This window comes from Rhododendron vialii, chromosome 4a (genome assembly GCF_030253575.1).
Source record: "Rhododendron vialii isolate Sample 1 chromosome 4a, ASM3025357v1".
Classification (NCBI taxonomy): Eukaryota; Viridiplantae; Streptophyta; class Magnoliopsida; order Ericales; family Ericaceae; genus Rhododendron; species Rhododendron vialii.
The window spans coordinates 40255108-40393943 of NC_080560.1; the positions used below are offsets into that span (position 1 = coordinate 40255108).

General features: G+C 39.2%; 20 protein-coding genes and 3 long non-coding RNA genes across 40 annotated transcripts in view; 20 read left to right on the top strand and 3 right to left on the bottom strand.

Annotated features, from left to right (window-relative positions):
• The first annotated feature begins 477 nt into the window (after positions 1–477).
• On the top strand, positions 478–2200 carry LOC131324026 (uncharacterized). The gene is made up of 4 exons (XM_058355855.1): positions 478–1021; positions 1154–1240; positions 1362–1434; positions 2042–2200. The coding sequence occupies exons 1-4, from the start codon at positions 912–914 to the stop codon at positions 2198–2200; spliced, it is 429 nt and encodes a 142-aa protein (XP_058211838.1). The 5' UTR covers positions 478–911.
• An 11967-nt stretch (positions 2201–14167) lies between these two features.
• Positions 14168–15229, top strand: LOC131324027 (F-box protein CPR1-like). Its single transcript, XM_058355857.1, has one exon. The coding sequence runs from the start codon at positions 14168–14170 to the stop codon at positions 15227–15229; it is 1062 nt and encodes a 353-aa protein (XP_058211840.1).
• Positions 15230–18350: 3121 nt separating this feature from the next.
• LOC131324028 (F-box protein CPR1-like) lies at positions 18351–19427 on the top strand. Its single transcript, XM_058355858.1, has one exon. It carries the CDS (start codon positions 18351–18353, stop codon positions 19425–19427), a length of 1077 nt encoding a protein of 358 aa, XP_058211841.1.
• A 2823-nt stretch (positions 19428–22250) lies between these two features.
• Positions 22251–23912, bottom strand: LOC131324029 (uncharacterized). Its single transcript, XM_058355859.1, has 4 exons — positions 23862–23912; positions 23338–23541; positions 22834–23214; positions 22251–22772 (listed from the first exon to the last, which is right to left on the bottom strand). Exons 1-4 carry the CDS (start codon positions 23910–23912, stop codon positions 22251–22253), a joined length of 1158 nt encoding a protein of 385 aa, XP_058211842.1.
• A 7776-nt stretch (positions 23913–31688) lies between these two features.
• Positions 31689–38552, top strand: LOC131323124 (putative F-box/LRR-repeat/kelch-repeat protein At1g11620). Of its 3 annotated transcripts, none has more exons than XR_009199088.1 (3): positions 31689–32083; positions 34980–35649; positions 35860–36178. XR_009199088.1 is itself a non-coding variant. In XM_058354760.1 (3 exons), the coding sequence occupies exons 1-3, from the start codon at positions 31822–31824 to the stop codon at positions 38469–38471; spliced, it is 462 nt and encodes a 153-aa protein (XP_058210743.1). In that variant the 5' UTR covers positions 31689–31821; the 3' UTR covers positions 38472–38552. The 3 variants fall into 3 exon arrangements, 2 of the variants coding, with proteins under 2 accessions (XP_058210743.1, XP_058210744.1); XM_058354760.1 differs by lacking the exons at positions 34980–35649; positions 35860–36178 and adding exons at positions 37880–37943; positions 38336–38552; XM_058354761.1 differs by having other exon boundaries at positions 34980–36178.
• A 1295-nt stretch (positions 38553–39847) lies between these two features.
• Positions 39848–40276, top strand: LOC131324030 (F-box protein CPR1-like). Its single transcript, XM_058355861.1, has one exon. It carries the CDS (start codon positions 39848–39850, stop codon positions 40274–40276), a length of 429 nt encoding a protein of 142 aa, XP_058211844.1.
• A 3293-nt stretch (positions 40277–43569) lies between these two features.
• On the top strand, positions 43570–44271 carry LOC131324031 (F-box protein CPR1-like). The gene has a single exon (XM_058355862.1). It carries the CDS (start codon positions 43570–43572, stop codon positions 44269–44271), a length of 702 nt encoding a protein of 233 aa, XP_058211845.1.
• Positions 44272–49486: 5215 nt separating this feature from the next.
• On the top strand, positions 49487–50572 carry LOC131324032 (F-box protein CPR1-like). Its single transcript, XM_058355863.1, has one exon. It carries the CDS (start codon positions 49487–49489, stop codon positions 50570–50572), a length of 1086 nt encoding a protein of 361 aa, XP_058211846.1.
• Positions 50573–52912: 2340 nt separating this feature from the next.
• LOC131324034 (F-box protein CPR1-like) lies at positions 52913–54489 on the top strand. Its single transcript, XM_058355864.1, has 2 exons — positions 52913–53286; positions 54318–54489. The coding sequence occupies exons 1-2, from the start codon at positions 52913–52915 to the stop codon at positions 54487–54489; spliced, it is 546 nt and encodes a 181-aa protein (XP_058211847.1).
• Positions 54490–55882: 1393 nt separating this feature from the next.
• Positions 55883–60737, top strand: LOC131323125 (F-box protein CPR1-like). 2 transcript variants are annotated; one of them, XR_009199089.1, is made up of 3 exons: positions 55883–57055; positions 59148–59845; positions 60056–60723. XR_009199089.1 is itself a non-coding variant. In XM_058354763.1 (2 exons), the coding sequence occupies exon 1, from the start codon at positions 55924–55926 to the stop codon at positions 57028–57030; it is 1107 nt and encodes a 368-aa protein (XP_058210746.1). In that variant the 5' UTR covers positions 55883–55923; the 3' UTR covers positions 57031–57055; positions 59148–60737. The 2 variants fall into 2 exon arrangements, 1 of the variants encoding a protein (XP_058210746.1); XM_058354763.1 differs by having other exon boundaries at positions 59148–60737.
• Positions 60738–63840: 3103 nt separating this feature from the next.
• LOC131322706 (F-box/kelch-repeat protein At3g06240-like) lies at positions 63841–65283 on the top strand. The gene has a single exon (XM_058354128.1). The coding sequence runs from the start codon at positions 64079–64081 to the stop codon at positions 65159–65161; it is 1083 nt and encodes a 360-aa protein (XP_058210111.1). The 5' UTR covers positions 63841–64078; the 3' UTR covers positions 65162–65283.
• A 3769-nt stretch (positions 65284–69052) lies between these two features.
• LOC131324035 (F-box protein CPR1-like) lies at positions 69053–70126 on the top strand. The gene has a single exon (XM_058355865.1). It carries the CDS (start codon positions 69053–69055, stop codon positions 70124–70126), a length of 1074 nt encoding a protein of 357 aa, XP_058211848.1.
• On the top strand, positions 70013–77198 carry LOC131321680 (UBP1-associated protein 2A-like). Of its 3 annotated transcripts, XM_058352565.1 has the most exons (4): positions 70013–70147; positions 71986–73859; positions 74624–75543; positions 76844–77198. In XM_058352565.1, the coding sequence occupies exons 2-3, from the start codon at positions 73400–73402 to the stop codon at positions 75541–75543; spliced, it is 1380 nt and encodes a 459-aa protein (XP_058208548.1). In that variant the 5' UTR covers positions 70013–70147; positions 71986–73399; the 3' UTR covers positions 76844–77198. The 3 variants fall into 3 exon arrangements, with proteins under 3 accessions (XP_058208548.1, XP_058208547.1, XP_058208546.1); XM_058352564.1 differs by lacking the exon at positions 70013–70147 and having other exon boundaries at positions 70309–73859; positions 74624–75554; XM_058352563.1 differs by lacking the exon at positions 70013–70147 and having other exon boundaries at positions 70309–73859.
• Positions 77199–80415: 3217 nt separating this feature from the next.
• LOC131321681 (F-box/kelch-repeat protein At3g06240-like) lies at positions 80416–90420 on the top strand. 10 transcript variants are annotated; one of them, XR_009198607.1, is made up of 3 exons: positions 80461–81584; positions 84746–84793; positions 89725–90420. XR_009198607.1 is itself a non-coding variant. In XM_058352569.1 (2 exons), exon 1 carries the CDS (start codon positions 80489–80491, stop codon positions 81560–81562), a length of 1074 nt encoding a protein of 357 aa, XP_058208552.1. In that variant the 5' UTR covers positions 80416–80488; the 3' UTR covers positions 81563–81584; positions 84746–85267. The 10 variants fall into 10 exon arrangements, 4 of the variants coding, with proteins under 4 accessions (XP_058208552.1, XP_058208550.1, XP_058208551.1 ...); XR_009198606.1 differs by having other exon boundaries at positions 80461–81577; positions 89725–90419; XR_009198608.1 differs by lacking the exon at positions 89725–90420 and adding an exon at positions 83925–84656 and having other exon boundaries at positions 84746–85267.
• A 2197-nt stretch (positions 90421–92617) lies between these two features.
• LOC131322855 (F-box protein CPR1-like) lies at positions 92618–97120 on the top strand. Its single transcript, XM_058354389.1, has 3 exons — positions 92618–93692; positions 94108–94292; positions 96751–97120. Exons 1-2 carry the CDS (start codon positions 92726–92728, stop codon positions 94263–94265), a joined length of 1125 nt encoding a protein of 374 aa, XP_058210372.1. The 5' UTR covers positions 92618–92725; the 3' UTR covers positions 94266–94292; positions 96751–97120.
• LOC131322857 (uncharacterized) lies at positions 94112–102409 on the bottom strand. The gene is made up of 5 exons (XR_009198977.1): positions 101545–102409; positions 96145–96334; positions 95510–96006; positions 94286–94672; positions 94112–94253 (listed from the first exon to the last, which is right to left on the bottom strand). It is a non-coding gene; the product is annotated as an uncharacterized LOC131322857 (long non-coding RNA).
• LOC131322856 (F-box protein CPR1-like) lies at positions 99202–100460 on the top strand. Its single transcript, XM_058354390.1, has one exon. The coding sequence runs from the start codon at positions 99281–99283 to the stop codon at positions 99803–99805; it is 525 nt and encodes a 174-aa protein (XP_058210373.1). The 5' UTR covers positions 99202–99280; the 3' UTR covers positions 99806–100460.
• Positions 102410–104263: 1854 nt separating the features above from the next.
• LOC131322654 (pentatricopeptide repeat-containing protein At5g18950) lies at positions 104264–109853 on the top strand. Of its 3 annotated transcripts, none has more exons than XM_058354052.1 (4): positions 104264–106387; positions 107246–109054; positions 109165–109423; positions 109513–109647. In XM_058354052.1, the coding sequence occupies exons 1-2, from the start codon at positions 104558–104560 to the stop codon at positions 107279–107281; spliced, it is 1866 nt and encodes a 621-aa protein (XP_058210035.1). In that variant the 5' UTR covers positions 104264–104557; the 3' UTR covers positions 107282–109054; positions 109165–109423; positions 109513–109647. The 3 variants fall into 3 exon arrangements, with proteins under 3 accessions (XP_058210035.1, XP_058210036.1, XP_058210034.1); XM_058354053.1 differs by having other exon boundaries at positions 109165–109376; positions 109513–109629; XM_058354051.1 differs by lacking the exons at positions 107246–109054; positions 109165–109423 and having other exon boundaries at positions 109513–109853.
• Positions 109854–112742: 2889 nt separating this feature from the next.
• On the top strand, positions 112743–115202 carry LOC131322480 (uncharacterized). Its single transcript, XR_009198851.1, has 3 exons — positions 112743–113070; positions 113224–113321; positions 114650–115202. It is a non-coding gene; the product is annotated as an uncharacterized LOC131322480 (long non-coding RNA).
• Positions 115203–115345: 143 nt separating this feature from the next.
• On the bottom strand, positions 115346–117695 carry LOC131322481 (uncharacterized). The gene is made up of 3 exons (XR_009198852.1): positions 117358–117695; positions 116092–116333; positions 115346–115985 (listed from the first exon to the last, which is right to left on the bottom strand). It is a non-coding gene; the product is annotated as an uncharacterized LOC131322481 (long non-coding RNA).
• Positions 117696–117859: 164 nt separating this feature from the next.
• Positions 117860–121512, top strand: LOC131323546 (BI1-like protein). The gene is made up of 4 exons (XM_058355394.1): positions 117860–118216; positions 120116–120229; positions 120368–120525; positions 121082–121512. Exons 1-4 carry the CDS (start codon positions 117964–117966, stop codon positions 121286–121288), a joined length of 732 nt encoding a protein of 243 aa, XP_058211377.1. The 5' UTR covers positions 117860–117963; the 3' UTR covers positions 121289–121512.
• A 2309-nt stretch (positions 121513–123821) lies between these two features.
• On the top strand, positions 123822–133819 carry LOC131323547 (F-box/LRR-repeat protein 4). 2 transcript variants are annotated; one of them, XM_058355396.1, is made up of 8 exons: positions 123822–124382; positions 126722–126967; positions 128224–128618; positions 129192–129377; positions 129834–130026; positions 130553–130629; positions 131946–132096; positions 133287–133819. In XM_058355396.1, exons 1-8 carry the CDS (start codon positions 124116–124118, stop codon positions 133581–133583), a joined length of 1812 nt encoding a protein of 603 aa, XP_058211379.1. In that variant the 5' UTR covers positions 123822–124115; the 3' UTR covers positions 133584–133819. The 2 variants fall into 2 exon arrangements, with proteins under 2 accessions (XP_058211379.1, XP_058211378.1); XM_058355395.1 differs by having other exon boundaries at positions 123823–124382; positions 128224–128630.
• Positions 133820–135666: 1847 nt separating this feature from the next.
• The window catches only part of LOC131323548 (AP-5 complex subunit mu), a 7606-nt gene continuing 4436 nt past the window's right edge, over positions 135667–138836 (top strand). Inside the window, exons 1-4 of the mRNA XM_058355397.1 lie at positions 135667–135842; positions 136137–136283; positions 137766–138077; positions 138477–138754. Coding sequence (XP_058211380.1) covers positions 135775–135842; positions 136137–136283; positions 137766–138077; positions 138477–138754 — 805 coding nt within the window. The 5' untranslated portion in view covers positions 135667–135774. The remainder of the gene's footprint in view (positions 135843–136136; positions 136284–137765; positions 138078–138476; positions 138755–138836) is intronic.

Here is a 138836-nt window from a genome sequence, read left to right on the forward strand (position 1 = left end):
AAGTCAAACATAATTTTGCTAATACAACTTCAATGCCAGAATGAATGACGTGGAGGTACCGATACGTACATGCATGACGTGGAAGCAAATATATACATATGTGTGGAAGGAGCTCTGTTTTTTGATTTTTTCTGTTTTTTTTTTTTAGCTCTGTTTTTTGGTTTTTTCTGTTTTTTTTTTTTTTTAGAACCGATACGTACCGGCCGTATCGGCCGTACCGGTCCAAAAATCGGTTACAGACCGATACGTATCGGGAACCGGCCGATACGCCTGTGAATTTCAATCTCACCGATATATCGGCCTATATCCGAACCGGGAGTCGAAAATTCCGGTACGAACCGGCCGATACGTACCGTATCGGCCAATATTTAAAACTATGCTATGGACTTACCATTTTCTTAATTAGCCTTCTATCGATTATCTTGTCGCTGTTACATATGGACTCTTTGAAAGATATGGAGACACTTGGCACATGGAGGCTTTAAAGAATCCAGTTGAGATATTGTCTGTAACTAGGAAACTTCTTGACTTGACGGGAGGATTTTTATTTCCTTACTGTTGCTCGCTGTTAAAGAGAAGAATGGGCATCTGTAGTGTAATTTTCCCATAGGATTTCAATGTCTCGCTTGTAGATATAATAGAAGCCTTACATTAGATCATCTTCTGAACTGATGGAAACAACAAGATGTGAGGTTGCTTTTGCTTTTTGACATGATATCTCCTGAAAACCTTGCAATAGTCATCTCTTCATCACTATTTTTCTTTAATATGCATTACTTTTCACACAAAAAAAAAACTATTTACTCTTTAGTATGTATGCCCATCTCTTCAACTTGCTTAAGCTTTCAGCAATTGGTTGTCCAGAATGGAAGGCATAAGTTCTTTGCCTCTGGATTTGCACACTGCTGCCGATGGTGAGGATCCTTTTGGAGAGTCAAGGTGGATCGCCTGTAGAAAGTCTGGAAATTTTCATGTCTGGATTCAGACGAGAAAATCAAAATCTACAGCAAGATGGTGCCAGGTTTTAACTTTAATTCTCACTATGTTTATCATTATGAAGTGGTAAAAAGATAAAAATCTCAGAAAGACTGCTGCAGCATTCTCTGATTCATGACTATAGACTGGATACCTAAATTTCAGTCCACTTCTGTAGGATTGCAGAGATTTTCATCAAGCTAAAGATGGAGATGGATGGGTTGAACAATCTTCCCAACCGTTCTTTTTTGGAATTTTGCAGAAGGTAGAAAGCAATCCATAAAAGAGAGACAAACCGTGTTAAGCATTTCATTTATAGAAGTTTGTCATTCTTTGTTCATCGTGTTAATGTACTAATACTCTTTGATGAATCGAAAATTTTGCAGGTTGATGCACCTCGTGCATGTGTTTGCGCTGATTAGCAAGTTATATGATGCAACTGAATGGTATATTTGTCAGGTAATCAATTTTCCTCCTGATAAACTGAATGGGAGTCTTTCGGGACTTCTTATTGTTCAAATTGAACCAATAGAGGAAATTAGAAACACCTACTGCATTACCAGTTGTAAACAATTACAGTAAGTGTATGTTTTGCTGACTGTCACAAGAAAATGGCGTGTTACAAGGAAACGCTAGTATTCCAGCGACTGCAAGTTCCGATGTATGTGCACATCTGGGTTGCAAATCGGTTAACATAGCTATCCAAAGTGATGCCCTAAATTTTCCTGATTTATTTTCTTAAAATTTCCCTCAGAGGGAAAAAAGAAACAAATTAATTTATGTGAGGGTGGAGCTTTGGTAGGACAAAATGTCAAAAGATGCTCCCTCCTAATGCTCTTTTATATTTTATTCGAGTAATTTGTGGAATATTTCTCTGTTGAATGGATAAACAGTTCCGCCAAGCTAGCTCAAAACTGTGGTAAGATGATATCTTGGAAGTATATTTACAAGAATACAGATGTTTTCAGTGACTTCACACCAAGTGAAGGAAGTTGTGTCTATGTTGCACTTGCACATACATTTCCATACTAGTTTATCATGTTGAAATTCTGGACACTTGTTACAGGGGATGAGATCTCCAGTCAATACTCACAAACCAAGCTTCCATGTGAACACGAGTTTCAAGGCAAAACATAACAATGGGAAGGGAACTAGCCCAGGGCGATCGAAGAGGAGCTTCAATGCCATCATCAATCATCATCATCTAATCTTGAAGAGAACATGACCGAGGAGAATTCTTTGAATGGTTACAGAATGCAAGTGCAAGCAGGCGTGTTTGACAATTTTGCTGGTAACACTCCAAGTGAGAGTCCATCTGCTACTGCCGAGGCTGGGAAATTCTGTAAGAGTTGGCAGCAGCAGGCGGAAGAAGGAAGGAAAGAAGCAATGGTGAGCTAAAGCTCCACTCTTTTAAGCCGCAAAAGTAGCCTCATAGACTTGGATGAAGGCCTGTTGTGCTTTTCATAGTAGAGCGAGGGAAATATAATTTGCCAATTATTCGGCAGTATTGAGGTTTCCTTGAGCCTACATTACACAGGGTTTGTAATTGTATAGACTTTTTTTCCTTTCCCTGAAAGTATACACAAGACGTTTGTATCGGTTTGAAGGAGAATGTACCGGTTTGAAGGAGAATGCCGACAAGTTATGGCTCGATTGCTCCTCCGATGACCTTAACGTGATCTCCTTTTTTCCCTTCAACAGACAGTTTTGAAACAAATATGAGAACAACCCATCCATTTCGATTCTATCTGCTAGCTATTTTAGGTATATTTAAACGAAACATCAATTGGAGTAGTCTTTTATCTTCTCCCGACAACAAATCTCGATCCCCAGATCTGCTACGTTCACAAGTTCGTTTGTTTTCTATGTCTGAACTTGAATCTGTGCGTAGTAGGTGGTGAGTGTATATCAATTGCTGACTTCAACTCGAAAAAAGAAGAAGAGGGTTTAGAAGGTTTATTTCGAACGATATTCACCAAATAGCGATGAGTTGTTGTGATATTTTCTTAATAGGTATTGTTTACTTGAAGTGATATTTTGTTTGCCTTTTCCTGAATTTTTTTGGGATTAAGATCAATGAGAAGGACTAAAAAAAGTATAGATGTATGGTCGTAGTTGGAAAGTTCAGATAATACGACATTAAAGACAAATACTTTAAAATGTATTTTCTTCTTTAGTTAACTTTTTTTTATACTTGTAGTCTTAATTTTTACTCTCTAGATTCATATCCCAAAAACTTGACGCAAATCCAAAGTAAATTTAGAAAAGAGAAACAAAATACCGAAAACTTGATTTAGGCCAAAGGACCCCTAACACTCAGTCTATTAGTACTTTTTCTGTGTTTTCGTGCTTATACCCCATATATATTCCCATCAATAAGGTCAGGGTAGACTGTTAGAGACCGAATCTTTGGCATTGATTTTTTAAGTAATCTCGTTCTCCCCATGTATATTTAGTGTTTGCGACAAAATTTAGTGTTCGGACCCATTAAAAATCTTGGTAATTTTGTTTTTACCGTAATAATCCCTCAGAACTCTAAGAGAGTTTTGTACGTACTCCCTCTTTATGGGATTCCTTTGTCTGCCACTGTCGTCAGTTCAGTTTAAATCGCTTTATAGGCTGAGTTTTAACCATTGGACCACTAGCTAGAACCTGTTTGACGTTTTTATGAGAATTCAATAGGGGTAGTATTGGATAAGTCATCTTATAATCTTGTTATCTATCCAGGAATTGCATGTACGTAGAAGCTAGGCAGAAGCTATGGCTGGCTGGGCGTGATGATTCAGGTTCATCTGAGAAGTCCACGAATGATTTCCCTACCTTCAATGCTGAGAATATATATGCAGATTGAACAATATGAAAGCTATCTATATATTCCAGGTTTTTTTGTACACCACCTCCCTGCAATTTTTTCGTTGGGCTTTTCAAAATGGACCCCATCAACCTTTGTAGTTTCAATTAATACATGTTATACTTATCAAAAAAAAAGAGAGAGTTCCCAATACATGAGTTATGACAGTAAATAGGATAGGACCTTCAGCAAATTTTTATGGGATTAGATTAGATTTGTTGTATCTGCAACTCTCTTAGTCGTCCGTAATATGATTTCTATGAACTGGTGATTGTTTAATTTCATCCACATCCACAACCACAACCAACCGGAAATAGAATAGCAGTAAAGCAATAATATGTAAGATATCTTCCGCGGAGTTTGATAGAGGGAATCAGGGAAAAGGATTGTATTGTAGTAGCTAGCTGGCTTGAGACAACAATGTTGAATTTCGATTGGTAACCACTGAATCGTATCGTATGTACTTGCTTTTTATGTATTTTCACTACTTTAATCATAACATAATTTTCTTAATTGTTTGCTCAGTTGTCTAGCGAAACCATTTGTAGATTGATGCTAAAACCTGAGGTCTTTTTGTTTTTGCAGTCGAACATTTATGTCTATCATTGGTGGCCGGGGGTTATTGCCGGAATTTTGGGATTTACTGGCTTGACTGGATTTGTCTTCTATTATTTCCTTGTCATGGCATGGCAATTACTACTTCAATAGGACTCATGGCAAAGGCTGGGTTTACAATCCATTCATACATACTTTGATTCGTGGAGCTAGCCAGATTTTATTTGACGGCATTCTTTCTGGGTGGGCTTATGGTACACATCTCGATCATTTTTTAGTTACTTATTGATTGATTGTTTCATGTGATGTTCTCCTGATCATTCTTGCTTGGCAGACGTACTGATTTGCCTCATGCGCAGACTTCCTCGAGTTTTCTTTTGCTCAAGAGTACTTAAGTTGTATTTGGTCACCTTGATATTATGGATTAAATAATAATAATAATATCGTTCTAATTAATTTGCTCTTAGTCTTCCCACTATTCTTGCCCTCAATCTCTACTGTCCTCCATGTACGTGCTGGTAGTTAATGCTTTCCAATGGACATGGCCAAACTATCTCATCTCTCAAAACTCATTCTCAGCTCAAGTTGAAAATTAAGCATTGAGCTTAAAGTGTAGCTGAAGTGGTTGCGAATTCACCTTTTACCTTTGAGGTTCTTACTACCATAGTCATTTATCTACATGTTCTGCATTGGAAGATGCAGTCTAAAATTGTCTTGGTCCTCTTGGACCCAACCCCTAACTTTTCGGAGAGTTATTAGTTGTGATGATGCAAGTGGAATAATACATCATTTTTTTTTCTTTCTGTGTATTAACTGGCTGACACTGTTCTTTTTTTTTTTTGCAGTCAGTTGTGCTGTTTTGGACGTATCCTCTTTTGTTTTTGTAAGAGTATTCATTTTAATTGTAAACCACAATAAGAATGTGTAGGTGCAAGCCCCATTTATCTTGACAATGTGAAAATTTTAGCATTTTCTGACATCTCTAAAACAAACGTCAATTTACCATCGAAAGGTTGTAGAAATCAGGTCATCTAGTCATTGGATTAGTTATATCTTTATGGTTTTGTAAATGAGGTTGGACTTTTCCTATTTGTATTGGTTTTTGATTATCAAATGTCGTGTGTGTACTACACACATGCTCCAAGGGTAGGGCATCAATACATGTTGCTTCTGGTTGAGCAAGTTGTACTGCTCTGGAACTTAACGAAACATGCTCATAACATAGCATCAGAATTATCCACTAACTGGTTGCATCAGAGCTGCTGATTTTTTCCTGATACTGCATTTCTTAGCAAATTTTGAAGTCTCTGGAAAAAATCTGGCCTGCCATTTTATGTGAAGTCTTGAAGCCTGAGAAAATTTATTTTTCACTTTAACGCTAATTGTTATGCTACACTGCCACTTTCCTTGACATGTCTAAAGATTTGCTTATGACATTGTGCATATATTCTGAGGAGAGAACTGCCACATCTTGCCCGGAATAGAGGAGACGATGCTGTCTCTACTGGCTGCAGATTAATGTGTTCAACTTCAAAAATTTGCCACGCTTCTTGTAGCTTGAAGATGGGGCAGCCTTCTCGGATTTGGTCAACTTGTGTTTGTATTGACTTTTAGTCATTGAAGCATTCATATTCTGTTTCTACAATGATTGTCTGGCTGGAGACAAAATATTGTAAGTTTTGATTTACGAACTTGGGGAAAGCCAAGCATAATCAACGTTAGTTGTGTCAGTCTTTTAGTTTCATAGGTGATGAAGTATGGCGTAAGCAAAGTGGACAAATGTTCTTATAGCTCAAAGTACTGATTGTACCATTTCCCTTTACTCTTCTGTGGTAGTCTAATGTTTGTTCTAGTTCCTTCCCATGCTTCCTCAGCTCCAACTTTCTTTCTTTTTTCAAAATAAAACTATACACCATGGAACAACTGAGTTTGAACTTTTGTCGAATGACCGAGCGATCATCCTAACTGGAAACTGGGATGATTTCACTAAATCGCATTTTTGTCAAAAAATGAAACCATTATTGCAATGGGTATAATACAAGTAGTCAAATAACGTCATGTTTTGTAAACATGACTTTATCTTGATGTCATGAATTCAATATAGTGCTGGGACATGCTTTTGACACGGGCAATGAAATTGCACTTGTAATAAATACCTATATATAGAAACTTCATGAGATAAATTTTTTTTTTTTTTTTTATCACAATATCGGTTTGAAGCTAATGAGAATACATGTAAGTATAACCCCTTAACTAGGGATTGAATTCACCTTTCTCTATTCTATACAATAGTAGTCATAAGAATTACTAATTAATTAAATACCACGTACACTCTGACTATCTGCAAATTACATCATGAACAAGGTGAACTTCTGCTAGCTAGCTGGAGCAATATGCTTCATGGGTTCAAAGAAGAATATTATATCGTGGAAGTTTGTCCTTTCTATGGCATATGCCTTTTGAAATGTCACGCCAGTGGACTTTAAATGAAAGTAGTACTACAAAAGAACTGACATATATAGAAGTGCCGGGAATTGGTTCAACATTCTTCCCAAGCCTTCCATGCATGCATGGTCAGTGATCACCCCATGCAGCTGGACCAATTTTGATCATGATAATTAAGTTGCTCTCAAATCCTTGTGCATGCAGTACTCCGGCCAAGATCAGTTGATAGGCATTGGATGGGTTTTAATTAATTAATTTATAGGAAAACACATGGAATGGAATATTGTAAAGAGATGGATTTCCATGCATTAATATATATATGCCTTAAATTATCAGGTCAATCATGGAAATATATTGCCGCGAGAAGGAAAGGATAGAATCAATGCAAGAAAGAAAGCCTTGCGATTTGAAAAAAGAAAGACGACAGACAAATTAATCTCAGTTCCGAAACAAGAACCAATCAAATATATATCCCAAAAAAACAATACTTGATACTATTGAACAAAACCAAATTAATTAATCTACGAATGAACAAAACCAATCAAATTAATATCCCAAAAAACTCTCCGACTACTTATTTCATCAATACTTGTTACTACTTATCAACAATACTACTTACTACTATTGGCTATACCAATAGCATACTACTCCAGTAAACATTTGCATACTATACTCCACTACATACTACAGTACTACTGTAAACATTAACGTCGACGACTAGTATACCACATCTGTGCATGCCCTTGTTAGTACGTATATTGTTGCGCACGATATTCCCAATAGTCAACGATGTTGCGGGTAACAATTTCTTTCCATTGGATTTATACTTTGGGCGTTGTAAGCCTGGTAGACCTTAGAGCTAGGAACCAAGTCGTCATTGATTGGAATCCATCCCTCTTACTAAGGAAACCCCATTGAAAGATGATTCCCACTGGCAATACGTTAGGGGCGCAATGACAAATTCTGCACGATTCTTGATCGATTCCGCACGATTTTCGATCGAGACTGATTCCCTGATATTATAGAGACGAATCACCAATTCCGCACGATTCTTGATCGAGACCGATTACTACACACTACATACGTACTACGCTACTACTGTAAACATTAACGACGACTAGTTTAGAACAATGGTAGTGTGTCAGCTAATCCTCCTCCAGGCGCCCGTAACATTACTACTATATTGTTGCGATCCCAATGAACGACGTAGCGGGTCACAGGGCGCCATGTCAATTTCCACACGATTCTTGACACCATTTGCCGGCGGGGATCCTGAACATTATGGAGATGATTTACAATTTGCCACATTGGTACTCCAACGTGCGCAACCGCGTACAAAGCCCAAAGTAGTCGTGCTGTCGAATGGGGATGCTGTTAGAATAAGTAATTTGTAATCTTCTAGAATAATGTAGAATGAGTATTTAAATATCTAAGTTTAAAATAATTAGAAGTGTGTAGAAGTAATAATTACACTAGAAGATATTTGTATGGGTAGGACTAGATAATTTTAGAAGAAGCTTTGTAATTAAGCACATGGGTTAAACTAGAAAAATCTAGAAGTTAGAGCATCCGCAATGTAATAATTAAAAGTAAATAATCAAAACTTGCCACGTCACCTTTTGATTATTCATTTAGAAGGTTGCTAAAGTTAGCAATGTAAAGTCTCACATTGTTACTTTTAATTATTCGAATGCCCAAATTTGATTATTGGTTAGGAGGTTGGTAACTTTGATTATTACAATGTGAGCACTTTTTAAAGCACACATTGCTAACTTTAGCAATCTTTTAATTGATTCTTACATTGTGGATGCTCTTAGGAGATCCTTGTATGGCCATCCACAGTGATATAATCAAAATAGGATAATCAAAAGTTGACACATCAGCTTTTGATTATTCATTTAAGAAGTTGTTAAGCTTAATAATGTTGAGGTTCACAATGGTCACTTCTAGTCCATAACCAAAATAAGAAGTCCACTACAATTTCACACAATCTATCTCTCCCCCTCTGTTTTCCATCATTCACTTTCCTCCATTATGTTTTTTTTTTGGGCAAAAATATATCGAACATATGGTGTTCTTCGTAGTGTTATTTATCAAAACAACACAAACTTTTTTTTCCTTCCTATTCTTGTAGCCTATATCACAAATCCACCACTCTCTTAATCTTTCAAAAAAAATCAGATGTGTTTTTGAAATTGGAAAATAATGCAAGGTTCTTCCTCTTCTTTTTTTTTGCAAGGTTCTTCATTTACTAAACTATAAGGGGAGGAACAAAAAAGAATAACCACTTTTTAGTCGAAAAATTTATTTATTTTGCTAAAAAGTAATTATTTCTCAAAATACTTGGGTAAAAGTAAAAAAAAATATTTTTCCGATTTCTCTCGTCGAGATGAATCAATAACCCATAAAAGTTTGGCACAAAATTAACAAATGCGAAAAAAATCAAATAAAGACAATTTTTCAGATTTAAGTTAAGTTCATAAGAATGCAGTCTAAAATAGAAACGGAAAAGAATAGTAAAATACCGTAATCTGGCAACGATGGGTTAAATTATAGATGATCGAGAAATATGAGCTTCACTTTTGGAAGAAAAGAAAGAGAAACAGTTTGTGGTTGAAGTGAAAAAGATATAGAGCAGGTGAAGAAGAGAAGAAGAAAATACTAGTTGAAATACGCGTGTATATAAATTTTGGAACCAATTAACTTATGTGGTGTGGGATTCACAAATTTTGATTATTGAAAAAGGTTGCTAGTTTTGGTTATCCAAAGCCTAAAATTTGGTTATTTCTAAGAATGTTGTTAAGTTTGATTATACCATTGTGAGCCATTTTTTACACTAATATTGTTAACTTTAACAACAATTGACTTTTGATTATACCACTGTGGATGGCCTAATGCACATGTGCTTATCTCTAGCTAGACAATTCTAGAGAATTCTATGTTGGTGGAAGCTCTATAAATAGAGCCTTGTTGTACTCACTTTGATACAATGAAAATCTAATTAAAGCCTTTCATAATTTGTCTTTATAACACCTCTCACCCATACTTTCTTTATAAATCCCACTCTCTTGTCCAATTTACTTCAAAATCTAACTAAGCACCCCAACAGATAGGGGTGTGCACGGGTCAGGCGGGTCGGGTTTGACCCGTACCCACCACCCGACCCGACCATGTCGGGTTGGAAATTTCTTGAACCGAAGCCGGACCAAGTACCTAGGAGAACCGCCCGAAAACCGATTCTTTTCGTCGGTTCGGGGTCGGTCGGGTTGGGCCAATGGAGCCAGAAAATACATATCGGAGAGAGGAGGACATGAAAATGCAGAAAATCCAGTCTGGAGTAGTCACATAACCAGTCACCATAATCCCTCAAAACTAAAAAAAAAAACACCCCAAAAAAAATTACGAGAGAGAGGGAGCAAGACAGACAGATCCATTCCGATTCGAAGTATAAGTGTGAGATTTACCAATTTCGGGATCTGGAGATGGTGGAGTAGTGGATGCCGGCGTCGCGAGAGAGAGAGAGAGCAGGACAGAGAGAGAGAGAGAGAGAGAGAGAGAGAGAGGCGGTGGTGCGGCGCCGGAGGCTCACGGTGGAACTGGAGGTGGGAATCCCACCGTGGGATGGTGCGGCGGCAACACCATTTTTAGATCAGGAGTGTTTTTATTTTTTCAGAAAGTGTGTTGTTCCCCTTTTGTACTAGGGCAGATATACGTATATTAAAATGGTCGGGTCGGGTCAGACCCGACAGGTAAACCCCATATAAACCCGAAATCCGAACCGAAAACAGTTTTTTCAATGGAAATCAAACCGTACCCTCCCGAGGTAGTGATTCGAGCCCGTCCATGACCCTTCGGGTCGGGGTCGGGTTTACGGACCCGTGGGTTTTTTGCATAGGCCTACCAACAGGTGCCTCTCCTGGGTTCCTGGCCCTTGCATCAACGAAATGGCCATGTCCCATCTTGTATTAACGGCTTGTGCCCGAATCTGTAATCGATGGGGCAATGACTGAAAGATTCTCCGGACGATTTCATCCGACAGGTCAAGCATATCACGGGGATCAGCCATAGACCAAGAAGCTCAAGAAAGGATAATTTTATTTCTGAAGATAACCAAGAAATTTATATGAGGGATTTTAGTGACAGAGAGAGAGAGGGGGGGAGGGAGGGAGAGGGGAGGGAGAGAAAGAATGTATAGGGTGTATGTGTAGAGAGAGAGCGAGGAATTTTATGGAGGGTGGGCTCTGTAGTTGATTTTTAGAGAGGGAAGAAAGGGGTTGATTTTTAGAGAGGGAAGAAAGGAATCGTTGGAAGGCGTTTTAAAAAAGGGTTAATTTTACAAAATAGTCTCTCTAGTTTGCGTATATTTTATTTTTAATTTTACAAAGACAAACTCATATCTAATTTCTTTTTCACCTTAATTATTTTTCTTTGATTTCCTAATAAAAGTAAATTAGAGAAATTAAAAATATTATTTTAGAATACAATACAGATAATGTTGTGAAATTTGAAAAGCATTCCGACAAGTTAAATAACTTTGTATTGGGTTTTTTCTTTCAATTGATTCATCTTGATTTTTACAATCCCATTATGTTCTTTTTTACGCGATTAGAAAAAAGAAAGATGTTTCATAACAGGATTAGAAAAATATGTCATCAGAACTTTTTCCTTGTTCATCAAAAAAAACTTTCTGAAAAAATATTCACGTCCACTCCTATGAAAGATGCGTTTGAGGGCACGCAAATGTTTTAGAAAATGTCTGAGTAAAGATCGGTCTCCGAATTGGGCGAGAGGGGTGCCATAAAACCCTTCTCTTCTCGTAACCTAGCTCCCGAACCTCAGATATCGAAGGTGACAACGGTCCAGTCTACAAGACTTTTTCAAATCAAACAACATAACAAACGTTTCAAATTCGGCTCCTTGGTTATTTTACCGCTAAAATCCGAGTAGCGACTTTGAATTGTAGCATTAAAAAAGGGCGCACCGAATTTTATACATAGATAAATTTTCAGGGTCTTCTGCCCACAGTGGCGACTCTGCTGGGGACTCATTGCATTGATTGGTTGTTGGAAATTAATACATAAATGAACAATCTTTTAAAAGTCTGTCAAAACAATACGCTCCGCGCTGTTGAAGAACGGAATGGTAACGTAACAGGATCTCATGTCCGAGCAATTCGAACTGGGGCTTTTACCATTGTTCATTTGTGTAGTTTCCTCCAAGTATCGATTAATAAAAGTAGGCCAAGCTTAAAAAGGCATTTTTCAAAACACTACGTTTCTCTCTCACTAGATCATTCTTCGGCATTTCACATTTGCATCGATGTTAGCTAGCCCCGTTGAGGTGTTTTGGATAACCGACACAATTTATTGGAGCCTGGGGTCTTCGAATGCCCAACAACCTTGGACGATGATGAGTCTTACTACCGTTCGACCATTGCCTTGTTGTACGCATTGGACCTCTTCGAACGCCCAACAACCTTGGACGATGATGAGTCTTACTACCGTTCGACCATTGCCTTGTTGTACACATTGGACCGGGAGGTGTATCGCGGCTCTAATCAGATGAACCCCTTTAAACCAAAACTGGCCTCTACATGTGTACAAAGCAATAGAATCTTCCAACCTAGGATAAGAGCCCGCAGGGTAAGAAGGATTTCTTGCATCTAACCCCATGTACTGTCTATGTGTTACTGCTTTTCCTATCTCATGTCTGTAAATACATTCATACCGTTTTGCATAGGAACATGCTAGGGTGGCTTTTAGGTTGTCTTTTGTCGAGTCTATCTTATGCCTATTAGGCGTTGCCTTGGCCCGATGACGAGTCATGCATCTCGATGTTGCACGTTATCAATTTTCAAAGTCATTAGATCAACGAGACTTTGAGAAATCAAAACTTTCTAAGTCCTTGACTAAAGCCCGATCGAGGTTTCAAACAGAAAACTAGGAACAACAGAGAGAATGTCGTGATGCTTACACCACCATCCGCTTGTGCTTGAAGTGGGTAACACCGCGCAATGACAAATTTCGAACAATTTTTGAGACCGATACCCTGCGTGGATCTTGAATTTCATAGAGACGAATCACCGTTCGCCAGATTGGTTCTCGAAAATGCGCAATGGTCGACAATGCCCAGAGGAGTCATCCGATGGAATGGTAGTGACTCACCTTTGTGCCTAGCACGTGCATCGTTGAAATAGCCTGGCACCATCTTTTGCTTACCACTTGCGCTCGAAGTTGTGAAGGATAGGGCAGAGACCCGAAGATCCTCCGGAGGATGTCGTCCGGCAAGCCAAGCAAATGTCGGCGATGATCCATAGCATTGACTATCTTTAAATAAAACCAAGAACCTCAAGAAATGTGATTTTTTTTTCTGTGGGTAAATCAAGAAACTTATTTCTATCAAATTGGGAATGAGAGATTGAAGAATTTTAGTGAGAGAGAGGGAGAGAAAAGAATGTATATGAGTGAGGGTGTATATGTAGAGAGAGAGAGAGAGGAATTTTATGGAGGGAGCTCGGTGGGTTCTGTGGTTGATTTTTATAGAGAGGGAGAAAGGGTCGTACGAAGGCGTTTAAAAAATATCAAAAACACTATGTACACCGATGCAAAAATTGGTGGCCGGCCACCACCCAGCATGTGGGGCTCATTCTGGGCCCTTCATGGATGATCCGAGCCATTCAAAAATTTAAAAAAAAAAATTTGAGTGCGCCCTTGCGAGGATCGGCTCAATTCGATACGTGTACGTAGATATTTGATCTAAGCTTTCCACTCTTGAAAAATTGGAAAATAAGGAAAGATTAGATTTTCCGATTTTCAAGAATGGAAAGCTTGGATCAAGCACGTATCGCATTGGGGTTCGGGTGGTGACAATAGCAATTTCATTAAGGCGATTGTTTGTTTTGAAGCTGCAGAGGAGGAATTCAAGGAGGTGCCCAAAGACGACCCATGCATAGCAACTGTAATGCTTTACAGTGTTGTGGGAAAATTCTCTAGTTGAATATTGAAGGTCTCATGGTCAAGGTTCGATAAAGCTAATGAAATTAGGAGTAATTTAATGAATCCAGTTCAGCTCAGCTCAACTCCTGGACTGGATCACTCCTCTTAGCCCACCAATGACAGCCTGCCCCTTGTGGCCCAAAGACGACCCATGCATAGCAGCCTGCCAATCAAAAACAAGTTTATATTCATTCTAGAGAAACCGACTGGCCAAGGCACAAACCTACGCCTTCTCTGCTTTCTTCCAGCTTTCCCCTCTCTCTCTCTCTCTCTCTCTCTCTCTCTCTCTCTCTCTCTCTCTCTCTCTCTCTCTCTCTCTCAGAAACCGTCTTACTAGGATATTGTGATGGGTTTGCCTGATGTTCCTGGTCAGATCGTCTACGACATATTCTCAAGACTACCCGTCAAGTCTCTGTGCCGTTTCAAATCGGTTTCCAAGTCATGGCTCGCTCTGATCACCGCCCCCGAATTCATCAAGTCACACCTCCATCATCAATCCACAAACGACAACAACATCAACCATAAGATAATCTTCTGCTCTGGCACTTCTCCCTCCATGTATTCCGTAGATTACCAAGCACCCGATCACACCATAATTGAGCTTAAAAGTCCCCCCTGTGAGTATTATGTTGAAATTGTTGGTTCATTCAATGGCATCGTACTCTTACGAATGGATGGTGAACTATGTTTATGGAACCCATCAACCAAAATGTACCAGAAATTCTCACCACCAGAGGGTGAAAATAGGTTTGTAAAGTATGGGCTTTGTCATGACTCCGTTAGTGACGATTTCAAGGTTGTTGGGGTTAATTCGCGTTTAATTGATGGCCGTTCTGCTGTCCATATGTTTACTTCTAAACTGAGTTCGTGGAAGAGGATTGGAGACTTCGATTTCTTTCTCATTAAAGCTTTGCCGACGGCGGTTCTGAATGGGGCACCACATTGGTCGGCTGGTGACAATAGCAATTTCATTAAGGCGATTTTTTGTTTTGATGCTGTGGAGGAGAAATTCAAGGAGGTTCCCATTCCTAAAAATTTTGAAGGTGGTTTTTTGTTTTTTTTTGAGTTGGGGGTTTTGGGTGGATGGCTTTGTGGAGTTAACAACAGTAGTTGGGAGAGTCATTCCGATGTTTGGGTGATGAAGGAATATGGCATGAAAGAATCTTGGATCAAGCTTTTTGTTGTACCAAATGTGCCAGGGGAATTCTGTTTTCGCTACATTAGGGTGTTGGGTTACAGAAAGGACGGAGAGGTCGTAATGGTGTTCAATTCGACTGATTTAGTGATCTACAATCCGAAACAGAACAGATACAAGAGGATTGAGATCCCTCCGGATTGCAAGTGGTTTGATGCGGCTTATTCTATGGAGAGTCTTGTTTCACCTCGTGTCTGCAATGGCACTAGCTAGAAGGCACCGCTAATCAGATGAAAATGGAAGGAAAAGAGAATTCAATGATTCTATGCGTTATTTTCCTCATTCTTGTTCTTTGCATGAGTAGTTCGTAACAATATATACGAGCATACTTCCAGTACTTTATATTCACTTTGATATGTTAGCCGTACATCTTTTAGAATGATAGCTATACTTTCTTTAGAAGGATACCTGACATTATTCTTATTCAATGATTTTGCATTGCAATGGCAAAGCTGGCTTTTAGAACGATAGCTATATGTCTCATGGTTAAAGACTATGATTACTCAAGGAACTTTAGTTTGATTGTTGTTAATAAAATTTGCGCAAGATCGAAGTTAGATATATATCGGCCCATCGGGGGATACTTGAGGAGATAAGAAGTGTTTTTATTCGTTGCTCATGGGTTGCATATGGTTTTGTCTCTCATAGAGACTACTTGGATAAAGACTAATTGGATTTGGGGATGTGCATCGGATATTGGAACCAGGTTCTCTTACGTACCCATGTTAGGTTGCTGCTATTGTTGTCTTTGGTGTTTCGCATGTCCTGCAACAAGAATTATATAGTTACAATACAACTATACAAGTACAAGCTTCCCTTTTGCGTCATTATTAATCTGGAACTCGTAAAATTTTGATGAACAACAAAAATTACAAAGAGACTTGGAAGACATGCCTGCCAATTACCAGAAGTTTCGCCAATCATAAAAAAAAAAAAAAAAGAGAAAGAAGTTTCCAACTGCAATACATTACTAAAGACATTATGGCCGGCTGCATAATGCGAGACTCTGAAAGGTTTTGTTTTTGTTTATTTGTTTTTAATGGAAGACTGAAAGGTTGTGTTCACAACTTCACATTCTAAAATGTTGGATCTACTCTCCATCGCCTCTGACTTGTGCTGAACTTGTATCTACTTCATCAAGTGAAAAGTTAGTCCTGCGCATGTAAGCATTTGGAAACCTTATCATTCGCAAGCCTCTTACAGAAGGTCGGGTGATCTATCCAAGTGTTCTCATCAATTCTATTGTATTTAGTTACAGCATCGAGTATAATCGGATTGGGAGCGACATTGCGGTTGAAAGGCCATGGAGGAGATGTCCTATGTGGTTGTCGAAATCAAATTGCTGTTATGTATTGGTGTGATAGCATTGTGGGGTTATATATGTTCAATACTGACTCGTAGGTGAATAAAGTCCCCTCAAGGTATCACAACTGTAATGCTTTAGAGTGTTGAGGGAAAATAGATTGTTAACTTTTGTCTATAAATCCTCTACTAATGCTTTATCCCGCCCCTGTGTTTTTTGGCCGGTACCGGCCGATACAGTACGAATAACTTTGATCGTGAGACTTCATTTTGTTAATCTTAGCAACTTCTTAATTTGATAACCAAAAAATGAGTTGCCAAATTTTGATTAGCCAATTTTGGGTTAGAGCGAAGCAAAATACTAATTATCCACCCTTCCTTTTCTATCTTTTGAAGGTTTCAAACACAACATAAGACGGTGGGGGTTTTGTGAGAAAACGGTAGTGGGAGTGGAAAATGGTTTTTCCACTTTCTTCCCACTACCCTCTCTCTCCTCTCAACGCCGAAGAAAGACCCCAGAAAAAACCCCTTAAAACTCTATCGCTAGAAATGAAACGGGGACTACCCCAATCTTCTTGATGAAATCATCTTTAACATACTCTCAAGACTACCCGTCAAGCCACTGTGCCGTTTCAAATTGGTTTCCAAGCCATGGCTCGCTCTAATCACTGATCCCTGTTCATCAAATCACACCTCCATCAATCCACAAACGTCAACATGAACCCGAAGTTAGTCCTCTACTCTTAACACTTCTCACTCCGTCTATTCGTTTGACTACCAAGCACCTGACCACGCCATAGTGAAGCTCGAAGTGCCTGTAAGTCTATTTCGGGATCTGGGTTTCATTCAATGGCATCGTACTCTTACGTACTGGTGTTGAATTGTGTTTGTGGAATCCATCAATCAGAATGTACAGAAAATTTACCCAACCCGAGTACTCGCGTGTGGGGGGCTAAGAGGTATGGGCTTCGTTACGACTCTGTTAGTGATGATTTTAAGGTGGTTAGGGATGTTATTGCTGATTTTAGGTAATGGCCCTCGTTGTGTCCATGTCTTCAGTTGTAAACTTAGTTCATGGAAGTGGATTGAAGACTTGAGATTACATGATTCTTCAAGGTAAGGCATGGGACTGTACTGAATGGGATGGCCCCATTGGCACTGTGGGAAACGCAGTACTGTTGAATGTTCATTGGATTCGAGTGTATTTACGGTGATTCTTTGTTTTGAAGCTACATGAGGAGAAATTGACGCAGCGGAATTAACAACGAGATCAGTTACGTACTAATTCAAATGAATGATAAATTCAAGTCAACGAGAAAAAGAGACAAAGTCTAAATATTATTGATCAAAAGCTGCTTACATAATGAGGTTACAGCCTTTTATAGAGAAAAGGCGTAACCTTAATAAGACCCTTAACTTAAAAACGAAATTTCCTAAAATTTGGACAAAATAATAAAATGGAAAAAGGAAAAAAAACAAGATTTTTCCAAAAAGAATCAACCGAAACGGAATTATAGTCCTTAGTTATTAACGAATTAAAACTTTCCTAAAACAGCAAAAAAAGTAAGGGAAAATGATGGCCCATGATGTGTTTTGATAATTAATATTTTCAACATTAACAAATGTTTTCAGCAATGTCTTACTCGGGTATTAATTATCAAAACACATTCCGGACCGTCATTTACCCAAAAAGTAAATTAAAGGCCTTAACGAATGAATTAGGCAGAAATCCACATTGTTCACGACTTAGGGCCATTTCTATGTAAGCCGAAGGCCTCTTTGCAACGCGAAAATAAATCAGCCCATCAAATTTGGGCCCGATCCGAGCTCGTCCAATTGCAAGCGCATTCTGGAGTGCTCCTGCTAAAACCGACTCATCAGCCAAGACTCAAACCCACGCCATCTCCTCCACAACACCAAAAAGAAAAACGAAACCTAGAGATTCTCTCTCTCTCTCTCTCTCTCACCAAAAAGAAAAACGAAACCTAGAGATTCTCTCTTTCTCTCTCTCTCTCTCTCTCTAGAAATCGTGATGGGTTTGCCTGATCTTCCTGGTGAGATTGTCTACGACATACTCTCAAGACTACCCGTCAAGTCTCTGCACCGTTTCAAATCGGTTTCCAAGCCATGGCTCGCTCTCATCACCGACCCCGAATTCGTCAAGTCACACCTCCATCATCAATCCACAAACAACGACAACATGAACCAGAAGTTGATCATCTGCTCTGCCGCTTCTCCCTCCATCTATTCCGTAGATTACCAAGCACCCGATCACACCGTGACTGAGCTTAAAATTCCCTGCAAGTCTAAGTCTTGGGTTTCAGTTATGGGCTCATTCAATGGGGTCGTACTCTTATCTATTGATGACGTTGAATTATGTTTATGGAACCCATCAACTAGAATGTATCAGAAACTTTCACCATCTCCAGATTGCCAATACAAGAATATGACGTATGGGCTTGGTTATGACTCTGTTAGTGATGGCTTCAAGGTTGTTCGGGCTGTCGTCAGCCCTTTGACAAAAGACCCTACTCCTGTTTATGTGTTCACTTCTAAACTAAGTTCGTGGAAGAGGATTGAAGACCTTGGCAACTCTAGTTTTGGTGATGCGCCCGGGACTGTTATGGATGGGGCACCGCATTGGGTTGTGACTTTCAACCACGATATGTATTCTACTTGTGGGATTGTTTGTTTTGATGCTACGGAGGAGAAATTCAATGAGGTGCCCATGCCTATTTGTGTAGACGCGAACAGTTGTATTGATTTGGGAGTTTTGGGTGGATGGCTTTGTGTGGTTGACAACAGTTGGGGGAGTCATTCGGATGTTTTGGTGATGAAGGAATATGGCGTGAAAGAATCTTGGACCAAGTTGTTTGTTTTACCAAGTGAGCCAGGAGAGTTCTACTTTCCCTTCTGTAGAATCTGTACAATGTTACTTTACACAAAGGATGGAGAGGTTGTAATGGATTCGAAGAAGCCAATGATCTTCACCCCGAAACAAAACAGATACAAGCGGATTGAGATCCCTCCGGATTGCGAGTGGTTTACTGCGGCTTTTTATTTGGAGAGTCTTGTTTCACCTCGTGGCTGCAATGGCCTAATCAGATGAAAATGGAAGAGAAATAGATAATTATGCGCTATTTTCCTCGTTAATTCTGTTTCTTTGCACGAGTAGTTCAAAACAATATAAATGAAGCATAGTTCCAATACTTCATATTCACTTGAATACGTTGGCTATTGATCTTTTAGAATGATAGCTATGCGTGTTTCAGAACGATAGCTTATATTATTCCTGTTCAATGATTTTATATTGAAATGGAAAAGCTGGCTTTTAGAATGATAGCTATACGTCTCGTGGTTAAAGACTTTGATTACTCGAGAAACTTTAGTTTGATTATTCTTCCTGATATTTACCTAAGATCCTGATTTTGGCACTCCACTTTTAACGTGAAGTTATTAGTAACTTCATGTACAAAGTTGAGAGCCTGCGTACAAAGTGGAGGGCGAAAATCAATTTTCATTTACCTAAGGTCAGAGTCGCAATATATTGGAGATTCTTACCCAAGATATTGGAACCAGGTTCTCTTACCCATGTTAGGTTGCTGCAATTGATGTCTATGGTGCTTAACTTGTCCTGCAAGTGAGGACAATAAGGATAGAGTTGAGATTGTGTGTATAAATGACCATAATGCAACACAAATTTTACGTTTACACTTACGAGTTACCCTTTTTGCGTCGTTCTTCGCCAGGAGGAGTGAACTCCTCGTAAAATTTTGCTGAAGAACAAAAATTACAAAGAGACGTGGAAGGCATACCAGCTTATTACAAGAAGTTTCTGACCACAAATAATTGGGGACACGAACTTTTCTAACCGCTTTGGTAGCCGCTACATGAGCCAGTTCATTCTTCCTGCTAATCCAAGTAAATTGAACCCCTGGCCAACGCTTCCTTAATAAGCTGCCTAATAGCCCACACAACAGCAGAAATCTCCCATGGGGGCACCAATTCAGATACACCGAGTTTGATTGCAAGCTAATTGTCTGATTCGATCACAGCACGAACCAATACCATGTCTTTCACCATTCCACATGCTCTACGAATTGCTAACAGCTCACCCTGGAGAGAAGATGAAATATTTGCACAGTACGCTGATCCATCAACGAACTGTCCTTTCCAATCTCAGATGAAAACACCTAATTTAGCATCCTTCCCATTACTATGCAGTATGCGTCGCTACATCACAATTTAGCTTAAAACTCCCTTGGTCCGGACATGAGCTGCATGGCTACAAAACGTTATGGCTGCATGATGCCGGACTCTGAAACTGAAATATGATAGCATTGTGTGGTAATGCTCAATACTGACTCATAGGTGAATGAAGTCCCCTCAAGGTATCGAACTTTTTTATTTCAAAAGTTTCGGTGCAGTCACAACTGTAATGCTTTAGAGTGTCGTGGCAAAATAGATCTGTCAACTTTTGTCCATAAATCCTCTACTAATGCTTTATGCCACATTGCCACCCCCGTTTTTTGGCCGGTATGGTACATCTCGGCCGGTACTAACCGGTATGGTATGAGATCAAAGTTATTGATTGTGAGACTTCACCATGTCAATCTTAGCAACTCCTTAAATTAATAACCAAAAGATGAGGTGCCAAATTTTGATTTGCAAATTTTGGTTATGCTTTTGGAGCTACCCCGACAGCAAAGGAAAATATTAATTATCTGCCCTTCCTTTTCCATCTGTTGAAGGTTTCAAACACAGCATAAGAGGGTGGGGGTTTTGTGAGAAAACAGAGCTGGGGGAGTAGAATATCCTGTATCAGACGAAGGCACAACCAATCCACGCTTTTTCCACTTTGTTCCCGCTACCCTCTCTCCTCTCAGCGCCGAAGAAAGACCCAAAAAAACCCCTTAAAACTCTCTCGCTAGAAATGAAACGGGTACTACCCCAATCTTCCTGATGAGATCGTCTTTAACATACTCTCAAGACTACCCGTCAAGCCTCTGTGCCGTTTCACATCGGTTTCCAAGCCATGGCTTGCTCTAATAACTGATCCCCTGTTCATCAAATCACACCTCCATCAATCCACAAACGACAACATGAACCAGAAGTTAGTCCTCTACTCTTACACTTCTCACTCTGTCTATTCGTTTGACTACCAAGCACCTGACCACGCCATAGCGAAGCTTGAAGTGCCCTGTAAGTCTAATGTCGAGATTCTGGGTTCATTCAATGGCATCGTACTCTTACGTATTGGTGTTGAATTATGTTTGTGGAACCCATCAATCAGAATGTGCCGAAAATTTTCCCAACCCGAGTACTCACGTGGGGCTAAGACGTATGGGCTTGGTTACGACTCTGTTAGTGATGATTTTAAGGTGGTATGGGCTGTTATTGATGATTTAAGTAATGCCCCTCGTGGTGTCCATGTCTTCACTTGTAAACTTAGTTCATGGAAGTGGATTGAAGACTTGTGATTACATGATTTATCAAGGTACGGCATGGGACTGTACTAAATGGGATGCATTGGCACTGTTGGAAACACAGCACTGTTGGATGTTTTTTGGATTCGAGTATGTTAGAGATTGTGGCTCATATTATGAGACGTACCGAGAAGTTTTATAATAAGGGCCAATTGCGAGCATAGTGGAGTGGAGCGAGGCACAGCGAAGGGGAACGGAACGGAGCGATAATACGGGTATTATGGGTATTCAGGCCATAATACAGATTAGGGCAGCAATAGAGGAGGTATAAAAGTTATCTATCGTAAAACTCTACGTTCTGTGATCGTCAATAAAAAAAAAGGACTGCTCTCTCCCGTGAACGCACCCAATTTTGGAGAACCACGTATATTGTTGTGTCAATTACTTTACTGTCTTATGCTCGTGAATCGTGTGCGTGTCTTTTTTTTTGAAAGGCTGAACTTCAATTAAAGATCCGAACGAATCAAGGAGCAAAGCTCAACAGGGAGATTACAAGGGGCAAGGGGAATACCAACACCTAGTCTACTGTTATAGGCAATCCAGTTAGCACATCTATTGGCCTGACGATTACACCAACTAAAAACAAAGTTTGAATTAGCTGAAAAGGAAAAAATATCATCCAGAATAGCTTGAATGGTCCAATTCTTCAAGACAGACTTTGGTTGGAGCATATTGACCAGGGGTTGGCAATTCGACTCAATCACAGCATCCTTCTTCCCCCAAGCCAGGGCCATTGACACTGCAATCCAAATAGCCCAAGCTTCAGCAGCTAGCGCCGAAGACACCTTAATTCTCCCGTGGTTAATTTCTACCACTGATCCATTTTCATCTCTAACTAAGACAGCAAAAGCAGTGGACTTGTCCGAGGGGTTGAAGGCCCCGTCGCAGTTAAATTTCCAGCTACCGTTGAGGGGACGTTGCCACTTCGGGACATTACTGTCACCATGATTATGGGCTGGTACATTTATCTGAGAACAAGTCGCTGCTAAGAATTCCCCCATGAAGACCCATAGCCCTCTTAAGATTCACCTTCGCATTAGGCATTTGCTGCAAGAAAACCCATTCATTCCTTTGCTTCCAGACTGCCCAGCAAATTTGGCCTATGAGACCCATCCTCTCCGAAAATTGGCCACCCCATTCGACAAGGAGACTTACAAACCACTTCTTCACAGATACCTCTCTGTTCACCGGTGTTGGAAACTCAATACCACTATTTGCCCATACTTCTTTTGTCCACTCACACCTTAGGAGAACATGTTCAATTGTTTCTATCTTAGCTCCACAGAGACCACATATAGGACTTCTTGCACATTTCCTTGCAAACAAGTTTTCCTTGGTGGAAACTGCATTTCTGATGATACGCCAGAGGACGTGTTTCAACCTAGGAGGGGATTTAAGGTTCCAGATTTTCTTCCACAAGATTGAATTGAGCTTAGAGGATGAACTATCTTGCCCCCTATCCTTTCCTTGGGTTGATTAGAAAGCTAGGTGGTACCCGGACTTGACAGAGTAGTTTCCGGAACGAGAGTGTACCCAGGTTAGCATATCTTCACCTCCTGACCAAGAGATAGGCGTCAACTTAATGGCATTCCCCACCTCCCATGGAAATAGAGAGTCAATTTTTTCCTCATTCCATGACCGACCACCATCCAGAAACAAATCACCTACTTTTAATATAGGCTTATCATTGTTGGGGGCCAAAGCAACAGGGGACACAAATTCATTATGGATATTTAGCTATTTATTCTCCCAGACATTGATGGACAGTCCATTGTGTAACACCCCGTCTTTTCTTATTCCTAATAATTATATTTCTGTTAAAAAGAAAAATAGAGGATTTTATGGTTTGGATCCTAATTGATATTATTCTCTCTCCGGCTAGTATAACTGTTGTCGGCACAATTAGAGTGTTGGGGTATAAGTCTAAATAGTTTTAGTCTTTGGTGTTGTACCGTAATTAATACTTTTATTAAGTGGTTACCTATTATTAAGGGGAGAACGCGAGTAATTAGTGGGTAGTTTGATAAACTTTATATATCTTGGGCATATTATTTCACCAGTTCATTAGGGTTGAAGCGTTTGTCGTAGTGGAGTATGGACAATGTCATGTCATGTTTTGTTTATGGTGGTGTAGTTTGTTCGGATCTTTGAGTGTTACATTTGGTTAAGTGATTTGGTGCGGTTTGATAAGTGGTTAATTATGTATTTAATTTCATAGAAGAATGAGCAAACCGATTCAAGTTATGGAGATTCGAATTTTGTTAGAGGGCTTGATATTATTAGATATGGTGTGAGTAAGTTTATTGATGCCAGGTTGTGATCTACTAGCTAGAAGCTACATTAGATACATTTAGATGCAATACTACAGAATACAATGAGGAAGTAAGTGGTTCAAGTTATAATTATTGAATGGGCCGGTATAGTTTGGGAGTTTACTGAAAGTTGTCAAGTTCAATCTTATGGAGTGTTTGGAGATTCAGAAATTCTTATGGTGATTTCAAATTTTGGTTAGGATTACTCGTGACAAGAATTGTATTTGGGCTTGATGACTAACTACTAAAAAAGAAGATTATTAGCATTCACATTGAAATATGTATAGTTGTATACTTTAACTTTCTAAATATTTGTTCTATGCAATATGAACTTTAATGTTGTTATTTGACTTAAACATTGATGCAAGCAATGAAATTTCACTTGGACATTTTAAATTCCAAGTACGGTTGTGCTAAGTCACGTGTTTGAAACATTTGAGGATGATACTAAAAAAAAAAATGAGTGGAAAATGTGATGTATTGATTTTTCATTATGTTAAAGATCTACTATAATGGTGTAAACCAATTCTGAGGTCAAAATTTTTAACTGAGATAAGGAATTGATGCTCCGACTATTTTATTGAAATAGTAATTTTGACTTTTTCTTTTTTTTTTTCACGATGCTACACTGTTAGCAGTAATTAAATTTTTACAAAAAAGAAGAAGAGAATAAGCTTTTGTTTGATATAGAATTTTATTTGGAGTAACTGCGTGGACCTATGAATATTTTTTTTGAAAGATGGTAAACTAGTGACTATTAGTTTGATGTTCTTTTACAATTCTGGTGATTTTAATTTGATTGACGAGGTTGGTTTGATTAACTTCCTCGATAGTTTTGGGTGAGTTCAATTATTGGAAAAATTGCTATGTACAGTATAAGAGATTCTTTTTCGAATAGTTATTGGAGGGATTTGGAGTTTACAATACGAGATATGGTGTTTCTTAAGGTATTCACATTGAGAGGTGTTCTTCGGTTTAGCAAAAAGAGGAAGTTGAGTCCTTGCTAATTGGGCCTTTTGAGGTTTGGGAATGATTGGTGAGGTGGTTTATCATTTTGTGTTGCCATCTAGTTTGGATAAAGTTCATAATGTTTTTAATATAACGATGCTGAGGAAGCATGTGCATTGTCCGTCCAGTGTAATTGATTAAGAGTCACTCATATTCAAGATGGTTTGACCTATGATGAACAACCCATTGAGATACTTGATGTGAAGAGAAAAAAATACTTCGAGGAAAAAAAGAAGAAGAAGGCTTTTGGTTATAGTGTTGCAGTATGCACTCGGTTTATGAAGTAATTTGCATCGTCAAGAGGGAAATGCATAGAAAATACCCATGTTTGGATGCTTGAGATTAGTATTCAATTTCGAGGACGAAATTTATTTTAAGGGGGGAAGGATGTAACACCCCGTCTTTTCTTATTCCTAATAATTATATTTCTGTTAAAAAGAAAAATAGAGGATTTTATGGTTTGGATCCTAATTGATATTATTCTCTCTCCGGCTGGTATAACTGTTGTCGGCACAATTAGAGTGTTGGGGTATAAGTCTAAATAGTTTTAGTCTTTGGTGTTGTACCGTAATTAATACTTTTATTAAGTGGTTACCTATTATTAAGGGGAGAACGCGAGTAATTAGTGGGTAGTTTGATAAACTTTATCTTGGGCATATTATTTCACCAGTTCATTAGGGTTGGTTTTAAGAAACGTCGACTTTTGAGTAGAGCAGCAGCCGTGGTAGAGAGCATATTATCTTTGGATTCTTTCGAGGTAATATTTCACTTAATCTCTCTCGTTCTTTTGATCTACCATTTCACAAAGTAATAGGTCCATGGATTGGGCACTACCATACAAGTGTCGAGCAAAATTATTGGGATATTTGTAATGTTTGTGGAGGGATTACTTGATGTGGTTAATCGGAGTGAGAGAGGGGGTTCGGATTTTGTGGCGGTGTGCGGTGTGGAGAATATTGGCCAAATATGGGATGATATGGTGTTGTGTCGTGTGGGTGGTGGTTCGGGTGATTGGAATTGCTCGTGCTAACATTGTTTTCTTTCTTAGTTACTACTTTATCTTAGTTTATTGTAATTTTGTTGGGTGGTGGCTTGAAGTTGAGGGGCTGTTGGAAATTTGGGAGAATGGGTATTGGCATACAGTGGCATTATGATTTTGGATTTGGGTTTTATCAGTTGTCGAAGCCTTGGGTTTCAGAGGGTCTGGTAGTCACTTAGGTGTAGGCTTTTTCTGTTAGATTATGTAATTTCGGGAATCGTTAGTCATTTTGTATTGTTCTTCTGTTCAGGTTAGCCTCCTTTTTGCATGTTCGATTGCATTACGTTTGGACCCAGGTGAGTAGTTAAGTATGTTACGTATTTTCGAAAGTTCCCTGTGTCCCTTAAAAGTATTTCCTTCAGAAATTTATATGAATGTTATTTGGAGACTCGAAACTGTTTATAAGATGTTTTATAAATTGGCATGCGATTAGTTTTCTAAGATCAATTGTTAATATTCTTTTTGGTGAGAACTTGGTGGATATTAATGGGAACATTTATTTCGGAAGTCCAGGGAACTTATTCCTTCTCGTGTTGGTGACCCTGGCCATTGGGGAAAAGACCGTGTTAGGCCGGTGACCCTAATGCTCAACGGCTTTCTTACGCCGGATCGTCTTAGGGAAAAGTACCATGGGCTGCCAACCCTGGTGACTCTAAGTTCGATATTGGATCCAATTTTGATGAGATTTATTTTGGCCATGGTACTATTTGATTGTGGTTCCCCATTGTTGATGGAGTTAATGTTGTGATCACCACCAAGAATATTTATTGGTTAAATACTTCATTGATTAATTTGTTATTCTGCCGGACACCTCGTATGCCAAATTATGATTTAATGATAAATTATTTTAATCCTCGCTTTCAACTTTATTTATTATACATACTTGCTATTCACTGAGCTTGTCAGCTGACGGATTTACTCCAACTTCTCTTTCAGGCAAGTTGGGGAGTTAGAGAAGGACTCTGGTGGCATCTCAGGGATTTCTTTTGTTGACCTCCTTAGGGTGTCTCATTCTAGTTTTATTTTAAAAAATCGCTTCCGCATTTGAAACAATTGTCAGATAACAAATTCTTTTAATTATTGTTGGATTATTGGATATTGTATGGTTCATGGGATGGTTGTGCCCCATGTTTATGATGAGACATATTTGGCTTTTGATTTGATTAATAATGAAAAAGTGATCATTTGATTTTCGGTTACTTTGATTTTATTTAGGCTGCGTGTTCCATGGATTAGCCTCATGGTTCACGGCCGGTCACTTTTCATTTCCTACCCTCCAATGGGATCCCTTCCTTAATAAATCCCCACCTTCCAATAAGCTGGACCAAATCCATGACGAAGAGGCTCCCCTCCTGGCTGTCCAAGGGGAGGAATTTGGGAAGTAGGATGCCTTAAGAACTCTAGCCCAGAGCGCATCGGGTTCCTTTACCATTCTCCAAAATTGCTTAGCTAAGAGAGCAATATTAAAGGCTTGTAAATCCCTAAAGCCCAGACCTCCTTCCTCTTTTGGACCGTTCAGCTCCTTCCAACGAACCCAGTGGATCTTGTTGCCTTTTTCCTTGTTCCCCCACCAGAACCGACAAATATCAGAGCTTATTTTTTGGCAAAGCATTTTTGGAAACTTGAAACATGACATAGGGAAAGTAGGAATAGCTTGGGCCACATCTTTTATAAGGACTTCCTTGCCAGCAAGGTTCATGATCGTTTGTTTCCAACCTTGGAGTTTGGTCATAATTCTGTCCCTCACATAGCCAAGGGTTTCTTGCTTTGAATTCCCCCAACTTGTGGGTACCCCTAAGTACTTGGAGCCGTCTTTCATAATCCCCATTCCCATGAAATTAACTATCTCCTGTTGGAGATCCTTTAGGGTATTAGGAGAGAATAAAATTTCTGACTTCTGGAAATTAATTTCTTCTCCAGATGCTTCACCAAACATATTCAGAATCTCCTTTACCTTCTCGCAATTCTTTAGATTTGCTTCCAAGAGCACCAACGAATCATCTGCAAAGAGAAGATGAGATAGAACAGGCCCTCTATTCCTGACACGAATTCCCCCCAATTCTCTATTTGAAATAGCTGAAGACAATAAGGAAGATAGAGAATCTGCCACCAGGAGGAATAGGTAAGGAGAAAGAGGGTCCCCTTGCCTCAATCCTCTAGATGGTGTGACCTCTGCCGCTTTTCTGCCATTTGCCATAATCGAGAAATTCACCGTAGTAACACAGTGCATTACCCAATTAATCCATCTATCGGTGAAGCCCAGAGTACACATTGTGTCTTCCAGAAAACTCCATCTCACTCTATCATATGCCTTACTTAGATCCAGCTTCAGAGCCATGAGAGCTTTGGGGCCTTTCTTCTTGTGTTTAATGTAGTGAAACACTTCGTGAGCAATGATGATGTTAGATCTGACGGCCTTCAATAAAGGCAGATTGCTCTTGGGAAATGATAGAAGGGAGTAAGGGCTTTAGTCAATTTGCAAGAATTTTGGAAATGATCTTGTAGATAAAGTTGCATAGACTGATAGGGCGGAATTGGCCAATGGTTTCAGGGTGGGGAACCTTTGGGATGAGGACTATGTTGGTTTGATTAAGAGGACCCAGATTCGAGGAGCCATCAAAGAAATCCCTGACCATATTGCTGACATCCACTTTAACTAGCTCCCAATATTTTTGGAAAAACAACCCTAGAAAACCATCCGGACCTGGGGCTTTGAGGGCCCCCATTTGAGACACAACAGAGGTAATCTCTAGGTCACTCACTGGTCTACAAAGGTTAACATTTGATTCTGCACTTATCTTGTTAGAAACCCCACTCAAAGCTTTGTCAGAATTTATAATGGGATTAACATCAATAAATAAGTTATTGAAATGCTGACAGATGATATCAGATATACCTCTTGGGGAGTTGATCCATTCCCCCTTTTCATTTTTAAGTCTCAGAATCAAGTTCCTTTGCCTCCTCTGAGTAGCAGTAATATGAAAGAATTTGGAATGTCTATCCCCAAATTTCAAGTAGTTTAAACGGGATCGTTGGTGCCAGTACATCTCTTCTTGTTCCCAGAGTTTATTCAGCTTTGCCGCCAGATCCTCTTCCTCCATTTTAGAGGCAAGAGAATAAGGTCCTCCTTGGATTGCCTCAATCTTGCACTTGAGCGTTGCTATTTGTTCCTTCATCTTGCTGAATTTCCCCTTATGCCATGCCTGGAGATCCATCTTTCATCTTACCAAATTTTGAACCACCTTAGAGACATTGTTGTTTCCCCTTTCCGACCCCCAAATGGCTTTAACTATTCCCTCACAATCTTCCTCCACTGTCCACATAGATTCAAAGCTCACGTGGACGCTTCCAAGAGCACCAACAAATTTTTTTTTTTACTTTGTTCTCAAACTATCAAAATCGTTTACTTTCGTCTTCCAATTATTGCATTATTGCAACCTATTAAGTCTAATTGCTAACTTCTGTTAACAAATCAAACGGAAAAAACTCACGTGGACAGCACATGCCCTATTTTCTTCCCTATTTGGTGCCGAATAAATAGGCATAATTTTGTGGAACCCTATTTTGGATCCCACAAAAATAATTCAAACCACAAGTTATTCTTAAAATTATTTTTTATGGGTTTCTGAAAAAAATTAAACTCAATCCAATATCAATAAGGGCTGTTTAAGAATTCGTAGGGTGTTTTAGAATTTGTAGAGTGCCCTACGAATTTAGAAACATCCATTATCGATATTGAATTGAGCTAATTTTTTTTTAACATAACTTCCAGTTTGAATCATATCCTTGTAGAATCCGTAATAGTCCTTGAAAAAAAAAATTCATTTTGTATTCAAAGGGTACCAAATAGGCTTCAATTGTACTAGTATTATTTTGGGTTTGGGGATGGTGCAGTGTAGTGGAGTGCACGAAAATGAGTCGGAGGTGCACAGCACGGTACTACTGCACAGCACTAATCCGAAATCCAATGTACCTAGTGTAAGGATCACGGAATCATTACATTTGTTGGTGCAAGTACAACATAATCTAATCTTCACCCGATTTTAGGGAAGGTTTGAACAAAATCATTCTCTACGCCATTTCAACAAAATGAAAGGAGAGTAACCGTCCCAGCTCGCTCTGTCGCTCAGAAGAAAAACGACCGTGAAGTGAAGGGCTCTCTCTCTCTCTCTCTCTCTCTCTCTCTCTCTCTCTCTCTCTCTCTCTCTCTCTCTCTCTCTCTCTCTCTCTCATCTTTGGTAAAGTCGAAGATCAAACGGATCTAAACCTCGTAAATTGCTTTTCCCACCCCCCGACACCACACCCCTCCCGGTCTCACACCCTTTTTTCACTTTTACCCTCCCTCGGCCCTTTTAATTACCAAAAAAGCTAAGGGCAGGGACAATCCACAGGGACCATCCGCAGGGACAAACGCGTTTGGCCCCATTTGGATCCCAAAAAAATCTAAAAAAATATCCATAAATTTTTTAATATTATTTTATGGGACCCTGTAAAAAATCAGCTCCAGTGGATATCGGTAAGTATTACTTTTGGATAAGTAAGGGCGAATTGACAGTTTCACTCCGTTTGAATCGGTGCAAAGATCTTGTTATTCTGATTATATTGACAAGATCTTTGCACCGATTCAAACGGAGTGAAAATTTAAGCACTTAATTTTTTTAGACCGTTTATATATATTAAAAAATATGGTTAAAAAATTAAGTGCTTCAATTTTTAATGCGTTTGAACGGATGTGAAGATTTTTTTATTCTGATCATATTATTTTAATTTATTTCTTTATTTAATTATTCATATCTTTTTAAAGCCTTTCAACAAAACACCCTAAGACTTATTATTTAGTTCCAAAACTCTTTTAGAATGTCCATTGAAAGGCCTTGGAGTCAAAAATTTATTACGACCATTTAAGATGAAATGATCAGAAAAATAACAACTTTGCACCGGTTCAAACAGATTGAAAATTGGAACACTTATTTTTGTAACTATATTTTTTAATCTATAAAGGACAAAAAAAAATAGTCGGATAAACATGATCAATTGAAACGCTTTTTTTTTCTCTCTCAATTACTTTACAAAATCTAGAATTAGACTTGAACCTATTGTGTAAGAAAGAAAGAACAAATTTTTTAAATGTAAGAAATAATAGTTTGATTAGTAACATGGATTGAAAATTGAAACACTTATTTTTTACACCGTTTATATATTAAAAAATAGTTTAAAAAATAAGTGTATTAAAAAATTTAGTACGACCATTTAGGATGAAATGTTTGGAAAAATAACATTTTTGTATTGATTCAAACGGATTGAAAATTGAAACATTTATTTTTTAAACTATATTTTTTAATATATATATATATATATATATATAAGAAAAAAAAGGAGAAAAAAACAGTCGGAAAGAAACAACGGGAGGGGGTAATAGAGAAAAAAAAAAGGAAAAAAAAAAAACAGAAGAATAAAAATTGGAAAGAAGAAGTTGGGGGTGGGTGGGTTGGGTGGGGTGGGTGCTGTGTCAGAGGGGGGGGGGGGGGGGGGGGGAAAGCAGCTCTCCTAAACCTCTCCTCTGAAGAAAAGTTTCAAAGTCAGGAACCCTTCCTAACATCATCTCAAACACCTCTCTCTGCATATCAAACCCTATAAAACTCTCTACTTTAGAAAAAAATGGAACGGCGTTTACCGGATCTTCCTCATGTGATCATCTATGACATACTCTCAAGACTGCCCGTCAAGCCTCTGTGCCGTTTCAAATCGGTTTCCAAGCCATGGCTTGCTCTAGTTACCGATCCCCAATTCATCAAATCACACCTCAATCATCAATCCACTAACCACAAGAAGCTATTAATCCACTCTCTCTCTCCTCCCTGTACCTGTTCCGTAGACTGCCAGGCACCTGACCACACTGTAGCCGAGCTCGAAATGCCCGGTAAGCGTGGTTTCCAATTTCTGGGTTCATTCAATGGAATCTTACTCTTACATACTGGTAATATATTATGTTTATGGAACCCATCAATTAGAGTGTATCAGCAAATTTCACGACCTGATTTGACTAAGTTCCCACATGCCCGCATATTGTATGGGCTCAGTTATGACTCCATAAGTGACGATTTCAAGGTGGTTAGGGCTATTACTATTAGGCCTCTAAGTTCTGACCCTCTTATCGTTCATGTGTTCTCTTCTAAACTAAATTCGTGGAAGAGGTGGACAGCAGACTTCAATTACAATATTTGGGAAAACAGGTTGGGAACTGTTCTGAATGGGGCACCGCATTGGGTTTGGCATCGCAGCGATCTAGATACCTTTTTCCCTTCTAACCAAGAAAGTGTGATTGTTTGTTTTGATGCTACTGAGGAGAAATTCAAGGAGGTGCCCAACCCTAATTATGAAGGTGAGGATACTCATATTCACTTGGGGGTTTGGGGAGGATGTCTTTGTGTGGTTGAGGAGCATCGAAAGAGACTCGATAGTCATGCCAATTTTTGGGTAATGAAGGAATACGGCGCAAAGGATTCTTGGACCAAATTGTTTGTCGTACAAAGTGTTCCAGGAGAGTTCTTTTTCCAAAACTTAAAGCTGTTGTGTGACACAAAGGATGGAGAGGTTGTAATGGTGTTGAATTTTTGTTGCTTGGTAGTCTATAACCCAAAACAAAGTAGATATAAGAGGATTCCAATCCCTCAGTCTTGCGATCAGTACTGGTTTCGTGTAGGTTTTTATACGGAGAGTCTTGTTTCACCCGGTGGCTGCAATGGGACTAGAAGGCTCCCTTAATCAGATGGAAATGGAGGAGAAACTGGCAATTTAAATGATCAATCCCGTTATTTACCAATTCTCTTTGCCTATGTAGTTTGAAGCTTGTGTAAAAGTTTTCTTATCCTGTACTTTTTATATGCACTTAACTGTTGGAATGCTACTTCAGTTCTATGGTGTAAAAGTTTTCTTATCCTGTACTCTCTGGTGTGGTGTACCATAGACTTCTACATCCCTATATTTCTTTTTTTGGTAAATTCTCCGTCCCAATATTATATGTACATCATCCAGGATTTCCTATTCTACACGTAGTTCTTGAATTCTCCGCCACCCTTATCACTTTGTATATGTTACGTCATTCTATTAGTATTTGTTTACATAACACTTCAGAAAATTCATAGACTAAAAACGTGAAATTGAAATGGCAAAGCTGGCTTTTAGAACGATAGCTATACGTCTCATGTGTAAAGACTTCGATTACTCAAGGAACTTTAGTTTGGTTATTCTTCATAATATTTACGCAAGATCAAAGTCACAAATATATTGGGGGATACGTAAAAGGAGATAATATTGTTTTTATTCAGTGCATATGGGTTTGTCTCTCATAGAGACTACTTGGATAAAGACTAATTGGATTTGGGGATGTTGGATATTGGAACCAGGTTCTCTTACCCATGTTAGGTTGCTGCATTTTTTTGTCTATGGTGTTTCGCATGTCCTGCAAATGAGGACAATATGGATAGAGTTGAGATTGTGTATTGAATGGAGAGATGGACCACTATGCAACAAGAATTTTATAGTTACAATACAAGTACAAGCTTCCCTTTTGCGTCGTTATTAACCTGGAACTCGAAAACTTTTGATGAAGAACAAAAATACAAAGGCACATGGAAGGCATACCTGCCAATTACAAGAAGTTTCCAGCTACAAACAAATTAGGGACACAGACTACATTACTAAAAATTGCTATGGCTGCATGATGCAAGATTCTGAGATTGAAAGGTTAGTTTTTTTTTTAATGGAAGACTGAAAGGTTATGTTCACAACTTCACATTCTAAAAATTTGGATCTACTCTTGCCTCTCACTTGTGCTAAAATTGTATCCTATGTAGCACAGACACGGACACGGGATATGGCATTCTAAAAAAATAGGGATACGGACACAACGGGGGACACGCCACGTGTATAAATAAATAAAAATAAATATATGTACATATATATAAAAAAATTATGAACCATTGTATATGAATAATTTCACAAATTGTTTAAATTTTTTTCAAAGGGAAAATTACAGTTTAACCCAAATATTTTGAATAATTTCATATTAACCCCCTAAAATTTAAAAAATATTCCATTTTAACCCCTAGCCGTGTCCCCGGCGTGTCCAATATGTGTCCCCGCCGTGTCCCTGTGTCCAATATGTGGACACGGCGCCCTTTTGGAGTGTCGGTGCTACATAGCTTGTATCTACTTCATCACGTGAATGGTTAGTCCTGTGCATGTAAGCATTTGGAAACCTTCTCATTCTCAAGCCTGTTCCCAAAGGTGGGTTCTATCCAAGTGTTCAAATCAATTATATTGTAGTTAGTTACAGCATCAAGTATTGAATTGGATTGGGAGCAGCATTGCAGTTGAAAGGCCACAGAGGGGATGTCCTATGTGGTTGACCAAATCAACTTGCTGTTATGTATTGGTGTGATAGCATTGTGGGGTTATGTTCAATACTGACTCATAGGTGAATAAAGTCCCCTCAAGGTATCACAGCTGAAATGCTTTAGAGTGTTGTGGGAAAATAGATTGTTAACTTTGTCCATAACTCCTCTACTAATGCTTTATCCCACCCCCGTTTTTTGGTCGGTACGGTTCATCTTGGCCGGTACCAACTGATACGGTACGAGATCAATAACTTTGATTGTGAGACTTCACATTGTTAATCTTAGCAACTCCTTAATTTGATAACCAAAAAATGAGTTGCCAAATTTTGATTAGTCAATTTTGGTTATGCTATTGGAGCTACCCCAAGAGCAAAGCAAAATACTAATTATCTACCCTTCCTTTTCCATCTTTTGAAGGTTTCAAACGCAGCATAAGGGGGTGGGGGTTTTGTGAGAAAACAGTGGTGGGAGTAGAATATCCTGTATCATACGAAGGCACAACAAATCCACGCTTTTTCCACTTTCTTCCCGCTACCCTCTCTCACCTCTCAGCGCCGAAGAAAGACCCAAAAAAATACCCTTAAAACTCTCTCGCTAGAAATGCAACGGGGACTGCGCAATCTTCCTGATGAGATCATCTTCAACATACTTGCAATACTACCCGTCAAGCCTCCGTGCCTTTTGTTTTAATGCTAATGAGGAGAAATTCAAGGAGGTGCCGCTACCTAATTATGAATGTGAGTATAAACTTATTGGCTTGGGATTTTGGATGAATGGCTGTGTGTGGTTCAGAATGTGGGGATGGTACTATTGATGTTTGGGTCATGAAGGAATACAGCATCAAGGAATCTTGGACCAAGTTGTTTGCTGTGCCAAATGGCCTTTGCGGCTTATTTATGCCTTTGTGTTATGCAAATGATGGAGAGGTTGTAGTGGTGTTGGATTGGGAGGAGTTAGGCATCCACAACCCGAAAAGAAATAGATACAACTGTTTGACGTGGCTTTCTATGTGGAGACTCTTGTTTCACCTCATGGTGGCACTTGCACTAAAAGGTCCTGCTAATTAGATGGACTTGGAGAGAAAGAGGTAATTCAAAGGATTCCGTTCTTTATTTTCCTCATTCTTTCTCTCTCCATATGTAGTTTGAAACAATATATACGTAATACGTGCTTACCATTATTTTAAGCTGGATATGTTTGGCAAAACTGTAGAATAATAGCTATACATCTATGATTACCATTTACCAGTATAACTCATACAAGTTTAGTTTAATTCTTTCTTTCAATATTCATGCAGGAATGAAGTCGTAAGTACAATGGGGGATATGTAATGAGATGAGTGTTTGTCTCTCTCTCTGTCAGAGTGACATGACAAAGGCTACTCGGATTTGTAGATTTTAGATATTAGAACCGTGTTCTCTTACCCATTTTGGGTTGCTGCAATTGATGCCTATGGTAACTCAAACAATTAGGGTCAAGAACTACATTACTACATGGACTTTGAGACACATTGGAATTTTGTATCTTCTCTGGGCTCTAGCTTGTACTGAACATGGAGCTACTACATTAAGTGAAAGCTTAGTTGTCGTGTATATAAGCATTTTGGAAACCTTCTCATGTGCAAGCCTCTTATCAAAGTCATGTTTTATCCAAGTGTTTACGTCGAGTGTATTGTGTTAGTTGCAGCATTGAGTATGGAACTGGATTGGGAGCGGGCATTGCGGTTGCAAGGCCACAGAGGGGATGTCCTTTGTGGTGTGATAGCACTGTGTGGTTGTGTTCAATACTCACTATTAGGTGAATAAAATCCCCTCAAGGTATCCGATACTTCCTGTTTTGTGATTCAATGCTCTCGCAAATGTAATGCATCAGAGTTGATGGAAAATGGCGACATCCATTAAGAGTGTATAAATGCCTTGGACAGGATGGTTCAATTTGGCACAAGTAACAAATGTTCTCTCATCATGTTAAGTTCAAGTTAAGCTCCAGGAGACGTTTTCTTTCCTCACATTTGGTGAGTTCATGTCGTACAAAAGAATATGCCTTTTTTCCCCTCTTGAATTGGTTCTCTCATTTGTCATTACGAGGGTTGACTGCAAATTTATTTAAGGGCGTGCAATGACTGGAATTATGTTGTCCCAACATTGTTTTAGTTGGTTCCAGTGATCGAAATGGCCCTTCTTGAAAGAATTTAATGGTCGAAATTGGCCGCCTTGATTAATCTGACGAACGGCTGCCTTAAGTCGTACTAGGTTTTGTTCAATGGTGTAATACCCGTCCCGGATATTTAGTGTTTGAATTTATATTTTAATTAAACTGTGTTTTGGGGGTTTAAATCGTAAACAATAAAATTTGCGAGAGTCTTGTGTGTGATTTGTGATTGGAACATAAGTTAGCAATTGGTCTCGCTTGCATATGATAACTTTTCTATAGGTTTACAAATATCCTGGGGGAGATATTTCTCTCCATTCTTATCCCTTGTACGTTGAGAGAGAAAGAGAGAGACGGTTGAGAAGAGAAGAAGAGGAGAAGTGGGTTTTGTGCTTACGTACTCTTAGATTGAAGTTCTAGCAAGGTAATTTCCTTATTTCCTGGGTTGTATTTGGATTCTTGTGGTTTGAAATCCATGGATGGGGGTATGGTTTGAGTGTTCTTGAACTCAAGGAACCCCATAGCTTGATTACTCTCACTTGTGTAGATATACGTGTTTTGATGCATATGATTGTGTTGTTGTGAGGAGGTTGGTGTTTATGTGTGTTTTGGTGAAGTTTGGGTATGAGTTTGGTGGGGTGTGGAGGTGTGGAGTTAGATGTGTTCGTGCTTGATTTTTGGCTGAAAATCCAGGTCCTATCGGTAGGAGTTTTGTCCCTACCGGTAGAAATGCTGTCCAGTGGCGTCATTTTTGTGTTTTTGAGGTTTCCTACCGGTAGGAAATTTGTCCTACCGGTAGAGATTGAAAATCAGCATTTTTGGAAAAATTTCGGACGGGCATAATTTTGTCATCCGAACTCTATTTTGGGCATATTATATATTGGAATTCATGTGCTGAAAGTCTACTTTCCATTGGTGGTGGTCTCAAGATCTAATTCTAAACCAATAAGAATTTATAGCCAAAATAAGACAAGCTGGTCGTAAGTTTGCAAACTGATTTTAGGCGTTATGTCATATTGGTACTTTATGCTTGTTTTGGGACACTTCTAGGTATTGATATGCACATATTAGTATTCGTTGGACATTGTTTAACTTCTTATTAGCTTTATAACTTTGTGCCAAGTATTCATGGAATTCATAACTAATACGAGTTAGCTTGTGGTTAGGTAAAGAACCAATCATTCGGGAGGTGCCGAAACCATTGTTCGGCATACTTTGGTCGATACAAGAGTCAGTGTGTTTGATATGGTTATGTTCAATGAGATATTGCATGGTGGTGTTTGTGTATCATGCTATTTGAGATTTAACTAGTGATATGCATGTCTATTGGATGTTGATTATACCGCTGAAGGTTTGCGTGTGAGGCACATCATGTCGTAAGCCATGCCGCCTAATTAACGGTAATTGGGAGCATGGTGTGTGGGACACCACTCTTGGGATATATGGGATCGTGGCAGACGTGCCACTGCATGTGTTGTGATTATATGTGTGTTGTTCATTTGAATATTTATGCTAAGTTTGTGTGAGTTACATTCAAGTGAGGTGTTCCTTTGGGTATCGTGGAATTTTATTGAATGTATTCTATATCTCACACACTCTAATTTTCCTTTTTGGATTGTCAGGTCACAAGTGGTCGTAGAGTTGGTCCACTACCGGTCGGCGTTTTGGGAACACTTGGTTTTGCATCAAGTGTTAATGTTTGTAATCGAGTTGGTTATGTTGGGTCAAACCCTTACTTTTGCTAAACTCATTTTGTGACTAATGTGATCAAGTACTTTATAACTTCAAGTTTGTAATTATGTTGGGAGCTCCGTTTATGTCTAATTACTTGTGTTGGGTTATGAGGCATCTTATGTACTATATATGTTAGCAAAGTTCGTTGACACATTGTTTATATTAATGTTAAGTCTTCCGCTGGAGTTTTTTATTCTGTTTCCTGTTTGGTTGCCGTTTAGTTGTTGTTCTTTTGTATGGAATGTCACGTGGCCGTGTCGGTTCGCGCCCACTCAGGTGTCGTTCCGGGGCGGGGCGTGACAAATGGTATCGCACAGGTTCCACGATTTGGAGTAACGAAAATTACTTATGAATTCCAAAATCAAGAAATGAGGATTAAATAAGGAAATCATACGTTTCGCACTTATGAGTTATCACTTCTCTGGCTCTGTCGTTGTTCTTTCTTTTTGATTCTCTCAAGCTGTCGAAATAACAAGTCTTGGCTTGGAGACTTTGGAGGCTGAATGAGAGAGGAAAAAATCCAAATATTTCCTAATGTCTCATGACAAGAATGATGTTGTGTTTAAAGTAATGGTAAATTGAGAATATTCATAATGGTTCTAAATGTAAAAGAAGTGATAATATTTCCTCGAATTACTAGATAATTTCATTTATATGTGAGAAACCTCATTTGATATTACCATTATAATATGTCCTCAAACATACAAAATCCAAAAAAAAGTAGCATTTTGCTTGGAACCTTTGGAATATGTTCAAAAAAATACAACCCTTGGGAAAAAGAAAAAGGTAAAATAATTAGGAGTGAAGGTGTTGAGAAAAATAACCTTTGCTCAACAAAAATAATAATAATAATAATTGGTTGGTTCCTTCTCTTTTTTGAGGTTTCAAACGGGGAGGAAGAAGGAAAATAATTGTTTACCATTTCTTTTCCATCTTAATGTCGATAGGCTGGCCTTCAGTGTGGTAATTCCACACCGGAGGTTTGGGTTATGTGTGTGTGTTTATAAAGTCCATTCATACTTTACCTAGTCAGCAATTGCCTAGGTGTTTGGGTGAATGGAATTAATCTTATGTCCCTCACTTAAAAAAACACAGCATAAGAAGATGCCATACACCCTCTTGTACCCCAATTTTGGCGTCCTCAGGTACCAAGAGATTTTTTCAACTACAGGATCGGAATGTCAAAATACAATCATGCGGCTGAAAATCACCTGGTACATGGGTACACCAAAATATTGGTACGGTCCGTACAGAGCATCTGGAGTCAAAAGAAGAAGGTGGGGGTAGTGAGAGAAAAAGGAGGTGCAAGTAGAGTATCCTGTTCTTAAGGCACAAACCCACACCTTGTCTCTCCTGTTACAACGCTGGGAAAAAAACCACCAGAAACGCTCTTGCTAGAAATGGAAGAGGAGTTGGCCAATCTTCCCGATGGGATCATCTTCGACACACTCTCAAGACTACCCGTCAAGCCTCTGTGTCGTTTCAAGTCGGTTTCTAAGCCATGGCTTGCTCTAATCACCGAACCCCACTTCATCAAATCTCACCTCACTCAATCAATGAAAAACAACACAAACCAGAAGCTAATCATCGCCTCACCCACTTCTCACTCAGTCTATTCCGTAGACTACCAATCACCCGACCACACCATTGCCAACCTCGAAGTGCCCTGTACGTCTAAGGTTGAGATTATGAGTTCATGCAATGGAGTCATGGTACTCTTAGGAACTGGAGATGAATTATGTTTGTGGAACCCATCAATCAGAATGTACCGAAAATTTTCACAACCCGAGTACCCAAGAGGGGAGTTTAGGGTGTACGGGCTTGGATAGGACTCTGTTAGTGATGATTTTAAGGTGGTTAGGATTCTTATGCCTGAAAGAAATGACCCAGAAGTTAGTCCTCTACTCTTAACACTTCTCACTCCGTCTATTCGTTTGACTACCAAGCACCTGACCACGCCATAGCGAAGCTCGAAGTGCCCTGTAAGTCTAATGTCGAGATTCTGGGTTTCATTCAATGGCATCGTACTCTTACGTACTGGTGTTGAATTGTGTTTGTGGAACCCATCAATCAGAATGTACAGAAAATTTACCCCAACCTGAGTACTCGGGTGTGGGGAGCTAAGAGGTATGGGCTTCGATATGACTCTGTTAGTGATGATTTTCAGGTGGTTAGGGATGTTATTGCCGATTCAAGTAATGGCCCTCGTTGTGTCCATGTCTTCACTTGTAAACTTAGTTCATGGAAGTGGATTGAAGACTTGTGATTACATGATTCTTCAAGGTAAGGCATGGGACTGTACTGAATGGGATGGCCCCATTGGCACTGTTGGAAACGCAGTACGGTTGGATGTTTCTTGAATTCGAGTCTATTTACGGTGATTCTTTGTTTTGAAGCTACATGAGGGGAAATTGACGCAGCGGAATTAACAAAGAGATTAGTTACGTACTAATTCAAATGAATTATAAATTCAAGTTAACGAGCGAAGAGACAAAATCCAAATATTATTGATCAAAAACTGCATACATAATGAGGTTTCAGCCCTTTTATAGAGAAAAAGGCGTAACCTAATAAGACCCTAACTTAAAAATGAAATTTCGCAAATTTTGTACAAAATAATAAAATGGAAAAAGGAAAGAAAAACAAGATTTTTCCAAAAAGAATCACTGAAACGGAATTATAGTCTAAGAGTTATTAACGAATTAAAACTTTCCTAAAACAGCCAAAAAAATAAGGGAAAATATTGAAGGCCTAAACGAAGGAATTAAGCCGAAATCCACATGGCTCACAACTTAGGGAGATGAGTCTTGACTCTTTACCGCTGCGCGAAAATAGGGGAAATTCCAGGCCGCCCCCACTTTTGGTTTTGTTCGGTCACCTTTTAGTTTTTGTTTTTGTTTTGTTTTCAATTATTTTTCTATTTTTTTCTCCAATTATTATCCTATTTTTTCAATTATTACTTTCTCATATCTCTCTATCTCTCTCCAATCATTACCCATATCTTCAATCATTACTCTATTTTTCTCTTCACCTACTACCAAAACTAAACTAAACTAAAGTCCCAAACAAACACAACGTTTGTTGTTTTGTCTCATGTAAGCCCTTTATTGTATTTCATTCCTATATAAGTCCTAGCGCGCGTTGCTAGACAATGAAACATGTACTTGATGTTGACTGATGATGATGTGGATATATTGTGTAATTTTTTTATTACAAAATTAAAAATGCTATAACTTTTATTATATATATTAATTTTTTACAAAATTTATACTTATAGAACCTATTCGACAAGATCTATCAAACAAGATCTATATTAAATACGAAATTATGTATAAAAAAATTTAGTAGGGTGAGAATTCTTTAAGGGGTATGGATTTTGTATTTTTTTTGGGTGTGAATTGTGTAGAAGGGTGTGAAAATCCTTCATATAGAGATCTGAATTGTGTACTTTGGATAGTGACTTTTGTAGAAGATTGTGAATTCAGTATTTAGAGATTGAGTGTAAATTCTTTCATGTAAGTGGTGTGAACTCGATTTTTTTAGAGGGTGTGAATTCTACATTTTAGGGTGTGAATTGTGTGTTTTGGATAGTGAATTGCACAGAGGGGTGTAAATTTTTTCTTTTTTGGGGGTGTGAATTGGGTCTTTTTTAGAGGGTGTGAATTCTGCATTTTTTGGGGTGTGAATTGTTTACTATGAGATGTGTGAATTCTGCATTTTTTTTGTGTGAATTGTTTACTATGAGATGTATGAAGTGTGTTTTTTCAGGTGTGAATTATGTATTTTGAGGGTGTGAATTTTACATATGAGAGTGTGAATTATGTATTGGGAGGGGGGTTGTGTTTGTGAATTCTTCCTTTTTGGTAGATGTGAATTGTGTAGTGGGGTGTGAATTCTGTAGTCAGTGGATTTGAATTATGTCTTTTCAAGTGTGAATTTTACATTTATGCGTGTAAATTACTTGTTTTATGTGTACATAATTTCACATTTACTCTGGATCTTGTTTAAAAAGATATCATTGACTAGATTTCAGATTTTTTTTTTTTCCCAAAATCGGATAGGTACAAAAAAAAGTTATAATGGTTTAAAGTTTTAACTAAGTAATAATATATACACATTACGTAGGTATATATATGTGCGTTTAGAGCATCCATATTGTAATAAGCAAATTGGTATGGATAAGCAAACTTAACAATAATGCTAAAAAAACATCTCGCATTGTAATAAGCAAAGTTACAAGTCTTTTAGCAAATAACCAAATTTCACTCATTCCATAACCATACTTAACAACTTTTACCAATAACCAAAACTCAATAATCAAACCCAATAACCAAATTCAAAACTAAAAAACTAAAAAATACCCAACATTAGAATCGTCTCATCGAGAATAATAATTTGGTGTGGTCCGGTGCGTGATTAGAACTCGTTTGTAATTGAACATAGGTGCATTGCATATTGTGAGGAGTTTTTTTATAGGGATGCAAAAATAACCAATGTAGAAGTAAAGTTTGTTAAGTTTAATTATGAACTAAATAGATAATCAAATGCTGATGTGGCACATTTTGATTATTGATTTTGATTATTCACATTGCGGATGCTCTAAACACCTGGTAGTTTTATAAATGCGAAGAGAGAGAAAAGATGATTAGAAGATACTATTATTTGGTGATTTTACAATACTTTCCAATCACTTATTAAATGCCACATGTCAATAGTCCATAAAATAACTCACAGAAAGTCACGAGTCCCACAACATTAACCAATTATATGTGTGTTGTACACCACAATTTTATGTTTCCTTTGCATTGAATAATTTTCTTAATGTCAAACTAAGGAGAGCGCGTGAGCTTTAGGATAGAAAGGACGCACATGTCTGGGGGTGGGCCTAAATGGGTACAAGCACACAAAAAGGGGCCCGCCTATAAAAACCCCGCGAAAATAATTAAGTCCATCAAATTTGGGTCCGATTTGAGCTCTCTCGTCCAATTACAAGCGCAATCAGGAGTGCTCCTGCTAAAACCGACTCATCAGCCAAAACACAAACCCACGCCATCTCCTCCACAATACCAAAAAGAAAAACAAAACCTAGAGTCTCTCTCTCTCTCTCTCGCTAGAAATCGTGATGGGTTTGCCTGATCTTCCTGGTGAGATTGTCTACGACATACTCTCAAGACTACCCGTCAAGTCTCTGTGCCGTTTCAAATCGGTTTCCAAGCCATGGCTCGCTCTCATCACCGACCCCAAATTCGTCAAGTCACACCTCCATCATCAATCCACAAACGACGATGACGTGAACCAGAAGTTGATCATCTGCTCTGCCGCTTCTCCCTCCATCTATTCCGTAGATTACCGAGCACCCGATCACACCGTGACTGAGCTTAAAAGTCCCTGCAAGTCGAAGTCTCGGGTTTCAGTTATGGGCTCATTCGACGGGGTCGTACTCTTATATATTGATGATGATGAATTATGTTTATGGAACCCATCAACTAGAATGTATCAGAAACTTTCACCATCTCCCGAGTGCCCAGATTGTCAATACAAGAATATGACGTATGGGCTTGGTTATGACTCTGTTAGTGATGACTTCAAGGTTGTTCGGGCTGTCGTCAGCCCTTCGACAAAAGACCCTACTCCTGTTTATGTGTTCACTTCTAAACTAAGTTCTTGGAAGAGGATTGAAGACCTTGGCAGCTCTAGTCTTTGTTATGCGCCCACCGGGACTGTTATGGATGGGGCACCGCATTGGGTTGTGTCTTTCTACTGCGATATGTATTCTACTTGTGGGATTGCTTGTTTTGATGCTACGGAGGAGAAATTCAAGTAGGTGCCCATGCCTAATTGTGAAGACGTGAACAGTTTTATTGATTTGGGAGTTTTGGGTGGATGGCTTTGTGTGGTTGACCACGGTTGGGGGAGTCATTTGACTCATTCCAATGTTTTGGTGATGAAGGAATATGGCGTGAAAGAATCTTGGACCAAGTTGTTTGTTTTACCAAATGAGCCAGGAGAGTTCGATCTTCCCTTCTGTAGAATCTATACAATGTTACTTTACACAAAGGATGGAGAGGTTGTAATGGTGTTGAATTCGGAGAAGCTAATGATCTTCAACCCGAAACAAAACAGATACAAGCGGATTGAGATCCCTCTGGATTACGAGTGGTTTAATGCGGCTTTTTATTTGGAGAGTCTTGTTTCACCTCGTGGCTGCAATGGCCTAATCACATGAAAATGGAAGAGAGATAATTATGCGCTATTTTCCTCGTTAATTCTGTTTCTTTGCATGAGTAGTTCTAAACAATATAAATGAAGCATAGTTCCAATACTTCATATTCAGTAGAATACGTTGGCTATTGATCTTTTAGAATGATAGCTTATATTATTCCTGCTCAATGATTTTATATTGAAATGGAAAAGCTGGCTTTTAGAACGATAGCCATACGTCTCGTGGTTAAAGACTTTGATTACTTGAGAAACTTTAGTTCGATTATTCTTCCTGATATTTACCTAAGATCCTGATTTTGGCGTTCCACTTTTGTACGCATGCGCTCCTTTTTTTAACGTGAAGTTACTAGAAACTTCATGTACAAAGTGGAGAGCCTGTGTACAAAAGTGGAGGGCGAAAATCAATTTCCATTTACCTAAGGTCGAAGTCGCAATATATTGGAGATTCTTACCCAAGATATTGGAACCAGGTTCTCTTACCCATGTTTTAGGTTGCTGCAATTGATGTCTATGGTGCTTAACTTGTCCTGCAAATGAGGACAATAAGGATAGAGTTGAGATTGTTTGGATAAAAGACCATAATGCAACACGAATTTTACGGTTACACTTACGAGTTACCCTTTTTGCGTCGTTCTTAGCCAGGAGGAGCGAACTCCTCAGTAAAATTTTGCTGAAGAACAAATATTATAGAGAGATGTGGAGGGCATACCGGCTTGTTACAAGAAGTTTCCGACTACAAATAATTGGGGACGCAAACTTTTCTTTTTTATCACCGAAACTGTGCCCAAAAGGGATTACAAAACAGGAAGCTCTGTAGCTAAAACAGAGGGGAGAAGCCACCCATGAAGCAGGTACCAGTCCTCTAACCGCCTTGGTAGCCGCTACACGACCCAGTTCATTCTTCCAGCTAATCCAAGTGAATTGAACCCCCAGCCAACGCTTCCCCAGTAAGATGCCTAATATCCCACACAACAGCAGAAATCTCCCATGGGCTCACCAATTCGGATACACTGTGTTTGATTGCAAGCTAATTGTCCAGTTCAATCGCAGCATGAACCAATACCATGTCTTTCACCATTCCACATGCTCTACGAATTGCTAACAGCTCACCCTGGAGAGGATATGAAATATTTGCAGAGTACGCCGATCCATCAACACTGTCCTTTCCAATCTCTGATGACAACACCTAATTTAGCATCCTTCCATTACTATGCCCTGCTACATCACAATTTAGCTTAAAACTCCCCTGGTCCGGACATGAACTACATGGCGCTACAAAACGTTATGGCTGCATGATGCCAGACTCTAAAACTGAAAGTTCTGTTTTGGGTTTTTTGAATGGAAGACTGAAAAGGTTATGTTCACAACTTCACATCATTAAATTTTGGATCTACTCTTGCCTCTGATGAGTGATATAATGAGATGAGCAGTTGGGAGAGTCATTCCGATGTTTGGGTGATGAAGGAATATGGCGTGAAAGAATCTTGGATCAAGCTTTTTGTTGTACCAAATGTGCCAGGGGAGTTCTGTTTTCGCTACATTAGGGTGTTGGGTTACAGAAAGGACGGAGAGGTCGTAATGGTGTTCAATTCGACTGATTTAGTGATCTACAACCCGAAACATATCAGATACAAGAGGATTGAGATCCCTCTAGATTGCAAGTAGTTTGATGCAGCTTATTATATGGAGAGTCTTGTTTCACCTCGCGTCTGCAATGGCACTAGCTAGAAGGCACCGCTAATCAGATGAAAATGGAAGAGAAAGAGAATTCAATGATTCTATGCGTTATTTTCCTCATTCTTGTTCTTTGCATGAGTAGTTCAAAACAATATATATGAGCATACTTCCAGTACTTCATATTCACTTTGATATGTTAGCCGTACATCTTTTAGAATGATAGCTATACTTTCTTTAGAAGGATACCTGACATTATTCTTATTCAATGATTTTGCATTGCAATGGCAAAGCTGGCTTTTAGAACGATAGCTATATGTCTCATGGTTAAAGACTATGATTACTCAAGGAACTTTAGTTTGATTTTTGTTAATAACATTTGCGCGAGATCGAAGTTAGATATATATCGGCCCATCAGGGGATACTTGAGGGGATAAGAAGTGTTTTTATTCGTTGCTCATGGGTTGCATATGGTTTTGTCTCTCATAGAGACTACTTGGATAAAGACTAATTGGATTTGGGGATGTGCATCGGATATTGGAACCAGGTTCTCTTACGTACCCATGTTAGGTTGCTGCTATTGTTGTCTTTGGTGTTTCGCATGTCCTGCAACAAGAATTATTTAGTTACAATACAACTGTACAAGTACAAGCTTCCCTTTTGCGTCATTATTAACCTGGAACTCGTAAAATTTTGATGAACAACAAAAATTACAAAGAGACATGGAAGACATGCCTGCCAATTACCAGAAGTTTCGCCAATCATAAAAAAAAAAAGAGAGAAGTTTCCAACTGCAATACATTACTAAAGACATTATGGCCGGCTGCATAATGCGAGACTCTGAAAGGTTTTGTTTTTGTTTATTTGTTTTTAATGGAAGACTGAAAGGTTGTGTTCACAACTTCACATTCTAAAATGTTGGATCTACTCTCCATCGCCTCTGACTTGTGCTGAACTTGTATCTACTTCATCAAGTGAAAGGTTAGTCCTGCGCATGTAAGCATTTGGAAACCTTATCATTAGCAAGCCTCTTACCGAAGGTGGGTGATCTATCCAAGTGTTCACATCAATTCTATTGTATTTAGTTACAGCATCGAGTATAATCGGATTGGGAGCGGCATTGCGGTTGAAAGGCCACGGAGGGGATGTCCTATGCGGTTGTCCAAATCAAATTGCTGTTATGTATTGGTTTGAAAGCATTGTGGGGTTATATATGTTCAATACTGACTCATAGGTGAATAAAGTCCCCTCAAGGTATCACAACTGTAATGCTTTAGAGTGTTGAGGGAAAATATATTGTTAACTTTTGTCCATAAATCCTCTACTAATGCTTTATCCCACCCCTGTGTTATTTTGGCCAATACCGGCTGATACGGTACGAAAAACTTTGATCGTGAGATTTCACTTTGTTAATCTTAGCAACTCCTTAATTTGATAATCAAAAGATGAGTTGTCAAATTTTGATTAGCCAATTTTGGTTATGCTATTAGAGCTACCCCAAGAGCGAAGCAAAATACTAATTATCCACCCTTCCTTTTCCATCTTTTGAAGGTTTCAATCACAGCATAAGAGGGTGGGGGTAAGTGAGAAAACGGAGGTGGGAGTAGAAAATGGATTTTCCACTTTCTTCCCGCTACCCTCTCTCTCCTCTCAACGCCAAAGAAAGACCCCCAAAAAAACCCCTTAATACTCTCTCGCTAGAAATGAAACGAGGACTACTCCAATCTTCCTGATGAGATCATCTTTAACATACTCTCAAGACTACCCGTCAAGCCTTTGTGCCGTTTCAAATCGGTTTCCAAGCCATGGCTCGCTCTAATCACTGATCCCTGTTCATCAAATCACACCTCCATCAATCCACAAACGTCAACATGAACCCGAAGTTAGTCCTCTACTCTTAACACTTCTCACTCCGTCTATTCGTTTGACTACCAAGCACCTGACCACGCCATAGCGAAGCTCGAAGTGCCCTGTAAGTCTATTTCGAGATTCTGGGTTTCATTCAATGGCATCGTACTCTTACGTACTGGTGTTGAATTGTGTTTGTGGAATCCATCAATCAGAATGTACAGAAAATTTACCCAACCCGAGTACTCGCGTGTGGGGGGCTAAGAGGTATGGGCTTCGTTACGACTCTGTTAGTGATGATTTTAAGGTGGTTAGGGATGTTATTGCTGATTTAAGTAATGGCCCTCGTTGTGTCCATGTCTTCACTTGTAAACTTAGTTCATGGAAGTGGATTGAAGACTTGTGATTACATGATTCTTCAAGGTAAGGCATGGGACTGTACTGAATGGGATGCCCCATTGGCACTGTTGGAAACGCAGTACTGTTGGATGTTTCTTGGATTCGAGTGTATTTTCGGTGATTCTTTGTTTTGAAGCTTCATGAGGAGAAATTGACGCAACGGAATTAACAACGAGATCAATTACGTACTAATTCAAATGAATGATAAATTCAAGTCAACGAGAAAAAGAGACAAAGTCTGAATATTATTGATTAAAAGCTGCTTACATAACGAGGTTACAGCCTTTTATAGAGAAAAGGCGTAACCTTAATAAGACCCCAACTTAAAAACGAAATTTCCTAAAATTTGGACAAAATAATAAAATGGAAAAAGGAAAGAAAAACAAGATTTTTCCAAAAAGAATAAACCGAAACAGAATTATAGTCTAAGAGTTATTAACGAATTAAAACTTTCCTAAAACAGCAAAAAAAAGTAAGGGAAAATGACGGCCCATGATGTGTTTTGATAATTAATATTTTCAGCATTAACAAATGTTTTCAGCATATCCTTAGTGGGTATTAATTATCAAAACACATTCCGGGCCGTCATTTTCACAAAAAGTAAATTAAAGGCCTTAACGAAGGAATTAGGCCGAAATCCACATTGCTCACGACTTAGGGCCTTTTCTATGTAAGCCGAAGGCCTCTTCGCAACGCGAAAATAAATCAGCCCATCAAATTTGGGCCCGATCCAAGCTCGTCCAATTGCAAGCGCATTCTGGAGTGCTCCTGCTAAAACCGACTCATCAGCCAAGACACAAACCCACACCATCTCCTCCACAACACCAAAAAGAAAAACGAAACCTATAGATTCTCTCTCTCTCTCTCTCTCTCTCTCTCTCTCTCTAGAAATCGTGATGGGTTTGCCTGATCTTCCTGGTGAGATTGTCTACGACATACTCTCAAGACTACCCGTCAAGTCTCTGCACCGTTTCAAATCCGTTTCCAAGCCATGGCTCGCTCTCATCACCGACCCCAAATTCGTCAAGTCACACCTCCATCATCAATCCACAAACGACGACAACACGAACCAGAAGTTGATCATCTGCTCTGCCGCTTCTCCCTCCATCTATTCCGTAGATTACCGAGCACGTGATCACACCGTGACTGAGCTTAAAAGTCCCTGCAACTCTAAGTCTTGTGTTTCAGTTATGGGCTCATTCAATGGGGTCGTACTCTTATATATTGATGATGATGAATTATGTTTATGGAACCCATCAACTAGAATCTATCAGAAACTTTCACCATCTCCCGAGTGCCCAGAGTACCAAGACAAGAATATGACGTATGGGCTTGGTTATGACTCTGTTAGTGATGGCTTCAAGGTTGTTCGGGCTGTCGTCAGCCCTTTGACAAAAGACCCTACTCCTGTTTATGTGTTCACTTCTAAACTAAGTTCGTGGAAGAGGATTGAAGACCTTGGCAACTCTAGTTTTGGTGATGCGCCCGGGACTGTTATGGATGGGGCACCGCATTGGGTTGTGACTTTCAACCACGATATGTATTCTACTTGTGGGATTGTTTGTTTTGATGCTACGGAGGAGAAATTCAAGGAGGTGCCCATGCCTATTTGTGTAGACGCGAACAGTTGTATTGATTTGGGAGTTTTGGGTGGATGGCTTTGTGTGGTTGACAACAGTTGGGGGAGTCATTCCGATGTTTTGGTGATGAAGGAATACGGCGTGAAAGAATCTTGGACCAAGTTGTTTGTTTTACCAAGTGAGCCAGGAGAGTTCTACTTTCCCTTCTGTAGAATCTGTACAATGTTACTTTACACAAAGGATGGAGAGGTTGTAATGGATTCGAAGAAGCCAATGATCTTCAACCCGAAACAAAACAGATACAAGCGGATTGAGATCCCTCCGGATTGCGAGTGGTTTACTGCGGCTTTTTATTTGGAGAGTCTTGTTTCACCTCGTGGCTGCAATGGCCTAATCAGATGAAAATGGAAGAGAAATAGATAATTGTGCGCTATTTTCCTTGTTAATTCTGTTTCTTTGCATGAGTAGTTCGAAACAATATCAATGATTATTGATCTTTCAGAATGATAGCTATGCGTGTTTCAGAACGACAGCTTATATTATTCCTGTTCAATGATTTTATATTGAAATGAAAAAGCTGGCTTTTAGAATGATAGCTATATGTCTCGTGGTTAAAGACTTTGATTACTCGAGAAACTTTAGTTTGATTATTCTTCTTGATATTTACCTAAGATCCTGATTTTGGCGCTCCACTTTTGTACGCATACGCTCCACTTTTAACGTGAAGTTACTAGTAACTTCATGTACAAAGTGGAGAGCCTGCGTACAAAAGTGGAGGGCAAAAATCAATTTTCATTTACCTAAGGTCAGAGTCGCAATATATTGGAGATTCTTACCCAAGATATTGGAACCAGGTTCTCTTACCCATGTTAGGTTGCTGCACTTGATGTCTATGGTGCTTAACTTGTCCTGCAAATGAGGACAATAAGGATAGAGTTGAGATTGTGTGGATAAATGACCATAATGCAACACAAATTTTACGTTTACACTTACGAGTTACCCTTTTTGCGACGTTCTTAGCCAGGAGGAGCAAACTCGTCATAAAATTTTGCTGAAGAACAAAAATTACAAAGAGACGTGGAAGACATACCTGCTTATTACAAGAAGTTTCTGACCACAAATAATTGGGGACACGAACTTTTCTTTTTTTCACCGAAACTGTGCCCAAAAGGGCTTAAAAAACAGGAAGCTCTCTAGCTAAAACAGAGGGGAGAAGCCACCCATGAAGCAGGAAACAGTCCTCTAACCGCCTTGGTAGCCGCTACATGAGCCAGTTCATTCTTCCTGCTAATCCAAGTAAATTGAACCCCCGGCCAACGCTTCCTTAATAAGCTGCCTAATAGCCCACACAACAGCAGAAATCTCCCATGGGGGCACCAATTCAGATACACCGAGTTTGATTGCAAGCTAATTGTCTGATTCGATCACAGCACGAACCAACACCATGTCTTTTGCTCTACGAATTGCTAACAGCTAACCCTGGAGAGGAGATGAAAAATTTGCAGAGTACGCTGATCCATCAACGAACTGTCCTTTCCAATCTCGGATGAAAACACCTAATTTAGCATCCTTCCCATTACTATGCAGTATGTGTCGCTACATCACAATTTAGCTTAAAACTCCCTTGGTCCGGACACGAGCTGTATGGCTACAAAACGTTATGGCTGCATGATGCCAGACTCTGAAACTGAAATATGATAGCATTGTGTTGTAATGCTCAATACTGACTCATAGGTGAATGAAGTCCCCTCAAGGTATCGAACTTTTTTATTTCAAAAGTTTCGGTGCAGTCACAACTGTAATGCTTGTAATTAGAGTGTCGTGGGAAAATAGATCTGTCAACTTTTGTCCATAAATCCTCTACTAATGCTTTATGCCACATTGCCACCCCCATTTTTTGGCCGGTATGGTACATCTCGGCCGGTACTAACTGGTATGGTATGAGATCAAAGTTATTGATTGTGAGACTTTACCATGTCAATCTTAGCAACTCCTTAAATTAATAACCAAAAGATGAGGTGCCAAATTTTGATTAGCGAATTTTGGTTATGCTTTTGGAGCTACCCCAACAGCAAAGGAAAATATTACTCCCTCCGTCCCTTTTTAAATGTCCTACTTCGTAACTCCAACTTATTAAAAAAATATCATCATTATACTTTTCACATCAACTTTTTCCTCCACTTTCCCTACTTAATCATCATCATTACACTTTTTACTCACTAACTTTTCAAAATGGAATCTACTTTTAGGGACAAAATAGAAAATGTACCAACTTTTACCCACTAACTTTACCAAATTGACATTTATTAAAGGACAGCCCAAAATGAAATACTGAACTATAATAAAGGGACGGAGGGAGTAATTATCTGCCCTTCCTTTTCCATCTTTTGAAGGTTTCAAACACAGCATAAGAGGGTGGGGGTTTGGTGAGAAAACAGAGGTGGGGGAGTAGAATATCCTGTATCAGACGAAGGCACAACCAATCCACTCTTTTTCCACTGTGTTCCCGCTACCCTCTCTCTCCTCTCAGTGCCGAAGAAAGACCCAAAAAAACCCCTTAAAACTCGCTAGAAATGAAACGGGTACTACCCCAATCTTCCTGATGAGATCATCTTTAACATACTCTCAAGACTACCCGTCAAGCCTCTGTGCCGTGTCACATCGGTTTCCAAGCCATGGCTTTCTCTAATAATTGATCCCCTGTTCATCAAATCACACCTCCATCAATCCACAAACGACAACATGAACCAGAAGTTAGTCCTCTACTCTTACACTTCTCACTCTGTCTATTCGTTTGACTACCAAGCACCTGACCACGCCATAGCGAAGCTTGAAGTGCCCTGTAAGTCTAATGTAGAGATTCTGGGTTCATTCAATGGCATCGTACTCTTACGTATTGGTGTTGAATTATGTTTGTGGAACCCATCAATCAGAATGTGCCGAAAATTTTCCCAACCCGAGTACTCACGTGGGGCTAGGACGTATGGGCTTGGTTATGACTCTGTTAATGATGATTTTAAGGTGGTATGGGCTGTTATTGATGATTTAAGTAATGCCCCTCGTGGCGTCCATGTCTTCACTTGTAAACTTAGTTCATGGAAGTGGATTGAAGACTTGTGATTACATGAATTATCAAGGTAAGGCATGGGACTGTACTAAATGGGATGCATTGGCACTGTTGGAAACGCAGCACTGTTGGATGTTTTTTGGATTCGAGTCTGTTAGAGATTGTGGCTCATATTATGAGACGTACCGAGAAGTTTTATAATAAGGGCCAATTGCGAGCATAGTGGAGTGGAGCGAGGCGCAATGAAGGGGAAAGGAACGGAGCGATAATACGGGTATTATGGGTATTCAGGCCATAATATAGATTAGGGCGGCAATAAAGGAGGTATAAAAGTTATCAGAAATCCTATTGGTACCGACGGTACCCATAGGGAAAATGCACCGACGGCCACCGGACGGCCGTCTCCGGTCACCGGACGGCCGATCCGAGCCGTCCAAAAATTTTAAAAAATAAAACCGAGTGGCCTTACGCGAGAATCAATGGCATCCGAGGTGTGTAGGGTACTTGATCCGAGTACCCCTTTTTCGTGTATATACACGTATATACAAATATACACGAAAAATGGGTGCTCGGATCAAGTACCCTACACACCTCGGATGCCATTGATTCTCGCGTAAGGCCACTCGGTTTTATTTTTTAAAATTTTTGGACGGCTCGGATCGGCCGTCCGGTGACCGGAGACGGCCGTCCGGTGGCCGTCGGTGCATTTTCCCTATGGGTACCGTCGGTACCCATAGCAGTACTCAAAAGTTATCTATCGAAAAACTCTATGTTCTGTGATCATCAATAAATAAAAAAAAAGGACTGCTCTCTCCCGTGAACGCACCTAATTTTGGAGAACCACGTATATTGTTGTGTCAATTACTTTACTGTCTTATACTCGTGAATCGTGTGCGTGTCTAATAAAGTATATTTACAGTGATTCTTTGTTTTGATGCTACTGAGGAGAAATTCAAGGAGGCGCCCCAACCTAATTATGAATGTGAGTATAGACTTATTGGCTTGGGGGGTTTTGGATGAATATAACTGTGTGTTGTTCAGAAATGTAGGGATGGTACTAATTTTGTTTGGGTCATGAAGGAATACAGCGTCAAGGAATTTTGGACGTTGGTGGTTGTGCGAAAAGGCCTTCGCGGCTTCTGTATGCCTTTGTTATGCAAGGGACGGAGAGGTTGTAGTGGTGTTGGATTGGGAGGTGTTAGCCATCTACAGAAGAAATGAGTTTTTCTCCGTTTATATCCCTCAAACTTAGGGCTGTTACGAACCCGATCGGACCGAAAAGACCGAAAAACCGACCTATCGGTTCGGTCTTCGGTCGGTCCAGGGGCGTTTTTTGGTGGTTCGGGGTGGACCGAACCGAACTTAGGTCGGTTCGGTCTCGATTTTCTGGAAACCTATACGGACCGAACCGAACCGAACCAAATGCGGACCGAACCTATGTAGGACTGAACCGACCGAACCATATATATATATATATATATATATATATATATATATATATATATATATATATATATATAAATCGTTTTAATCTTGACCGTCAATCAATTTGGTGTTTTAATCTACATCATCCACTCCTAAACGGCCTCCTATAAAAATGGGCCCCAAATGATTGGAAATGGCCCAAATAAGGGTGGGAAAATGGCCCAAATAAGGGTGGGAAAATGGCCCAACAGTCTATTGTTTTGAAAATGGCCCAAACGGCCCAACTAAGGCCCATTCTTGGGTGGATTGAAATCCCTGAACTGAACCAAAATTAATACCAGTCGGAATCGGTCCCGGAATTATATACACCGAACCTGATCAGTTTCCGGCAAAAGCATCCCAAACCGAACTGAACCGACCGAATAACACCCCTACTCAAACTGTAACTATTTTTTTACTTTGTTCTGAAACTATCAAAATCGTTTACTTTCGTCTTCCAACTATTGCATTATTGCAACCTAAAGTCTAATTGCTAACTTCTGTTAACAAATCAAACGGAAAAAACTCACGTGGGCAGCACATGTCCTATTTTCTTCCCTGTTTGGTGCCGAATAAATGGGCATAATTTTATTCTTAAAATTATTTTTTATGGGTTTCTGAAAAAAATTAAACTCAATCTGATATCGATAAGGGCTGTTTAAAAATTCGCAAGGTGTTTTAGAATTTGTAGGGTGCCCTACGAATTCAGAAACATCCCTTATCAATATCGAATTGAGCTAATTTTTTTTAACATAACTTCCAGTTTGAATCATCTTTGTAGAATCCGTAATAGTTCTTGAAAAAAAAAAATCATTGTGTATTCAAAGGGTACCAAATAGGCTTCAATTGAACTAGAATTATTTTGGGTTTGGGGAGGGTGTTGTGCAGTGATGTGCCCAAAAATGAGTCAGAGGTGAACAGCACGGTGCTACTACACAGCACTAATCCGAAATCCAATGTACCTAGTGTACGGATCACGGAATCATTACATTTGTTGGTGCAAGTACAACAACAGAATCTAATCTTCACCGAATTTTAGGGAAGGTTTGAAGTTTGAACAAAATCATTCTCTACGCCATTTCAACAAAATGAAAGGAGAGTAACCGTCCCAGCTCGCTCTGTCGCTCAGAAGAAAAACGACCATGAAGTGAAGGGGGCGCGCTCTCTCTCTCTCTCTCTCTCTGCAGATCAAACCCTATAAAACTCTCTACTTCAGAAAAAAATGGAACGGCGTTTACCGGATCTTCCTCATGAGATCATCTATGACATACTCTCAAGACTGCCCGTCAAGCCTCTGTGCCGTTTCAAATCGGTTTCCAAGCCATGGCTTGCTCTAGTTACCGATCCCCAATTCATCAAATCACACCTCAATCATCAATCCACAAACCACAAGAAGCTATTAGTCCACTCTCTCACTTCTCCCTGTACCTGTTCCGTAGACTGCCAGGCACCCGACCACACTGTAGCCGAGCTCGAAATGCCCGGTAAGCCTGGTTTCCGATTTCTGGGTTCATTCAATGGAATCTTACTCTTACATACTGGTAATATATTATGTTTATGGAACCCATCAATTAGAGTGTATCAGCAAATTTCACGACCTGAGTTGAGTAAGTTCCCACATGCCCGCATATTGTATGGGCTCGGTTATGACTCCATAAGTGACGATTTCAAGGTGGTTAGGGCTATTACTATTAGGCCTCCAAGTTCTGACCCTCTTATTGTTCATGTGTTCTCTTCTAAACTAAATTCATGGAAGAGGTGGACAGCAGACTTCAATTACGATATTTGGGGAAACGGGTTGGGAACTGTTCTGAATGGGGCACCGCATTGGGTTTGGCATCGCAGCTATCTAAATACCTTTTTCCCTTCTAACCAAGAAAGTGTGATTGTTTGTTTTGATGCTACTGAGGAGAAATTCAAGGAGGTGCCCAACCCTAATTATGAAGGTGAGGATACTCGTATTCACTTGGGGGTTTGGGGAGGATGTCTTTGTGTGGTTGAGGAGCATCGAAAGAGACTCGATAGTCATGCCAATTTTTGGGTAATGAAGGAATACGGCGCAAAGGATTCTTGGACCAAATTGTTTGTCGTACAAAGTGTTCCAGGAGAGTTCTTTTTCCAAAACTTAAAGCTGTTGTGTGACACAAAGGATGGAGAGGTTGTAATGGTGTTGAATTTTTGTTGCTTGGTAGTCTATAACCCAAAACAAAGTAGATATAAGAGGATTCCAATCCCTCAGTCTTGCGATCAGTACCGGTTTCGTGTAGGTTTTTATACGGAGAGTCTTGTTTCACCCGGTGGCTGCAATGGGACTAGAAGGCTCCCTTAATCAGATGGAAATGGAGGAGAAACTGGCAATTTAAATGATCAATCCCGTTATTTACCAATTCTCTTTGCCTATGTAGTTTGAAGCTTGTGTAAAAGTTTTCTTATCCTGTACTTTTTATATGCACTTAACTGTTGGAATGCTACTTCAGTTCTATGGTGTAAAAGTTTTCTTATCCTGTACTCTCTGGTGTGGTGTACGATAGACTTCTACATCCCTATATTTCTTTTTTTGGTAAATTCTCCATCCCATTATTATATGTACGTAGTTCTTGAATTCTCCGCCACCCTTATCACTTTGTATATGTTACGTCATTCTATTAGTATTTGTTTACATAACACTTCAGAAAATTCATAGACTAAAAACGTGAAATTGAAATGGCAAAGCTGGCTTTTAGAACGATAGCTATACGTCTCATGTGTAAAGATTTCGATTACTCAAGGAACTTTAGTGTGGTTATTCTTCATAATATTTACGCAAGATCAAAGTCACAAATATATTGGGGGATACTTAAAAGGAGATAACATTGTTTTTATTCATTGCATACGGGTTTGTCTCTCATAGAGACTACTTGGATAAAGACTAATTGGATTTGGGGATGTTGGATATTGGAACCAGGTTCTCTTACCCATGTTAGGTTGCTGCATTTTTTTGTCTATGGTGTTTCGCATGTCCTGCAAATGAGGACAATATGGATAGAGTTGAGATTGTGTATTTAATGGAGAGATGGACCACTATGCAACAAGAATTTTATAGTTACAATACAAGTACAAGCTTCCCTTTTGCGTCGTTATTAACCTGGAACTCGAAAACTTTTGATGAAGAACAAAAACTACAAAGGCACATGGAAGGCATACCTGCCAATTACAAGAAGTTTCCGGCTACAAACAAATTAGGGACACAGACTACATTACTAAAAAATGCTATGGCTGCATGATGCAAGATTCTGAGACTAAAAGGTTTGTTTTTTTTTTTTTTTTAATGGAAGACTGAAAGGTTATGTTCACAACTTAACATTCTAAAAATTTGGATCTACTCTTACCTCTGACTTGTGCTAAAATTGTATCCTATGTAGCACGGACCCGGACACGGACACGGGATATGGCATTCTAAAAAAATGGGGATACGGACACGATGGGGGACACGCCACGTGTATAAATAAATAAAAATAAATATATGTACATATATATAAAAAAATTATGAACCATTGTATATGAATAATTTCACAAATTGTTTAAATTTTTTTCAAAGGGAAAATTACAGTTTAACCCAAATATTTTGAATAATTTCATATTAACCCCCCCCCCCCCCCCCAAAAAAAAAAAATTTAAAAAATATTACATTTTGACCCCTAGCCGTGTCCCCGGCGTGTCCCCGGCCATGTCCCCTGTCAAAAAATAATAAAAATTATTGGACACGCCAAGTGGCGTGTCCAATATGTGTCCCCGCATGTCCCTTTGTCCAATACGTGGACACGGCGCCCTTTTGAAGTGTTGGTGCTACATAGCTTGTATCTACTTCATCAAGTGAATGGTTAGTCCTGTGCATGTAAGCATTTGGAAACCTTCTCATTCTCAAGCCTCTTACCAAAGGTGGGTTCTATCCAAGTGTTCAAATCAATTATATTGTAGTTAGTTACAACATCGAGTATTGAATTGGGTTGGGAGCAGCATTGCAGTTGAAAGGCCACAGAGGGGATGTCCTATGTGGTTGACCAAATCAACTTGCTGTTATGTATTGGTGTGATAGCATTGTGGGGTTATGTTCAATACTGACTCATAGGTGAATAAAGTCCCCTCAAGGTATCACAGCTGTAATGCTTTAGAGTGTTGTGGGAAAATAGATTGTTAACTTTTGTCCATAACTCCTCTACTAATGCTTTATCCCACCCCCGTTTTTTGGCCGGTACGGTTCATCTTGGCCGGTACCGACTGATACGGTACGAGATCAATAACTTTGATTGTGAGACTTCACATTGTTAATCTTAGCAACTCCTTAATTTGATAACCAAAAGATAAGTTGCCAAATTTTGATTAGTCAATTTTGGTTATGCTATTGGAGCTACCCCAAGAGTGAAGCAAAATACTAATTATCTAGTCTTCCTTTTCCATCTTTTGAAGGTTTCAAACACAGCATAAGAGGGTGGGGGTTTTGTGAGAAAACAGAGGTGGGAGTAGAATATCCTGTATCATACGAAGGCACAACAAATCCACGCTTTTTCCACTTTCTTCCTGCTACCCTCTCTCTCCTCTCAGCGCCGAAGAAAGACCCAAAAAAATACCCTTAAAACTCTCTTGCTAGAAATGCAACGGGGACTACGCAATCTTCCTGATGAGATCATCTTCAACATACTCGCAATACTACCCGTCAAGCCTCCGTGCCTTTTGTTTTAATGCTAATGAGGAGAAATTCAAGGAGGTGCCGCTACCTAATTATGAATGTGAGTATAAACTTATTGGCTTGGGATTTTGGATGAATGGCTGTGTGTGGCTCAGAATGTGGGGATGGTACTATTGATGTTTGGGTCATGAAGGAATACAGCGTCAAGGAATCTTGGACCAAGTTGTTTGTTGTGCCAAATGGCCTTTGCGGCTTATTTATGCCTTTGTGTTATGCAAATGATGGAGAGGTTGTAGTGGTGTTGGATTGGGAGGAGTTAGGCATCCACAACCCGAAAAGAAATAGATACATGTGGATTGGGATCCCACAGGATAGCGGGCTGTTTGACGTGGCTTTCTATGTGGAGACTCTTGTTTCACCTCATGGTGGCACTTGCACTAAAAGGTCCTGCTAATTAGATGGACTTGGAGAGAAAGAGGTAATTCAAAGGATTCCGTTCTTTATTTTCCTCATTCTTTCTCTCTCCATATGTAGTTTGAAACAATATATACATAATACGTGCTTACCATTATTTTAAGCGGGATATGTTTGGCAAAACTGTAGAATAATAGCTATACATCTATGATTACCATTTACCAGTATAACTCATACAAGTTTAGTTTAATTCTTTCTTTCAATATTCATGTAGGAATGAAGTCATAAGTACAATGGGGGATATGTAATGAGATGAGTGATATAATGAGATGAGTGTTTGTCTCTCTCTCCATCAGAGTGACATGACAAAGACTACTCGGATTTGTGGATTTTAGATATTAGAACCGTGTTCTCTTACCCATTTTGGGTTGCTGCAATTGATGCCTATGGTAACTCAAACAATTAGGGTCAGGAACTACATTACTACATGGATTGTGAGACACATTGGAATTTTGTATTTTCTTTGGGCTCTAACTTGTACTGAACATGGAGCTACTACATTAAGTGAAAGCGTAGTTGTCGTGTATATAAGCATTTTCGAAACCTTCTCATGTGCAAGCCTCTTATCAAAGTCATGTTTTATCCAAGTGTTTACGTCGAGTGTATTGTGTTAGTTGCAGCATTGAGTATGGAATTGGATTGGGAGCGGGCATTGCAGTTGCAAGCCCACAGAGGGGATGTCCTTTGTGGTGTGATAGCACTGTGTGGTTGTGTTCAATACTCACTATTAGGTGAATAAAATCCCCTCAAGGTATCCGATACTTTCTGTTTTGTGATTCAATGCTCTCGCAAATGTAATGCATCAGAGTTGATGGAAAATGGCGACGTCCATTAAGAGTGTATAAAAGCCTTGGACAGGATGGTTCAATTTGGCACAAGTAACAAATGTTCTCTCATCATGTTAAGTTCAAGTTAAGCTCCAGGAGATGTTTTCTTTCCTCACACATTTGGTGAGTTCATGTCGTACAAAAGAATATGCCTTTTTTCCCCTCTTGAATTGGTTCTCTCATTTGTCATTACGAGGGTTGACTACAAATTTATTTAAGGGTGTGCAATGACTGGAATTATGTTGTCCCAACATTGTTTTTGTTGGTTCCAGTGATCGAAATGGCCCTTCTTGAAAGAATTTAATGGTCGAAATTAGCCGCCTCGATTAATCTGACGAACGGCTGCCTTAAGTCTTACTAGGTTTTGTTCAATGGTGTAATACCCGTCCCGGATATTTAGTGTTTGAATTTATATTTTAATTAAACTATGTGTTTTGGGGGTTTAAATCGTAAACAATAGAACTTGCGAGAGTCTTGTGTGTGATTTGTGATTGGAACATAAGTTAGCAATTGGTCTCGCTTGCATATGATAACTTTCTATAGGTTTACAAATATCCTGGGGGAGATATTTCTCTCCATTCTTATCCCTTGTACGTTGAGAGAGAGAGAGAGGCGGTTGAGAAGAGAAGAAGAGGAGAAGTGGGTTTTGTGCTTACATACTCTTAGATTGAAGTTCTAGCAAGGTAATTTCCTTATTTCCTGGGTTGTATTTGGATTCTTGTGGTTTGAAATCCATGGATGGGGGTATGGTTTGAGTGTTCTTGAACTCAAGGAACCCCATAGCTTGATTACTCTCACTTGTGTAGTTTTACTTGTTTTGATGCATATGATTGTGTTGTTGTGAGAAGGTTGGTGTTTATGTGTGTTTTGGTGAAGTTTGGGTATGAGTTTGGTGGGGTGTGGAGGTGTGGAGTTAGATGTGTTCGTGCTTGATTTTTAGCTGAAAATCCAGGTCCTATCAGTAGGAGTTTTGTCCCTACCGGCAGAAATGCTGTCCAGTGGCATCATTTTTGTGTTTTTGAGGTTTCCTACCGGTAGGAAATTTGTCCTACCGATAGAGATTGAAAATCAGCATTTTTGGAAAAATTTCGGACAGGCATAATTTTTTCATCCAAACTCTATTTTGGGCATATTATATATCGGAATTGATGTGCTGAAAGTCTACTTTCCATTGGTGGTGGTCTCATGATCTAATTCTAAACCAATAAGAATTTATAGCCAAAATAAGACAAGCTGGTCGTAAGTTTGCAAACTGATTTTAGGCGTTATGTCATATTTGTACTTTATGCTTGTTTTGGGACACTTCTAGGTATTGATATGCACATATTAGTATTTGTTGGACATTGTTTAACTTCTTATTAGCTTTATAACTTTGTGCCAAGTATTCATGGAATTCATAACTAATACGAGTTAGCTTGTGGTTAGGTAAAGAACCGATCATTCAGGAGGTGCCGAAACCATTGTTTGGCATACTTTGGTTGATACAAAGGTCAGTGTGTTTGATATGGTTATGTTCAATGAGATATTGCATGGTGGTGTTTGTGTATTATGCTATTTGAGATTTAACTAATGATATGCATATCTGTTGGATGTTGATTATACCGCTGAAGGTTTGCGTGTGAGGCACATCATGTCGTAAGTCATGCCGCCTAATTAACAGTAGTTGGGAGCATGGTGTGTGGGACGCCACTCTTGGGGTATATGGGATCGTGGCAGACATGCCACTGCATGTGTTGTGATTATATGTGTGCTATTCATTTGAATATTTATGCTAAGTTTGTGTGAGTTACATTCAAGTGAGGTGTCCTTTGGGTATCGTGGAATTTTATTGAATGTATTCTATATCTCACACATTCTGATTTTTCTTTTTGGATTGTCAGGTCGCAAGTGGTCGTAGAGTTGGTCCACTACCGGTCGGCATTTTGGGAACACTTGGTTTTGCATCGAGTGTTAATGTTTGTAATCGAGTTGGTTATGTTAGGTCAAACTCTTACTTTTGCTAAACTCATTTTGTGACTAATGTGGTCAAGTACTTTATAACTTCAAGTTTGTAATTATGTTGGGAGCTCGGTTTATTAATTACTTGTGTTGGGTTATGAGGCATCTTATGTACTATATATGTTTGCAAAGTTCGTTGACACCTTGTTTATATTAATGTTTAGTCTTCCGCTGGAGTTTTTTATTCTGTTTCCTGTTTGGTTGCCGTTTAGTTGTTCTTTTGTGTGGAATGTCACGTGGCCGTGTCAGTTCGCGCCCACTTAGGGTGTCGTTCCGGGGCGGGGCGGGGCGTGACAAATGGTATCGCACAGGTTCCACGATTTGGAGTAAGGAAAATTACTTATGAATTCCAAAATCAAGAAATGAGGAGTAAATAAGGAAATCATACGTTTCGCACTTATGAGTTGTCACTTTTCTGGCTCTGTCGTTGTTCTTTCTTTTTGATTCTCTCAAGCTGTCGAAATAACTAATCTTGGCTTGGAGACTTTGGAGGCTGAATGAGAGGAAAAAATCCAAATATTTCCTAATGTCTCATGACAATAATGATGTTGTGTTTAAACTAATGGTAAATTGAGAATATTCATAATGGTTCTAAATGTAAAAGAAGTGATAATATTTCCTCGAATTACTAGATAATTTCATTTATATGTGAGAAACCTCATTTGATATTACCATTATAATATGTCCTCAAACATAAAAAATCCAAAAAAAAGTACGTAGCATTTTGCTTGGAACCTTTGGAATATGTTCAAAAAAATATAACCCTTGGGAAAAAGAAAAAGGTAAAATAATTAGGAGTGAAGGTGTTGAGAAAAATAACCTTTGCTCAACAAAAAAAAATAATAATAATAATAATAATAATTGGTTGGTTCCTTCTCTTTTTTGAGGTTTCAAACGGGAGGAAGAAGGAAAATAATTGTTTACCATTTCTTTTCCATCTTAATGTCGATGGGCTGGCCTTTAGTGTGGTAATTCCACATGCACCGGAGGTTTGGGTTATGTGTGTGTATTTATAAGGTCTATTCATACTTTACCTAGTCAGCAATTGCCTAGGTGTTTGGATGAGTGGAATTAACCTTGTGTCCCTCATTTAAAAAAACACGACATAAGAAGATGCCATACACCCTCTTGTACCCAAATTTTGGCGTAGTCAGGTTGTACGAAGAGATTTTTTCAACTACAGGATCGGAATATCAAAATACAATCATGTGGCTGAAAATCACTTGGTACATGAATACACCAAAATATTGGTACGGTCCGTATGGAGCATCTGGAGTCATAAGAAGAAGGTGGGGGTAGTGAGAAAAAAAAGGAGGTGCAAGTAAAGTATCCTGTTCTTAAGGCACAAACCCACACCTTGTCTCTCCTGTTACAACGCTGGGAAAAAAACACCAGAAACTCTCTTTCTAGAAATGGAAGAGGAGTTGCCCAATCTTCCCGATGGGATCATCTTCGACATACTCTCAAGACTACCCGTCAAGCCTCTGTGCCGTTTCAAGTTGGTTTCCAAGCCATGGCTCGCTCTAATCACCGAACCCCACTTCATCAAATCTCACCTCACTCAATCAATGAAAAACAACACAAACCAGAAGCTAATCATCGCCTCACCCACTTCTCACTCAGTCTATTCCGTAGACTACCAACCGCCCGACCACACCATTGCCGACCTCGAAGTGCCCTGTACGTCTAAGGTTGAGATTATGGGTTCATGCAATGGAGTTATACTCTTAGGAACTGGAGATGAATTATGTTTGTGGAACCCATCAATCAGAATGTACAGAAAATTTTCACAACCCGAGTACCCACGTGGGGAGTTTAGGGTGTATGGGCTTGGTTACGACTCTGTTAGTGATGATTTTAAGGTGGTTAGGATTCTTATGCCTGAAAGTAATGACCCTTGTGATGTTCATATTTTCACTTCTAAACTTAGTTCATGGAAGCAGATTGGAGACATTGATTACAGCCTTTATCAAGAAGGGAATGGGGCTGTAGTGAATGGGATGCCCCATTGGCTCTGGATACGCGGCACCGATGGAAGTTTGTTGGTTTCGAGTAAGATGATTCTTGCTGTTGATACTACTGAGGAGAAATTCAAAGAGGTGCCGCAGCCTAATTGTGAATGTTGGGATAAACATATTGACTTGGGGTTTTTGAGCGAATGGCTGTGTGTGGTTCAGTATCATCAGGATGGTACTGACGTTGTTTGGGTCATGAAGGAATACGGCGTCAAGGAATCTTGGACCAAGTTGTTTGTCGTGCCGAATGGCCTTTGCAGATTCTTCATGCCTCTGTGTCATGCAAAGGATGGAGGCGTTGTTATGGTGTTGGAAGCGAAGGAGTTAGGCATCTACAACCCGAAAGAGAATAGCTACGCGTGCATTGGGATCCCTCCGGATTGCGTGGGCGGTTTGATGGCTTCATGTGTTGAGAGTCTTCTTTCACCTCATGGTGGCAATCGCGCTAAAAGGCGATGGATATGGAAGAGAAAGAGGTAATTCCGATGATTCCATTCGTTTCCAACATACTTTCTCTTTGCATATCTAGTTCGAAAATATTTATGCTATTCTCTTGAATATGTTGGCAAAACTATCTTTTAGAATGATAGCTATCAAAAATCATGGCGTGCATTACTCTATAGTCTATAGAGGAAGAAGATTGAAGATTACCCTACCTAACTTAACCAGCTAATACAAGCTGATTTTTAAACCCCTAAGAAACCAAACAACTTAATGCAACAATTCTTTTTCGGCCTTGTGATTCGATTGCACAAAATTGGGGATTTAGTATTCTGCTAAGCATGTAACTGCGAGAGGAGTCAAGCTACTTGATCCTGAGCTGTGTTTGGCTCGTTGAAAGCTCGTGTGAGATTGACTTGAAGAATAAACAAGCCAAGCTCGAGCTTAAACAACCTACCATTTTAAAGTGAATATACATGTGCGACCGAATGAAGTTTTGGCAGATAACCTATTATCTGGATCGGTGATTACTACAGGATGCACTTTTCTACTTATCCGATCAGTTTCTGTTAATGAGTGTTGCAAGTGAACCATTGTCTGAGTTTTGTTTTGCAAATTCCAAATAGACCAAATGAAACGAGTATGGTACTCAACTGTACCCCCCCAACATTACTGTTCTGCTTATTTATTCATGGATGGAGCTTGGAAAGCCAGTATATCATTGGTAATGGGTGGTTTCTCGGTAGTAGTGTTGGCTCTATATATATCGACTTCCTGTTGTAGCTCCAGTCCTATGCGAACGGAAAATCAATGTACACGGCTCTCAATCTAATCAGATTTCTTTCACAATTACAGTGTTACTAAGTCTATCCTAACCGTCTTAATGTTGTATTGCAGATAAAAAGTTTCGTCGTGAACCTTTTGCTGGAGATTTCACAGTTGCCTTTTCGCAGGGTTTTAGGAGGTTTTTAGCAACGTACTGCAGTCAACTCGAGAGCAGCTATTGCACACGCTGCACAAGTCCTTTTGTCCGCGGCTAACTTAACTCTTGTGTTGGTTTGTTCTTATGGGCTCTTCTGTAAGCAGTTTATTATGTATGGATGTCCTGGATCTTTCCTGGAAAAAAATGGCAAAAACTACGGTGTAAAAGTGTTTATGAACAGGAAAATATGTTGCAAATATGGTGTGCAAGTTTTTTTTCCATGTGTCTAATCAAGCTAATTCCTTTTCGTGAAATTATACAATACTCCGGGAGTACCGCCACGTGGTACTCCAGACCACTTTACAACCACACGTTTCTGTGGGATCCATACACTTAGTCCGGCTATTGTCCGGCTTTGCTTTCAGGAATTGATGTGTAAAAACTGTCTAATTGGGAGTATATATAATAAAATCCTAAAAAAAGAGAAGAATGCCTCCATATATGCAAGGTGGAGAAAACAACCACAAAACCACCATGCATACGGTATTATTACAGCACAAACACAGAAGAAAACCTCCACACAAGGAGCCAGGATGATACCATTTTTTTTTTTTTTAAAACAAAAATGGAAATTTAGAACAGCTCTCTCCACGTCTCTAAATTTAAGAGCTTGTGATTGCAACCATTCCTGAATAGGGAGGGGAGAGGAATCGCCCGCTCCTGTTCATGTGCCAAACTGAACATCGGAAGAACCTGCGTTCCCCTATTAAAAGTTCATGAACTTGAAATGATATGAATGTGAAGTCTCACAAATGCTCTCTCATTTGTTAAGTTCAAGTAAAGCTTCAGGAGATGTCTACTTTTCTTGCACATTTGGCGGGTTCATGTCAAACAAAAGATCTCGATCCCCTCTTGAATCGTTTCTCTCGTTAGTCGTAACGAGAATTGTTTTGTAAGGACATGCAATGACGAGAATTGTTTTGTCCCCAACATTGTTTTTGTTGGTCCTAGTGATCGAAATCGGCCTTCTTGAAAAAAATTCAATGGTCGAAATTAGCCTCCTTGAAAAATCCGACGAGAGATCTGTACTAGGTTTTGTGCAATGGTTATAATGTCTTGCCCTCCCATTGATCACTATTCTGTGAGTTTTCACTTCTCTAGCTCAATCTTGTTTTTTTTTTCTTGTTCTCTTTTTTCTTCTCTTAAATTTTGGAAATAATGTCTTTTTTTTTTGGAAATAATGTCTTGGCTTGAAGACTTTGGATGCATTTGTTAGAGAGGACAAAATTCAAATATTTTGTAAGAGCTCGGTGGCTTTAATGCTTTCTGGTTTACAGAAAGGGTAAGGGGTATAATATACGTAATAATAGTTCTAAAAATAAAAGAAGTCAGAGTATTTTCCTTTCTCTCTTATTATAAGGAAAAATCGTCCATTTAATTATCAAAAACCTCATTGGATATTAGTTGATCATTTTTTTTTTTAAATGACATTTTTTAAAAACCTCGCTTGATATTATCAGCCTAATACGTCCTCAACAATTCAATACAAAGAAATAAAAATTTTCTTTGGGATATGGTTTTTTTCAAAGAGCGCTTGGAAAAAAAAAATGTTAAGGAAAAGATGGTAAAACAATTATAGTGAAGGAGTTGGTTCCTTCTCTTTTTTTGAGGTTTCAAACAAGAGGAAGAAGTAAAATAATTATTTATCTTTTGTTTTCATATTTGGGTTTACTTCAAAATTGTTGAAAGAAAAGTTAAAAAAATTCCCATTCTCTATTTATTTTTTTTGATCCGCCCCATTCTCTAATTTAATTCGTTTGTTTATATCACAGAAAATTATAACGGGTTTGAACCCTTACCAAAAAAAAACGTACACGTTATGTCGTTATCTGCTGTACCAGTTGAGTTAGGAGACAATCTTGTTCCCGAGTTTTTGTTTTTTTTTTTTTGTTTTTGGAACTACTTTCCCTTATTCGATAGCTAGTTAAAAAACAAAAGAACAAAGAGGGGGACCTTGCTGTTGGCCCCCGTCTGGCCAATCTTTGTTTGGCAATGAACGGTTTAAATTTTGTTTTGACCGAATAGATCTTAGTCTTTCAATTTTAGCCGAGACGAAATCTGAGTCATTTATTACCGAAGATGAATGTCGACTCAAATGGGACCAACACCATGAGAGTTGAAAAGCAGAAATAGTAAAAATAGAATGTATTATGTTCGGATGAGGGGAAAAATCGTGGGGTTTCTGCCACGGCCCATTGTGAGCCTTACTGAGCATTTTCTCTAATAATCCAAACCGTTCATTTCGTAGGGTCCACAAATTAATATGTCTACGCAAAAAAATCAACTTAATCGAACATCCATAAGTATGTCAAAAATTGAATTTTAATTTATAAAACAGATGGTCTGATTTTGTCACTATTATTTTAATTTAAATTATCATTGACCGTTGATTTTATAAACCAAAATTTAAATTTTGATATAATTCTTGATGTCCAATCAAGCTGGTTTTTTATGTAGACATATAACTTTTTTTGGATCCTACAAGATGAATAATTTAGATTAATACAATGAATATTCAACAGGGTCCACAATGGGTGACGGAAACCATGAGGTTTCCACCTCATCTAGGAAGAATTTAATCTCTTAGTAAAAGAGCATGTGTTATGTCCGGATGAGGGGGAAACCCTATGGTTTTCGCCACGGGCCATTGTGGGCCATACAGATCATTTTATGTAATAATTTGAATCGTTCATTTCGTAGAGTCTCCAAATTAATATGTTTATTTAAAAAAATCAACTTAATCGAACATTAATAACTATGTCAAAAAATTTAATTTATAAAACAGACGGCTTGATTCTATTAATATTTTAAGTTAAAAGATTTCAACTACTACTTTTTCCTTCTAATTTTTTTTGGTAAGAATTTTTTTCCTTCTAATTCGACCAGCACAAAAACACCAACGCCAAAGAAAGGGGAAAAGAAAAACCCTAGAAACTCTCTCACTGGAAATGGAACTGGAGTTGCCCAATCTTCCTGATGAGATCATCTTCAACATACTCTCAAGACTACCCGTGAAGCCTCTGTGCCGCTACAAGTCAGTTTCCAAGCCATGGCTCGCTCTGATCACTGATACCCACTTCATCAAATCACACCTCAATCATCAATCCGCAAAAGGCAACCAGTCCCAGAAGGTAATCCTCACCACAAGCGCTTCTCAGTCTGTCTATTCGGTTGACTACCAAGCGCCCGACCACAACGTAGCCGAGCTCGAAGTGCCCTGTAAGTGTAAATCTAAGGTTGAGATTATGGGTTCATGCAATGGAGTCATACTCTTAGGTATTGGCAATGAATTATGTTTGTGGAACCCATCAATCAGAATGTACCGAAAATTTTCACAACCCGAGGACCCACGTGGGAGTGGATGGTTTGGGCTTGGTTACGACTCTGTTAGTGATGATTTTAAGGTGGTTAGCGTTGTTATCCATTCAAGTAGGCCCCCTGGCGATGTTTATGTGTTCACTTTGAAACACAGTTCATGGAAGTGGATTGGAAACATTCATTACATTTACAAAAGTTATCAAAAGGGGGATGGGACTGTAGTGAATGGGATGCCCCATTGGCTTTGGATACGCAGCAGTGATGGAAGTTTCATGGATTCGAGTGTATCTAAGGTGATTCTTTGTTTTGATGTTACTGAAGAGAAATTCAAGGAGGTGCCGCAACCTAATTATGAACATGGGTATATAAGTATTGACATGGGGATTTTTGGTGAATGGTTGTGTGTGGTTCACGATCATCACGGTCGTAATGATGTTTGGGTCATGAAGGAATACGGCGTCAAGGAATCTTGGACCAAGTTGTTTGTTGTGCCAAGTGACCTTTCCCACTACTTTAAGCCTTTGTGCTATGCAAAGGATGAAAAGGTTGTAATGATGTTTGGTTGGGATGAGTTAGTCATCTACGACCCGAAAGAAATTAGATACACGTGCATTGGGATCCCTCAGGATGGCGAGCTGTTTGACGTGGCTTTATATGTGGAGAGTCTTGTTTCACCACATGGTGGCAACAACACTGCTAATTAGATGGGGATGGAAAAGACAGAGGTAATTCAAATGATTTCATTCGTTACCATCATTCTTTCTCTTTGCATATCTAGTTCGAAATGGTATGTATTTGTACTTTATATTCACTTGTATATCCTGGCTTTATATTCACTTGTATATCCTGGCAAAACTGGCTTTTAGAATGATAGCTATAAGTCTCATGGTAAAGACTAAGATTACTCAAGGAACTTTAGTTTGATAAGTCTTTCTAATATTTATGTAAGATTGAAGTCGCAAATACATTGGGGGAGATACTTAATGACACAAGTGAGTAACCGAAGTGTTTGCAATTGTTTCTTGGGGTTGCATATTGTTTTGTCTCTCTACACTGAGTGAGAAGTTTTAGTTTCAAATACTACTACCTGATAAAGACTACGTGGATTTGGTCGGATATTGAAACCGTGTTCTCTTACCCATTTTAGGTCGTTGCAATTGATGTCTATGGTGCCTCACATGTCCTACAAATGAGGACTATGAAGTTAGAGTTGGGATTGTGGATATTAATTAAGAGATGAATGACCATTATGCAACCTGAATTTTACCGTTACAAGTTTCCCTTTTGGTAATCCAAAATGTTAACGAAGAACAAACACCACAAAGAGACATGGAAGGCATACCTGATACCTTCCAATAAAAACAAGTTTCCAACAAACAATTGGGGACAGGAACTATATTACTACAACATTCTCTCTGCTTTAACTTGTGTTGAACATGGATCACCTTCATTAAGTCAAAACTTAGTCATGTGTATATAAGCATTTGGAAACCTTCTCGTATGTGGGTTCATCCAGGTGTTTGCATTTTATCGTGTTTTAGTTGGTTACCGTATAGAGCATGGAGTTAGCTAAATAAACTTTTTTTTATGTGTCGGTATGGTAGCGTCACATTGTTTGGTTGTGTTTCATATGCACTCTTAGGTGAATAAAGTCCAGTCAAGGTACCTAAAACTTTTTATTTTGTGTCTCAATGCACTCACAACTGCAATGTTATGGCGAGTTGTGAGAAAATCCTTTAGCTAAATATTCAAGGTCTCAAGGTTAAGGCTCGATACTTCAATTATATGTTTAATGCGAGTCTTTGATCAGAGGAAGATAAGGACATATCTGATTTTTGAACCCCTAATCTACCAAAAAACTTCATGCGACAATTTTTTTCCGGCTTTATGATTCAATTGCACGAAACTAGGGATTTAGTATTCTGCTAAACATAGAACAGTGAGACAAGTCAAGCTTCTTGAGCCTGACCTGTGTTTGGCTTGTTGAAATTTCATGCGAGATTGACTTGAAGAATAAATAAGCCAAACTCGAGCTTAAATAACCTAGTCTTTAAAGTGAATGACTGAATATACACTACCGAATGAACCATATTATCTGGATCACTGGTTACCCGGATCGTATAGGATGCACTTTTCTACTGATCCGATCAGGTTCTGTAAACGAGTGTCTTCAAGTGTACCGTCAACTTAGTTTTTGTTGCAAATTCCAGATAGACCAATGAAACAAGTATGGTATTCGACTTTACCCCTCAACATTAATGTTCTGCTTACTACGGTTGTTTTTATTCATGGATGGAGCTTGGAAAGCCGGTTATCATTGGTGCTGGGTGGTTTCTCGCTAGTAGGGGATGGATTCCTTGTTGGCCATACATGGACTTCATGTTGTTGCTCCGGTCCTATGCAAATGGAAAATTTTGGCAATGTACTTGGCTCTCTAATGGGCTTTCTTTCACAACTAATTATAGTGTTGCTAATTCTATCCTAACCGTCTTAATGTGGTATTGCAGATATAAAGTTTCGTCGTGAACCTTTTGCTGGAGATTTTACAGTTGACTTTTTTCAGGGTCTAGAAGATTTTTCGTAAAGTACCGCGATCAACTATAAGTGAGCCTTGGCTTCCTATGTTCTTTGCCCAGTTATAGGAGTCGGACGGCCTTTTGATGGTGGATTGGGGGATCCTATAGTGCATGCTCCCGAGAGCAGCTGTCGCAAACTTGCACACACTGCACATAGTCCTTTAGGCCACGGCTAACGTAACTTTTATGTTGGGTGGTTGTTATTAGTTCTCCTGTAAACTACTTAATATGTACGGGTGTAAACTACTTACTATTATGTATAGGTGTATTAAAATATGTTCTCCAAAATTACTGCAATAAGTATGTGTTTGTTCGTAGTGTTAGTTGAAAAAAAAAAGGGGGGGATGAACTGATAGGTATGTTTGGCTTGGGAGAGTGTTTGGCTATTTTTCTGTCAGAAACTAAATTTCTAAATATGCATGTCAGAAAGGACTTGTAATTATCCCTCTCAAATAAAACTATTAAAGCGAAAATTATATGTCGAAGGTTTAACATCTTAAGAAAAAGGATTTTTGTTAAATGTCCTCGTTTCGATATACAGGCCGCCTGATCCCATGTAAATTATAATTGATCCTAATCTTCAAACCTATCGTACATGATGCCTTCCGACTTGAACTTGGGGTATAGTTTTACGGGATAAGTTCCCTAAATTCTAGAATTTTTTCGTTATATAAGTGGTCGCTACTATGTACTATAGAAGTGAATTTTTTTTTAGAACTACTTTGTGTATATTATCTAGAAGATAAATAATGACTAACAAATGGAATTATCATAACCATAATAACTTTGTGTATATTATCAAAAGTTAAGCTTGGCTATGGTCCTCTCTCGTACCATTATACCCCTGTTAATTCACAATTACATGAATAATTAGTCAATTGTTGTGTAAAAGTGGTTCTCTCGAGTAAATATACCATGTCCACGGGGCATCACGTGGCGGTGTCTCCACACTCTTTTTTTCCACACATTTACGGAGGTTTACACACCTTATAGTAGGAACCATACAAATCCAGGAGTGTTGAATAATTTCTCCCTCAAGGGGATTAATAATTCCAGAAAAGGTAAACAAAGGTAGAGTTAATTCTTCTGTATCCTCGAAATTATCTAAATTTTGTATACTTCGTCTCTAAATTATACAAATAATAATTTTGTCTCACATCTTTCTGACTGCATTTTATTTTGTCTAATTTCATAAAATTTTAGACGAAATAGATTGCAAATCAAAAAGTTGAGGGAACAAAATAGTTATTTTGAGTATTGACTAAGTAGGAAAAATATGAATAGTTTATGGGATAAAAATCATACAGGTAATTACTAATTACAAGAACTTCAGGGGGCAAGCTTCCTCTCCAAACCAAACTAAAACCCTAGCAATAGACAGTGGAAGATCAACGTCTCCCAATGGTGAACAAGAGAAAAGCAGCCGCAGAAGCGGATTTTGAAGAAGAACCTCAGAAAACGATTGCAGATCATTACTCCTCGTCTGAAGACGCAGAGGAAGAAGAATCCGAAGAAGAATCAGAGAACGACGACGAATCAGAAGAAGAAGACCGATCAGAAGAAGAAGATGATGAAGAAGAAGAAGACGAGGAGGAGGAAGACGAGGAATCGAAGAGGGAGACTCTAAAGAAGCTTCTAGAACCCTTCGGAAAAGACCAGATAATCGAGTTCTTGAAACAAGCGGCACTGAAGAACCCTAAAATCGTCGAACGAGTGACTCAATCGGCCGAGTCGGACCCGGTGCACCGAAAGATATTCATATACGGGCTCGGGTGGGACGCCACGTCGGAGCAAGTCCTCTCCGTTTTCAGGAAGTACGGCGAGATCGAGGAGTGCAAAGTTGTAGCGGATAAACTCACAGGTGAAAATCTGATATTGTTTTTTATTTAGAAAAAATTGATATTTTGGTGCCGGTAAAGGGCGAAATTCCGTTAATGTTCAATTTTTGACCAGTAATAAATATCCAGGCTGAACTTTGGATGGCGTGATACGAAGGATTTGGACTTGTTAAATCTAACTGAACAGTTAGTACCGGGCAGAGCTTAATGGAAAAATAGGATTTATGTAGCCGTCCTGAATTGATTGGAAGTTGGAACACAAGGCTTGGTTTGGTTTGGTAATAAATGCTGGGGCTTTGCAACGTTTGATTGATCACAATTCAGGATATTACATTTACTGTAGAAGTTCCCAAAGAATTCATTGGAGGAATGTTTCAAATAAAAGTTGTTTGAGCGGTAGGTTGAGATTTTGCAAGTAGCAACACTAGAAGAGTCCTTGTTTTATCCTTGCTTTTCTATCAATGGCTAATTATCTTCCTACTCAATTGATATTATGGTCCCGTATAGGCTGGAATTTCGTTATGGTTCAATTTTGATGGGTAATAAGTACACCAGGGCTTTGCAATATTTGATGATCACAATTCTCTATATTCCCTTTACTATAGAAGTTCCCAAAGAATTCATCAGAGGAATGGTTCATATAAAAACTGTTTGCTTGGTAGGTTAAGATTTCGCGAGTATCAGCACTAGGAGAGTCCTTGTTTACTCTTCGGAACTCTTTCTTTTCTTTATTATACTGATTTTATGTTTTTATCTCTTTTCTTGATAAAAATAAAAAAACTCACAGGCCGATCAAAGGGGTACGCATTCGTTCTTTTCAAGTACCGAAACGGGGCTCGAAAGGCCCTTAAGCATTCCCAGAAGAAGGTGGGCAACAGAATGACTTCGTGCCAGCTGGCATCCGCGGGTTCTGTACCCAATAACAACCAATCATCATCGGTTGTTTCCAGGAAAATCTATGTGACAACTGTAGGGCCTCAGGTTAATCCGGATAAGCTTAGATCATTCTTCGCGAAGTTTGGGGAGATTGAGGAAGGTCCTATTGGGCAAGACCCTGTGACTGGAAAGTTCAAAGGGTATGCGCTTTTCGTTTACAAGACGCCCGACGGGTGTAAAAAGGCTTTAGAAGAGCCTGTGAAGGTGTTTGAAGGTACCCAGTTGCAGTGCCGACGGGCAGTGGAGGGAAACCGGGGGAATAAGAGTCAGACAGGAGGTGGTGCTGCTTCAATCCAGCAGACTGATATTGCTTCTGTAAATTATGGTATGGGTGTGAATCCATCTGCAGTTATGGTGGCTCAAAGTCCGGGAATGGGGTTGGCGAATCCGGTGCTGGCATCGGCATTGGGTCAGACGGTTTTGCCGCCTACAGCTGCTGCTACCGGGTTTCCCCATTCAATCAGGGCAAACCCGGCATTGGGGTTGGGTTTTGGTGGGAATTACGGTATCAATAACATAAGCCCTAGCGTGATTGGTAGTTATAGTTCCCAAGCGGTTTTGCAGGGGAGTTATGGTCCCCAAGTAGCCGCTTTGCCGGGTGGTTATGGTTCCACTTCTCAAGCGGTGGCTTTGCAGGGTCTGGGTGCTTACCAGAGTGCCCAATTGGGACAATCTTCTGCTGGAGCGATGGCAGCGGCCGCCACAACAACGCGGCCACAATCTGGTTTTGGAACTTCGGGAACTACCTTTCCCTCTTACTTTGCCCGCTAGGTAAGCAAGCAGTAAGTGGACCTCTTTCATTTGGGTAACAAGTCCTCCATTGTTCTTCATTTGTTTAAATATCAATGTAACTTGCCTATATCTTGTTTCTTTGCTATGATTCCTCCCCATTCAGTTTTGACATGCATGTCTTTTCACATGATTCTGTTTTGCGTTCACGAATTGTTTAGATCTATTTCCTTAGTCCAAAATTTAGTTCATGGAATAAGGATTTTCCTGCTTCTGAGAGTTATATCTGTATGTACTGTCTGTTTCCGACACGACTTCTGGACCTTCTGGTATTCTATGCTTCATCGGTCATGTCTGAGGCAGCGCTAATGCCGCCACTATTATGCCGCAAGAGTTTAATGGCTAATATTAATATATGAACCCATCAAAAATTGATAATTACCCCACCCAAGTGTGGAAACTGCAATGTACTTGGTAAATTTTTGCCAACACAATAGACAGCTATTTTTAGAAAGAAGCAAGAAAGTTTTCATCGTCATAAAATTGCGTGTAAAACAAAAGTAAGGTTTAGATTTATTGACAACAAGGTAGCTGAGACTAAATTATGTTTTTCAAGTGGGTATGAAAAATCGAATCAAAAAGAAAAAAAAAAAGTGGGTATGAAAAAAGAAGAAGAAGAGAGATTAGAGAGAATTTTAGTATGTAGTACAATCGAGATCAATCTCGTCTTCATTTGTGTAATTTTTTGGATATCTCTAAAGATGGATTTTGTGATGTAATTCCTACTTGAGATAATTTTCGACCCAGGCAAAAATCCCCACTGGTCATGGAATATAGTTAGTTTTACCACCACCCTCATCACGGTACGGCTTATTATCATACATTTTGGAGTTGTATATCTATGGATTGCAGGTATACAAGCCTAAAATATGATTCAGTGTACTGGTTCTGGGTCTCTAATGTTGGGGTCCATTTGCTTTCTTACTTTGTTCCCTTATGCAACATTCCTTTGTCTGTCCACCCAGCGATCTCATATGCCGTATTGATTAACTGGTCATCAAAGCATTTCATGCTTGACATTCTAGCTTGGTCTCAGGATTTCGCTTCCTGGTTTAATGTGATTTTAGCCATCTGAACAATTGGCCTATACATGGAAACCATCTTTAGGATTGGGGTTAAGGCATGTGTTTGGTTTGTCTGCCTGTTTTTTGAGTTGTATTATTGTTCTGTTTGTGGATTATTAACCAGGCCTTGATGCTGTGAGATGGGCAATCGATCAATCACTTGTATTTTCGTATATTTGTTTTGTATAGAGTCTACTGACTCCCGTTCCCTTTTCCAGGAGGATCATGAGACCATTTCTGTATTTGCAACCCTGTTGTTTGCCAACTTCTGTTATCTAGCACATTCCCATCTCAAGCTCTAGCAATGGCGAAGTTTGCAGCTTTATGAGGAACTCATTCAGAAACACCCATATCAATTCCCTTCCGAGTCTCTGACAATGGTGATGCAAGTTATCAAGCTTGAATTCTGCTCAGCTTATTGGCCATTGATTGCAACGCTGAAAATCTAATCTTTGTTCTGTCTTTTTTCTTTCTTGTTTCATTTTTCTTGTACTGACTAGCTTTAATTAGGGTTGTTTTATGAAATATTTGCTTGCATTTCTTCCCTAATTATGCAAAAAAAATTAGTTGTTATTCTTGTTAGGTATAGTATATTTTGCATTGTACTTTATAATACAGGTTAGATGTTTGAAAACACTCTGTAAAATTATCATAACTACATTATTTAGGAAAATGATTTTGACACTCCCCTTTTTTATATCCACACCCCTTCTTTTGTCTTTTGGCAACAAATAAAAAATAAAAAATACACACTTTCGACACTATAAAACAAAAAAGAGAGTGAATACAAAAAGGAGAGTGTGTAAATCACTCCCCCGGTATTTGTTAAGTAAATATTTTCCTCTAATTTGTTACCGAATTCCTGCAGCAAATGGTTGGAGTAAAATGCTCCCGGTTTCACGGATCAACCGTTTAACCTTTCACTGAAACCGATGGCTTTTGCGCGAGAGAGACAAAGAGAAATGCACTAACATAGTACTGAACAAGGGAGCTTTTAGTGCTAATTTGCATTTGAACTTTATAGTTGTTTCGAGCTTGTCTCTTATTGCTTTTCTTTGGGAGTAACAAGTAAGGCCCTGGATATTGAATGCCCTCACCCTATCTTGAAAGTAAATTTATGTGGATGAAATTTTATTTTTTTTTATTTTTTTGTTTTGAACAGCAATGTGGATGAAAATTCATGAAATCTACGCACACGCCTGAGTTCAACTTCTGCAGGTTCGCTCTTTCGAACTTAAAACACTTCGATCTCCTAACGTCGTCTGCCAATTCAACTCAATTTATTTGCCTTAAAACTCATACTGATTCGTCGATTTTTTCAAGCTATTTTTTACTTTTAAGTACGAACCAATGGCCGGTGTGGTGACCGGTCCGAGACTGATCGGTCTCTCCGGCTACCAATAAGACTGATTTGGAAAATCAATTATGTCTCGCTTTGATTTCTGCCTTGTTCTTTGGCATTCATGTACGTCCTGATCTTTCTTCCTGTCATTAAACCATCAAATGTAAGCTCCCCTTGGATTAACCTGGGCTACTTTTGATTCAAAGGTCAGTAACTTCTCTAGTTTAGCGAATGTTCTAAGCAAAGCTTACACCAATCAAATAACATGCATATGCTGATCCCCAAGATTAGTTGAGGAGCACGGCTTGGACACTTGAGTTATCGAAAATAAAATGCCAAAATTCTACCCCAAAAGAGTTGATATTAATATTTTTAGCAACGTTCACTTCCCGTCTTGCAGACCCTTTTTGGACGGACTTCAATGATTGAGGTCATTCATATTTTAGACTTTGTCAGATCCCATTAATCATACCAGAGTTCGATGGGATATCAATTAGCGCATAATTGCTATAGATTTATCTTATTATAAATAAGTATAATTTATTTTGACAAAAATAAACTACAAGATAAATGCATTGCGTATTCAATTTAATGAGAATCCAATCGATATGATTTTTCACGATATTGTTAAAATTTGAACCATTCCAATTTCAATGTGCATCCGAAAAAGTGTCCATAAAATAGGCAAATTGAACTGTTCATCAGTCTTTTTTGTTCCCTACTATATTTTTCGAAGTCGAATTATTTGTATCATAATCCTTGTTTACTTCTGTCTTAAGAAGATAATTTTAGAAGCGTGATTTTTGCACCTCTAAATTGTTTTCTTGGGAGTGCGAAAATCAACTCTATATTAATTTGTGTACTTTCCTTGGGGGTAGGGTTAACAATTTGGGGATAGCAAAAATCACTCCTCTATCTGTCTTTTTTCTAGGAAAATGATTTTCATTGTCCCCTTTTTAACCATTCACACTTCTTCTTTTTTTGTTTTTATCCACCTGAATTTACAATATTATCCTTGCATGTGTAAAGTAGTGTATTGAATAAAATGCAAGATAGTAAATTTATTTTTTCGTTTTTATCCACCTGAATTTACAATATTGTCCTTGCATGTGTGAAAAAGTGTATTGAATAAAAGGCAAGATAGTAAATTCAAATGGATATAGCCAAAAAAAAAGAGTTAATTTTAAAAAGGGAGTGAAAATCAATTCCCTATTTCTATTGAAATTGCATGGAAACAAAACTACACGAAAAAAATTCGGTTAAACGAAAATAATAAGGCCGAAAAAAAGAAGAAGAAAATCCATAATTTCGGATGTATTCTGAGCAACCACAGCTTTTAGAACCAAGTAATCTCATCATATACTCCTAATAAGGAATATAATGGCACGTCTATAGTTGCAAAGCTATGGAAATGACAATCTGGCTATGGATTCCTCTGAGGGGGGACACCGGAGAAAGTCTCTATGCGCGCAAAAGCCCGGGCAATCCTCCTGCTCACTCTTGATTGTGCTCTTGCACCTTCCTGATGATAACATCCACAACAATCGGCATCACCTTGTCGCCATTGCCGCCTTTGTTTTGGGCTCCCTCCCGCATTGACCGGGCCAAACCGAAACCCTCCGTTTACTATCCCGTCCTTCACTGCCCCTGGTATATTCGCTCCAGTATATGCAGTTACTTATAAAATGCAACAACAATCCATCGATGCCCTCAACCGTGGGATGAACGATCAAATCCTCGTACCAATCTAGCAAGGCGATATCATCGCCACCAGCTGTTTCAACTATATGATGAACCTTCACATTTATGACAAAGCCATTGTATTCCCGAGGTAGATCACTGGGGACAATGCTATCCCCGAGCTAGGCAACGATGAAAATACCCACACTCAGATGGGAAGACACAAACTCCTTACTTCCTAATAGCATCTCCACTCCTTACTCACTCCATTCCTTACTCAAACTCATACTAAAATGAGTTCTATTCAAATTTCTTTCCCAAATTTGGTTTGAACCAAATCATTGCTCAAATTTTGAATGCTATTTTCTCCTCCATCAAATTTACAACTATGCTATTAATGAAACATTTACTCAAATTTATGTCTAGATTTGCATTTGTTTATTGGATTACTTCGTACCAAATCAAGTTTTTATCCAAATTTTTACTCAATTTTAAATAAAAAATTGAATAAAAAGTGTAAATGTTCTAATGATATGAAAGAATCCTAACAAACTAGGCCCAATAGTGTATTTTTAATCAAAAGAAGATACTTTTATGCCTAAATGCTATTGAAATTGAAGCCCCCAAAAAAGGAAGAAAGAGAGAGGATAAATTTTAGCACTCCAAGAAATTACAGAAGAGTTTTAAAACGACGTCGTTTTATATATCAATACAGTTTAATTTAGTTTAATTTCAGAGTCTTTTATCAATTTTTGTACTGCGAAAATCACAATTAACGATAAAAGGTTAGAGCGAAAATAAAAGAAGAAAATGATAAGCAAGTTCTCTCTCTGAGCTCGCGATGAAGACAGAGATGCCGAACCTTCCCGAAGAAATCATCGTCGACGTACTCACGAGACTACCCGTCGTCTCCCTCTGCAGATTCAGGTGCGTTTCGAAACCGTGGCGCTCTCTAATCTCCCACCCTAGTTTCATCAAAACACACCTCAATCGCAACACCGACAAAAACACCAACAAGTTCGAGCGTGTCGTTCTCAGCGATCATCGAAATTGGTACACCGTGGAACTCGATTCATCCCAATTCAGGCACCATTCAGTGGCAGTGCGCCTGAATTTCCCACCCGGTCAAAACCCTAGATATTGTGAGGAGATTTGTTATTCGTGTGATGGCTTGGTGTTGATGCTCGATCGAAGGTTCCATTGTTGTTTGGTGAACCCGTCTACTCGAGAATCTAGAAAATTGCCATTATCTCCTTTTACGTCTAAGCCAGGTTTCACTGATTATGGGTTTGGTTACGACTCATCCATTGATGACTACAAGGTTGTAAATATTTGTTATTATGATGGAGAAGCTGATGCTGGGTGCGCTGATAATGTAGTCAGTGTGTATGCCTTAAAGACCAATTCCTGGAGAAGGATTGAGAACTCTCCTTATGATCATTCATGCTTTGGGCATCATTCAGGGGCTTTTGTTTGTGGTGCACTCCACTGGGTAGCTAGCAATGGTACAGACGATGTTATAGTTGCACTCGTTTTAGAAGATGAAAAATTTCAGACTGTGCCATCTCCAACTCCGGATTGTATTGGTGACCTACTTTGTGTTCTTGGAGGTTGCCTTTGTGTGTTTGTTTCTCAGTTTGATCCTTACTGTCTAGATGTTTGGGTGATGAAAGAGTATGGGGTGAAAGATTCATGGATGAAATTTACAGTCACTTATGATAATATTTATGATTCTTGGAGGCCTTTGAGTTTATCTCGGACCGGTCAAGTTTTACTTAATGCACAAGGAAAAAACTTAGTTCTCTTTGATCCACGGGAGGAAGAATCCAAGGAGCTAGTGGTTCAGGGCCTTCCAACTCAATTTGAAGTAGGAACTTATGTGGAAAGCCTCGTTTCACCCAAGAGGCAATGCTAATAATCACCTAGTTAGGTACTATGTATGTACTTCACCGTATTTTCCATTGTGTACGTGTTTCATTGCTGCACTGTTACCTCTTCTAGTCTTCTTCATTATGATTGTTACAATGATGCTACTTTTGTGCAGTGTTTCCTGTATATTTCATCTTAAAATTTTTGTTCAAAAAAACTACACATTAGGCAATTGTACAGTTGAAATAATTTTAAGTATTTTCAGTTTGTTTTCAGCAATACTTATGTTTTTGGTCGGATTGTGCTGGTGGATTCTCATATCATTCTTCATTTGAAGCAAAAGAAAGACCAGACGTAGGTAAAGTAAAATGTTTGTCGATGATGATTTTGTGAAATTATGTCCCTAATTTTATACAACCTCAGCTGGCAAATGGTTTGGATCATTGTCGAAGATCATGTCCAAACTTTCGAGGCTTGAAAGGCTATGTCGGAAAAAAAAAAATCAGTGAGATTAGCGTGTATGACATGGGGGATGATGTTGCTTCGTTCGCTCCGATATATGGAATAACGCCCCAAGCGTAGGGCTTAAAACGTCAGTTGAAGTATGATAATCCGGAAATCCGGGATCATACCCAAGGGAATAATTAATACGGTTTTGCTGGATTTGTAGATGCAAGTAAGGGCTTTCAGCTTTTAGACAGCCAACTTGGTTTTACGTGTATAGTGGAAATGAAAATGGGCTAAATTGAAAAGCGAATAAACTAAGATAAAAAGCAGGTTAGGTTTAGGAATTACTAACACTCACGACTCAAGTTAAACTGCATTTCTCACTCAATTACGCGGTTCAGGATACACAATTAAGGTTCCCAAATCGGAAAATAGAATGATTCGATTACCAAGCTAGCTTTAGAATTTATTTATCAAATGCCTCATGCATCAGAGCTCCAAGCATCACGTGTGGTAAATAGGTGGTGCTCTTACCTACACATGATCAAGAAGATTAACACCGTAGGGATTTGACAAATAAATCCGAACCCTACATCGATTCTCGAACCAAAGGTTTAAACTTTATGGTGAAAAACGCAATTCTACTTGAGCCATGAGGTACTAATCACCCCATGACCTAACCTTTGAAAACTACTCACATATATCTATTGAGATATGAGCAAGCAAAAATCTACTTAGCATAATTGAAATAACAACGCTAGAAGAAAATTATATTAAACGGTAGATCGAAGGATTCTCTACAACTTTAATAAAGACGATAATATCAAAAACTAGCTAACTAAGACAGAAAAATAAAGATTCAAAGCTGAAAATTTTAAAACATTCAAAAACAATATCAAATCTAGATCTAGATCTAAAATGATGCAATCAAAAATCTATTCTACTTCTCAAAGGTACGCGCCCCCATATTCTTCAGGAGATCCAAAAAAAATCCTCCTCTAAGTCCTTCGGTACCGATGGAGAAGGCCTTAGGCTGGTCTGCTTAATGTACTCGGTACCGATAGGAGAAAGTACTTGGTATCGGTACCGAGCTGCTTATCTGCTGTCGCTGGAAGGGGTCTCGGTACCGGTAGAACCAATTACTTGGTATCGGTACCGAGCTGCTTATCTCCAGCACTTGGCTTTGCTCTTCTGCTTTGGCCATGCCTCGCCCTGGCGAGCCGTCGGGTTGCCTTCATCTTGTGACATGCCTTAGGCCTTCAAGCTCCTGTTATTTGGTAAATTCCTACAAAACGAAACTGGAAAACCTTGCAAGCAAAAGCAGTCAAAACAACTAAATTAACGACAGAAACAATTAAAACTAGCCAACTAGCGCACCCTTAATGTCATTGTCGGGTGCTTATCAGATGTGATAAAAATTAAACAATGATATGATTTTATTAAAACTAAGCATTTGACAGAGAGAATACCAAAGAGAATTCATGTAGCTAATCCACTTGGTCCGGACACAAGTTGTGGTTTGATATGGTTTGGTTACTTAATAGTTACTCCCCCTGTCCCAAATTGTTGGTCCTTCTTTCCTTTTTGAATATCCCAAAATATTAGTCCCTTTGAAAAGTCAAACTAAAAAAGGTTTTAGTTTTCCAAAATTGTCCTTATAAATTAGTCATCATTGTATTGAAAAGATAGAATACAAGGGCAATGTAGTAAAGTCATGCCTCACAATTTGAATTTGGTGAAATCATTGCTTGTCCTCTTAATATTTAGCTTCCCCAAAATGGGCAAGCAATTTGGGACAGAGGGAGTACAGTTTTTTTATTACCAGTCATACAAATTTTGCCTTATCTAGGGTGTTTGGCAAGATTTGAGCATGGTATAATTGTTGCGGTACGGTTGCTTTCACCCTTTACTACTTTGTTCAGTTAATCACTCCATGTATGTTAATTTGACTTCTCATACAGACTCATTTTGGGGATTTTCTAATGATGGGGATTCCACCGTGAGTTAAATTTATTGTCCCCTTTCAAATGAGAAGCATGCATAGAAGACATGCTAGAAAAGCTAACCCCCATCTTCCTTATGCTACTATCTCTAGTCCCTAGAACTTCATCTGGTGGTTGCCTATTCCCTTCAAAATCAAATTCTTTTATGGCAAGTTTTGGATGATTGTCTTTCCTGTATGAGTTTCTATCTTACAAAGGTTGGGTTGGAGAACAAGGTTCTTCCTCTTTGGGGGTATTATGACTTGGTTTAGGTCAGATTTAGGTCTTCCTTTACCCTAGCATTGCTCCTCTGTTGTACTTAGGTTAGGGAATGGCACTACAATGCTAATCTTCGCAGACATTCTAGGGAGTTAATCTTTTGAAGGTTTCATGAGTGCTTTGGTGCATTCGATTAAATAAAAACAAACTAGTTTTTTCAAGAATTACTCCATCTCCCATCCACATTATTTAGGAGGCTTCTCATTTTTATTCTTATACTTAACATGTTTTTTGCACTGCTTTCCAACCTTTAATGACTAGAGAATAGGTCTGCGCAAGACCTTGCCTCTTGTCACACATCATCCAACATCAACATTCCTGCAAAATATCTTTTCTTTTATTGATTCTGGTGGGAACTGCTGCGTCAATGAGTCCTTTCTACTTTGGTCATTTATTGAGGCCATGCTTTCAATTTGCATTCTACAAAAGTTGGTGGCTATTATATTTCAATATAATTCAATCATTTGTATATCCGTACAAGTATTTGTATCGATTCTAATGACTCCCATTCACTTTTCCAGGAGGATTATGACACCATTTCTGCAATTGCAACCCTGTTGTTTGTCGACTCCGTTATATAGCACAATCCCTTCACTCATGTATAATTTACTCTATGCCAAAGCAATATATATTATCTCTCACGCTCTAGCAATGGTGAAGTTTGCAGTTTTATCAGATGACCAAGTTTGCAGCTTTATCAGGTATTCATTCAGAAACATCCATATCATTCCCTTCTGGTGATGGTTGATGCAAGTTATCGAGCTTGAATTCTGTTGGCCGTTGATTGCGACGCAAAGTATCTAATCTTTGTACTGTTTTTTTCTTTCTTGTTTCATTTTCCTTGTACTGACTCGCTTTGATTGGGGTTGTATTATGAAATTATTGCTTGTGTTTGTTCTCTTATATTTCTTTTTATGCCAACAAAATCTGTTGTTACTCTTGTTAGGCTTATGCTGCATTGTACTTTGTATTACAGGTTAGATGCATGAAAACACTCTGTAAAATTATACTATAGGATTTATTGAGTAAATATTTTCCTCTAATTTGTTACCGACATCCTGCTGCTAACACCCTTGGTGCTTGGAGTAAAATGCTCCCGGTTAGAAGGATCATCCATTTAACCTTTCAACTGAAACCAATGGCTTGTGTACGAGAGAAATACAGTATAAATGTGTGCTGCAGCTGAATTGAACTGAACAAGGGAGCGTAGTGCAAATTAGAATTTGAATTTATAGTTGTTTCGAGTTTTTGTCTCATATTGCTTTTCTTTGCGAGGAACAATTAAAGCCCTGTATATTGATTGCCCTCACCCTATCTCTAAAGTAAATGTACGTGGATGAAAATTTTGCCTTAAAACTGGTACCAATTTGTTCTTTTTCCGAGATCATTTCAAGCTATTTACTTTCAACATGAAGCAATGGCCGGCGTGGGGACACGTCCGACACTTATCACTCTGGCCCCCAATAAGACAGATTCGGAAAATCAGTCACGTCTCGGTTTGTTTTCTGCTTTGTTTCTTTGGTCATTCACACATGTTTTAGTCTGATGTTTTTTCAATCTTAATTCATGGACTCCTCGTTGACTTTTAAGCTCCCCTTGAAATAACTTGGGCCTCTTTTGATTGAAATGAGAGTAGCTTTTTTTCTTTTTCTTTTTCTTTTTTTTATGTTGGGGATTGTCTAAGCAAGCACTTCCACGGTTCAAATCACAGGTTTATGTTGGTCGAAATCGGTCCTGGATTGGTCAATTACTGTAATCAGCTTATCATTGACATGTTCTTATCACGATGGTTTACTGCTAATGATCTGAGGAAGGATGTTTTTCCCTAATACGACCAAGAGCAATTTTTCCTGGTTGTTGCAGCACTTATAAAAGATTTGGCACAAAGGAAAATGAGAAGAAGAAAATGATACACTAGTGTTGTTGCGCATTGGACCTACAGTTTGGTTTGGAGATTTTGAGCGTTCATTACAACTATGAGTGTATTTGGACACAGCAGGATTTTGGGATTTTTGGCACAAAGGCTCCCGTTCTGCTTAGATTTTTAGACTTTTGTCCTTGTCCAGAAAATTACTACAAAAGTTACTCCAAAGCATCAGTACCCTGATCATAATTCGTACAAGAACAAGTTTCATCACTACCCACAGTCAAATTGTAAGCGCAAATAGTTGGAATTAGTAGTACAAATGACCCGATGGCTGATGCCATACCACACAATGAGGTGCGATTTACACGCTTGTCTTTGGCCAGCACCAAAAGTTTGGTGGATAACCCTGACGGTGTTCTATAAGGCATTGAAACCAAGATGAGTAGGGCGCCAAAAGCCAACCCAAAGAAAAAAAAAGAAAATACTACTCCTGTCAGCAAATTGAGAAAAGAATTGATCGAGTTCTTACCGATATTCAATTGAGTGGATTTTTAGCAGGGTCCCTAAAACAATATTCTAAACATATTAAGCGCCTCCAATAATTTATGTGAGATCCCAAGATGGACCCCATACAACACGGTATACATTTGGTGGACCAAGAGTGGGGAGGCCAGGGTTTGAGTCCCGTCGTGAGCGTTCGGGATAACCCTGCCGGTGTTCTGAAGGCATTGAAACCAAGATGAGTAGGGCGCCAAAAGCCAACCCAAAGAAAAAAAAAGAAAATACTACTCCTGTCAGCAAATTGAGAAAAGAATTGATCGAGTTCTTACCGATATTCAATTGAGTGGATTTTTAGCAAGGTCCCTAAAACAATATTCTAAACATATTAAGCGCCTCCAATAATTTATGTGAGATCCCAAGATGGACCCCATACAACACGGTATACATTTGGTGGACCAAGAGTGGGGAGGCCAGGGTTTGAGTCCCGTCGTGATCGTTCGGATCATTGTCGAAGATCATGTCCAAACTTGCGGTACGGTTGCTATGTTCAGTTAATCACTCCATGTATGTTAATTGGACTTCTCATACAGACTCATTTTGGGGATTTTCTAATGATGGAGGATTCCACCATAAGGTAAATTTATTGTCCCCTTTCAAATGAGAAGCATGCATATAAGACATGCAAGAAAAGTTACCCCTGTCAGCCTAATGCTGCCATCTAGTCATTGCCTATAACCTTCAAAATCAAATTCTTTTATGGCAAGCTTTGGATGATTGTCTTTCCTGTATGAGTTTCTATCTTACAAAGGTTGGGTTGGAGAACAAGGTTATTCCGTTCTACGAAAATGTCAGCGAAAGCTGTCTTCGTCTTTTGGGGTATTATGACTTGGTTTAGCTGAGATTTAGGTTGTCCTTTACCCTAGAATTGCTCCTCTGTTGTACTTAGGTTAGGGAATGGCACTATAATGCTAATCTTCGCAGACATTCTAGGTAGTTAATCTTTTGAAGGTTTCATGTGTGCTTTTTGGTTCATTCAATTAGCTAGAAACAAAGTAGTTTTTCAAGAATTACTCCATCTCCCATCCACATTATTTAGGAGGCTTCTCATTTTTATTCTTATACTTCACATATTTTTTCCACTGCTTCATCATCAACATCAACATTGCTGTCAATGAATCCTTTCTACTTTGGTCATTTATCGAGGCCATGCTTTCAATGTGCATTCTAAAAAAGTGGGTAGCTATTATTTTTCAATATGATTCAATCATTTGTATATTCGTACAAGTATTTGTTTTGTTCTAATGACTCCCATTCACTTTTCCAGGAGGATTATTGTTTGTTCCCAAAAATGTAACAATTGGCCCAGGAACAGCGAGTAGTGCAGTTCTAGGCCTGATGCGGGCGTGCCAGGGCAGGATTGCTGCCCAAATTCGTATCAAGGCCTGGAAGCCTCAATCTGACTTCTAACTGGACGAAAGTGCACGGCCTAAGGGTGGAGACCGTGAGGAGGTTCGTGGTTTGCCTTTGCGGGCTAAGGACTTAAAATTTCCTAATCGTGTGAAAAAAGGAAAGAAATGTAGAGCAAGGCCTAAAACAGAAATAAATGGACTTTATTAACGGTTTAACAAAGTTTGATTATAAGGAAATGAAATAAAATCTAGGCTTGGCTAGATTGAGTACAAACTATTCTAGAAAGTAAAGGTAATTGAACTATAAGCCGTGGGCTTGTTTGGTCGGGGACCGAAAGATAAAAATAGTTAAAAGATAATTGAAATGTAATTTGGCTAAGCCATGAGCTTTGATGGTCGTGGACCTAAAGATAAAAGATAATTAAAACATAAATTTGAATAAGCCGGGGGCTTGATGGTCGGGGACCTTTGCCAAGGCCTTCAACTCTGGTATTTATAGGCAGATGTTCCAGGTCTTGAGTTGTTCAAGCTGCTTCCACGGGCCTTCATGCATGGCTGCCAAGTGTCCCTTTTGAGCTGCTTCAAAATGCTCCAATGAGAGGTTATTCTTTGATAAAAACGTGCCTTTTACTCCAAGGAAATGGTAAAGGCCTGAAAAATCCTTCTTTTCTGAATATAACTTTGAAAAAGGGCAAAGAAAATTTCAGTTTCTGCAGTATCCAGGCCATTCCGGGCCCACCACAGCTGCAGACCAATACTTCACCAGGCCTTTCTTATCATTTTATTGGACCTTGCATACTTGTGGGCCCTCTAAATCCTCTGAGGTTCATCTTTTACGGAAGAAGGATCCAGAAACAAAGGATTAACCAAACCTGGATGAGCTGCTTATGAGCAGCTTGCTTAGGTCTGCATGAATCATTCACCAACAGCCCCAAAGGCTGCATGTGTGCCACCTGTCTCTGGCCTTGCTTCATGCTGAAGAATGGGGTCCCACCAGTTCAGACCTTGAGCTGCTTGTGAGCAGCTTACCCAGACCTGCCTATCAGGAATATTCTAGACCTTTGAGCTGCTTGTGAGCAGCTTAAGGCCTTTGAGCTGCTTGTGAGCAGCTTAAGGCCTTCGAGCTCCTTGTGAGCTGCTTGTGAGCATCTTAAGGCCTTTGAGCTACTTGTGAGCTGCTTGTGAGCAGTTTAAGGCATTTGAGCTCCTTGTGAGCTGCTTGTGAGCAGTTTAAGGCCTTTGAGCTACTTGTGAGCAGCTTAAGGCCCCCTCATTGCTCATTAAAGGCTTTAACGATGCTCTTAAAGCAGTGGGCCTTTCATCAATTGGGCCTGAACTTATTGGTAAATCATGGGCCTTTGCCCAATGTAAGCCTTCTGAGCCCAAGCCTGGTGAGAAAACGAAGGCTTCTACCGATTTGGGCCAATTTCTTAGGCCTTTGTTACTTCTAGGAATTGGGGTTAGGCCTAGACGAAATACTCAGGCCTGGTGGACTGATTCAAGCCTTAGGCCTTTGACTGATTTAGGCCTATATGGAAGGCCCATCATTTCTTAAGAACCGACCCTAATTCGTGGGCAACTGGTCGTAAGGTCTTTCAAGGCTAGGACCTCGACCCTCGAGGCTACCTTTTAACCCGTAAATTCATTTCCTGATTTTTGGCCAAAAATGAGTGTAAACAATTATGACCCCATTTCTGCAATTGCAACCCTGTTGTTTGTCGAATTCTGTTATCTAGCACAATCCCTTCACTTATTTGTAGTTTACTTTATGCCATAGCAATATATATTATCTCTCATACTCTAGCGATGGCGAAGTTTGCAGTTTTATCAGAAGACCAAGTTTGCAGCTTTACCAGGAATTCATTCAGAAACTTCCATATCATTCCCTTCTGGCGATGGTTGATGCAAGTTATCAAGCTTGAATTCTGCTGGATGCGGCCTTTGGATCAACTTATTGGCTGTTGATTGCCACGCGAAATATCTAATCTTTGTTCTGTCTTTTTCTTTCTTGTTTCATTTTTCTTGTACTGACTATGATTGGGGTTGTACTATGAAATATTTGGTTGTGGTGGTTAATGAATTTCTTTTTATGCCAAAAAAATCTGTTGTTACCCTTGCTAGGCATATGCTGCATTGTACTTTGTATTACGGGTTAGATGTATGAAAACACACTGTAAAATTATACTATAGTATTTATTGAGTAAATATTTTCCTCCTCTAAATTTGTTACCAAGATCCTACAGCAAACGCACTTGGCGCTTGGAGTAAAATGCTCCTGGTTTGAAGGATCAACCATTTAACCTTTCAACTGAAACGAATGGCTTGTGTACGAGAGAAATAGAGAAATATTACAGTATAAAATTGTGTTAGCAGCTGAATTGTAGTACTGAACAAGGGACAGTAGTGCGAATTTGAATTTGAATTTGAATTTATACTAGCTGTTTCGATTTTTTGTCCCGTGTCGCTTTTCTTTGCGAGGAGCAATTAAGGCCTTGGATATTGAATGGCCTCGCCCAAACTTGAAAGTACACGCATGTCAGTGAAGAATACGTGATGTATTTGCCTTAAAACTCATACCGATTTGTTCTTTTTGGAGATTATTTCAAGCTATTTACTTGATTACGAAGCAAAAAGCTGGTTACTGGTCCGACACTGATCTCTTTGGCTGCCGGTAAGACTGATTCGGAAAATCAATTATGTCTTGGTTTGTTTCTGCCATGTTCTTTGGTGATTCATGTATATATGTATGTCCGGATGTTTTTTCTAGTGTTGATCCATCGAATGTTTATACTCCTTGTTGAGTTGTAAGCTCCCCTTGGATTAACTTGGGCTGCTTCTGATTCAAATGACAGTAGCTTTGCTTTTCCATGTTAGGGATTGTTCCAAGTAAGCTCTTCTATGTTGGTTTCTTACCAAAAAAGACAAGCGTCTGTCGGTTGAAATTGGTCAATCACTGTATTGGGCTTAGTATTGAGGCTTTCTTCTTAACACAGACGGTTTACTGTAACCATGCGTTCCGCTAAGTTTCTTATTTTTTAAGTACCTATTTTTTATTTTACAAGACATGTCATTTTCTCATTCTTGCATTCTACTGGCAACAAGATTTAACGCACGGAGAAAAAAGAAGGAAGAAATGGTATACAGTTGTGTTCTTGCTCAATGGATCTGCACTTGGGTTCCGAGATTTTGAACATACATTCGACTATTGGCTTTCATTTGAATTACTAGTAACATATAATCCAGTAAATTTTCATATCAAGGAAGTTGATTCTTGGAATTGAGTTTCTTCTTTATAATTTTTGTCCTTATTATAAATGGCACATAGCAGAACTATTTTTCCAGTCTAACTCGGGACAAAGCAGCATAAAGTTCTGAGCTTGAACATTCGAAGCGATTCTCCCGCTATTGCTTTGCATTCGGCTAAGCAGCATCAGTATCCATGATAGTATTATGCATCAAATTGAACGCAGGAATTGCTATTTTAGCCTTCTCGGGGATTCTATCCACAAACGCAAAGTTTATGGCTTCAGAATCTCCCTGTCGAATGACATGTTTCCCGGATGGAATAGGCTGACCTATCCTTTCCCTTAGAATGAGAAGATATTTTTTATGTAGAAATCCTATTGGTACCGACGGTACCCATAGGGAAAATGCACCGACGGCCACCGGACGGCCGTCTCCGGTCACCGGACGGCCGATCCGAGCCGTCCAAAAATTTTAAAAAATAAAACCGAGTGGCCTTACGCGAGAATCAATGGCATCCGAGGTGTGTAGGGTACTTGATCCGAGTACCCCTTTTTCGTGTATATACACGTATATACAAATATACACGAAAAATGGGTGCTCGGATCAAGTACCCTACACACCTCGGATGCCATTGATTCTCACGTAAGGCCACTCGGTTTTATTTTTTAAAATTTTTGGACGGCTCGGATCGGCCGTCCGGTGACCGGAGACGGCCGTCCGGTGGCCGTCGGTGCATTTTCCCTATGGGTACCGTCGGTACCCATAGCAGTACTCTTTTTTATGTGTCTTTCCGGAAAGCTCAACACTTTATAATGCTTTGTCACAAGTTAGACCTGCAAAACAGTTCCACTAATATTTTACAAAAAATAATTAATTGCTCCTGGAGCACCGTCATGTGTTGTTCCAAGGAACTTCTCCATCGTATATTGATGTGGGCTCCACTAACAAGTCCATGGCCCTCACACCATTATGCGGTGAAAGTCCAAGAGCACCACATGATTACAGCCGGCCAAGAGGTAAGCCCCAGAAACCTCACAGGCTTGAGCAACCTCAATGGGGCCAAAAAAAAATTGTGAACCCAAAAAAAAATATCTTAACTAAAAATAAAGTATTAGCAAAGAGTAATTGATGGATTATTGCTCTAAATTAGAAAGTTTCTTGAAACACAATCAATGTTGTAGACATTTGAAAACAATATTGCTAAGAGAAGTAACAAAATCGATTGGCATACTTGATTTTGTTAGGTTTTACCGAAGAGATGGTGGTTTCCAAATGATATAAATTGTTTTATCGAAGTTTGTTGACTATATGGATCACAGTTACTTCAACGGAGATAAATTTTCCTAAATTGAAGTTGATAATCAATCTACCATATCACGGGAGAGAATACTTTGATCGGTTATGATCTCAATTGAACATGAGTGCAATTGCTTACACTGGAATGTCAGTGATATGCCACGTTGAGAAATTTTTGGGAGATGAGAAAAATCTCTCTCTCTCTCTCGAATCCTGCGATGCCAAACCTTAGTCCTCTCCACACCAGACTTCCCGACGAGATCATCTCCGACATACTCTCGAGACTCCCCGTTGTCTCTCTGTGCAGATTCAGGTGCGTTTCCAAATCGTGGCAATCCCTAATCTCCCACCCTCATTTCATCACGACACACCTCAATCGCAGCACAAACGGCAAACACGAGCGTCTTATCCTCGGTAATTTTTTTTGTAATTTGTACTCCGTGGAACTCGATTCTTCCCAATTCAGGCACCAATCATTGGCAGTGCACCTAGATTTCGCACCAGACCAAAACCCTAGCTGCTGTGATGAGATTGGGGGTTCGTGTGATGGCTTGGTATTGATGCTCGATGTATGGTTCAATTATTCTTTGGTAAACCCTTCTACTCGAGAATCTAGAGAATTACCGGAATCTCCTTTTACAATTGAGGGTAAATTTTTCGCTGATTATGGGCTTGGTTATGACTCATCCATTGATGATTACAAAGTTGTAAATATTTCTTATCATCATAGAGAAACTGAGAGTGCTGATAATCTAGTCAGTGTGTATGCCTTAAAGACCAATTCCTGGAGAAGGATTGAGAACTCTCCTTATGATCATTCACATTTTGAGCATCAATCGGGGGCTTTTGTTTGTGGTGCACTACACTGGGTAGCTAGTAATGGTATGGATGATGTTATCGTTGCACTTGGTTTAGCTGATGAAAAATTTCGAACTGTGTCATCCCCAGCTCTGGGTTGTACCGTTGACCAACTTTGTGTTCTTGGAGGGTGCCTTTGTGTGTTTGTTGAGCAGTTTTATGATCCTGGCTGTCTAGATGCTTGGGTGATGAAAGAGTATGGTGTGAGAGATTCCTGGACAAAATTTACAGTCACTTGTGATAATAGATATGAGTCTTGGCGACCCTTGAGTTTATCTAGGACCGGTCAATTTTTGTTTAGAGTGTTGCTATATGTACCGACCACGGGGAGGGAAAACGTACCGACGGCCGCCGGCGGGCCGTCTCCGGCCACCGGACGGCCGATCCGAGCCGTTCAAAAATTCTAAAAAATAAAACCGAGGGGGTCAGCGCGGGAATCAAGGGCATCCGAGGTGTTTAGGGTGCTTGATCAAAGCACCCTTTTTTCGTGTATATATGTGTGTGTACATATATACACGAAAAAAGGGTGCTTTGATCAAGCACCCTAAACACCTCGGATGCCCTTGATTCCCGCGTTGACCCCCTCGGTTTTATTTTTTAGAATTTTTGAACGGCTCGGATCGGCCGTCCGGTGGCCGGAGAGGGCCCGCCGGCGGCCGTCGGTACGTTTTCTCTCCCCCAATGGTCGGTACTCATAGATTTTTCGTTTTGTTTAATGTAGAAGGATACAAATTAGTCCTCTTTGATACACGAGAGAAGGAATCCAAGGAGCTAGTGGTTCATGGCCGTCCAGCTCAGTTTGAAGCAGGAACTTATGTGGAAAGCCTTGTTTCACCCACGAGGGCCACGAGGCTATGTTACTAAACAGACTTCACTGGATTTACTCATTAGGTATGTGTTTTCATTGTTGCACAGCTGTCTCTTCTTCATTATGATGCTTACAATGATGCAATTGCTGATATTTTTCGACTTAAAAATCTTGCTTAAATATAGAATAGAGTGGAGTTGAAATAATTATTGGTCTTTTCAGTTTGTTTTCAGCAATACTTGTGTTCAGTTGGATTGTGAGCGTGGAGTCCTATCATTTTTTATGTGAAGCAAAAGAAAGACAAGACATAGGAAAAGTAATGTTTGTCAATGATGATTTTGTGAAACTTTGTCCCTACTTTTACACAAATCCGCAAATGACGATGACAATGTCCTCTCATTCTTTCTTGGAAAGGAGAGCACTGACGAATGTGGGCTGATGGTCCTCGGATGATTTTATTTAACTCCTCTAAGCAGTGTTTTAAAAAGCGCGCAAAGCGCAGCGAAGCGCAAGGCATGCGCTTCGAAGATGTGGGCTATAGCACGGAACCCTAAGGCGCGCGCCTTTCGTCTGTGAGCCAAAATCAGATCTGACGGCTCTCACCTATGCATAACATGTTCGCGATGCACTGAATAATTCGTTCTTTTAAGTCCATTTCAACCCTAATCCATCATACCCAGTAGAGCAGCTTCGACGACAGCAGCTTCTGCTCCTTTTCTTCTCCTCCTTTTCGATCGAGAGAGAGCAGCTCCAGGTAACCTCCTCCTCCTCCTCCTCCTTCTTCTTCTTCTTCTTCTTCTTCTTCTTCTCACGTCTCTGTTCTTCTTCTTCTTCTTCTCATCATCACGTCTCTGTTTTTTTTTTTTTTTTCTTCTCCTCCCAAGTCTCTGTTTTTTTTTTTTTTTCATAACAAAAAATCAAAATTTCAGATTAGTTAGCCTGTAGAAAATCGAAATTTCTGCCCCTTCCACGTCTCTGTATGCCTCTAGATTTTATTGCCTTTAAGCCTTATGTTATGTCACTAAGGCTAAACATTATTATGTTAGCTTTTCATGGATGATATGTTATGTTTAGTGTTTTGTACTTTCGTTTAACCATTGACATGTTATGTTTTATGATATTTGAAAGTTTTACAAGTGTTTGTTTGTGTTGAAAACTTATTCTAATAAAATTTGCCTCGTTGCAAAGAAAAAAAAAATTTTGCGCTTCGCATCAATAAAGTGTGCGCCGCGCCTCACGCCTTGCGCTAAAGCCCCAGGGGATCATTGCGCTTCGGTGCGCCTTTCGCCATTTAAAACACTGCCTCTAAGTACATAGCCTTTGGCAGGGACAATAACAAAGAAGAATTCATGTTGCTGATCAAATTGATACGAACACAAGTTGTGGTTTTATTTGGCTTGGTTTACTTCATTGTTTCAGTTTCTTGTTACCAGTCATAAGTGAATTTTGCTTTATCCAGGGTGTTTGGCATTATTCAAATATGGTATTGTCGTTGTGGTACGGTTGCTTACTTCCTGTACCGCTTTGTTCATTTGACCACTCCATGTATGTTCATTTGGCTCCTTGGATTGACTCATTTGGGGATTTTCTAATGATGAGGATTTCACTGCGACTTCGACTTATTTTCCCCTTTTGAATAAGAAGCAAACGTATGAGAGAAAAGTTACCCCCGTCTTCCTAAACCAACCATCCATGGTTCATGGACATTCATTTGAGTTATTAGTTTGTTTGGCTGGGATTCAGGCCGTCCTTTGTCTGCAGCAACTAAGGTTAGGAGAATGACACTACAATGCTAATCTTCGCAAACATTCCATTCTGTAAAAAAGAGAGCTTTCTTTTTTTGTGGAGTTATTAGTTTGTTTGGCTGGGATTCAGATCGTCTGTTGTCCGCAGCATTGCCCCTTTGTTGTACTACGGTTAGGAGAATGACACTACAATCGCAAACATTCCAGGGAGTCCATCTTTTTAAAGGTTTCATGTGTGCTTTGGTGCATTTGGTTATCTAGAAACAAAGTGTTCTTAGGAAATTTTACTCCATCTCCTCCTCATTACTTGGGACTCGCATGTTTTTTTCTACTTTTGTCACATCATAATGATTAGAGATAGCACTGCGCAATACCTCACTCTCACATCATCGATGCTGCATAAAAGCTTGTCTTTTATTGATTCTGTTGGAAATCACTATCAATGAAACCTCTCTACTTTGGTGATTTGTCGAGGCTATGCCGTCAATGTGCATTCTACAAAAGTGAAAGTGGGTATTGTTTTCACTTGTATTTCATGATTGGTGGGATACTTTATAAGGAGCTACATAGCTCAGGGACAATGCACTGCAATTGCTTACCTCATTGATGCTGTGGTGTGGGTATTGTTTTCACTTGTATGTCACGATTGGTGGGATACTTTATAAGGAGCTCCATAGCTCAGGGACAATGCACTGCAATTGCTTACCTCATTGATGCTGGGGTATTGGCAATCAATCAATTGTATCTTCATTTGAGTATTTGTACCGAGACTAATGACTTTCATTCTCTTTTCCAGGAGGATCATGAGACCATTTCTGCAAGCATCTGTGGTTTGTTGATTTCTGTTATCTAGCACATTCCCTTCACTCATTTCAGAATTACTCGATGTTGTAGCAATATTATCTCGCATGTTTTAGCAATGACAGAGTTAGCATCTTTATCAGGAATTCATTCAGAAGCACTCATATCCTTCCCTGTTGAGTGTTGACAATGGTTGATGCAAGTTCTCGAGCTTGAATTCTGATGGATGCTGGCTTTTGATCAACTTCTTGGCCCTTGATTATAGCCTTGCATATCTTAGTTTTGTCTTCTTTCTTGATCAATTTTTTTTGTATTGACTAGCTTTGATTGGGCTTGTGTTATGAGCTATTTGCTTGAATTCTGCATTTACTTTCAAGGATCTACAAAATTCTAACGATAAGGACAAATGCCTACCATTTAACCATTTGTTTGAAACTGAATACTTGTCGAGGAAAGAGACAGAGACATGGTATAAATATATTTCATGTGTGCGGCAGCTCAATAAAACTGAACAAGGGAGTACTGGAAATTTGAACTTCTTGTCGTTTTGAGCTTTTATCTCATGTTGCTTTTCTTTTTGAGGAACTGTTAAAGGTCTTGGATATCAAACGCCCTTACCCTATATGAAAAATAAACGCTGTGGACAAACTTGGACGCCCGTTTGTTCTTTCTGGACATCACTTCATGTCAATTACGTTAAATTCTATAGTGACTGGTACCACACTGCTCTCATAGAATGTTTAGAACTTAATTTGGAAGTTTTTAGGGTGAGTTTGTTGTTCTAGTGCTACCAAAGTCTGCTCTGAGCTAAAGCTTGAGAGGCCGCTTGAGGCTGTCTGAGGCTTGGAAGTTTACAAATTTGGAAAGGGCCCTTCTATTTGACACCCCTTATAATAGTGCAACAAAAAGAAATATTTCATCTTCACTCTTGGCCACCAAAAAGTCGAGGCCGGCTATGATTGCTACTAGGGCTTCGTATCTAGTTTTTCGGATGTCTTTCCCCTTGTCTGTTGTTTTTTTTTTTTCCCCTCTTGTTTTATGTTGTACATGTTTGGATCCATCTCTAGCCCTTATTCAATTTCTTCTTTTATCGAGTAAAAATATGAGTAAAAGCTCTAGCTCATTGGTATAAGCATCTCCAGCCCTTTTGAACCGGAAACACCTTCCACTACTACTACAGCTGCTTCTCGCCACAATTTGCCGTCGGCATTGCAACTCAGGTCCCTCTCCATATCATCTCCTCCTCCTCCTCCTCCTCCCTCTCTCTCTCTCTCTCTCTCTCTCTCTCTCTCTCTCTCTCTCTCTCTCCTACGACTACCGCACCACCATGAAACTCCAAGTAATTACCTTTGTAAGGTTGTCATTATTTCGATCCCAGCCCCACTAGATGTGAAGCCAAAAAATAATAAACACACACGAAACAAAGCACACACCAAATTTTTACGTGGTTTGGCCTCAACATCTATTCCTCATAGAAGAAAGATTCCTCTATATTTAAAATAAAAGTTTACAATGTGAGATGCAAAATTATCCTTAAGCTCCCAACATCATTTTACATTTTTTATTGTATCGTTTAAGTAAAAACTTAACACGAGTGTTCATAATTTCTTTAAAATAATACACTTATGTGTGGGTAAAATAAAAGTAACGTATATTTGTGACTAAATATGTTAGTTCACCCTATTAATTACACAGAAAAGACTATGTTTGTAAAAGATGACGGTCTAAAAATTTAGTACTTCAACAAATAGTCTGACAAATATACACACAAAGGAGTCAAGAGTAATTTTATTGAAAAACTATCGTAATTTTTTTTGGTGTGATTGAAATATGTAAGAATATTTTAGAGAATTCGCGGGCCTCCAAGTCGGTTCGGTCTTGACCAAGTGTATGGGCCTCACAAAAATATTTATTTTTGTGAATAATATTGTTAGAGCACTACGTGTCGGTGCCAAGAGACCTCTGAATAATTATTCCCTCTAACGGTCGTCTACTAAAAAAGATAATCATACTCCAATTGCTTGGTTGATAGAAATGTAATAAAATTTGGAGAGTAATTTTCACACTCCTCCCCTTTGTACTAACCATGCTACCCTTTTTTGTATTTAGTGTGCGAAGTTACCAAAACATCCTTCGAGAGCAAATGTGGGGTGAAAATTGAGAAAATCTTTACTAGGGATGTTTCCGTAGAAAAGAGTTTTGCGGAGTACTATTGCGTGTGTCCAAAGTATATTGAATAGTCCGAATTTAAATGAAATTTTTTCGAAGAAGAGTTAATTTCCAAAAAAAAATTATTTAAATTTAAACCATTCAAAATTAAAACGAACGGTCACGATCGCTCACCTCCATGATTGTCTTATTCACGGCTCCCCGTAATACGATCTCATGAAAATTACCCCCCCTAAAATCTAGAGTAAAATTAGGGCACCGCTGAAACCCCGTGTCCCGCGGCAAAATAAAAACAGAAAACCGATAAGTGCGCTCCCTCTCTCTCTCTCTCTCTGTGAGCGCGCGACATTCCTGCCATGCAAGACCTTTCCGACGATATCATCTTGGACGTACTCTCGAGACTCCCTGTCGTCTCTCTCTCCAGATTCAGGTGCGTTTCCAAATCATGGCGTTCTCTAATCTCCCACCCTCATTTTATCAAGACGCACCTCAATCGCAGCACCAACGACAAACACGAGCGTCTTCTTCTCTGTGGTAATTATAATTGGTTCTCCGTGGAAATCATTTCTTCCCAATTCGGGCACCAATCGCTGGCAGCGCGCCTAAATTTCGCACCGGACCGAAACCCTACCTGCTGCCACGAGATTTGTTGTTCGTGTGATGGCTTGGTATTGATGCTCGATGTAGGGCTCCATTATTTTGTGGTAAATCCTTCAACTAGAGAATCTAGAGAATTACCGAAACCTCCTTTGAGTAATGCTTTCGATCATTATGGGCTTGGTTATGACTCATCCATCGATGACTACAAAGTTGTAAATATCTCTTCTTATGACAGAGAAACTGAGTGCGCTGATAATGTAGTCAGTGTGTATGCCTTGTAGACCGATTCCTGGAGAAGGATTGGGAGCTCTCCTTTTGATCATTCACGTTCTGAGCATCGATCAGGGGCTTTTGTTTGCGGTGCACTCCACTGGGTAGCTAGTAATGGTACAAACGATGTTATTGTAGCACTTGGTTTAGTAGATGAAAAATTTCGGACTGTCTCATCTCCAACTCTGGGTTTTACTGGTGACCGACTTTGTATTGTTGGAGGGTGCCTTTGTGTGTTTGTTGAGCAGTTTTATAATGATCGTTGTGGTCTAGGTGTTTGGGTGATGAAAGAGTATGGTGTGAGAGATTCCTGGATGAAATTTACAGTCCCTTTTAATGATTATAGCTTTGGTTGTTCTTCGAGACCCTTGAGTTTATCTAGGACCAGTCCAGTTTTGTTTAACATAGGAGGATACAGATTAGTCATCTTTGATCCACGGGAGGAAGAATTCAAGGAGCTAGTGGTTCACGTCCGTCCAGTTCTATTTCAAGCAGGAACTTATGTGGAAAGCCTCGTTTCACCCAAGAGGCTATGCTAATAAACAAACTCCACTAGATTTACTCATTATGTATGTGTTTTCGTCACTGCACTACTGCTATCTTGTCTTTATTATGATGGTTACAGTGATGCAATTTTTATATACTATTGCTTATATTTTTCGGCTTAGAGATTTTGGCTTAAATATGCCACTCCATAGACTATAGTAGATTTGATATAATTATTGGTCTTTTCAGTTTGTTTTCTGCGATACTTATGTGTAGTTGGATTGTGAGGGTGGATTGTCCTATCATTCTTTATGTGAAGCAAAAGAGAGATAAGACATACGTAAAGTAATGTTTGTCAATGATGATTTTGTGAAATTTTGTCCCTACTTTTACTCAAATTCCCAAATGGGGAATGGATTGCATCATTGTAACTTTCAATGCTTAAAAGGAATATATTAAAGCAAATGCTGTAAGATTAGCTTTAATGACATGAGAAGAAGTAGCTAAAAATTATAGGATTTCATTAAACTCATCTAAGTTTTTAGCAGTTGGCGGGGAGAATAACAAAGAAGAATTCATGTTGCTGATCCAATTGATTCAGACACAAGTTGTGATTTGATTTGATTTGGTTTACTTTATTGTTTCAGTTGGTTTCTTTTTACCAATCATATGTGAATTTTGCTTTATCCAGGGTGTTTGGCATGATTCGAACATGGTATTGTCATTGTGGTACGGTTGCTTTCTCCGTATACTGCTTTGTTCATTTAATAACTCCATGTATGTTAATTTGTCTTCTCGGACTGACTCATTTGGGGATTTTCTAAGATGAGGATTTCACCACGACTTCAACTTATTTTCCCGTTTTGAAACACATGACTGTATGAGACATAAAAAAAAATGACCCCTGTCTTCCTAATTAAACCAACCATCCATGGTTCATGGACATTCATTTGGTCATTACCATCATGTATGTTAATTTGGCTTTGTTTTTGTGGAGTTATTACTTCGTTTGGCTGAGATTCAAGCCGTACTTTATCCACAGCATTGCTTGAGGTTAGGAGGATGACACTGCAATGCTAATCTTGGCAGGCATTCTAGGGAGTCCCTCTTTTTAAAGGTTTCATGTGTGCTTTGGTGCATTTGGTTATCTAGAAACAAAGTTTTCCCAAGAATTTACTCAATGTCCAGACCTCATTACTTAGGACTCGCATGCTTTTTATACTTTCATCACATCATAATGGTTAGAAATAGGTCTGCGCAAGACCTCACTCCACCCGTCATCCAACATCATTAATCCTGCATAAAAGCTTGTCTTTTATAGATTCTGTTGGAAATCACTATCAATGAAGCCTTTCTACTTTGGTGATTCATCGTGGCCATGCAGTCAATGTGCATTCTACAAAAGTGAAAGTAGGTATTGTTTTGACATGTATTTCAAGATTGGTGGGATACTTTATAAGGAGCTGCATAGCTCAGGGACAATGCGTTGCAATTGCTTACCTCATTGATGTTGTGGTATTGGCAACCAGTCATTTTTATCTTCATATAAGTATTTGTACCGAGTCTAATGACTGTCATTCTCTTTTCTGGGAGGATCGTGAGACCATTTCTGCAAGCAACTGTGGTTTGTTGATTTTTGTTATCTAGCACATTTCCTTCACTCATTTCAAAATTACTCTATCCTGTAGAAATATTATCTCATGTTCTAGCGATGGCAAAGTTTGCATCTTTATCGGGAATTCATTCAGAAGCACTCATATCCTTCCTTGTTGACATGTGTTACTGGACTTCAATCGGCAGTTGACAATGGTTGATGCAAGTTCTCAAGCTTGAGTTCTGATGGATGCTGCCTTTTGATCAACTTCTTGGTCCTTGATTGTAGCTTTAAAAATCTTAGTTCGTCCTTGGTCAGTTTTCGTGTACCAACTTAGCTTTGATTAGGCATACTAGATGCTCCATTGTAGTTACTATGCATCAATGATATACTCCTATTCTTATTTTTCACGTACATTCTGTAGCATGAGCTGTCACTGGACTAAAGCGCCCCCGGTTTCAAGTATCTGAATGCTTGTCGAAGAAAGAGACAACTGACATATAGTACAAATATATTTCATATGTGCAAAAAAAAAAAAAAACCTTGTCGTTTCGAGCTTTTTAGCAATGCTACACACCTTAAAACACAACTCCAGACAACCGTGTCTGGAGGACCGGAACACTGTTATAGCGAGTGTGTTGTTCTATTGCTACTGGGGCTTTGGATTGCTTTGGATCTAGTTTTTGGGATATGTTTTTCCCCTCGTCTGATGTGTTATATTTTTCTCCTGAGTTCTGCACTTCTACCGTAGTCTGTCGATGTTTGGATTCAAAGGGTATATATACCCTTGATCCCTTCTTTATGGTTTGTAATGAAGTAGACTGCCCGAAAAAGAGAGACTGAATCTGGAACGTCTCTCAGGTCTCACGGTTAGTTTTCTGTGTTTTTCCAAAAGTCTGGAATAACTCTACGCTCACTTCTTGCGTAATAGGTAGTCCACGCTATTGTCTAAATGATAAGTTTCGGTTTTCTAGTCCAAAGTACCCGCTGCTCAATAAAACTCATTTCACTTAACTTTGGTGTCTAAATGGTATATTTGGTAGTATTTTTAAGTGGAAACAAATGGTATTTTGACATTAGTCAGAACACAAAAAAATATAGCGTGAACTCATCTTCCTATGTAATTTTATAGACAAAATTTAAAAGCAAGAATAGATTGAAAATCATTTTCCCAAAACAACTAACTGCTGTATAAAAATGTAACCTGTCATTTCTCATAAAATTTCTTCTTCAACAGGGCACAGTATCTCCAGCCCTGACTCCAAAAAAAGAGTGTAAAAGCTCTCTTTAGTCATACTGTGAACCGTAAATACCATTCACCACTACTACAAGACCAGGAGTATTGAATAATTTTTCTAGCTGGCTGCTCCTGCTCCTTACCAGTGTCCGCCCGCTACGTTGTAATTTGTAGCATCTCCCTCTCTCAATCTCCTCCAACCACCTCACCCAACCGGCAATCTTCGTAGCCCTTCAATTTGGATCCTGCTACCCTCGTTGGAGACTTGTGCACCTCCTACAACCATCAGAAACCACCGCCACCCCACCAAAAGTTGCCAAGCAACCGACGACCACCTTCCACCACCTCCGGAAACTAGCCATTTGTAATTTGGTGTTGGGCCTGGGTCTCCCTATTTGGTGAAAATTTTGACTAAAACCTTAGTTACATAATACTTCAAAATGGCTTGCACTCATGCTCTAGTTTTTCGCTTTACGCTCGCACTTTCAATCCTTGCATTCACGAATTTGCCCTGTTTGGATGACATTTTGAAAAAAAAAATCCCAACTCAAAAAAAAACTCATTACTCATAGTTCAAATTATTACTATCATTTCTCTCTCCTCTCTTCGATTATTATTCTCATTTCTTTATCTATCTACCTCCACTCATTATCCTTGTCTTCAATTATTACCCTAGTTTTTCTCTCAACTTATTACTCAAAAATCAAACTCAAAAATTTTCAAAACACAATCCAAACAAGACAAGTTGTTTAAGAGGTTTTTGGCAAGTGCTTTCAAGGTCGCCCCTCGCACCCGCCCGTGCATTAACTTTAAAGAATCAAACAGTTCATTTTACAAATTAAAATTCAATTTTTGATAGGGCAGTGATAATGCCAAAACTTCAATAAATAAAAGTCTTGTACATTACACATTGTACAAGCTATTTGTGCACTAAAATTTTGATATCAACAAAAACAGTTTTGACATTATCATTTTCTTTTTTGATATACCAATCAACGTCGGTCAAGCTTATCTTTTGTGTCGATGTATTTTTCTGTGAGCTCTACAAAAAATCCAGGGACATCATGCATGTTGTCCCCATCAGCACGGACGGTCCGGATTAACCCATTAACAAAGGTGGAGAAAATGGGTTTTTTTTTTTCTCACTAAAGGTGGAAATAGTTTAAAACCTTGGGCATCTTGTATCTCCTTCTCCTCCTCTTTGTTTTTTATCAGTTTGTAATCTCCTCCTCCGAATCTCGAGCATTGGCTAAGACCTATCGGTACGAACCACCGTAGTTGATCAACACCTGGTAACACTTCCTTTCATCCTCGGTTGCTTTGAGCTTCTACAATTGGTAACGCTTCTATACTTTTGCCCCCATTTCTACATCGTCTGAATCTGTTTATAACCAAAAAATAGAAAAAAAAAACCCCAACACCCAATAAAATCACCAGTGGCAGTGAATGGCCAGACCTCCACCCTCTTTCAAAACCCTTATCCACCGCCAAAACCCACCTCGCACAATCCAAAACCCCAATCCCCAAATCCGAACCCTCGGCGGCGGCGGCGGCGAAGAATTCGTTCAGACCCATCACCAGAACAAGCTCGAGGGCTTGACCCAGATCGCAAAAGAGGTTTCTAAGGTAATCCGAACCCGACCCAGGTGGGAACAGACCCTAATCTCCGATTACCCTAGCGTCAATTTCCTTGACCCACAGTTTTTTCATGAGATTTTGAAGCAGCAAAACAATGCCTTTCTCTCTCTTCGCTTCTTTTACTGGCTTAGTTCTACTAACCGTGGATTCATGCCGGATAAGTTTTTGTGTAGTGTGATTTTTGATAGTCTTGTGGAGGCCAAAGCTACCAATGCTGCCAAGTCTTTTTTGAGTTACGTAGATTTTACTCCTCAACCGGATTCTTTGGAGAGATACATTAGATGTCTGTGTGAAAGTTGTGATAACAGGTCGATTGAGGAAGCATTGAATGTGTTTGATCACTTGAAAGAGTTTGGTTTTTGCCCGGCATTAGTGACGTGGAATTCGGCTTTGTTTCGTTCCGTTCAAGCTGGGAAGATTGATGTTGTTTGGAAGTTGTATGGGGAGATGATGGATAATGGCATTGTGGGGGACGTGGATACAGTTGAGTATTTGATTCAAGCTTTTTGCATTGATAATAATGTTTCGAAAGGTTATGAGCTACTGAGACAAGTTCTGGAAGATGGTTTTGTTCCTAGTAATGTTGCTTTTAATAAGTTGATATCTGGGTTTTGTAAGGATGGGAAGTATTCTAGCGTTTCCGCACTCCTTCATACTATGATTGCAAAGAACTGTCGGCCTGATATTTATACATATCAGGAAATAATCAACAACCTTTGCAAGAGGGGTGTTTGGCGTGAAGGATTTCGGATTTTCAATGATTTAAAAGATAGAGGGTATGCTCCGAATAGGGTCATGTATACAACTATGATACACTGTCTTTGTGAGATGAAAAGGATTGGGGATGCGCGGAAGTTGTGGTTTGAGATGGTTCGGAAAGGAATTCTTCCAAATGAATACACGTATAATGCGCTCATTTATGGGTTGTGTAAAGTTGGTTATATTGAAGATGCAAAGGAGTTGTACAAGGAAATGTGTTGTAGAGGTTACAAAGAGACCACAGTCAGTTACAGCACTATGATCAGTGGGCTTTGCTTGCATGGAAGAACAGAGGAAGCTTGTGAGTTGTTTCAAGAAATGGACGAAAAGGGAATTGCTCGTGACATAATCACATACAATTCGATGATTCAAGGTTTATGCAAAGAATTGAAGATACGTGAAAGTATGAACCTGTTGGACGAACTTCTGGAGCAGGGTTTGCGGCCTTCAGCTTCCACTTATACTTCCCTCATAGAAAAGCTTTGTGAATTGGAAGATTTGGACAAAGCAAAAATCTTGTGGAGAGATATGCAAAATAGGGGCATAGAACCAGCAGTTTGTACTTATGATTTCATCATAACTGGGTTGAGCAATAAAGGGTATGTTGCCGAAGGTATGGAATGGTTGAATGCAATGCTGACAAGTGGGCTCAGACCACAAAAGCAGACCTTTGAGAGACTAATTCAATGTCTCTCGCAAGGAGATAAGCTGGATGAGGTTTTACTCGTTTTGGATTATATGTTTAATGTGGGTTATGTACTGAGCAAAAGTATTTGTCAAGACGTGGTTGATAGACTATGTGATAAGAATTCTCTTCAGACTCTTCACATTGAGACGTGTCTGGGGTTTATCATGCAGAAAGAAATTACTGCACCACAGGTCTTCTAGCACTTCTTTGTTTATCTTACTTGGTCATTATCTATTTAGATGAGACTATGTTGTTGTATTTTATGAAACCTATCTTTGACAATGGTTTAAGTTAGTTGCATTCTTTCGTTACACCATAGGAAATCTCATGAATACAACGAATACTTCTAATTCATACTGTCAGGTCTCCATGTACATCATGTGAATTTATCTCATAGTTCTGGGGAAATATCTCTGCTCAGTTAGTATAAGTCTGACATCTGTGACCATGCTTCTGTTGATTGAAGTGAATCTGTTATACAGTGCAGGCTTCTATTACCAATACCTTTCTTTGTTTATGATGAAAGAACATTGCAATTATTGTCGTACAGTTGTACTTCAAATTCACTTCCAGCAACCTTAATTAGAGAAATTAATGTCACTATAGCCTTGTGAAGCTTTGAGAGAATATTAGAAAAAAATTATGCTTGTGCTAATTTGTAGACCGTCACTATAAATCTGAAGTTAACCAAAAGTTTTGACACTTCAACTTAGCCCTCCATACGTGATTGAAACTCGGTGCAAATACTAGTTCAATATTTACTATGAAAGCGCCGAGCAAAAAAGAAGAAGAAAGGACTATGAAAGTGGAAATAAGCAGGGAGCAGTGTAAGGCCAACGTCAATTTTACTACCGGGGTTGATGTTACCCTTTCTGTTTAAAACAATGAAATTCATTAGTTTTTGTTATAGACTTTGAATTCCATTAGTTCCAACTATTTGAAATTCTGTGGCATTGAGGACTGGACGCCGTTTGCATGAGCATGGCCATCAGACCGAATTCAACCTGCCTCTGCAATTGAACTAAGCCTTTTGCATGTCATATGTTCAGGTTTCCACTGGTTCTCTGGTAGCAACTAGCAACTAGCAACCAAATGGTATGAACGTTATTGTTGGTGTGATTAAAGTTTTTCACTTCTTCAATCCGACAATTCTAGAGACATGTCTAGTATGGACCTCTTTGGGGGCATTTGAATATCAACTCATTGTTGTGACCACCCTAATTTGTTTAGTTAATTGTGCACAATAAATATCTAATCTTGGTGCCTAATATTTTCCGTGGTGGTCAATTTTCTTGTATTGGAAGCACCTTCAGTGCCTTGTGGGCGGTATTGGAATCAGAAGTCCTTCATGTGAAGAAGGGTATGTTGCCGAAGGGATGTAATTGTAATGGTTGAGTGAAATGCTGAAAAGTAAGCTCAGACCTTGAAAACAAACTTTTGAGATACTAATTCGATGTCTCTCACGAGGAGATAAACTGGATGAGGTCTTACTCGTTTTGGATTATATGTTTCATGTAGGTTATGCACTTAGTCAATGTACTTTCCATTCTCTGGTTGACAAACTATGTGATAAGAATTCCCTTCACTTTGAGACGTGTCTAGGGGGTATCCTGTAGAAAGAAATTACCGCAGCAGAGGTCTTCTAGGCCCTTCTTTGTTTGTCTTAATTTGTTATCATTTATTTAGACGAGACTATGCTCTGATAGTCTGATTGTTGTACATTTGTATGAAATAAATCTTTTAGAATTGTTTACTACTTTACTTAGTTGCATATGCGTTCTTTCATTGCATCTCAGGGAAATTTCATGAATACTTCTGATGCTTACTGTGAGGTCTCCATAAACTTAGCTCATAGTTCACGTAGGGAAATATCTCTGCTCAGTTAGTATAAGCCTGACATCCATGACCATGCTGCTTGTGAATTAACAATAATTAGGTGAATCTGTGAGACAGTGCAGGTTTCTGTTACCAGTACCTTTGTTGGTTTATTAAGAAAGAATATTGGAATTACTGTTGTGCCCCACATGGCCTATATGGTCTTTTAGAGGTTTTAAGAAAAATTTGTGTCTGCGTTAATTCATATAGTCTTGTAGACTGTCAATATCAAGCTGAAGTTACATGATTAAAATTACTGGACCTTCAACTTAGACCTCCGAACGTGATTGAAACTAGATGCAAAGACTAGTTTCGAGATTGACTATAAAAGTGGAAGTAAGGTGGCAGCAGTGTGTGACATGCCAACATCAAATTTACTACTTGGGTTGAAGTTTCCATATCTGAAATGATTGCAAATCCGTTAGTTTCAAGTAGTAGAAATCCTTTAGTGCTGAAGACTAGACAGCGTGTGTCTGGCCGCTAGAACAAATTCGACCTACCTCTGCAGTTGAACTGAGCTTTTCAAAAAATGCTATTTCGTTAGGTTTCTGTTCATTCTCTGGTTGCAACAATAATATGAACTGTTATTGTGGGTATAATTAGTAATTTCACTTATGCAACCAGAGACTCTAGAGAAATATCTAGAATGGACCTTTGGAGGGGCATTTGAATATCGACCGATTGTTGTAACCCTAATTTATTTAGTTAGATGTGCACGTATAATATCTAATTTTGGTGCCTAACATTTTCTGTGGTGGTCAATTTTCTTGTATTGGAAGCCAATAAAAGAAATTGTTTCTTGTACTGGAAGTCTGGAAGCAACTTCAGTGCCTTCTGGGAAGTATGGAAATCAGGCCTTTGAGTGAAGAAGGGGCAGTTGAACTGTAATCTGGTCGTGAAGATGCCATCAGTTTACCAGGACATCATCCCCTCTAGGGGTATCAGGGGATCTAACTTTCCTATCTGTCATGCTTCCTCAATGGGTAATTCTAATGCTCTTGCTTGACAAAACACATTCAACTTCCAAGGACCTTGTCTTTTGTCCCTCACATATTCTGGTTTTTTGAGCAACTCTGTGCTTCCATCTGAACAGATGGCACCAAATTGAGACAGGCTGTGTAACCGATCTGAATAAAATCTCCACTCTCAATCCTTTTTTGAGGCTGATGAGATCCTTGTCTGTGTTTGTTGATGTTGCTGGGGCATGTGGATGTGAAAATGTGGCTGGGGTTCTGTTTCAGATCTGGACTCCGAGTGGTTCTAGCTGCTGCTTATTTGCAGCTGTCTTGCTTTTGTATAGCCATGGTATTTGATGGTTATGTGTAGCACTGGATGGTCCACATCTTTTGTAGGTTCTTGCCAGCTTCTATCCGTTGTTAACTTGTTAGATTGCTTTTGGTATTCCCCTGTAACTTCTACTGATTTTTTCCAATCTTTTCAGGAACATCCAGGCATGTCCCACCGTCCTCTGATGAATACAACACTTGACACATATCCACACCCGACTTCCGCTCCAAGCGGATGTAAGATAGGGTAAAGACAACTGTCCCAGTATCCATTTTTTTTATGCGTGGACAACTTGCTCTTCATAATACCATGGTGGTTATTGTAGGAATCTTTGGTAAGTCCATGCTATGATGCATTTCTTAGCTCTGGTTCATATCTTCATGTGTGTGGATGCTTTGGAGAATTTTTTCATAATTGTGGTATAAGTTTTACAGCAAGTTGTTGGATAACCTTGTGGATGGATTTGTTAATTCTAGAAAAGCCGAGTTTAAGAAACTTTATCGTTACAGAGGGCTACATGAAAGTCTTTTTTTATGTTGACTGTGGTTCATCTTAGTCCATTATTTGTGGAAGCCTTAGAAAGGAGATAACTTCATTTGATTTTGAATGTCTTATTCTTAGAATGTAAGACTAAAAGATGATACTATGAACTTGCTATGAAGTTGAACATGATTACCATAGGCATTTTCTTCGTCTTTTCCTACAGTGTTTGGATTACAGAGGCCTTTAGGAAAAAGCCTTTGAATTGCAGAAAACATGAGCTCTGTTTTCATGGTGGTGGTACTAGGGAAGGCTAGACTTCACCCATAACAAATGTGGTATTGTGGTCTACTAAATGGAGGGTAATTATAACTACAGATAGCTTGTGTGAAGGACAGAGACTTTCTGGCTCTATTTTCTGACTAGCTATTCAATGCAGTGTTGTGGATCCCGTACCGTACCGGCCGGTACGTTCCGGATTTGTGAGATTCCGGCAAGTTGACCATCTGATACCGTTCCGGTGCCAATACCAGCAATTACCGGTCTGTACCGGAAAATTCGGCAAATCTCGGCCGAGATGTCGTTACCGGGAATTTCGGCCGGTATTTTGCAAGGCTGGGCCGTTTGTAATTTCATCCGATTCGAGCGAGTTCCAGCCTTACTGGCGAGTCCCGGCATTACATACCAAAGAGAAAATAGGAGAAATAAAAGAAAAACAGAAAGAAGGGGAAGAAGACATGAAGTTATGGAGAACAGAGGGAAGAGGAAAAGTATTTCTGGAATCGATTTATGTTCAGATCTAATCTTTTAGAGACATTCCGATGAACTTCTCTGTCTTCTTCACGCCTCTTCACCCTTCAGTCGGTTCCTGCCAAAGTTTTTGGTTTTGTGGTGCAGTGACGGAGTGGGTAAAGTAATACTAACAGCTGTATAGCAGGAGCAGGAGGTGTGCAACTGCACATCAACGTAAAATTCAATGCTAGAGTGTTTTTCTTTTCTTTTCTTTTTTTGGATTTGTAAGGAAAATAATGAATTTAAGTTAATTATGTGGATTTTGTTGTCTTAATACATGTATTTTATGATGAATTGCATGGTATGAAATTTTTTTTTGAATTATAATTATGTATAATTATTGTATATGTTATAGTTGCGGTAAATCCGAAATGGTACCCGGTACCTGACGGGTACCGGTACGTATCATACCAGTAAGAAAACCGGTATCCTGTCCGAAACGGTATTCAGAACTTTGATTCAATGTTTGGAATCTGGGAAAATGAAAGAGAAAGGGATGATAAATAAATACTATTCCCTGATTTCTTATTTGGACCCTTTTTTTTTTTGATCGGTTTGTTTGGTTCCTAATTTGAAAGTTAAAGCAGAATTAAAAAGGAAAGCATTCACACTTACTTGTCTTTCTCACTTTTTATTTTCCTTGGGTTTTTTTTTTTTTTACAATGGTCCCCAATGTATTGGCGAAACGTCAATCTGGTCCCTAATGTACAAATCGCGTCTATTGCATCTCCAACGTTTACAATGTGTATTTTAATGGTCTCTGAGTCTAACTTTGTCCGTGCTCACCGTCAAACGTAGGGGTTTAGAAACATCATCCCACACAACTTTATCTTCAACTTCAAAACCGTAAAGTTAGGTTATTACTTGGTACTTTCTTTCCTCTTGTTTACAATCAATCAATACTTTTATTTCTTTTCATTTGTAGAACCGAAACAAAGATGAGTAGTAACATTTTAACGAGCATGTACACCAAGGATAGCAATTTTACCTACTCAAAAATGTACTTTTATATTTTACCCATTCACTTTCTCCTTTCAGCCTACACCAGACTCTTTATCATCCTCTCTCTATCCCTCATATATTCATAAAATATACACTGATGAGAGGAGAGAAACTCAAAACCCAGATCCAAGCCAACCTCCTCGAGCTCTCCGCCCTTTTCCAAGCCGACCTTTGCACAAATCCAAGCCGACTTCCGCTTGTTGAATACCTCCGTTGAGATCGATTCCGATTTCGCCGGACATCCCACGCCTTTCTTCATTCCAGTTTGAAGTCTTTCTTCATTTTCCAGTTTGAAATTCTTTATTCGTTATCCATTAAATTAATTGTTTAATGAATACATGGTGAACAATGCATCAGTATTCCTACCGAGCCATTTCAACAAATCTATTTTTCCTTCACTTTTACCTCATTTGTTACACCTTGTTTTTTTGTTGTTTTTCTCTGTAAAACAACTACAAAAGGAGTTTTAGCTCACCTGGGGTACATGCTCTTACAGGTCAGAGGGAATTGAAATTGGCAGTGATGAGGGTTATTAGTGAACATACACATGAAAAGTAATAGGAAATTGATATTCACGCTCCACTTTTTACTGATGGTGCTCCACTTTGTTTATGAAGTTACTAGTAATTTCACATTAAAATTGGAGTGCTATCAGTAAAAAGTAGAGTGTTAAAATCAGTTTCCAAAGTAATATCACGGGTACAAAAAATATTACGAGTACAAGTAGATGTGCACATAATTTTAAATATCCAACAAAAACTATTAAGGGTATAAATAATGTGCACAGATCCAGACATAAGATGAGTTCCTAATTGTTCGATTATCTTATCAGATTCATGTGCATCGGACAGTCTCGGTTATTTATGTGCATATCCATTCATGTCCGTAGCATTGTCCATACCCAACGGATTGCCAAAAGTAAGGGGCGTTTTCACAAATTCATAAACTCTCCGGAGACGTTTCTTTATTTATTATAAGTACAAGGATGTTCCTGCAATTTTCTCTAGATAAATACCCCCGTACACCTACAACTCCCTCGACGGAAAATGCTAGACACACAACGTACGGACACACAACCATTTGCACAACGTGCTGATGTCATCAAAACGGCGTCGTTTTGATTTGAAAAAAAAAAAAAACCCCAGCTCCTGAAACGAACGCCCTTTTCCTTCAATCCCCACATTCACGATGAGAAGAGAATCGACAAACGGTTGCTCCCACCACCACCATCACCGGCAACGACACTTCCACCTCCACCGGTGACCACGCTTTGCTCCTCCACCACCGGTACCCAACCCCAAGTCTTCTGTTCTCAAATCCCCTCTCCCTATCTCGGGCTGATTCTCCTGGTCACTGCAGACGAGGGCAGCGCTACCCACCGCTGGCGACCACCACCACAATCTGCTTTTGGGCAGTCCGACGTTACCACACCACGAAGGTCTCTCTCTCTCTCTCTCTCTCCTTGAACTAATTGCTGAGTTGCTGGGAAAAAACCTAAATTGAGTTTATTGAAAGAAAAAAAAAACATTTCGGTGGGTGTTCAAAGTCAATCCCTGAAATTCTATTTGACTCCCAATGTAACTTTATGCAGGAGAAGTTGCCACCCACAGATTCAAGGCTCAGACCCGATCAGAGGTGCTTGGCATGGCAAATTCAGAGAAGTTGTGCCTCGAGCAACGGCAGCGGCAGGTAAATAATTGTATATGTTTTGGCATCTTGTTACACTAATACTTGGTTTGCTGATCAAAATTCTAGAAGGAAATATCCTAGCTTTGCTGATCAAAATTCAAGTAGGTATGAATTCCAAGTTCTTAGTGTGAAATTCATATTCCTTGCTGCTCTAATAGATTGATTTCAAGTTTAATTGGAATTAGTTGGGTTTTTGTTAGGGAATTGAAGAACTCATGAAAGCCCTACTGAATGTTTGGATTTTGTGTAGTTTAAGTGGTTTAGAACAGAAATTACTTGGTTTAGAATTCTGCAGAATTGGAAAATTCTTGTTTGTCTGATTTTGGGAAATTTTATTGAGATAGTTCGAAAGTTCTTAAATTTCTGAGAATTTTACTTAGAGTTCCTCTATGAGTCTTCTATCTACAGTAAAACTTTCAGGATCAAGTTCAAAGTATTGAGTTCTATAGAAATTCTTAACCTAGCATCACTCATTTTCGGAACTGTGCAGTCTGCGCCGACACATGTTGGGGAAACGGCCATAATTTTTAGCTCGAGCGATGAAATTACGAACCGTTTTCTGATTTTGAAACTAGATTCATAGACCTTAAAAAGTATGTGGAGTTCGTACCTTAGTTATTTCTGTGCAAAGTCAGATTTTAAGTTGAAGTTGATGAAATTGCAGATTCTGAAATTATTTCTTGAGATTGGTTGTCTAACTTCATATCTTTCACTCTAGGACCTTATGTTCATTAAAGATAGGCTTATTAGCATCTTATAATCATGTTTTTGTTGCTTATGAGGTAATTGTTACTTGATATGGCCTTGGTGGGAGTTCCACCGGCGTTTTGTTATGGCTTAACCTCTAGGGACGGGCTAGGGTCGTTACACTAGCCGTCCACACATGGTCCAACAACGAACATGACTAACGAGATTGCCATGGCTCAACAACACACTGAGTTGGACTGACTGAACAACAGCAGAGAATGAGCAGCAGCAGCTGCTTTGACTATAGGATACCTTCCTGCCTTCTCAAATGGATGGACGGACTGATCATTGCTTCCAGGACCCAGCATTCCATAGTTCCATATGATAATTCACGAAGCTTGGGGATTCTTGTAGGATACACACTGGATACATCACCAAAACAGTCCACCAATCTGAATATGAACACAATCCAACATAAACACTTATAACCTTGTTCAAAATTGGGACTTAGTTAATGGCTTGACCATCTTTAGATGAATCTGTCGACCATCTTTTATTTTCGATGGCTTGCTACTCTGTCTCCAATTTAAGTTGGTCGCATAATGCTTAACTTTGTAATGTTATTCTTCTCATTACTGTAGATGTTCGTTGGTGGAGTTCGAGCGGAGTAAAAATATGGCGCGGCCAATGGAGAAAGCCATTTGTTAAATCTAGAGGATGGGAAAAGAAATCATCTGATTATGCAACTAAAAAGGATAGCTTAGCTGCTGCGAAAGTTAGCTATGGGACCAATAGCTTTGCAAAGACTAGTGGAAACTCGAAAAGGCAGTGAAAGAGATTGGAGCTATTCAAGTGAATCAAAGGCCAAGGAAAACGATTAATTTGTTGTAGTTTGGAATATCAATATGTACCAAGTTTTGTACGCAAATGATGAAGTTATACGCAAGTGTGCTGGAAACTCAATGGCAAGGATGCGGAGGACTACAAAGTTATACGCAAATGATGACTGCACCGGATAATTTAGAAGAGTAGTTCACTTGCTTGTATTGGTTTATATCGTGTCCTATGTCCTGTATCCCCTTTTGTGTCCCGTGTCCCCTTTTGTGTCCTTGTAATGACCTTTCATGAGGTAGATAGTGTGGAGATTTTTGTTTCTTGTTGACTTTTTTAATGAAACGCATTCTACTTTTGTTCATAAAATTGTGCCACTTTAGTTGTTGTTCACAATGGGTTATCCTGTTTAATGTTGAGATCATGATATTATTGAACATGAGATTTTATTCAACATTATCATTCCACTGTATTTGGTTCTTGAAAAATTTCGGCAAGGTCTTCCCTGTTGTTTGGTCCTAACCCGACGTCTCGCGTCTCAATCAATACAGCAATAACAACAATAGAAACAACATGAGATTAAGCACTAGCCCACCCCAGACATTTCTTATTCTAAATCACCATTCACAAGCCACATTCATTGCCAAATTATTCATTCCCAACAAAAACCGTAAAACAATATAGTCACACAAATAGGCTACAATCGAAGTAAGATTTTGCAAAACTAAAACTTGATATTCCAACAAAATACGTGTTTACATATTTCAAATTACAACAATTTATCATTTTCTTGGCCTTTGATTCACTTGAATAGCTTCAATCTCTTTCAACGGCATGTGGCATCTTGAAGTGGTTGAACTGCCAAGTTTCTTTGTTGGCTGTAAGCACTAGCTGTTCTTTCTCCTCGAGCTCTTTCAATGTCCAAGTTTCCTATCGTCTTTTTCTTGTCATTGTAGAAACTTCAACGGCATGTGTCGTGTTTTTTTACCTTGCTGGTGCTGGAACTCGGCGTGCGCAGTAATTGCACCAAAGCTCTGAATTTTTGTATGCATTTGATGCTTTGTTGTAGATTGAGCAAGATAAGTAGTGGAACCGCTGATTGAAATTAGTGACTCTTGCTATGCCCTTGACATTTATGAGTTGTACCTATAATGGAGTTGCAATGTAGTCAGGAATGTGTAAATTAATGGCAGAATTTGGGTTTATGTTTTGATGTATAAAAGAAATGTGCTTGGTTGTGGAGTATAAATACCTTCTCTACTGTTGAGGGAAGGTCAATAATGTTGATGGAATCTGATGATGGAGCTGTAGCTGATTTGGCAAGCAGAGTATACATTGCTGCCAGTGGTGGTACTGCCTAATTTTGTCGCCATTGACAACACACTGGCACATGTTTTGCTATGTTGAAAAGAGTATCTGTAGGAATACAAAGAAATGCTTAAGCGAGGCACAGGCCACACAATCGTTACTAACACGTGCATTTTGCTTACAAACCTGCACAAGCAGGTCATACAACAACCTGCACGAGGATTTTTGTACCCATCGCTTCGATCAATACATGTTTGGAACGTAGATTTTGGATATGAGTGTCCAAGAGGAGTCTAAAAAGAAGGAGATTTTATCAACGTCCTTATGCACTTGAAAAGTTGCCTAAGTATATTATCTAATAAAAATTGGACTGATATGCACGCATAGTCCAGAATATAATAACTTGTTTTCTGTCAACTCTAAACCAATGATCAACTTATAAGAAACAATTTGCAGCACTACAGTAGCACATTGAACCCAAAATAGACAATTTTTAGAAATGCCCATAGGATGACAAAGGTTCATTCCACCACATGGTTTGTACGTATGCAACTACAATTGATTCCACCAAACAACATCTTCCTTCCTCATTTTATGAAACGAGTATGAGAACATGAGCCTTGGCTTTCTTCCTAAAAAAGGTTCCCTATTTTGTCAAAGAAGCATGAGAATCTAGACTTTCTACTAAAAAAAGATGCAAGCAATAAAAGCAACTAAGTCAATTTGGTTGCAGAGAGCATTAGGCATACTCAAAAATCCATTAGCCTGGTTCTTTGTAAATACTTGAATCAAATGGGGATGTTAGGATAAAATGAATCTCTATTCTCAGATAGCCAACAATTATATGAAGTAATTCTAAAAAGTTAGAGCACACTGATTTTTCCTATAAAATTAAATAAATCTAGCTATGTAACAGTTCTAGATACACAAAAGCCCTAATTTAAGGAAAGAAAATAGGATATAACAATGCCAATCAGGTAGGATACAACAATACCTTCATCCATTTCCTTTCCAGATTTTCAAAGCCCTAATTTTCGAGCAACCCTAATCTCCTAATCTCAGAACAGAGGATTTTTTTGAAAAATTAGGACAAACTGATTTGTATTAAAATCAAAGAAGTCTAAGGAAGAAACACAAAATGGAGAAGATTAGTAGGGAAAAAAATGAGTGATTTACACGTTTCGGATCAATCTAACTTCGAGATTTTTACCTCTTCAAGTTTCATTCGATTCGATTTTGTTGGAGAAAGTGTAACAACGGTCTCGAGAGAGAGAACACCTTCGTGGTGGAGATAACAGCGCCGGGTACCCCGAGGCCGGTGGTGCTGGCGGTCACCGACGAGGGGGCGGCGATGGGGTTCGGGTTGTGCTGGTTGCGGGTGGTGGTGGTGGGAGCTCTCCTTTCACACCTCTTGTATGTATTCTGATCGTGAAAAGGGAAAGGGCGACTGATCTGTTCAGCGACCTTTTTTTTTTTTTTTTTTAATTATCAAAACGACGTCGTTTTGAGATGACGTCATGCTGACGTCAGCGGTTGTGTGAGTTGTTGTGTGGGAGTGGTTGTGTGTCTAGCATTTTTCGTACCGAACGGATTGCCAAAAGTAAGGGGCGTTTTCACAAATTCATAAACTCTCCGGAGACGTTTCTTTATTTATTATAAGTACAAGGATGTTCCTGCAATTTTCTCTAGATAAATACCCCCGTACACCTACAACTCTCTCGAATTACCCTTCCACCAGAAAAGCAATACCCACACGGGCCACTCAGAACATATCGATACAGAGAGAGGAGGAAGAAGAATCGAGGAGAGAGAGAAGATGAACGGATTCGACAGATTGACCACCAAGGGTGATGACATAGACATAGAGGCGGGCACCCTATACCCAGGTCTAAGCTACGGAGAGAACCAGCTCCGATGGGGCTTCATCCGCAAGGTCTACGGCATAGTCGCGGCCCAGCTCGTTCTGACCACCATCGTCTCCTTCGTCACCGTCCTCTACTCACCCATCAACGACCTCCTCAGGGGAAACTCCGGCCTCCTCCTCTTCTTCTTGTTCCTTCCCCTCGTCTGTAAGCCCCCCACCCCCCTAGATCTCGTAACTTTTTCGGTCTGTAGATATTGTAATTGGGTAATTCTTGGTGGGTTTGTTTAGGGTTGTGGTGGGGTTGATCCTTGATTTTGACTGGGGCATTTCTGTAATTGGGAAAATTTTTAGTGGGTTGAATTGAATTTGGGTTTGGGTCCCCCTTGGTAGGGTCTTGGTTTATTCGATCTGTAGATAGTGTAGCGTAGGTAATTCTTGGTGGGTTTCTTTAGGGTTGTGTTGGGTTGATCCTTGATTCTGGCTGGGGCATTACTGTAATTGGGAAATTTTTAGAGGGTTGAATTGAATTTGGGTTTGGGTCCCGTTTGATAGGGTCTTAGTTTATTCGTTCTGATGATTTCGGGGGATTGTTTGCTGGGTTGCATCGAGGGTTTTGTTCTGGCGTTGACCAGTTTTGATTTGATGGTTCTATGATCATTGACTAGAGGGATGTGGTGAAATTGGGAAATTGACTATGGGGTTTCTTTAGGGTTAGATCTCAAAACCTCGATCAGTTAATATAGAAGCATGGGCGATTCTTGGAGGGTTTGTTTAGTGTTCTTTTGGATTGATCCTCGATTCTGACTAGGGCACTTCTGTAATTTGTATTCTTTTAGGGGGTTGCATCTGACTTTGGGTTTAGGTCCCCTTTGTTGGGGACTTGGTTTATTTCTCCTGGTCATTTGGGTTTCGATTCGTTCGGGTTTTTTTTTAAGTGGGTTAGGTTTATGGTTCTGTTCTTGGGTGATCACTTGTGCTTTGATCTCTGTTTGGTAACTTTGGTTGTTGGCTAGAGTATTTTTATTTATTTATTTGTTATTATTATTATTGTTTTTTGTTTTTTTTTTTTGGGGGGGTGGTGCGGGGGAATGATTCTAATCGTGATTAAGGCTTAGTTCTCCTTTGATGGTCACTAGGGGGGATTGTTTACAGGGATGCATTTAGGGTCTTGTTCTTGCGTTGACCAGTTTGGATTTGATTGTTCTATTATCGTTGACTAGAGGGATGTGAAATTGGAAACTGACTAGTGTCCGAAGTTTTTTTGCCCGATCGTTTGGGTTTTAATTTAATCCTTTTGGTACTTTGAAGATTTTTGTGGTTTTCTATGGTCTGGACTCCAGAGTTGTTTAATGCTGGAAATTGCTGTGGAACTGAAGTATTAGAACACAATTATATTTCATTCTGATTTGTAACACTAATTCAGGAGATACTATGCAAGAGGTCTTTTTGTCCACATAATAACGCTGTGATTGGAAAGACCAATTGATAATGTAAATGTTGATGGAATGCCAAATACCCCTTCCAGATTCCAACTTCCAGCCGGCTGCTGAACCATTTGTTCTGCTCTCCACCTTATCTAGATTTCAGATATGCATGGCTTGCCGTTTGGCTGGTTTTGGTTCTTGGACTGGTGGAGGAAAAATTGTAGGAAGGGAGGAAAAATTGTAGGAAGGGAAACGGATTTTTGAAGTTTTTCTTGTGTCCTTTTCCTTTCCTTTCTTTCCCTCCCATATCCATCCATAAATCCAAGATCCGTACATGGTCTAAACGAATTCATTTGCTGAGTGGATAGATGGTGTACGAGTCTCCAAACACAAAGAAGGGGGAACGTGTTTCACTTTTTTGACCAACAGTGATTTATTAATTGTTCCTGCATCCGCAAGGACGTCACTATGCTTCTATTTTTGTATTGAATTGCTGTTAGTTTTTGTGCCATCTCTTATCCTATTGATTTCTGGTCATGTAATGTGGAAGGTGTTTAATGGAGTAATATACCATTGATGGTCAGTCACCATTAGCAATAGGTCGAGAATTCTTCTTGATTTCACGTCTGGCTTGAAATCTGAATGCTAACATACCAAGCTTATGTCTCATTAACGTGCAGTGCTGTGGCCCATGTACGTGTACCAGCGAAGGCATCCACTGAACTTGATTGTCCTTGGACTTTTTACCGTGTCCCTTAGTCTCACTGTTGGTGTTAGCTGTGCCAACACAGATGGTTAGTTTACTTTCTTCAAACTGTTTAAATCATATTTAACAGATGTAATATTGACTGCATGATGATTCTTCTCTTTTAAATTATTGCATGAAACTAATCTCTGATATCATGTTGCATTGGGATTTGGGAATTTTACAGGAAGAATTGTTCTTGAAGCCTTAATTTTGACATCAGCCGTGGTGGCCTCCTTGACTGGCTATGCTTTCTGGGCTGCTAAGAAGGGCAAGGACTTCAGTTATCTCGGACCAATCTTGTTCACTAGCCTCTTTACCCTCATGTTGGCTGGCTTTCTCCAGGTTAAATTTCCCTCCCCCTTGCATCTTTCTTGTAGCTTGTTCCTTTTAGAATTTATTTTTTCGATGTAAAAGTATTGTAATGAAATTGATTTTTCAGGAAAAATTACTTTTCTTTTTTATTCAAGGTTTGGCCACATTTTTAAAGATATATTGCAAAACCTTTCTTTCCTTCTTGAACCCAACAACCTTGGCCCCTCCATAGCCTCTTGCTCTTCCACATCACTGTTACACAGATTGGTTCACAAGTTATTGAAGCACTGTTTCCCTCTCTGTTTCTGCATGCGCCTCAAGTGGAGCGAATATTAGGACATGTCTTGGGGAATTTTCGAGGATAAGTCTTAAGTCATTTTCCGGCTTTGGATGGAAAATGTTTTTAACAGAAGTATTTTATTCGTTCTTTGTTCAACCAAACACTGTATAATCAAGAAAATATTTGTCATGGAAATATTTTACGTAGAAACAAATGGAGCCAATATCCCCGACCAATTACATGCGCACGCACATATAAATTAATGGATCACGTACCTGATGTGGTTGGTGTAATGCTGTTCTGCAGATGGTCTTCCCTCTGTGGTCCACCTCAGTTGCGATTTATGGTGGGATCAGTGCCGTGATTTTCTCAGGGTACATAGTTTACGATACTGATAACCTGATCAAGAGGTTCTCATACGACGAGTACATATGGGCATCTGTCACTCTGTATCTCGATATTCTCAACCTGTTCCTTGCCATTTTGAGGGTTCTTAGAAATGCTGACAACTAGTTCAATGGTGCACTTCCTCCAAGGGTATTGCCTGGATTGTTTTTTATTTTTATTTTTGGCTTTTCTGTATCTGTGATTGACTGCAAAGACCACTGCGGGTAGTACATATATGTATGGTTACTAACAACAATGCTATATCGCTCCTTTGTCAGTCTATATTTCTGCTAAATAGGCTTTTGGAAACATTCGGCCTCAAATAAAGTGTTCTATCGCTGGTTTGTCTAGCACCTTTTTCAACTCTTTCGTTGGTTTTTGCTTGTGCTGCTCTATCTCTCTTATTAAACGATGTGTTCGGGAAAAGGAAAGGGAGAAGTTTGATTACAGGTAAATGATGGGTACAGAGGGCAATCAAAAGGTTGCTGCACGCATAAATATAGTGTTTATCCCATATCTTAACCAATATGAGGCAAAAAGTTGACAACCTCCTCTTGCCACTGCCACGCTAGTCGCGCACCCCACCCTACCGCAACCTCTACATTCCTTCACAACTGCCAACCGCCAGGCCTTTAACAACCACCACCTGAAACCTTAGAACATAGAATGGAAGTTTAACTACAATTTCCCTAAGCTCAATCGTGAGGTGTGACATTAGAAAGAGTGAAGGTAGGTTGGAGGTTGGAGGTTGGGACTGGAGTTGTGGTAGAAGACGGAAGGAGTAGCGGTCACGAAAGTAAGGGATGGGACTCGGTGGTTGTGCATGACCAGGGTGGCGGTGGAGTGGAGAAAGGGGTTTGACAATATGGGGAGTGAGGGGATGGGAGTGGCATGTTGACTCTTGAAGAAGCCAGGGTAGTGGGGTGCGGCGCGAAGTGGGGTGGTGGGAAAAAGGCTGAGGAGGGCTGCGAAGTGAGGTGGTGGGAAAAAGGGGTGGGGTGGTAGGGAAAAGGCTGAGGAGGGCGCGAAGTGAGGTGGTGGGAAAAAGGATGAGGAGGTATGGGATAAAGGCTGAGGAGGTATGGGATACAACGGATTCGCCATTCTCAGGCTGAGGAGGTATGGGAGACGACGGATTTGCCATTCTCACTAGTCTCACCAGTCCGATTGTGTTTAGATTTCTACTGTAATTAGTTTTTTATATGATGGCCGCCTAGGCCGACTTTTAAAATACTAAAGTCAACTAAAAGTGATGTCGAATAATATTTAAAATAAAAACTTCAAATTATAAAAATGTCACGATTTCAGTAGAGGCACTTTAATTGAAGATTAATAAAATACAAATTTAATACCTTATATGAGGAAGAAAGATTTTACAGATTTTGAATTGCTACATCACCAAATTTGAAGGATGGAGATGCTGTTAAACATAAATTTAGCATGTGTACTTCTTTCTCTGTCGTTCTATTCTACAGAATAGAAATTGATTATTTATTTTAATTCATAACATTATTTATATCAATACAGAAATTTGTTTAATTTCAACTAATTCTATTAAATGAAAATTTCAAAATTAAATGAAACCTCACAAACTAAAAGAAACAAATACTTGAAAAGTGAGACAACGCCTAAAAAAATTTGGAGTGGTGCTGTGTAGTGGTATGCGCAGCATAGTGCTGTGGACCTTCGAGCAGTCAGATTGTGCATCCGACGGTTCGGATTTCATCTCAGCAATAAACAGCTCTCGATCGTTGGTTATCAAGATGAGATCCAAACCAAATAAATTGAAATGAGGTGTGCCTTTCAGCAATCCTATCGGAAACTGCCGTGTAAGTGGTCAGTTTCCGGCTCATTATTGTTTAGGCTAAAATTCACTCAAACCTCCTCATCTTTCACTCGCTATCCTTTAACACTCTTCATTTTAAAAATCGATCAACCACACCCCCTAATTTAGCAACCTGTATCCTTAACACTCGTCATTTTAAAAATTGATCAATCATATCCCTCATCTAGCAACCGGTATCACTTAACACCCATCCGTCCTTGTTTTGGACGGAATTTTGCTACTTCCGTCCAAATTAATTTTTTTATGTCACTTTTATCCTCCATTCTAGAGAAAAAGTTTGGGATGAGGGTTTTATAATGCTTTAAGAGTAATATATTTTTTGATGGTAAAATAACATATTGGTGATTATGTATGTATCAGGAAGAGAGTTTTATAAGCTTTAGAAGAGAAAGAATGAGGAGGACGGACTTTCCCTCCGAAATGAACGGTAAATGTGACATAAACAAATTAATTTGGACAGAAGAAGCAAGGTTCCATTCAAAATTTGGATGAAAGGGTGCTAAGTGATACCAATTGATAAATGAGGATGGGTGTTTGATTGGTTCTAAAGATGAAGAATTTTAAGCGATTGCGAGTAAAAGACAAGGGAGTTTAAGCATTTCTTTACTCTTATGTTTAAAATCTCGTTGAAATGAATAATTATGATTTAACATTCCTTCGTAACACACATTTGTAAGATTCACTTTTATTGAACAAATATTGAGAGGTCGTTAGAGCAGCTACATCGGTTTTATCAAAATTATATAATCAAAAGTTATCGCGTCACCGAAATCAACGATTTTGTTTGCTCCATAAACTTGCTAATGCTGCATCACCAAATTTGGAGGACGGACATGCTCTCCTTGAAAACACACTTTGGAATCCGTATTCACGAGTCCCTCCCGCAACCGCCGAATCCACCGACTGCCTGAAACTTCAGTTATCTCAATTCCCACACTTTGCCCCTTCTCTCTCTCTCTCTCTCTCTCTCTCTCTCTCTCATATTTATTCTCCGAGATCTCTCCTCTCTCATCTCGCTCCATTCTGCGTACAATCACATCCGGATACAAGTGGAGTACGTACGAACGTATTTGCGCAAGAATTTCCGTATTTTTTTTTCTTCATAAAATGAGAGGCCATGATCGGATCAACACGGCTCTGCCCGACGAGCTGATTCTGGAGATCCTCAACCGGCTCGACTCGAAGTCGAGCCGCGACGCCTCCTCCCTGGTGTGCAAGCGCTGGCTCGGCCTCGAGAAGCTGACCCGCGACACCATCCGGGTCGGCGCCTCCAACAACCCCGACTCCCTCGTCAAGCTCCTGGCCCGCCGCTTCGTCAACATTAAGAACGTCTACATCGACGAGCACCTCTCCATTTCCGCCCCCGGCCAATTCGTAAGCGTCTCAGATTGCTTTTATAGTTTTTTGTTATTGGTATGTTTGTCAATTGTTAGTGTTTGTATCTATTGAATTGTGGTCGGTTACGTGAATTTGCAAATTGGAATTGGAAATGTGGTTTTTCGAGGTTTTGCTAGTGTTTGGTTTTGTTTTTTTTAATAATAACTCAGGTGTCCGGCCAGCTTACGTAAACATCGACTAATCCTCCTGGGAGGCTCAATCCCACCGCTCACTTGTGGAGAGCCCAATTAAAAGCCGAAGCTTTTGCTCTGTATGATCTGACCCAAAGGAGTTTACAACACCTAAAGGTTTCGAACCTAAGACTTAGGAGCGAGTGAACCCCTAAGTCCCAAGCTTTAGACCTCTAGGCAAACCCTTGGGGTTTTTTGAATGGTTTCATTGCAATTGATAGTTAATCCGTTTGGATAATAGAGTGACTTTCACTTGGCCAATTTGGAATTGGAAGTGTGCTTTTCCGAGGTTTTGCTAGGTATTGGTTGCGGTATATGTCAAATTGGCACACTTGATTAAGGGGAAGTTCCGTTTGGTTTTTTGATATTTTAGGCTCTCCATTTCTGTGCCGGCCAATTAGTGTCTTTTATTTTTTAGTTTTTGATTGGTTTGATTACAATTGGTAGTGTTTGGTTGGATAACCATTGGAATTGGATTAGGGATCATTTGTTTTCAAGCTTAAAAGTCAGAGTTTTGCTAATTTTAGGTTGAACTATGTTAATTGGGGTACAGGATTGAGTTGAGGGGATTTTCCAGTATTTAGGTTTTTCTTCTTCTTCTTCTTCTTTTGTGGAGTTTTTGATTGGATTTCACTTGGTAGTGTTTGGTTTTGCTTTGTTCCAACCCATTTTGATAATCCAATCCAAACCAAACCAAACCGAACCGACCCTTATGTCCCAATCAATTGGGGACAGTTCGGAATGGGTATTGTTTGACCTCAAGCTTAGAAGTCGAATTGCAAAAAACCTCTGCCAATGAGGTGGTACTGTATATCAAAGTTGGTCATTGGGCAATTTCATGCACCCAAACATGGAATGGAGTTGTCTGACTTAAAGCTTAAAAGTCCAAGTTTTGTAAGGTTGTTGGTAATTTTAGGTAGCAGCGTGTCAAATTGGGGCATTGGATGCCGTTCAAAAAAATTGGGTTGTGGGGGGGGGGGGGGGGGCGCGGGGTGGTGGGGTTGGGGGCATTGGATTGATTTATGGGTAAGTTCTGTTTTGGCCTTTTGAATATTTGCCTGTGCTCTCGGAATCAACTGAATAGTTCGAAATTTAGGTGAGATGTAGCCAAAGACAGCTAAATAATTTGCTAACTTAATTTTAGTCATTAGATGTGGCTAATGAAGCTCGAAAAGGAATAGACGTCATTTTGATGGTTTCGAGTGTCAGTTATATATACTAAATCATTCCTTACCAGTTTCTTGACATGATATTTCATTAGCACTGTAGTGCGTAGGGCCCTTCTTCTAATGGTTGTTTTGGTATAAGTTGGCATTCCCGTTCATGGCTCTTTTGTTTTTCAACTAATTGGGATCATAATTGAAGGGAGGAAGCTTGTGTGTGGGGTATGGGATGGGTAGCTGGGTGGGAGGGGAGGAGGGGAAGCTATCTTTCATACCTAGTGCATTGTGTTTCGTAGGTGTGCTCTTTGCTTCCATACTTGAGCCATAGTTCTGACATTTGTCTTTGAAAGAAGAGACCCCTCAGATCAAAAGGGATTTAGGATTCAATCCTTTGAGATTAGTACGAATTACGATTGGGCAATGCCTCACAACATGGAATGTGGTTTCTTCTCCTCCATAAAGATTTAATATTTCAGAGCGAAAATTATTGGATATTTTCAGTTTAATTACAGCTACGAGCAAGTATTCTCACCCAGGAAAATCCAGCTTTCTTCAAATGATTTGTTTTCAAGCAATTTCAGGCATTGCAGGCCTTTGCATGTCGGAGAATAGAAGTATATACCAGCTCTGACGTAGGCCTCATAAGGTTATCTTTTTGAGTTAACCTTTCATTTTGTTGCATCTCTTCAACCACACTGCTAGATCTGATTTTTTGTATTCTTTAGGATACCTCTATTCTCACGAGTCGCGCCAGATATGGCCAACAGAAGCTGCTAGGGATAATGTTTATTGACAGCACAAATCACTTGATTTACTCCCAAAGTCTGGTTTTAGCTTGTTACATGCTTATTTCCCTTTCTTCTTGTTTAAGTTGCTTTGAGCCAATAGTTGGACTTATATCTCATGGAAAGATGCAACTGAGCTTGTTATGATCACTGTTTATAACTATGTCATTGAATTGTCTATTCTGCCCCGTATGCAGGGAAGAAGGCGTGCCAGTGATCCATCAGCACTATTGTATTCAAAGCTTCGTCATAGAACTGAGAAACGTGTGTCTGAAGAGGTTGAAATGGATTCATACTGTTTATCAGATGCTGGTCTGACTGCCGTGAGTGAAGGCTTTACAAAACTTGAGAAATTGAGCCTCATCTGGTGCTCTAATGTGACAAGTGCGGGGTTAAAATCCATAGCTGAGAAGTGCCATTTCTTGAGATCTTTGGATTTGCAGGTAAACATCTACCTGTTAACCTTGATTTTTTACTTCTACTTTTTGTTGGTATCGTCTCCTATTGCGTTCATACTTCTTGTTGCTTAAACCACCATTAAGAAATTAGAGCGCTAATCAATCAATTGTGGTTTTTTCCTAATCAATGATGGTTTTTTCCTCTCTCTGGGAATCAAGTATGGTGTTGCATGCGTGTCCTAGTCCTTTAGTTTGTGTATGCGGAGCTGGTTTCTAGTATGTTATACTCTCTTTTGTATTATTCTCAACCGGAAGGGCAAGAGCTTTGGTGCTAGCTTGGTCCTCACTTCTAGTTGGTACCTTGTGAGTTGTGACACCTTAACTGAGTACTGTATCTGGAGGTGGAGGTGGAGGACAAATGTGCAGCTGGGCTTTGCTTAAATCCTTGTTGCAGTTTCTGTATTGATTTGTCCAGGAAACTCTTCCAAAACTAAGACTGCTGTATTTCTTGGTCACTGAGATTTAGTATACAAGTTTGATGCTTGATTATGCGGGGATTTCTTTGTCTACATGTTTGTGTTGATAACTCTTAATACATTTTCTTAGTTTAGTGTTCGAAAACTCAGTCAACTTGTTTTGTTTGTTTGTTTGTTTGTTTTTTTGTTCGGTGAAAGTCAATAGTGTTAGTTGTAGTTAGTGAGGTTTGCACCCATTCCAAATGCATGGGAGTACAAAGTGCCAACCACTGGGCTACCACTCCACTTGCATCAGCCAACTTGTTTGTTGTGGGTTCTTGTATGAGAACAGTCACTCAGAGCAATTGTTGACAAATGTAGATCTGTTTCATATCTACTCCCTGACACCCAATAATGGATGCTAATTGGCCCTACTTTTTTTTTTTGGTGGTGAAATGGATCTGAAATATCAGACATCCATTCTCCATTCCTGTTTTCCATTTGTTTTGTTCTTCTCCTCATATACTGCAATATAAGGAATCCTGTTCACTCAAATGGTAGTATTGCTTCAGCTAGGAAAAGAGTCCATGGCGAACAGGACACCGAGTCTTAGGGTTTATAGTTGAAACCTACCTTATATTTTCTAATTTTCTGCGTACCTACTTTTTAAGTTGTGAATATATTTAATTTCTATCTGTTAGTCAGGATTTTCTTGTTTCTCTTGATCACTTTTCTATCCTGCCACATACATATACGTTTACTTTGGACCCTCTGTTGATTTTTTGAGAATCCTGTGCTAAATGCAAGAATTATGTCAACCCAGATGTTCATATTTTTCTTTTCAAGGGTTGTTATGCTGGAGATCAAGGTCTAGCTGCTGTTGGGGAGTGTTGTAAGCAACTTGAAGATCTAAATTTGCGATTTTGTGAAGGCCTGTCGGATACAGGGTTGACTGAGTTAGCTATCCATTGTGGGAGCTCCCTAAAATCTCTTGGAGTTGCAGCTTGTGCAAAAATAACCGATATCTCCTTGGAAGCAGTAGGATCTCATTGCATATCTCTTGAGACATTATCGTTGGACTCAGAATTCATCAACAACAAGGGGGTCCTTGCTGTGGCAAAAGGATGTCTACTATTGAAAGTTCTTAAGTTACAATGCATCAATGTTACAGATGAGGCTCTGGAAGCAGTCGGCATCTTCTGTTCAGCATTGGAGTTATTGGCTCTTTACAGTTTCCAAAGGTTTACTGACAAGTCAGTCATTCTTCCTGGATGTCTTTACTAGCCATTCTTGCTCTTTTGACATTGATCTCGTAACTGTGAACTCTCTCTCTCTCTCTCTCTGACTTAATTTGTTTTTAAATAAGCTCCGGAGCCTCTATGATGATATCAGAGGCTCTGAGCGAGGAAATTTAGCTTAACCCCTTGGTTTGAGCATCTGCCTGCTTCAAATGCTATAAGCAGGCATTTTGAATGTCACAATGGTAGAAGAAAGGAAGGGAGAACCGTGAAATTCTTGTCTTCTTATTTTGAAGCTTAACTGTGTGGATTTGGTAACTACTTTTACTGGTTGTTCAAAATAGTTTTGCTTAATGACGAACATATAACCTAGGGTTTGCCTCAGTCATTTTGTTTTCTGGTCTATTGCAGAAATTATGGATTTTGGGTATTAATATAAGTTATTCGGCATCTAGCTGTAAGACTAGTATTATGGCTGAATATCTGGTTAAAGAACTAATAAAAAGGAGGATGAAAAGATGAAATGTCTTTTCAGCACACTCATTTTGGTTTATTTTTTTATGTTCATGTTTCCAGGAGTCTCTATGCAATTGGAAAAGGGTGTAGGAGGCTAAAAAATCTTACATTAAGTGATTGCTATTTCTTAAGCGACAAGGGTTTGGAAGCAGTTGCCGCAGGTTGCTCTGAACTTACACATCTTGAAGTCAATGGTTGTCACAATATTGGCACAAGTGGATTGGAGTTTGTGGGAAGATCTTGCACGTAGGGTTTGGTTTCATTAATTTACTTTTAAGTTGTATAAATCTTTAATAGGTTACCTTGTGAATGTGGTATTTGAGTCTTATTTCACTGATGACTGGTAGCCTACAGCTTACTCTGATTTCTATTTTGATTAAAACCTCAGTTAGAACTTCCCAACAAACCATTGACCTTTAACAACATTATTTTGACAACAGAACCTTCAGAAAATGGGTTTCCATTTGTTATTTACTGGTGAGGAAGTAGTATCCAATGATAACGATGGCAATTGTTTTGGCAGAGAGATTCATATAAATTGTATTTTCTATTTGTTTGTGTCTCATCCTATTGAGTTAAGCCAACTGTATCTAGTTTTAACTAGTTATTGTTGACTTTCTATCATGCCAACTTTTCTGACAGTGTGCATTTGTTCTAGTACTTGCCTTTCATTTAAGTATGGTTCTTGATCACGTACTACAGACGCCTTTCGGAGTTAGCTCTCCTGTACTGCCAGAAGGTAGGTAATTGTGCCCTTTCTGAGATTGGCAAAGGCTGCAAACACTTGCAAGCTCTTCATTTGGTAGATTGTTCAAATATTGGGGATGATGCCATATCCAGTATAGCTGTGGGCTGCAGAAACTTGAAAAAGCTTCACATTCGGCGATGTTATGAGGTGATTGTTTCACCCTATATTCTCCTCCTTATGTCGCTTGGTTTAACTTATACCTTTTTGGTGATGGTCTCTTAGTTGTTTGAATCCTATGTGGCGTTCATATGCATGCCTCAAATCGTCTTCTGCTGTGAATACTTGTTTTAGCTTAGAGTTTTTCTGCACTGGAATTTAGTTACTGGTTGTGTTTCGGGATGATGGTGGAAGTACCAATCTAATCTGTATCGATGTTCATAATCAGGACACTAATGGTGGTATAACTGCTTATGTGTACTTAGAATCAAGCCATTCCTTCCCTGTCTTCCATATTTTGAAGTATTTTGGTATTATTGAACAAGAATAGCGTAATGAGTTTTAACCTTCTAGATCTGATATTTTATTTCCTTATCCTAAAGGTGAAAGTTTTACTGTTGAAACCTATGATTTTGATGTCTTGGAATACTAGATTTCTGTGTTCTTCCTGCATTTATTTCATTCTTCATTCTTCAGATATTGATTTTATTTATCTTATTTTTTTGGTCCTTAATAGGTTGGGAATATCGGAATTATAGCTGTTGGTGAGAATTGTAAATTCCTTTCAGAGCTCAGCCTTCGGTTTTGTGATCGGTATGAATTTCTCCTTGTCATTTTCTCAAGAATCACAGATCTTCTTTCCACCGATTCCCTTCAAGTCTATTGTTTTGGTTGTAATGGCTTTCTATCTGTATGTCCATTTCCTTTGTTCCGTTGCTCATTATCTATTATGTTTGTACACGAAGATGCAGCGGTGAACATCTAAATATCACGTGGAAGAATCGAAGTAGTTACATGTATACTAAGTTTAACCACATAATTTGCAGAACAAGATGTGGTAAATTTGGTTTTCATGGAGACATGGAAGGTTGTTTTTATTCCAACAAAGGTTGATCTTTGGTGTAATGAGTGGTTGGGTTTTCCCTTTCGTATTTCGTTGACTTAATATGTTTTCCAGCAGTTTGTATGTTTAGTGGCTGCTTAAGTTAAAGAAGGATATCAGGGAAGATTAGCTTATGCACCATCTGTTTGAGATATAATTGTCTGCTCTTATTTAGTCTTCGGGGGTGTGTTTGGCTTTTAAGATATGGGTTTCAGTTAAATTTGGTACAACCTAGGTCCTAGTTACCCGAAAAGAAATTTAGAAATATGTTAAGTCATAGGTTTCGTGAGGGATGACCTCAAAACGTACAAAATAATACCATAGAGCAAGTTTCTGTTACCCTTCTTGTTTGGGTGGAAATCTAGAGTGATAAAGTTATGTTTGTGCAGATACCTTTTTGTTGTTTTGGGTCATGTTTGTTCCGATCCGTTACCTTTATCTGCGGTTTGTAAGCTCACTTAAGTCTTATGTTGGCCTTCGTGTTATTGGTCTTGGAGGCCAAGCAAAATAGAGGCCAGGAGTTGTCTGTAATTTTAGATTATCTATTCTCATAAAATAGGCTTTTTATTTTCCCCTCGCACCTTTTTATAGCCCCTCCTTTTATTTATTTATTTCGTTAATATCCCTATACTTTGGCCCTTTCAAATTGTTTTTTTTTTGTTTGTTTAAAAATCACCCCCATACTGCTGATATATTCACCCTCCATTTATACACCTTTCATTTGTCTTCACTTTTGTTCCTCCATCTCCCTTCTTCCCAACCATTTTCCCCCACTGTTGTGATCCGGTCTGTAGTCTTCTACCCTTTGTGGTCTCCTGCGTAGTATATCTATCATATCCCTACTTGGTGTGCATATAAATTATTGGCATTTTTTTTGCCATCATCAGACTTAAACAGGTGTGAAGTGGTCAATATTTGGGTTTTAATGTTGTTTTAAAGTTATAAACTATTTTTGCCAATCCTTTATCAATTTGTGGCTCTGACACTATTTGGACTCTCGTCTGACTTAGTTTATGTTTAATGACAGGGTAGGGGATGAGGCACTAATAGCTATTGGTCGAGGTTGCCCCCTACAACATTTAAATGTCAGTGGTTGTCATCAAATAGGGGATTTGGGAATAATAGCAATTGCAAGAGGATGTCCTCAACTCACTTACCTTGATGTAAGTGTTCTTCAGGTATACTTCTCTCCCAATGCTTGTGTGTGTATTTGCCTTCATGACTCTATCCGATATATTCTGATAGTACATTGCTATTAAATTCTAATTGATGGAGGGCATTGTTGCATGGTACTACTGTGATGTGATTATGTACATAGGAGTATGTAGTTCCTCTAATACTTTTTCTCCATCTGAGACTTGAAACAAATGAAAAGCAACACTCTTATAAGAGAGCAGAACACAAATTTCTGATACTAGTTTTCTACAATCTATTTCGCTTCATTACACTTCACCACTACGCTTCATCGATTTTTTTTATATGTATAAGATCTGACCAATCTGCTCCTAGTCATGGACATGGACCGATAATCCACTCCCCAATCTTTGTCTCCATACATGAACTATTCACGGAGTTTTTTTTTTTTTGGGGCTAGTTTCTCACAAAACACTGTTTAGCTACATTCCCAATGTACCATGTGAATAGGGATTAGTATGACACATAAAGCATAATGGATACTCATAAAGTTAGCACTCAGCTCGAGATGAATTGAGGATGTATTAGAAGAACGCAGGAGACATTTTTTTAACTTAAGAAGAGTAGTAGGTGCCTAGGTGGCAATTGGATTCTAGCAGGTGCCATTTTTCTTTCTTTCATTATTGTTCTTGATGTTGGTGTGCCCTTTCCCTAGATATGTGACATACTAGTGGATGATGATACTGTGGATACTCTTGATTGTACCATCTAAACCTCTGTTTTACATGGAATCTTCTAAATGCGTAAAGTTCATAGTTCAGACACTCAACACTGGGTTGAAAATATAGGATTAATGTCCGTCATGTTCAGTTGGGCACTCAACTAACAAGAATATTTTGTATTGAATTTGCCGTCAACTATTCATAGAACTCCTATGTGACGCATGAACTTTCCCAAGGCACCTTGTCAATACCATTACTCTTACAAACAAAGAATAAGCTCAAATCTATGAATATTTTGGTGTGTCCCTGTATCCTTGGTATTAAAACAGATGACTTCGAGGTTTAGACACATACCTGCATCCGACACCCTGCCAGGGTCCATGTAGCATAGATCTAATCCAACGTTCTCCTGCATGTGAAGGAGTCATTCATGCTTTGACACAAAAGCCTCACTTTGTGCTAAAAGAAGTTTAGATTCCATTTTATCTTACTCCATTTGTTTCTTTCAACAGAACCTAGGGGATACAGCAATGGCCGAGTTAGGTGAAGGGTGTCCATTACTCAAGGACATAGTGCTATCACACTGCCGTCAGGTTACAGACGTTGGTCTGGCCCATCTCGTCAAGAAGTGCACGTTGCTTGAATCCTGCCACATGGTGTATTGTCCAGGTATAACCATGGCCGGGGTTGCCACCGTGATTTCTACCTGCGTCAGCATAAAGAAGGTCCACGTTGAGAAGTGGAAAGTTAGCCAGAGGACTAAACGTAGGGCTGGCTCCATCATCTCCTACCTCTGTGTTGACCTTTAGAACCCCCCAGATTACTTAATAAAATTGGTGATGTGAATCCCAAGGGTGCTGATTAGGAAATAGTGGTAAGTTTATATTACATGAATAAGGCCGAGGGATTTGCTGGTCTGCTTATTTGTACAACAATCCTGGAACTTTCCCCCCTTTTTATGGTTCCTTGGTCATTTTTTGTTGTTGCAATCATAATAAATATGTAGAAAGTTGTAATGGCGCGCAATAAATGTATAGTTTCCTGAGTTGCAGTTTTTTTTCGTAGTTCTCTTTTCTGAGTTGATGGGTTTGGTTCCATCTCTTTTATGAACGCAAACGTACCTTAAAAACGTGCAGTTTTTTTTCCCCCTCTTCTCTTTTCCTGAAAAATAGCATCATTTGCAGCATTCCTTTAGATAAAATGGTGTGTGTGCAGCCCCTAATATTTTCCACTGAAGCATGTCGTCTAAAAATTGCTCTGGTAATCATTTGCTTTTATCATTTACGTTAACTGTATGGTTTGGCACACACTATAATTCCTGGATATTGATGAGGTGTAATGAGGAAGCGACACGAAGGGACTTAAGTTTCTCAAGGGTCTTGTTCAACTGCCCAATTTAGCAAGTGGTTAAGAGCAGGGGCAGGGGCAGTTCTAGAAATTTAATTTAGTTCCAATCTCATATGGGTCCTGTATGGATTGAGAGAGGGGTGTGTCGGAATTTGCGCTTGAATAGTGTGTGTTTTTTGTTTTCTCATACTAATGCCTTAATCATCTTATCTGTTTGAAAAAAACAAGCTACTTGAACTTGGCTTGGAATCCACTCAAAGTTAATGAAATACTAATGCTGAATAATTCATTAACTCGCATCGTTTGAAGCCCTAGATGTGTGTTTTGATGCTTTCTAAGAGCGAACTAGTTGAACTGCTTTCAAAAGTAAGCAGTATGCTCTTTATGTCAAAAACTTGATTCTTATTCATGGACTACAACTCCCCATCCATCCATCCCTCCTGCCAATGTGCACTTGAAATGCATGTGAAACTACACCCAGGCGAGGACGGGTGCCAATCATTTCTCTATCTTACTCTATCCGTTTGTAATCACATGAATATGCGCCTTACAATGCAATAAAATATTATAGGAATAAAGAATATCCCGACTCTCCCTCCGTAAAGAAACACACCTTTCGTACAACAGTTATATCACGTCTTCATTGCCACCAAATATAATCAACCGATATTGGAAACCATATGCATGGTAAATTCCACTCTGCAAAATGTGACCGGTTAATGGGAGAATTGAAGTAGTAGTTACATCTGTGAAGTATAGTTTGCTATCTTGAAGTGTTTTCTTGTTATTGGATAATGATATCACGTGTCAATGATAACGCTGTGCCACTATTGTAATAAAGTCTTTCTTCCTTTCTTCATTTGCTTTCTTCATGACTTTCGGATAATGAAAAAATTAGATGATTGGATCAAACATCTATAAGTATTGGATTGAGTTAATTTTTTGCGGGAATCTTTGAAAAAATATTTTACATTTAATGAACGACTCGGATTGTTTGTGTGAGACCTATGATGAGTTCCATAACAAAATCTGTGCACTATTTGTCTGTGTGGACAAACTTATTGTTTCACCAAATATCAAAAGGTGTTTTTTAGCACATCAAACATATGCCGACATCAAGAATAAGTATGATATAAGGTACTACTTAATTCTTGATGAATTATTTTTGTCCTAATCACAATGTTTTACCAAGAATGTCTAAGGAAGAATTCTTTTACCAGATACAGGTTCAAGTGGATGACTGCAAACGAGTCTCCTTAATCAAGTCGAACCTCCTTAACGAGTCGGGATTTCATCGAACGAGCTGAGTCGTCGAGTCATTTGGCTCATTTACTAAACGAACCGAAAACCGAAAGCTTGAACTTGAGCTCTACTTGTTTAGTAAATTTGCCGAACCGAGCATTAACGAACCATGACAAGTTGGCGAGTTGCTCGGTTCATTTGCAATCCTGCGGCACAATACGCCAGGCGACGTCGCATACCTCACAAACAGATTTGCACCGGAAAACATCCATTAGTCCAGATTTAGAAATCAATTACTGTACTACTAACAAAACACCACCATCTCTCTCTCTCTCTCTCTCCACATATACATACACGACATTTTTCCGACATATATATAACTCCTAACAAAAAGGAGTTCAGAAAACATCCATGGCCGGCGGTTGCAGCATCAGAGCTCTCTGGATCCTCAACAATCACGACGTCGTCGTCTTCTCCAGGTACTTCATACACTTGCACACTCATATATATCTACACACTACATATGTTTCATCTATACGCTTTCAGACAAAATACTAGGGTTTTCATGTTGGATCTTATTTCCATCTGTGGTAATAAATTAAACTTGATCACATGCCTATACTTTGTGTGTATATGGATACGTACGGGTTCAGATGAAGTCCTTGGGTTTTTGTGTTCGTCATTTGGTTTGGATCTTTGTTCAGTTGGAGATTAGGAATAAATTCGACTTAATTTTGGATTTCGATTAGTAGTAATGTGGTGTGAATGAACAGGAGGTTTCCGGTGGTGGAGAGGAGGTGGCGCACCGCCTGTAAGAGCGAGAACGAGAGCTGTTCCGACGAGAATGTTGGAAACAATGTGCTGCCGTTGCTTCCGACTGATTCAGAGTTGGCTTCTGCGTTTGTGGACCGCAAAATGAGGTAATATGTGACTTAAGATTCTTTTTTGTAACTTTCTTTGGCTTATTAGTTTGTGAAATTGGTTAAACACTCCCAAATTTGATTACAATTGAAACGTGAATATGGGTTTTAACTTTTAAATATATTTGTGTCGAGAGATGCATTTCTATATTAGTGTTTAGTAGCACTTGATTATGCTTGAATTTTTGAAATTTGAGCACCGTGGGCGAGGATGGATGCCGGAGTTTTAGTTGAGGGTGGGGACGTTCATATTGGCTATGTGATTTGAATAATATGTGTGTTTGAGGGTGGTATTTTTTTTTTTCCAAAAATTGGAACATTGGAGTTCTTCTAAAGTTTGGGCACCCTCCTGACAGTCTCACATTAGATTAGAGGTAGAAAATAGGGCAAGTGAGTCAAGAAGGACAAAGAAAGTGGGTAGGGCTAGCAGGATCTAGAACCAGAAAGAAAAAGTAAGGAGTCTCAGTTTCAATCAAATAGCTAACGTGAGGTGGTGTTGAAAAGTAGTTTAGTGATGACTGGTCGACGTGGTCGTAATTCAGTTTGAAAAAGGGAGCCACAATGCTCATAGAATTGTGTTTTTGTGTATCCAGTTTGAAGAAAAGAAAGATTCAACGCAAGTAGAGTTCCTGATACATGTGCAATTGTACAAGAACATTCTCATGCTTATTAGTACTTAAGAAATAAACAATTCTAATGTTTTATTTTGACGACAAGCCTATCTCTGTTAGACTATATCATGTAGCTTAGTTACGAGGTTATCCTGCACTCCTATCCCAATTTCTAGTTTCTTGTACCCAGACCAATTGACATTCTATTCAAGATTGAGGTTTTCTTTTGCTGGCTAGTGTTGCACTTGTGGAAGCCTGAATAGTGTCAACTGTCGCGTCATGTTAAATATTTTGAACCATCTCTCGCCCACCCAAAAAAGAAAGGGTTGGGGCCTTTTCTAATTCATGACATATAATAGCAATTACATACTCTAACGCTAAGGACAGTCTTGTTTTTATTCACTTCGAGGGCATAATTTATTATCCTTTTCCCTTGTAGCTGGCAGATTGAGCCCCTACTATTCTGTGTTGTACTCTTTGTTTGCTTTCTCATCTCGGGCTTTATATATACAATATTCATGGATACAAGTTTTTTTTGTTACATTTGCATTTAGGAATAACAAATTCAAGTCAAATGGAGAGTACATGACTACGCGTGCGTGCATTTTTTTTATTGTCATTGTTACTTGGGTCATTCTCCCAACTGTTGCATTACATTTAAGGTGATTGCTGTCAGGTCACACATTTGCTTATTGTTACAAACTATATGATCAAGTCTTGGTAGTCAACGTCATTTGTTTGTATTATTTGGTCGCGAGTTACTGTGCAGTTTCATTATTTTCACTGAGTGTTATCTATACTGTTAGTGCATGATAGTTTGTCTTGAGATATTTCTTTGAGGATTTTATTACTAATTTGTTGTCTTTTGTAGGGAGGGGTCTGCTCGTGGGTTTGGCATACGTGTAGCTCAGTCAGCTGAAGGGTCCGATTCGTGGGTTGATGATCCAATTACACGTCATATTATAAGCCTATATGTTAACAAAGAAGATGAAGGAGAGAATCATCTCTTATGGCCTTTAATTTTGCACATAAAAGGCCATTACTGCATCCTTGTATTGCCTTTAGTTGAACCTCGTCATCTGAAGGCATATGCGAGAATATGTAAAAGACCTGATTGTGGAAATGCTGTTGGAATGGATGAAAGTTTGTCATCCCTCCTCCTTGATCTTCCATCCATCACAGGGTATGGTAAGTTACATGCAATATCGTACATGAAGCATCAGATAATAGACTCAATCCCTTTTATTAGGGTCTATCCTCTTTCCCCCTGCAATCCATGGACACTGAACTTGAAACTTGTGGTCGGAAAATCATATTTTTCGTACAGAAATACGGAACTTCCTCCTTACATTTTCTAATGTTCCACTTTTGCATGTTTTCTAGTACGGTTGCTCCAATCATATTGGTTAATTTGTTCAAGGACCTCCTGATTTCCATTCTTTTTCTATCCTCCTTGAAATTGGCACCGAATTGTTTTCTCTTTTGTAGTGTATAGATTAGTTTGATAACATCAGTATCGCTCATTTACCATCATATGACACATGCATCAAAAATGCTGACTTGTATCTTTTTGTATGCATAGGGCCTTTATGGTGGCACATGCCGTAGGGGACGTAGTTGCCGGGGATACTCCGGAGCCTGAGGTGGTTGTTAATGTTTCTCCATCAGTGGGGGGGTTATTGGATTCCCTAACTGGCAGTATAGGAATTTCAGGGAGAGCAAAACCTGCAGCAGCACCAGTTCCAGCTTCTTCTACTTCGAGCACTGCTCTAGGTGGGGCCGTTGCGTCAGATGCTCCAAATTCACGGCCCTTGGACAAAGATACTCTTCGAAATTTTATTAGCAGCTCAATGCCCTTTGGTCGGTACTCTTTATTATGGTATTTCCCACCTCAAATTTGTTATATGTTTGGTTACATGGATCAGCTTATTCGATCTAATGG

Bases quoted from the DNA above. Each gene is read 5' to 3' on its own strand.
- LOC131324026 (XM_058355855.1), top strand. From the start codon at position 912: ATGGTGAGGATCCTTTTGGAGAGTCAAGGTGGATCGCCTGTAGAAAGT. The intron at 1,022-1,153 runs GTTTTAACTTTA...CCACTTCTGTAG, and splicing joins CTACAGCAAGATGGTGCCAG to GATTGCAGAGATTTTCATCA. The intron at 1,435-2,041 runs GTAATCAATTTT...CACTTGTTACAG, and splicing joins CTGAATGGTATATTTGTCAG to GGGATGAGATCTCCAGTCAA.
- LOC131324027 (XM_058355857.1), top strand. From the start codon at position 14,168: ATGGGTTTGCCTGATGTTCCTGGTCAGATCGTCTACGACATATTCTCA.
- LOC131324028 (XM_058355858.1), top strand. From the start codon at position 18,351: ATGGGTTTGCCTGATCTTCCTGGTGAGATTGTCTACGACATACTCTCA.
- LOC131324029 (XM_058355859.1), bottom strand. From the start codon at position 23,912: ATGACATTGTCCATACTCCACTACGACAAACGCTTCAACCCTAATGAA. The intron at 23,542-23,861 runs GTGAAATAATAT...GAGAATAAATAG, and splicing joins GCTTCAACCCTAATGAACTG to CTAAATATCCATAATGAATT. The intron at 22,773-22,833 runs GTGAATCTTAAG...ACTTGTTCTCAG, and splicing joins AGCAAATGCCTAATGCGAAG to ATAAATGTACCAGCCCATAA.
- LOC131323124 (XM_058354760.1), top strand. From the start codon at position 31,822: ATGGAACGGCGTTTACCGGATCTTCCTCATGTGATCATCTATGACATA. The intron at 32,084-37,879 runs GTAAGCGTGGTT...GCTTGTGGTTAG, and splicing joins AGCCGAGCTCGAAATGCCCG to GTAAAGAACCAATCATTCGG. The intron at 37,944-38,335 runs GTCAGTGTGTTT...TTGGATTGTCAG, and splicing joins ATACTTTGGTCGATACAAGA to GTCACAAGTGGTCGTAGAGT.
- LOC131324030 (XM_058355861.1), top strand. From the start codon at position 39,848: ATGGAAGAGGAGTTGGCCAATCTTCCCGATGGGATCATCTTCGACACA.
- LOC131324031 (XM_058355862.1), top strand. From the start codon at position 43,570: ATGGGTTTGCCTGATCTTCCTGGTGAGATTGTCTACGACATACTCTCA.
- LOC131324032 (XM_058355863.1), top strand. From the start codon at position 49,487: ATGGGTTTGCCTGATCTTCCTGGTGAGATTGTCTACGACATACTCTCA.
- LOC131324034 (XM_058355864.1), top strand. From the start codon at position 52,913: ATGAACCAGAAGTTAGTCCTCTACTCTTACACTTCTCACTCTGTCTAT. The intron at 53,287-54,317 runs GTGATTACATGA...TGGGTCATGAAG, and splicing joins TGGAAGTGGATTGAAGACTT to GAATACAGCGTCAAGGAATT.
- LOC131323125 (XM_058354763.1), top strand. From the start codon at position 55,924: ATGGAACGGCGTTTACCGGATCTTCCTCATGAGATCATCTATGACATA.
- LOC131322706 (XM_058354128.1), top strand. From the start codon at position 64,079: ATGGAAGAGGAGTTGCCCAATCTTCCCGATGGGATCATCTTCGACATA.
- LOC131324035 (XM_058355865.1), top strand. From the start codon at position 69,053: ATGGAACTGGAGTTGCCCAATCTTCCTGATGAGATCATCTTCAACATA.
- LOC131321680 (XM_058352565.1), top strand. From the start codon at position 73,400: ATGGTGAACAAGAGAAAAGCAGCCGCAGAAGCGGATTTTGAAGAAGAA. The intron at 73,860-74,623 runs GTGAAAATCTGA...AAAAACTCACAG, and splicing joins TGTAGCGGATAAACTCACAG to GCCGATCAAAGGGGTACGCA.
- LOC131321681 (XM_058352569.1), top strand. From the start codon at position 80,489: ATGAAGACAGAGATGCCGAACCTTCCCGAAGAAATCATCGTCGACGTA.
- LOC131322855 (XM_058354389.1), top strand. From the start codon at position 92,726: ATGAGAAAAATCTCTCTCTCTCTCTCGAATCCTGCGATGCCAAACCTT. The intron at 93,693-94,107 runs TTTTGTTTAGAG...ATAGATTTTTCG, and splicing joins TTTATCTAGGACCGGTCAAT to TTTTGTTTAATGTAGAAGGA.
- LOC131322856 (XM_058354390.1), top strand. From the start codon at position 99,281: ATGCAAGACCTTTCCGACGATATCATCTTGGACGTACTCTCGAGACTC.
- LOC131322654 (XM_058354051.1), top strand. From the start codon at position 104,558: ATGGCCAGACCTCCACCCTCTTTCAAAACCCTTATCCACCGCCAAAAC. The intron at 106,388-109,512 runs GTCTTCTAGCAC...CAATCTTTTCAG, and splicing joins AAGAAATTACTGCACCACAG to GAACATCCAGGCATGTCCCA.
- LOC131323546 (XM_058355394.1), top strand. From the start codon at position 117,964: ATGAACGGATTCGACAGATTGACCACCAAGGGTGATGACATAGACATA. The intron at 118,217-120,115 runs GTAAGCCCCCCA...ATTAACGTGCAG, and splicing joins CTTGTTCCTTCCCCTCGTCT to TGCTGTGGCCCATGTACGTG. The intron at 120,526-121,081 runs GTTAAATTTCCC...GCTGTTCTGCAG, and splicing joins TGTTGGCTGGCTTTCTCCAG to ATGGTCTTCCCTCTGTGGTC.
- LOC131323547 (XM_058355395.1), top strand. From the start codon at position 124,116: ATGAGAGGCCATGATCGGATCAACACGGCTCTGCCCGACGAGCTGATT. The intron at 126,968-128,223 runs GTAAACATCTAC...TTTCTTTTCAAG, and splicing joins TGAGATCTTTGGATTTGCAG to GGTTGTTATGCTGGAGATCA. The intron at 132,097-133,286 runs GTATACTTCTCT...TTCTTTCAACAG, and splicing joins TTGATGTAAGTGTTCTTCAG to AACCTAGGGGATACAGCAAT.